This window comes from Cottoperca gobio, chromosome 17 (assembly GCF_900634415.1).
Source record: "Cottoperca gobio chromosome 17, fCotGob3.1, whole genome shotgun sequence".
NCBI lineage: Eukaryota > Metazoa > Chordata > Actinopteri > Perciformes > Bovichtidae > Cottoperca > Cottoperca gobio.
In genome coordinates, this window is record NC_041371.1 from 9,713,850 (window position 1) to 9,833,497 (window position 119,648).

General features: G+C 40.0%; 1 protein-coding gene across 14 annotated transcripts; it reads left to right on the top strand.

The window, feature by feature from the left end:
- Positions 1 to 10,774: 10,774 nt before the first annotated feature.
- adgrl2b.1 (adhesion G protein-coupled receptor L2b, tandem duplicate 1) lies at positions 10,775 to 90,320 on the top strand. Of its 14 annotated transcripts, none has more exons than XM_029452905.1 (24): positions 10,775 to 11,443; positions 29,894 to 30,110; positions 43,350 to 43,563; positions 47,626 to 47,735; positions 50,052 to 50,066; positions 51,243 to 52,043; positions 60,222 to 60,518; positions 62,128 to 62,228; positions 63,745 to 63,930; positions 65,348 to 65,386; positions 68,107 to 68,290; positions 69,801 to 69,923; positions 70,989 to 71,194; positions 71,729 to 71,902; positions 73,147 to 73,356; positions 74,555 to 74,775; positions 75,538 to 75,604; positions 78,138 to 78,229; positions 79,642 to 79,810; positions 81,788 to 81,916; positions 83,135 to 83,231; positions 84,268 to 84,393; positions 87,656 to 87,694; positions 88,301 to 88,437. In XM_029452905.1, exons 2-23 carry the CDS (start codon positions 30,035 to 30,037, stop codon positions 87,691 to 87,693), a joined length of 3,675 nt encoding a protein of 1,224 aa, XP_029308765.1. In that variant the 5' UTR covers positions 10,775 to 11,443; positions 29,894 to 30,034; the 3' UTR covers position 87,694; positions 88,301 to 88,437. The 14 variants fall into 14 exon arrangements, with proteins under 14 accessions (XP_029308765.1, XP_029308766.1, XP_029308764.1 ...); XM_029452906.1 differs by having other exon boundaries at positions 87,656 to 87,709; positions 88,301 to 88,385; XM_029452904.1 differs by lacking the exon at positions 87,656 to 87,694 and having other exon boundaries at positions 88,306 to 88,539.
- Positions 90,321 to 119,648: the final 29,328 nt, after the last annotated feature.

Genomic DNA, 119,648 nt, shown 5'->3' on the forward strand with positions numbered 1-119,648 from the left:
ATTATAAATTAAAAACAATCCCATAAAGACAATGTATATTTTATCCACTGTATGACATGATTGATATCTCAGAACGCTCATTATCACACACTGATCATGTTTATGATTGTTATATATTGCATTATAGTCTATAGAGGATAATTTACTCACACTGAATTTACATTTTAACATTGCATACAGTGCAACCTTTTAAACAAATGTTATATCTTAAAATGCACACTGGTCAACTGTAAATAAGCTTAATGTGATGACATGTATACTTAATCAAATCAAATCAAGTTTATTCATAAAGCACATATAAAAACAACTACAGTTGACCAAAGTGCTGTACAATAAAATAACACAAAATAAGATAACATAGCATGGTAACAGCAAACAAACAAAAAAGCAGTGGATAACATAACAATACTACCCCATACGCAAATAAATATGTGAAAGAACAGAAACTATAAATCCGAGAAGAGTAAAAAGGAAAACATAAAACCTTGAGGACAAAGGCCTGAGAAAATGCGTGAGTCTGAAGTAGTTTCGCCTTAAACATGTATTACTGTCTGTGGACCTATTGTATTTATAATAAGTACAAACTCCATAAAAATGCTCAGTATTGCACAGTAATCAAATGTTGATAGGCTCATTATAATGCCATTTACAGTTTATGAATTGTGAGTTATATAATAGAGGCCCTTTTTAGTTATATTGTACTTATTATACTTTATTATTATTGACTCCTGGAATTGTTAACATTTTAGTGAGCCTTCAAAGGTATATACAGTAATCAAGAAGCACTCCTGCAGTCTGACTGCGCAAACGGAGTGAAATTAAGACCAGACTGTGGACGAGGCTTAATCCACAGCAGATTCTCCCCCTAGCTTGAATAAAGCTTTGCAGCGTGGCTCTCCACTATGTCTGCTTGCTCTGGTAACAAGCCTCTTCTGTGACCGGGGAGAAGAAGAAAAAAAAATCATAAGCAATGCAAAGGTAGGGTTAACCTCCTTCCCTTCCTCTTCAAATAGAGGCATGCTGAGCTTCACTGGAGAGGGTGGCGGTAGGGGGGCACAGGGGAGCATTCAAGCCCCTCTCCCCCGTCACTGCTCAGTTTTTAACCAGCCTTTTCCACAACCTAGTGTGCACGCCAAGCAAGCCAAAATAGATAATGAGGAATGTCAGCCTAGAAACTGAAAATTACCTCTACCAAGACCAAGCTGTTCCAGAGGACCGGATTGCATTCCATAGCAAATCTGAGTGATTTATTACGAGCAAAAAAAAAAAAAACAAGTCTCCCCCCCAACAAGACATCTAGCTACACAGCTGGTTAATGCCAACTGGTTGTGACTTGTGATGAGTAATGACATCCCTTTGAGTCCGTCGCTTTGTTCTGCCGTGTCTGGATGATGGATCATTCTTTTAAATCCGTTTTCAAGATGTGCAGATTATCCGTTCATAATTATTATTGTTTAAGAACTCAGACGAGAAGTATAAGAAGTCATTTTCCCCTCCGTTGGGTCAGTTGTGTTATCACGTTTCTGCGGAGAGTTGAATCTGTAGATGTCCACTTTTCACTGTGCTCATCAACAGTAGATCCGAGGTCTATACAAATCAAATTAAGAATCAATTTGAGCCAGTGTCAGACAGTCTGGCGCCTGGAGAGGAGTAAATGCTTTTAATATGAACATTTTATCGTCGTCTCACAGTCTTCCATCGTCTAACAGTCTGGCATGTGTAAAGTATCTGTCATGAAACTTTATGCCTGAATACTACCACAGTAGTGCATCCTCAACACATGGCATGCATATGAAAGAAAAAGGTAGAAAAATGGATGAAACAATCTTACTTGAAAGGTATAAATCATAAAATACTGCAGAACAATGAGATGTTGACAGTAGCCGTGATTGGCATATTTATTTTCTCCGCTGTTCAGTCTCACGATAAATGTCATGGCATGAAATGCCCTCTTGAATCATGTCAAACATATTTGTCATGGGCACAGATTGATGTGGTGCAATGCTTTGAAAAAACTGACACCTTTGCTACTCTTGTCTTGCAAATATCCAAAGTAACTCCCTCCCATTCTTCCCCCCTTCACATCATCACCAATGGAGTTGAGTATGTGTATGGATCTGCATATCTTAGCATTTATTTATTGTTGTTTATTATAGCACGTTCTACGTTGGGGAAATATGATATATCAGACCAAACAACCACGTTCACTTCTCAGTGTGTTTTTACTGCACCCGTGTAATTCACAGTATACTATCATACTATACTTCTGCCTCTCTACTCCAAACAGGTAGCACAGTGTACCTGTATTTTCTTTCAATTTGTAGCATTTCAGATAACAAGAGCCTGCACTTAGAGCACATGCCGTTTAAAACCTGTGCTACTACAGCCTCCTTCTCTCGGCTCTCTCCACGCTGACATACCTGTGGCTGTAAAATGCTGTGATTATCATTCGATGCAACGCTGAACAGAAAGGAGCTGTGCAGAGATGTCGGCTTCTAACGGCTGAGTGGCAGTCAAGAAATGAGCCATGTCTTCAGAACATCCACCTGAGTAGGAAAGTCCTTTCTACTTAAGTCATATAGATGACAGTGAAGTTTTTTAAATTGTTTTAGCAGTTGGGTAAAAAAATGTGTCCCATTGTTGCCGTGTCTATTGTAGTGTTTATTGATATTTTGTCCATTTAAATTGGAATTAAAACTGGACTATGACAACGTTTGTTTCCCTGAACGATATGTGGGATAGATCAGCGATCACATTTTTGGATGACTGAAGATAGTTGTATGATTGCAGAGGTAAACAAGTGAAGGTTAAATACTGTGCATTGACAATATGGGGGTTATATACATTGAATGTGGGTTTAATAACCTTGGACAGCCGACATTAGCTGACCAGAAGCCTCCATATTTGTTTGCTTTTTCAGGCATTCAACTTATTATTTAGTAAGTGTTTTTGTGAACAGAAGGAGTAGCATATGACACATAACAAATGTTATTGTTATTGTTATTTAAACGCTCTGCCAGACACAACCACACCCACGCAGGTGTGGCTGTGGATGTGACTGCGGCAGGCCTTTGTTCAGGGTGAAGTTGGGTGGAGCGATGCTGAGAATTTCGTGACTTTACTTATCTACCAAATTGAGGTGCCAAAGGTGTGACTTGTCCTGCCCCAACAGGTATAACACAACTAACAGAAGCTTGGCTATTTAAAAATGGTGGTGGAATTGTGCAGGATGTCCAATGACGCACTAGTGACAATTCTTTCCGACCAATCAGTGGTCTCCGGTGTTTTAATTCCACGTTCTAGTATTGGCTCACCTCTAACGAAGTGGTATCATCAGCAATATGTGCAAATGGAAAACTGAGACGAGTGTAGTAGAGCCGTGCCATACTAAGCAGTGGAACTGCGGCAAATGTCCCAGACCACCATAAAGATTGCTTGTGTTCTAGCAGCATCTATTCCTCCCTGTGCTTCTGCATAAAGGATTTTATTTTCACCTCTTTTTCCTTGTGAGCTGCTTTGCAAATTAATGACTTCCAAGCAACCTTTGAGAGGATAATATCTTCCTGTTTGGAGGCTTTATTATTTATCTGCTCTGTGTTTGTGTCAGTGTTAAACTGTTTGGTATGCGTTTGAGCGGCAGGTACTAAAAATAGAGGCAGTCCCAGAACTCCTACTTGAGTGACAGGATTCCTTTCACTGGCACGCAGAGATGACCCATTTCCTCTTTTCCTAAAAAGTTGACCACCTCCTACTGCATGATGTTATGTTATGTTCTATTATGGTATACATTTACTACTTTATTCAGCTATGGTCTTTTCTGCCAGACCAGTTTTTTTTAGTATTATATAGTTTATTGTTCTGTCTGTATTTCCTTAAAGGAAGAAGAAAGATCAGCTACCGTTGAATGGAATCGTTGAATGCTGTAAATCTTTTTTCTCTTCCTGTCGTTTTTCCTCTGCCTTTTTCACACTGGAACAATGAGCATCTGTTTCCAATGTTTCAGTGTTTCTGCCTCATATGTGGAACAGGGTAGACTCGCTGCACAACAACAGAGCTGCAACACTTATAACTACACTGTAAAATAAACATTTACTATTGTAAAGTAAAGTAAAGCAAGCGTTCCCAAGTGCTTTACCAAGTGCTTTAAAACGCTCAAGTATAGATTGAGATTTCTTCAGATAAGCTTGTTCTTGGGCTGAGACTCGCTGATATTTTTTGGAGCAAATCACATAGTTGGAAAGCAGTCACTATGGTACATTACTTTTATTTCTTCGGGGCTTTAACCCCCCCCCCCCCCATATAAGAGCTTTTTTACAGACGTTCCAAGGAGAGAGGAGAGGCAAATTTCTGTGAGATGTAGAGCGGAGACTAGTCCGGATCCATGTTGCTTGTCAGATTTTATCTATTGTAGGGAGTTGAATTTGCCTTCTATGCTTGATCTAACTTCTGTCAGCGGAGTCTGCAGTCTACACAGGTCTCATGGGGGGAAAACATGGAGGACTACATAACTTCCAGAATGGAGATTATACTGTATGGTTCTGAAATTCAAAGCCACCCCCAAAACATATTTGAAGGCCCAAATTAATAATTGAGTATGCTGTTTGTATGACTAATGAACTGGCTTTTAGCTATTTGTATTGTTTTAAAAGCATTTTTGCAATGAAAAGATTTGAGGGAGTGTTATACTACTTATTGTTTCTTGACATAAGACATGTACTTTTCCAATGTATGAAATGTGTCTTTTAGGTCTTTGAGTCAGTTTCACCAGAACTTTGTAAGTTCAAACTTATATTATATATGGTTATGTATCATATGTATTATATTAAATATTAACACCCGCTAATTCCCTGTTGTGTAGCTAATATCAGCTTGTGAGAAGTAAAACAGGCAATATGAAATATGGTCAACATTCCCGACCTGACGCTTTCATACATTTTTATTTTTGCAAAAATAACACAATATACCTAAAATTATTAAATGTTAAGATAATACCGGCAGGCTAACTGTCAGTTCTCATCCTCAAATGCATGAACACTACTAACTCTAAAACATATTTCTCCATGGATGCATGTTTAATTAAATAGAACAAAGTAATACTTACATTTACAAAAGATTGGCAATTAAGTTAAATATGTTCCTTGTCTTATTTTTGGAAGTTATGTTATGTGTGCGAGGTGCTGCAGACATTTCCTGCAAATTGATTGACACATTATTTAAGTTTTAATGGGGGAACCTAATGTAGTAGATAGGTTTGAAATACAGTATAGCCATTAGTTGTTAAGAATATACAAACAATCTAAGTAATGGATTTATGAATAGCTGAAGAAAACCAATCCTCCTGGTCCTCATTGAATTCAGTTGTCTTATCGTAAATGTGGTAGAGTTCACTTGTGGTTGAGCCTTATAATCGAGCCCGTTCCATCATGGGAACCATCATTACAAGCCCATCAAGATCATGATAATTCCCACCCTTTTTCAAGCTGCCCTATGATTACAAAACTATAGAAAGCTACTCCACACAATAAGCTGGGAAATGGATGCCGCAAAGAATTAGCTTCCTCTGAATGCTGAAAGAACAGACAGTGCTTCTGTCTGCGTTGAACAAGAGCATTTATCAAATCCCATGAAAAATCCTCAAAAAAAACTCAGTTTAGATCCTTTGATTTTTATTTTTTTCAATACGTCTTTTCCCTTTAAGCCCCGGGATCGCCTTTGAATTTGTGGCTTTTGATCTTAATGAGTAAAACCACCTAATAATGACTCGAGACATATTTACCGCAGCATTCCCAGCTACCCTCTTATTTACCGCATGAATGTTTGTTGAAACACCCCACGCTATTACATGAGGTTTTTCCTATAATGTGAGCGGCACTTTTGGAGGGGGAACACACACAACGCATGAGAGAAATCAAAAACAACATTTAGAGGTAAAGGGACTTGAATTCTGACACTGTCTGTCTCTGTGGGGTCTCTGCAGCTGCAAAATAGCCTACCATAAAAACTCCACCACCAAATATTTTTATTATCGTTGCTTGTAATCCATTATAACTTCTGAAGTTTGGAATCACAAAAAGTGAAATTGACTTTCTATTTGAAGGCCTGCGGGCTGCTGTTTACTTGTATTTCTGGAGCTAATTTCTGAAGTAAAAGGACAAGCAACAGGAGTGCAATTTCAAAGCAATGGTTGCAGTGTGTGCACATTGTAATGAATTAACAACTAAATAACCAATAAAACTGATAAACATCTGTAGTCACATAACAACAGAACATAACCACAATGTATTTGGATAAATGTGGCATGTGTTGCTGAACAAGGTAAACCAGTTAAGCTGTAATGCAGAATAGAGCAGTGGCAATCAGGCGCAATCATAAGTGAAGTATTGTGTATATATGGACGGTATTTATTCTCCCCAATGTTAATGAACGCAAAGAGCGTCGGCGAAAGCTATTGTTGAATGTTGAAGTTAAGCTATGGCAAAACAACTGAGGGTAGTACACACGAAAAAGTGAAGGCGATGTTTCGGCACTGCTGTAATTTCAATGTGGCTTAAACGGGAGGCTCATAAAGACCTATAATTTACAGCACGGAGTCTGTTCTTATGATAAAGTCTGATCTCTCGCAGTGAAATTTATTTACACTCTTTAGTCAGCAGCAAAACTAAGTCTCGCCTTTTTAGTTCTTTTGTGCCATTACTCGGGGTTTTGATTGCACACTGAACACAGACAAGTATGACGGGCTTCAGCAACAAAAAAAAAGCAAAGCCAAGCGTTTTCTGAGAACTTCATCAGTCCTCAAAACAAAGAAAGAATAAAAACCAGGAGACAACGGCTGGCTGTGTGTATTTACATATATACTGCATGACCACAATGAATAAAACACTAGCGAGCCAAGCTCTCCTGGGTCAGTTCAAATGAAATAGAGAGTTTACACTTTCAGTTGTAGGCCATACATAAACATTGTTTCTCTAAATAAGAATATGTGCCAGTGGATCAGCATCATTACATCTGTTTTCTTTTTACTCTTCTATTCTTTATTATGTAAAACTACGCCGCGGAAAACATGCGAGCTCTGCACTAATCCTCTCACTTTCCACCTGGTGAATTCGACCCAAATTCACATTTCCCCCGTGTGGCCAGGGGACTGTTTTTTATTGAAGCCACGTGTAACTGAGACCACTGACCCAGCTATGTACTTTGGCTCATGAGAAGAAGAAAAGAGAAGTGATATTTCGGACATTAATAGTTCAAAACTTGGATTTAGTGTGTTTGTTCTTAGACAGACTTTTCTCAGACAAATATGTCCTTCGTCTAAATTTGCACCACTAAGGTAGCTCTTTTATGCTGAAAAGTTAGGGTCTAAAAATAGGCGTGTTAGGAAAGAATGAAAGCTCCGGCTCACAGTATAATATTATGTTCAAAAGAAAGCTGCATGGGGCTGAACTTTGGAAACCTGAGGAAAATGTTAACATAAACCTGCTTCCAGCTGGGCGGATCATTTTCCTTCCAGTACATTGATTGTTGAGAAATGACAAGAGAAACTTCACATGATATTTAGATGTAAAATGATAGAGCTCAGACAGCATATTAAACATCGCATGTCACACAAACAGAAAGTTGTCAGTGCAGAGACACCACTGTTCACAAATGAGGACACAGCTGGTCGTACAGCACAGGTAAATGTTCCATATTTCCAGAACTATTATTGTGCTGTGTTGCTTTGGCATATTACAGGCTTAATGGTTTCTAATGATAGCCTTAATGTGGTGACTGAATAAGTCAGAACATTATGAAATACATTATTTCTTCATGCTTTTGTTCCTGTTTTCTGCAAGACAGAAAAACATGTAGCCTGCAGCTGGCATATCCGAAGCAGTCAACAAATCATGACTAAATAATTAGGGATCTGCTGTGCTCAAACACGCTGATGTCCAGTTTGTCTTTGAGATTATATCATATTTGTTCACAAATGGCAATTTAATGCTTATGTTTGGCAGTTTACAGTGAAATCCTTATGGGTTTTCAGCTTCGAAGTGTAATTTCAGCGACAGAGTCGAATTTTTTTCAGTCAACGGTTATAGTTTCATGTTTTTTAGGGTGCCAAATCAGTTACAATTTTGGTCTCTATTCACAATCGTAATATCAGGATACAACTGGCCCCGGTTCCTTTGTAACCTTCAGAAGAGGCTTGGATATTCAGACACTCTGAAGTCAATACAACAAAATTCCTGTCTGCATCATGGATGATTTCTTCAGTTAAAACAAGCATCTGTGGAAACTGTGGCAAATGTATTGCACATAATTATATCCATAATGGTATCCTTCCATTCAATAAGGGGTTGCTGTGGTGGCATTACAATAATATCCTTAAAATATTCAAATAGGTCAATATGCAGTTTATAGAATATTTAGTTTTCTGATCCACCAAGTCTTTGTTTAAAGAATCAGCCACTCGACATCATCCAGCTCAAATTCAATCGATATGATGCAAAAATGAATATAGATTTGTTGTCGACTGTGATGAATTATTGCTCAAGCGATCTTCAATTTTCATTCTGTACATAAATGAATGGAAACCAATGGCTGCCTGAAACATTAGGACAGATACAAACTTGCATTGGAAAATTGTCAGCAAAAGTTGAAAGTTTATCGGATTTTTACTTAAGGAAAAAAAAACATTCAATAACGCACGGGTACGGTCCTTTACCTGTACTCATGTGAAACAAGTGGTCATGTACACTGTCCTTTAAAATCATCTGTGTTGCTGTTTTTTCTTCTCTCCTTCAATAATGGCTGGCTATTTTTTTGAAAGATCATTTTTATTAATTTTTTCGCCTTTAATTGACAGAGGATGGTGTCAAGGCCAGAATCGAACGCGTGACATTGTGGTTATGTGGCATGCGCCTTAGCTACACTAATGACTATTTTGACATAGATACAAATATCATCATTCTGACACTAAATATCTTATTTACTTTTGAAGTAGTTTTGTCCCCCAAAGAAGAAAAATGACATGATTACAACCTTAAATTATTAGAATTTAGTCGATGTCCCTACACTGTTGCTATACTGGGAAGAATACTGTGTTTTATCCTGAAATACTTCCAATTGTGAATTTGAACTCCAGTCCAGCTGATATTCCCTGATCCAATTTCAGTAATGCTAACCCGAGACTAACCTTTTTTTGTTTAGTTTTAAGAATAGCTTCGCTAAAGCAACACACCTGTTAATTCCAGCTTGTTATAGGCATTGTTGTGCTTTTGACCCTGAAATAGGAACCTGTTCTTCTTCGAATCTGCACAGATTGTGATGCTAAGCTTCCAGTTTCTTTTACAAGTTAATGGTGATTTATTCTATTCTTATTTCACTGTTGCTCAGAGGTATTTGTGTCTCTTTCTGCTCTTTCAATTGTCACTCTGGTTGAACCATTGTACAGCGTTTTGTTCTCTACATACAAAACATGACTTATTTTGCAAAGTCTTCATATAAGTAACATCTATTTGTAAAGAGGACTATCCACAACCTGAAAGCATAAGAGACCATTCAAAAATATGGAGTCGTCCTCTCAGCCTAAGTGTACCCAATCAAGCTTCTAGGCAGGCAATTCCAAACTTTGAACAGCAGTGTATATACATAGATAAACAGCATATAGTTGTGAAAATTATATCCATAAATGCCTTTTACCTATGAAGAGAAATATGCACTTTGAATTTGATGCAAAAATACAAATTGGTGGGAATTTATTCACTTATAAAAAGCTGCATGTGTCCAAAAAGTGGGATTGTTATGACGTGTGACATATTTGTAAGGAATTGTACATTTAATATAAATATATTCATACATGTCCATGAGTTTTTTCTCGTGCGGGCGTGCGTTGTAACATTTTGTGGTTCTAAATACGGTTTTGGATGCTTTGCCATGTAAAGAATAATACAATTGAAAGCTTTGTTGGCACGGACATATGAATAGACACTGAATGTTTGCACACAACGTGTTTCAGCACCGGCTCAGAGAAACTCATTGAATATCACTGCATTCAGGTAGGTTAGCTGCACGTTTGTATGAATATAACTACTGGATTTATTGTGTGCAAGGTGAAGGGTGAGGGTTTAGCCTTGGGATTGTATATTGTTGTTTTACTTCAGCAAGTACTTTTATATTAATATTTACACTGTACATATTACAAACTTGCTTGCTGGCTACAAGTGAGAAGCTGGAACTACAGATTTAAGGGATTGATCAATTTCAATGTAGTTTCTATCAACCGACTTAATATACCATAATATCTTTATACACTTCCTTTCTGTTTGTGCCATCTGATTAGATACTAAATAGCTACAAAATGAAGACAATTCAGATTAATCTCTCTGTTAACATGACTCTGTTACACAGAGCTCTCATTTTTAAATAAATGCATCTGATAAAAAGTGACTTTCTTCTGTGGACTCCAGTAATTAAAACAAGTTTTATTTCAGCCTCATTATTTGATGTTTTCTTTTTCTTTTTTTATCATAAAACACTCATTATCAGTAACATGCTTTTGGTAATAATTGGCCTTGCACTTTTTTTTCCCCCCACTCCTGATTAAACAGTGGGGAATCCTGATTAAAACACTGTGCAACATGTGTTTGTTTAAACTTGTAGAGAATAAAGCAGAGAGTGTTTGTGCTTTAACACATACATGGAATGAAATCTGAGCACACACAAGATAGGCCTAAGGGTTTAATATTAGCCTTAATGCGGGCTGTCATAATTAGCATTAGGATCCAGCCCGTGCCTTGCAAGAAATCCACTCCAGGTTTTGTGTTCCGCCCTCCACAGCCAGCTGCTGCAGAGCAGGGGACCGGTGCGCCGTTTCTCCTCGCCTTGTTTGCCTCCAGTCCGGCTGCAGCTCCGACTGTCTGCACGGCGTGTGGATGAGGTGCAGAGGGAACAAGCAGGAGCGCACCGAAAGCTACACTGAAGAAGTCATAATATCCCTTCTTCGGGCTTTATCTGCGAACCAGGCCGCTGGAGACCTCCATATAGACTTGACGTGATCGGAGTTTCATTTTGTTGCGAGACTGGGGCGCATCTCGTCTCCTTGAATTGATCCTTTTTTATGCAGTCTCTCCGTAGCACTCGCGTCGGAAGCTGCACGCACTAGAGGAAGGAGGGGGGGGGGGAGTAACGATCATTACTTTTGAACAGACCCTTCGCCATGGAGCTATTCGTCCGGTCCCGGACGTTTTGGCTTGAAGAGGAACAGATACCTGCCACAAGAAACCCCACCATCTGTCCACTGTGAAGAAAGTAGAGCATGCAGCCAAACCCCAGCCGTCTTTGTGCGACCCGCTGCTTAGTTTCTGGGGGCCTCTTCTGAAAAACGGAGAGGAGGGGGGCTCCTGGTGTTGATCTGAAATTCACACTCCATGCCGGGATCCATATTTTGGCACGGCGTACCACAGTAAGTATTCTTTTAAAGCGGATGTTTTGAGTCTTTCAAGGGAGATGCTGGGTTATGCCTCTGCTAAATCAATACCATTTATTTACACTCCCAGGATAACATAAGGCAAATGTCAGAAAACGGTTCCACGGGCCCATCCAGCAGTTAAACCCATTCTTATGAGATCAATATACAGTGCATAGTAGCCTATGATGTTATTCTGTAGTCTCTGGAGCCTCCAGACTTTTGATTAATATGAAGTTGCTTGGCTGTTAGGATAATCTCAATGTAGATTTCAGTGTATATATCTCTCTATATAGTTTAAATTAAAAACCCACTGAAGAATGCATTCTTCTGTACATGATAAAACAACGTGTGGAAATGCTTCTATTCAAGGTGATTATTTTTAGGTGTTACAAATGGGATTATTTTGTATGTAGGTTATGAACAGTGACAAAGAAAGTCTGGTGTATGAATCAAAAGCCTATAAAAAGCCAAATGGGAGTTGATTATATTAAGCGGTGATAATCAGCGTGATAACATGGTGGGAAAAAAAAATAGTGCTCACACAAACATCTCCACCCTGTTCCAGGACACCAGGAGCTAAGTAGTTGGATGTCAGTTACTGTCTCCATTTACTTCTCCATTTTGCGGCTATAAAATAAGATCATTTCACAGAGCATGTATAATTCACAGACCTGAGCCAGCCATGTGTGATGATGGGACACACACACACACACACACACACACACACACACACACACACACACATTGACAGATAGAGTTTTTACAGGCGAAGGGAACCATATCTCATTCTCACATGAAGCTTTTAGAGATAGAGCCGCATAGACTTCAGCTAGAAACCTCAGGAGAGTACGACTGTGGCAGACTGAAATATCAAGGTTAAATAACAATAACACATAATCTATACTGTCAATGCCAAATCGGGATAGTGGTGCAACCTTATATAACTGACAAGTTAGGAAACTGAGAGCTTCCCCTTGTATAAACTTATATAACAGCTTTCATGCAGGGAAATATACGTATGCGATGACTCTTTCCAAATCCAGCTGTTTTTTTGGACATAAAAGCAAACCTAGAGGATTCGGCTATACAGTGTTGATCCAAGTGAACTGCAACATTATGTAAGACATATGCACAGTGTGAGAAATTGACTTGCCACCTGACAAATCCGAGCATTTTTTGACCACGGCGGAGAAGTTTTTCTGTCATGCCCGCCATTTTAGAAAAATAAAAAGTCTCCTTGGTTGGGGTGATGTTGAATGTGGCAGCTTGATGCTGACATGTCCATCAGTGATTCCTGAAGATGAAAAGGTCATTTAATTCCCCTGCTGATTTTTGACTGCTGAATGTAGATGTTGCACTTTGAAAAATCCTCTGCATTTCAGGTCAGGCTATTTCTTGAAACAAAAATGCTGGGACAGTGGCTTGTAGGAATTCAAATAGAGGAGAAGGACAAATGTTCTCCCTCCTTCCTTCTCCCCCTCTTCCCCCTCCTCCCCTCTCTACCTTCACTCCATCTCTCACCCGCCCCAGACGTGCTGGTTTGGTCCATTTGTCTGTGTTGTCTTGGGAGGAAGTGCCATCTCATCTCACATTGCGCAAATGGTTTCAATGCATGCTAGTGTGAATTCTAGCGAGTTTTTGTAGCTGCCAATTTCCATATCAAAGTGTCTGAATTTCAATAGGGAGAACTTGAGCTACCAGCCCCCTTCCTCTAAGCAGTTTTGTTCTGATAGAGTGTTGCTGCTGCTGCTGCTGGTGGCGACAGGAATGCTGGACACTGCAGTTAGTTGTGTGTGTGTGTGTGTGTGTGTGTGTGTGTGTGTGTGTGTGTGTGAGAGTGTGTGTGAAGCAAGTGTTTGTGTTGGAAGCAGATTTAGTGTGGATTGGGAGCATTTGTTGGCCATAATCTAACACCAGAACAGAAGCCTTGTATTTAACGGAAATGTTGGATGCCGTTCAGAGACGTGGTTATGTTAAAAAGATTTTGTCCTGTTAAAACATTTCTCCCAGTATTCCCCAGCAAGAGCATACAACATCAACAAAGAAAGGCCTTTATTTTATTTTCAGGGAGAAGGAGAACCCAAAAAAACAAACCCATAAATACTTCGACGAAAATCTGTTTAGATATTTTGACTGGTGTTTTGGCTGCAGCAGACTACGTCTCAAACTCTCCAAATGAATTTGTTTTCAGGCGCAAATTAAACCAGAAAACATTGCTTAATTCCACATTCAGTGAGTGTACCTGTGAAGACGGAGAGTATTCAAGCTTTGTGAGCGACTCTGAGTACCGAGTGGTGTCTGATTGTTTTTCTGTCGCAGAGATAATATTTATGTCTCATTCTGTGCAGCTGTTGTTTGTCAGTGAAAGAATGCGGCAAGATACTGTTTATTTTTGATGGATTTCTTCTTTGTCTTGCGATACATGGCCTAATGTTCTCTGCAATTTTCGGCAGGTTTAATAGAGGAGTATTTTGACCAAGCACAAAGAGAAACAATAAAGTGCTTTCTTGCCTTTGTGCATGCCCTTACTTTGGAAGGAGGATCAGCATAGGTTAATAGTAAAAAGTGCAGCATGCGAGATGTTATTATACAGAGACAGGGAATGTACGTAAATGCCATTTGGAGCGCAGTAGAGGTCGGTGGCCCCTTAATGGTCATCCCGCTTCTGGGTAATATCATGAGCCAACTGCTCCCCAACCTGCTAGAGAAGAGAGCTTGCTCCTTCCTTTTTGTTTGGACAAAATAACATCACAAAACCTAAAAGAAGAGCTAAGAATGGGAGTTTCGAACCCAGAGAGCAGGAAGGGGGAGAAAAAAAATAGAGGACTTCACCTGCCATCTTCACTCACAGCGGGCGAATTTGACAGCTGTCTTGTTCAGTTTCCCTGACACACTCACTGTGAAAAAAGTTGAACTAACAAATGGAAAGATAGAGGGAGTGATGACTAATGGTAGATGAAACGGTTTTGATTGCATTTGTCTAAGAGTAGAAATACTCTTTACGTCAACTTGTGACATCCAGTGCTTTTTCTGAGGATCTGTGTAATTCGTTTTTCCTGTTGTACTGTCTTAACAGCAGTCTTCTCCTGTAACTGATGTTTTCTACAATGACATCTGACAAAGCCCAGAGAAAAGGCCTCTCTCTGTGTTGCTTGTGTGTAGGAGGATAGGGCAGGAGCGATATAGCAAGTTCAGTTAGTTTGTTAAGTCGAGAGAAAGTGCGTGTGAGGTGGAAACCATGCTGTGGATAGCTGGGTCAAGCCTGGTTATTCAAATTATTAAAAAGCTGCTGAAGAGGAGAGGTGCATGCATTCTGCTCTGTCGAGGCTGCTTATCACTGGAGAAATGGGCATCAGTGCTCATCCTGCGATGGATTTCTTCCTGGGTGAATGTTGCTGCAAAATGATCTAGAGTCTAGAAAGTAGTCTCTGATTCTGAAGTGCTGACACCAAACCTGACATTTACCAGTGATGCTGCGAAGAGGCATCCACCCCAAAAGAATATTTTTGAAACAACTTCGAATCTATTCGCATTTAGGCAGAGAAAGAAGAAAAATACACAGCGGAAGAAAAAAAGAAAAAGCAAAGGGCATTTTGTTTATTTAACAAAGTGCTTCAGGGGTGAGTTTCTCATTTAACTGCAAAAACCCATCATAGCCATTTTGTGGCTTCCCTCAAAAATAAAGAGACAGATGACTGGAACGAATGATTATGCGTTCGGGTAGTTAACCCGATGGATGGATATATGGTCTTGCCCTTTTTCGATGAGAAAATACATCTGATGGAGGAAAAACTGTCTCCCGTACTACCACCTCCTGTGCTTGAAATGACAGTTAACTTTCCCCCACTGGTTTAAAATGGATGTTTAATGATCAACAGAGGCTTGGAGCTTAGGTCTAGCAGTCACGCTGGCTCTCATCGCAGAGCCTCTGCTAAGAAAGCTACCCCCTCTGTGTTGTTTAAAGGACGCTCCCGCTCAAAAAGAGGCTGATTCTTGAGTGATGGATCATCAGAAGGCTCTTTGGGATGTGTGTTAACCCTTTGGTGTGTGGAGATCTCTCCCAGTTGGAAGCTGTTGGCGGCGTGTGATGGATGTGTCCCGGGTCTTTAGGCTCCGTATATCAGAAGATTAGCATTGACCTGTGAGTTGTCTGGGCCGCCCTCGGAGCTTCTTCTCCAACGCTGGCTGACATTAGCATATGAGGACACTGCTCTGTCTCAGGGGGATACAAAGATAGTGTGCTTTATTTGGTTCTGTCATAGTATGGGTCACAGGAAGTGTAGATTAAAGGCTGAGGGCTTTGTGTTGGTATTAGGTGTATCTGGCAGGTTATCTGTCTTCAGCTGAGGAAATGCCTCTCTCTTCCTCAAATTCCTAAATAGTGCCATATAATTATCCTAGAAAATGAGGTTCAGGCCATGCTTCAGTGCAGACAAATCTCTCACTGTCCTCACAATGTATTCATGAATCACATACAAATGCAAATCACTCTGCTGATGTGGTGTAACATTATTTCTCATTTTGCATTGAAAAGAAAGAAATTGTAACAGGTATACACCCAAACTCATGTTTTATTTTCCAATTGAGTAATCTGCAGGGATTCTGCACATGATAGACAGCTCACATTCTTCTATTAAATGCTTTCACATGAACAGCAGAGGTACATTTGCTTCCTGAGGAACCAGTTATTATTCAGTGTCTTTTTAAAAGCCTAAATTGAATTTAGAAAAAAAAAGAAAGAAAAGTTTTACAGCAACTTTCTCTAAAATTAACATAAGTCCTTCCACATTTAGTGCTCTCGTGCACTGCATATAAAACAGTTGAGTTTTATATCCGACTGTATTTATTTCAGATTTTGTTTTGTCTTCTAGTATAGAAAGAAAACTTTTTAATGCCAGTTTCCAGAGAGCTGTTTCCTTGTTTAAAAAGACGCACAGGAACACCTGTAGGTTACAAATGATCTGTCTGCCATGTCGAATGGACATTTGATGTCTACTTGGTGTCATTTGGTGTCTTGTGATGAAGCCAATGTGTTTTCAAGGTGAGGAGATATTGTCAAAGTTCCCTGGGCCTTGAATGGCAGGCGTTGTCACAGAAGATGAGAAACGGTGGGAGTCACACAGCAAAGAGAATCTATTACCTAGGATGGCAAGGCGTGCTTTCACAACGTGTCAGTGCAGTCAGCCATCTTGCTCTCTCTGTGTCTGTGCAATAGTCCCTCCTCAGAGCGGTGAGGGAACAGCTTTCAGGTTTAATTTTGGTGGCTGCCATGTGTCATTTTATAGATGTTTTTATACTTTGGTTTCATACTATGCTCAATTTTCACGTAAAGCTAAAAACATTTAAGCGTTCATCAGCAGCGGTTTGTAATCAGTTCATGATGGCTGGCAGTGAACATTCAAAATAAATTATAGTTTTCTACGTAAATGGCATCCTGGCAAAATAAAAATAAATACAAAGAAGCAATATAGAAGTAAAAACTCAGCTGGGTCTTTCCTGGTGTAGTTGTGCTGATGAGAGAGAGAGAGAGAGAGAGAGAGAGAGAGAGAGAGAGAGAGAGAGAGAGAGAGAGAGACTACATGCTCTGTGTGAGAAGGCGGCTTGTTGTTGATCAGCCAAGCAAATCAGATCTTGCTATTTGAAGAGTGAAGTTGTGATTGCTAATCACTCCATTGCTCAGTTTTAATTAGGAGACTCATAAGCATTATGTCATTTCTCAGCAGAGCATAGTTGAGCATCAGATGTACTTAAGAGAACAAATAATTAGTTTTCTTCCTAGTCGGGGCTACAAAAACAAGCACAGGTTTCTTTAGTGCTATAGATTAATGAGTTTCTTTTTTATGTACGTTACTGATTCCTAATATTGCAGCGTAATTGTGTCTCATGTGAACTCGTGTACTTTACACATTATCTTAAATCATATCTTGACGTTATTAAGGGATAAAAAAGAAGACTTATTTTGAGCACAGTAGCCATGAATGAACACTTTTTGCTTGTCCACTGAACGCCTGAATCTAATCTTAGACTATTTTCTTTGAGATGGTGCTATAGATTGGACTGAGCTTCTTGTCAATGGGTAGGTTTCTGTCCTGTGCTCCTAAGACCTTTGTTAGGACATTTTAATTACAGCAGAGCTGGATTTAATTGATCTAGGCTTAGAGGGATTTCACTGTCAATGAGAATGAGCCTGGGCGTTAATACAGCCGAGCAAATGCTTCCACCTCTGTGCTCACACCCACACACACACACACACACACACACACACACGAAGGGGAGGGTGTGGGGCAGTGGAGGCGAGAAGGAGATGTGTCTTCTTGTTGACATTCCCCTAATTCAGAGAGGCCTCTGTCTTTCATGTGTATTGGTTAAATCAGCCTCACAGGACCGGCTGACACAACGTCTTCCCTCTGCTGCCACTTTTAACATATCTGTTGCCAACATTGTCGCCACCTAGAGTGTCCTCTTACGGAGCACTTTCTTCATGGTTCCGTGTTGTCACCCACCAGCTTTAAATTTTTATAAGGCTGTTAGATAATGCTTCCCGATGAAGGTGAATTATTGATGGTCTTGTTCGTATGAGTGGGACAGGGCAGGCTTTTAACTCTCTGAGCTGCTGGGTCTCTTATCCGGTAACTAAGGGACACCACACAAACACCCAAAGGAATGATGTACTGGAGGAGGAGAGGAAAAAAAACGGAGGCGGGGGGCTGAAAATAAAATAAAAGAAGCATGCATCCTTTACACTGCTGTTGGGCTAAGCCTCACAGCACAAGGAAAACTTGGCAGCGGGGAAAAGCATCGCATCTACACAAGCATTTTCTTACGGTATGGTGGCCGTGTGTTTGTTTGTGTATGTTTGTTGGTTTATATGGGAGTACACACAGCACTCTGGACCTGCTTTTATATTCTGTACAGACAAATGTTTCAAGCTAAGGTACTTTTGTTAACACAGGATGTTCAGACAGGAGTGTGATGTGAATCTGTCAGCGGATTTCAAATAGTTTGAGTGGACGATTAAACTTAGTAGCCAATGGAGCTGAACTGGCAAATCGAGCTACAAAAAGATGTCACGTCGGGCTCTGGGAACTTGTGACTGCCTTTTTCTGACATTTTCAAGGGTGGTGATGGCCTTGTGGTATGACCAAATACAACACCAGATGGTTGTGAGTTCAATACCAGAAGCTGCCACCATTGAGCCCCTGAGCAAGGCACTTAATCCCAAATTGCTCCAGGGGGACCTTTAGTTAGTTCACTGTAAGTCACTCTGGATAAGAGCGTCTGCTAAATGACCTGTAATGTAATTTTATACAGTAAAGGGTTCATCGTTTGATCGTAAAAATGATCAACACATAAATCTATAATGAAAATAATGGTAAGTTGCAGCCCGAGGACAGATGTTGTAGAGCATTCACAGTTCAAGTGGTTTTATTAAACGGTTTACCCCAAAGCAAATTCTTGCTATTCAAAAAATACAAAGTCTTTGAATTGTTATATCCTTGGTCCAAGGCAGCAAAAATAGTATTTATGAATATTTCTTGGAGTAACAAACCGCACAGCCAAGAGCCTAATCTGTTTTTAAACAGTGAAATGGAGGTTTGACCCTGAATGACAATCAGTGAAACATGCTGCACAGACACAGCGACCGTGTAACAGACACATAGCTGCGTTTCAGTCAAATCTATCCTTCACCACTAAATGTACGCCCATACACCCTGACAGCTGCCCTGATTCTTATAGTACGCACTTTCATCATTGTTCCAATTCAGTCTCCCTGCACTTGTATGGCCTTTCAGTTTGCATTACAATGGAGCGAGCAGTAAAACTTTGTGGAAATGCTGTTAAAGCGTATAATTTGCCACGCTGAAACTCAGCGGTATTGTCCTTTTTAAGATACACTCAAGGCTCCATTTTAATATTCATTTAGAGATGTCGACATTTTTCAGCCTTAAATAGCTACATTTGGCTCAGTAAACTGTCTGTTTTATATCACAATCTCACAGATTTGGTGCAATTAAGACATGGCGCCTGGCCAATGATTCATTCCAAGATTGGACCCAAATTTCTGGAAAGTTATTTAGTTGTTTAGAAACTATGTTGTGTAATTATGTTGTATTTTTGTCCATTCTGACTTTAAAGTTAAAGTCAGTAAGGAGTCCTTGAGAAAAGTATATTTTGAGCTTTATGTTTAACAGCCGGGATGAATCTCACTGCTCTGAAGGAGGAGGCATTATAAGCCCACCGGTAAACCTGCAGTGGTCCATCTTTCAAAAATGAAAATGAATTTATTTACAGCTGAACCAGGTGTAAGTCTTGAATAATAACCCTGAGACGGTCACGGTGAAGAAAGGAAGTAATTATGTAAAAAGAAAACAAGAAAAACAAGTCCATCCAGTTCCCATTTTCCAAAAGCTGCAGATTGATGCCTGTGTCTTGGTTTCTAAAGAAACAGACAGAGTGGGTGGACACATTAATAAAAAACAATACTGAGAAAAACAACTTTCAATTGAACGTAAGCACCCTGTCCAGGCCTTCAGCGCGCGTGTGCATATTAAGTCCATTGCTCATTTCCAAGTCGATGCAGCCAAACTGTAGAGCTGGACAATATTAGATATTGTCTTGATATTTTAAACGTACAAAAGGATTGTTCTAATTAGAGCAGTAATTCAGAATGATCTGCCTCTAATAAATGCTATTAGATTTGAACAGGCCAGAATAAACATGTTTTCATTCAAGATTATAAAGCATTTTTAATAATGTTTTGACAAATTGAATTAAAGTTTGAGTCAAAATGCATCCGGGCCAGTCCTTCCAGGATCCCCAAGAGTTTTTTGTGTGATTATTACAAACAAAAACACATGAACCAGAACCTGGAGCACATCTATGAACGTAATGTTGTTTCTCTCAAACATTCATAGAATATTTTTAATGTTCCCCAATTCCCAAATCAGAGCACACACGTACTGACATTAGCTGCCACTGTTAAAATGTCATTATTTCCCCTTTTTTATTGAAATGTAACTACATTTCAGTTGCTCCGGTGGTAGCTGTTATCAAGTTGAATTATCAGTTGTGTGTCCGCTTCAAAAGAGGCAAATGGAATTTAAAATTGAATTTCCCCAACTACCAATTCCAAACAGAGATTGCTGAATTGGTGTACCAGCCACACAATGTAAAAAATAATTGAAGGTGACATTGGAAACCGTGTACAGGAATTATTATTGTTTTGTTTCTTTTACAAATCCCACAAATGCGAAACAAATGTGAACAAAAACTTTGCCTAAATTAAATAATCAACACTCAGATCATGATTTAAAGCTCAATTGCATTTTTTTTTTTTACATTAACGATGGATCAAATGACTACATGTAATGTGAAAGGGGTCGCTAGCAGTGACAAACCCACTGAGAATTATCACTCTAATCTGTAAATCTCCACTCCACGAGTCAAACACCCACTGTACACTATCTGCCCAGCAACCAAATACCATGCAGACAAAGTTAGTGACTAGCCGGTGAGCACAGTGGAGCATCGAGCAGCTAAAGAGCCAGATATTTTCCTCAGGAGTTGGTAGAAACCAAAAAACGGAGCTATAAAGACATCACAAATACAAATCAATGCTGAAGTCACAATCACAAAATTCTTCTTCTGAATCGAATAAAGAAACTAAAAAAAAAAACTAAAGAAAAATAAGACTCTGAGAAAGCATTCAATGCCAACCTTCACATGTTGTGCCTTGGTTCTACATACAGGCACTTGGTAGGAGAACTGGTAAACACAATAAAACATGCTCAGCTGAATATCATTGTACCTTTACAAAGCAGGTATTGAAAAAAACCCACTTCTCTTCAAGGCAGGTCGCAAACATGCATTTGGTTCCCTGGTTTATAAGCAAAAAAAAAAGAGAAGCTGTTAAGCGTTTCTTCCACTTTTTCCTGCATTCTGATGAGATTACCTGCAGAGAAAAGATATCTGCTGTTGACTGTTAAACACGCTGGTGTGTCCATAACTGCATTGGCAGCCATCCCGTGGGACTCATTAGGACCGACAATTACTTCACACCGTCGCGTAATGGCCAAAGGTGTACGAGACATTTTTACAGGAATACCGTAGCAGCACAGTGTTTTGCAGTGGTTTCATGAATTAAATCAAATTCCCAGCATGGTTTCCCCATCAGCAGATCTAAACAATATATAACATCAAGGGAAATCCTGCAGAGCAGAGTGTGGAGTCGATTTCTACCTCCTTCAGCTCTCAAACGGAGACTTTGTTTCTCCTAGAAAATGACACACTTCAGGAGTTGTGGAGAATGCCGTGACACCTACTTGTTTGGATCTGGATATTTATATCATCTTAATGCGATGTGTTGTGCGAGTGAAATGTGTAGAGTAGGTCTTGAAAATAATCTAATGTTAGCATCTACCATCTATTGTGAGGTGCCAGTTTATTTGCCACACTAAGCTAAAAATAATGCAATATCTTTTATTCAACTACATTGTCGTTTTAGAGGGTGTTGTTGAGTAGTGAATCAGAAACATATTCATATTGTGATATTTCAGTCTCCTTATGAAGTGATTTGTGCCTCTGTGTGTTTATAACTTCACACACAATAAGTTTGCTTTCTTTCTTTAACAAATTGTCCCTCGATTTCATTGTGTTCAAGCGATAATTCAAAAATGGTCTCTGTGCTTCTGAGTGCACATTACAGCCCTGAATTAAGGCAAATGAATGCATGTCAGTCACTAAAGACGCTGACTGAATAGGGACCACACAAACCGTGCGCAGTTAGAATGCAGCCCATATGCTGACCATGCATAGGTAATGCAAAGCAGACTGGATTTTGGACAAAACTTTAAACTTTTACAATGATCCCGGGGGATGGACGTATCAGTGCATGTGAAGCGAGCCATGAAGTTTTTCATCGTCGCTGCAGTAAGTAGTTTCCAGCTGAAAGGAACCATACAACTTTAAATAGCTTCTAAATCAATAAACTGCATGAAGTATAAATCAAGGACGTCAGGAGGAAAGTAACAGCTTGTTTGAGAGATGTAAAATGTTTTCATTTACAGTTAATGTTCTTGTGATTTTAAAAATAAAAGTCTCGCTATATAACACAAGACTAACAGAACAGCTGTTTCTGGCTGAAAGGTGGAATGGAGATGCTCGTCCTGGCAGATCAGAGTTAATAGTAGTAGGTGCCACGTTAGTTTTACACAAAGACTAAAACGTTAGAAATGTTTTTATTTGTTCTTGAAGGAAAACGAGCCAATGAAACGGTTTGGTTGAGGATGTACCGGGACATATACTGGAAAATATACTGCAAAGTCCACAGTCAATACTCTTCTCTCTCTATCTATGTCTATTTATCATATTAAAGTGGTGGGACTGCAACTATCGATCATTTTCATCAGCAATTCATCTGCAGATTATTTTCTCTATTTAATGGAGTAATTGCTTGGCTTATAAATGGTCAGAAAATAACAAAAATCCACAATATGAGTGACGACCTCAGTCCACAACCCAGAGATAATAATACTAATTAACCGACTAATAGACCACTTGCTTCAGTTCTGTGATTGAGGTCTCTGTTTGCAAAATGTAACGCGTGAATTTACATAGAATTTAATTAAAAATAAATGAAAAAAGAATACCATTTATTTAGAAAGCTCAATAACCAGTTTCATAATAATGTGCTAGTTGCTAAATTGAAATAAATATATAGATAAAGAACAAAGCACTCCTGACTTCATGGGCCCCCCCTCACTCACTTCTGAAACCAAATCTACTTATTTGCAAACAATTCAAAATTAGTTTTTTGGTTACACCACCAACAACTTGCTCCCCTCAAGGATGAATGGTGTTTGCTCAATTTGCATATATTTCTTTGGAGTAAAAATAAAAATAAAAACTGCTCTTCGCTTTTGGCAACAAACATGTCACTTTGTCATTGTACCACTTTGTTGTAAGACCCATTTGGATGGGATTAGTTTTACGGGGAGGGAGGAGGCGAAAGTGCAATCGGAAATTGGAGCGTGTCTATAAATCTTAGTCCCATCTAAATCTCGCCACGTCAGTAGCTTGTGCGGATTTTAGTGGCCGAACAAATCTGGGACCTCCCAAATAACCTCTAATAAAACCTCAGCCAGTCCAATCCGAAATGACAACCCTGAGATAGTTTGGAAATATGGTGTAATTTCCTTTTGAAGGGGGGGGGGGGGAAGAGGGACACTCTGCTGACTTTTACTCTAATCTGACATCAGTCTGATCCTTTTTCTGTTTTCTCATCGGTTGCGCAAATTATGTTTGATTATTATGATACATTTCCGTTGCGATGGCAGCGCACGAAGGGGGTTCTGTAACACTGAAGGCTGATTACACGTTTCTCCTCGCATGTATGTTGTTCATTAACATCACGCATGTTATGTAATAGCAGTCCCTTTATGTACATTTTGCTGAAAGCTAATCCAGTCTGAATGGGGCTACAGTGTGTACAGATTTTCACATGGTGTCGATGCATTTTCCCCCCAGAAGGTGTGAACATCAACACATCACCTGCTGGAAACGTGTTGGAGGAGTGAATGAATTTGTTGTGAGTGTTTTCTGAGTTTAGGTTGACGCTGCCAGGCCAGTCACAGTTTCTCTTGTAAAATAAATGTGTTTTTAACATTGGAGAGAGCTGGAGGTGAGCAGTGTGTGTGTGTGTGTGTGTGTGTGTGTGTGTGTGTGTGTGTGTGTGTGTGTGTGTGTGTGTGTGTGTGTGTGAGCAGTGTGGGGAGGGCTAGAATTATGCGTGGAGGAGGCGAGAAGTGAGACTGTCAGTGCATTTATTAAGAGACTGATTGAAAAGGCGAAACCTCTCTTTTCCATTTCAGTGTCGAGCTGCTCTCTGCTCCTCTCCAGTGACCCTACTGCTTAACCAACTGCTCTGAGGTCAGCCTATTCATTTCAATGCCAAGCAGGATTGGCCACTGAGCTCGGAGTAACCTGTGGCCAATTATTAGAGAACAAAACAGACATTTTAGTCCTTTTTTCCCCCCACATATTTTCAAATTTGTAGTTCAGTCTTTTGCAGAATACATATAATCTTAATAAGCCCAAGTAACCTTTGCAAAATGTTCTGAATTTAAAAATGGGTTTATTACCATAAAACATTTTTTTTTTTTTTTACAGCAAGCAATTGGTTTCAAGATGAACAGAAATACAGTTATATTTATATACATGGCAATATAACTACTCTGATAATCATTTCAGTACTTTATGAAGTAAAAATAGAAACAACAAAACATCTATTTAATTATAGTAAACTAAATATGTTGGGGTTTTGGATGATTTGAAGATGTCAAGTTGGTCTTAATCTTCTGACATTTGTTTTTATTCAAAGCAATTAATAGAAGAATTGTACAATTGAATTAAAGATAAATCGATAAGTTGCAGCCCTTAAGTTAAATATTGCTATTGATGGATGAGTAGACGGAGATAATATTAGTAGAGAGTCTAATTATTGCGTTACGGTGATTTTAACCACAAACCTTGACAGAAACATCCACTTTCGCCCTTTTCTTTAAGTGCCTGCTCCGCACGGCTCCTTTTTGAAGACTACATACCGCCCTCTCTTCATTTTGCTTGACACTAACCTGGTTGTTCAGTCTGGGTCTTCTTTGTTCTCCTCACTTTTACTAAGCTTCTTTGCTCACCCCTCTCTGTTTCACTATGTCCATCTGCCCGCTGGCACTCTATCTTATCTACTGCCTCAATCAGTTGGCCGAGAGCTGCTGAACACACCAACTGTTGTGCGCTCTCTCTCTCTCTCTCTCTCTCTCTCTCTCTCTCTCTCTCTCGCTCTCTCTCTCTCTCAATAAAATAGCAAAGCTTTGCACCTTTTAGGGCTCTTTTATTTGGGCTTTTAAAGCTGCACTGAAGAACATTTCCACTTAAAAGCATTTTCTTTCCAGATGTTGTCTTTTTGATGTAGAGCCATTTATCCTGAAAAAACAAAAACAAAAGGCATAAAAGCTGCAATTTAAGTGCCTTGAATAAGAGTTTTGCATATTTAAATGTTACAGGAAGCCATTCTGACCCACACCTAAACAGAAGATATAAGAAGTTCCATGATCTATTAACCATCATATAAACATCTGTTGGTACATAAATTATTTATAGGCACTGAACCAAGCTGTAACTATGATGGAATAAGTAGCACACACTGGCTCGTAGGAAGTAATGCAACTCTACATTTTCCTTAAAGGAATTCAAGTTAAGCTAGAGCTGAAATGATTATTCAATTAATCCATTTGATTAATAATCGTTCCTGTCAGAAAAAAAAGAAGCAAGAATGGCAAATATTCAGTCGCTACAATCTTCGCTCTCGTTCCAATTGTGAATATTTAATGGTGGTTTTTAGTATTTTTTAATAATACACTGAACTGAATACATTTTGGTTTTGGACGGTTGATCAGACAACACAATACATATCTTGGACTTAGAGATCAATGGACATTTCTATTATTTTTTGTACATTTTATACCAATTGTAACAAGTAATTGAGAAAATAATTGGTAGATTAACCAATAATGAAAATAATGTGTTATTTGCAGCTTCAAAGCAAACCCTGTAACAACATGTGCATCTAAATGGAGCAAAGCAATATCATTTCTTATGACTTCTCTAATCACGTCTTTTTATGTTGCTGTGAAAAACAATCATCAAGAAAGCAAAAAAAACACGTTTGCTTATTTTGTCCAATCAACAGGTCAAAACCTATTGATGTGTATTAATTTGACCGTAATAGAAGACAAAGAAAAGCAGAAAATGTTCACGATTCAGAAGCAAAGAAGCCGTTAAATTCTCAATTAAAGAAAACAATGTTTAAAACTTTCATCAGAAAAGCATAACAAGGGTTTGTTAAGGATACCTTGTTGCTCGGGAAAGTTAAAACGGCTCAAACATAACTCAAGACTGGTGTTAAGATCACGTAATTTTGTTTAACAAAGTGACATAATTTTCTCTCGTCAGTTGAGAAATCTTTATTGTTTCAACATGTGCAGTTTACAACCTGTTTATCCCAATAGCACATCTTATCAGCTCTGTGTTGGGAAAACACACTCTGCAGACTGAGCTCGGTGTCAGCCCATCTTTGTTTCTGGCAGTTGATGGCAAGTTCTCTACATCTCCGGTGGAGCCAAGGAAATGACATCATGTCCCTGTAGGGGTTTTAAGCGCAGCCCTGACAGGACTGTCTTGACAAAAGAGTTCCTTGGGAACATCAGTGTGCACCGAGGACAGGAAAAAAAAGTATCTGAAGGCTGTGTTTTCTTAGTTCCTGTAGTTCCCGACTCCCACTTCTAGCCCATCAACCATTTTCTGATGTTTGAAATTCCCCTCTCACATGTGTGCCTTTTTTTTTTTTTGCTCTGAATGGGGCATGGGGGCGGGGCAGAAAGTTCTCCAAATTAGCAGTTATTCAAAGAGTGGAAGATGAATCATTGTGTTGGCAAGAACCAGCTCAACATCTCTATTTCACTTGTAGGTTTTCAGCTTACACTTGGACTTGCGCATTAGTTTTGTTCCAGCCTTACTTGATATGTATGTATGCACTCTTTATCTCTCTCTCTTCTCGGCATTGACAATCGAAAATAAATTAACATTCCTGGGCTTTATTTTTGTCTTCTCTAAGCCTGTGGAGAAAAACTTGGAGGCGAACCCAGGAGGTTAGGCCATACTCGCAGGCTGTCAATCCTCTGCGGTGACCCTACCGCCCCTTTCTTTCTCCCCCTTCCATTCTTCTTCTCCTCTGCTCTCCTTCTCCCATCCATTTTATCCCTCCCGGCTTACAAACTTCCAAACTCCCCCCTTCTCTCACTCGCTCTTTCACTGGACGCCTCTCCAGCTTGAGTGAGGCAGACACAAGCTTTGTCAAAGGAGACTCACATTCATTCAGCCGGCTGTTACACACAGCCTTGTATTTCAAGTGAAGACATGTGGGCCGTCTCCTTCTACCCATTTATTTTAATTATGTTTTAATTGCTTGCCGTCCTCTTTTAAATGCTTGCTTATTATTTCTATCAGGCTGATGTGAAAAATTGGCTGTGGACTGTGATTCTCTCCATTATCTTAACTGATGATAGATTTCTCTCCTTGGGTTTCCACTGTGCATGCATTGCAGACAAAAGAAAAACAGATGTCGTGAATGTTTGCGTATCATTTTTCATTTCATTGGTAGATTTTTTTGGGTCTTGTTTCCAGAAAGACATACTGTTAATAGAGAGAGAGAGAAAACCTGAGGGAATATACATATATACTTGTCTTTTCTTAGCAAGAGGACCTGAAGGCACAGATAAAAATTAATAACTTTTATTTAGTCAGTGGTCGTCTGGTGTATATTAAATGTTTGAGCTCATTAGATTTAGTGTAGGTGGTGACAGTTAGTCATAACTGTGAAACATTTTTTATTTTTTACATATCTGCCTCAGTGGAACATGATGATCATTATGCGAAAATTGCTGGCCGAGAAACAAGTAACCTCAATTCCCAGGCTTCAGTAGGGAGGGAGGGAGGGGGGGGGGGAGTGGTGTTGATAATTCCTTAGCACAATCTCCGAGGGGTTAACGATGCTTCACTTAACTCTTAAAATCATTTTCTGCTTGAGAACATCTTAGCCCCCCACAACCGTCCTCCCCCCCCTGTCCCCTGATGTGAAATTATGATAAGTCTGTCAGTGCTTGTGTAAAGCATCTTAATGTTAATCCCACCAAACAAAACAGTGTTTTTAGGAAGATGAGCATGGCTGTGTCCTCCACCAGCTTAAGGGAGAAAGGAGACATGTTACTCAGCGGGACGACGGCTGATCGGGAGAAAGAACCCCGGGGTGGTGAGGGCAAGTCTGCATCCACAAGGCCTGGCAGGCTCTCGCCCCCTGGTGTCTGGAGGGGCTGAGTGGCTCAGCAGGCCCAGCAGGCCAGAAGGGCAGGGGGATGTCCCCCCCATCAGTTTCCAATCTCCTCCTGTCAACCACCATTATGGTTACCCGTGGCCCCAGGCCTCATATTTGCAGAAGATAAATGGCTGAGGAAAAATGTGTCTCTGGAGATTTGGTGTTCTGCCCAATATTAAACTTGTGGCAGTCTCGTTCGAAGACTTGAGAGTGTGAGCAGCCTCATTAGACGTGGTGCGAGACATCCCACACCAATCGGTCTTATCTGATCTGGTTCGGCGCCTCTGGCATGTAAACAACCGGAAGACAAATTTAACCACAATTGCTATGAAACCACCAAACTTTAACTGATGACTTATAAGTTGGCTGTATGTATGTTTCCTTGGCACAGACTCTGCTGCGCAACTGCTCGGCCAGGGTGACCTCAAATGAAAATAAACACTCTCAGGCTGCTAGGTGCAGATCCAGTGGGCTTTTCTTTTTCGGCTATTATCCTCCAACCAGGCTTCAGTCATGTATAGCATCTCATAGTGACTTGAATTATTACTCGGTATGCTAATGTGAAAGCTTCCCATGTTTTGTGGGTTCTCATGTTGCCAAAAATATCCAAGCGATTAGTGAGGCCTGGAGAGCGATCAGAGCGGACTGCTGTGCAGCTCAAGTTTAGGTTCATTATAAAATAATCAGGGTAGTTGACGAGTAGCTCTGGAGGAGCAGCATTTAGACACTTGAAACATTCACTCTCCTCTGCATAGCGACGGCTACCAAGTGACCAATTCTGTTTACAATTTGGATGTGTGTGCGTGTTTGCGAGCGAGCGAGCGTGCGTGCATTGGGGAGATGCTGGATGGCAACCACATGGGAATAAACAAGATACAATATATCGGTGTGTGTGTGCCTGTGTGTGTTTGTGGATGTGTGTCCACATCTTCAGGAGTGTCATTGCTTATATGTTTGTGCAGGCATGCATATGTGAGTCTGTCTGTATGTATATGTATGTATGTGTGTGTGTGTGTGTGTGTGTGTGTGTGTATGTGTGTGGCATTTGACATATGACACAACACATCCCTCCTCGGTGTTTGACTTTGGTAAGCAGCTTATCTGTCTGGTGTGTTAGTCCGTTTCTCTCAGGCTCTAACCTTTTGCTGCTTTTGCAGACAAAGGGCTGTTTTTTCCACCCCTTGATAAGGAAGGAGACAAAAGTAGCTCTCAAAGCAGCTGTGTCTCTAATGGCGTCCTGTGTGAACGTGTTGCCGGAGCGACAAGCTTTCTCCCGTGGGGTACCGCAAGTAGATGGGGAAGGTAGAACAGGGAAGAGCGGGAGAATGAGGCATGAGTGCTGAAAAAGCTCAGCGAGAACCAGGGACCCTGTCTGCTTTGTTTTCATGTACGTGCCGTTATAAACATTTGAAAAACAAAGCACAAAATAAATGGCGAGCCTAAGGCAGTGATGATGCTAGCGATAACAGTCCATTTCCTCCAAATTTATGCTCTCTCTCTTCTCTCTTTTCTTCCAGATGAGAAGATGACTGGTGATGCTTCTCCGAGAACTACTGATCGTTGATATCGCTCCAGCTTTTTTGTGCTCTCCCACTGCAACACACTGAACCACTATTATTAGCCAAAAGGCTCCCTGGATCGTCTGCAAACAGCGCACAATGGCCTCTGCACTGTGGAGGTGTCCGACGTTTCGCTGCCTCTTGCTCCTTCTCTTTTGCTTTCACTGTTCACAAGGTGAGTTACCATGGAGTTGCGTGGCAGAAAGTTTTAATGTGATTCTGGTGAACCTTTTAAGAAGCCACTTAGTATTCAGAATATGAATGTATTAGCACGCATTCTTTAATATGTAATACTAGTTCTCCTTCAGTAGTTTTACCCTTGGAGTGTGAAAAAAGTGTCTTTCAAACACTTTGTACTGAACTCATTGATTATTCCTGCCAACCCATGGACACATTTACTGACACATTTTATTCACTTCAAGAACTACTCTCAAAACAGTGTGTCATACACCTTTTTCTAAAAGTTCATATCCATACCTTTTCTGCGCAGTGAGTTTAAAGGACCCGCAGAGAATAAATGCATTTTTATATTTGCCTAGACCAAATTATTCTTAACAGCCAGTGTACCTGAAAGCATTAAAAACAGGGTACTTGATTCAGTGCCAGACTCGAAAAACTGGGAAAGTATGCGTCAGTGTCTGCAATGACATCCCAAGGCTCTTTTTTTGGTTCCTTCCCTTACTTTTGATTAGTACATTTGGCTGTAATTACAAGTATTGTCACAAAACACTCCCGTCTGTTACATGCCCATCAAAACCACTGATGTTGGTATGTCTGCTTAATGATGATCATTACATTTTTCCCTCTTTCAGTCCCATTGTACTGGGAAACAAAGTAACCCAAAATCACATGCTTGTGTGCCAAGCATTGATTACAGATAGGTATTTGAAGCACAGTTTTTTGGGGGGGCTTCCTTTTCAATTCGGATTTATTATTCTTTCAGCTGTTTTGTTCTGTGATAGATTTATTTTCCAGTTTTATTTCGGGCGTTGCTGTACAATTTGCTAACAAAGACACATTGCTATGGAGCCGGCTATCCTAGCAGCCGTTCAAGCAGAGATGCATTTCTTTTGTAGATACAAAATTTTAGATAATAAAGAAGTCTTACTGAGGCCTTTAAAGAATCGCCTACTGATTTGGCCTGACTTGGAGATGAATAGTCCTGTTGGATTTCTTAAAGAGGAATACTGCTTGGTATGCAGAAAGTTCAGGTTTTGGGTTTCAGTTGATGTGAGGGCTCTCAGGTCTAAGAATGCATATTTGCCCATCCATCAATAAAGGAATGTGTGCGTGTGTGGGAGCCTCTGAAAACAATATCTGATTCTATCAACATGCCACTCAGTTCCAGCCTGTCCAGCCCTGAGGGCCTGCATCCTTATGATCTACGCTTCCATCATAGTGCCAGCAACAAAAACCCTACTTGATAATTACTTCCTGTCCCTCACCAGGAGAGAGTATAATCAGGTTATCGCTTTCACCTAAAACATTCCTAACGCTGAATGAAATGCTCATTGACATAGCTGAATAGAAAGTGATTTTTCCCTCTCCTGGTATTGACTGTTGGCAACTTGGAAGGATAAACACCAGTCGGGCCTGTTTTGACAAACTTTATCAATTTGTGCAAAATCGAATTAACCGCGATCATGCATTCAGTTAACGTTGTAATCCTTAAAGCGGCTATAATGAAGATTTTTAAATTAATAATGTATCAAATAGCAATGTGAAAGAGTCCGAGTGATGAACCTACAGTTGATTCAACTGAATCTAAAGCTTCCCTCGGTTTTATAGAGCTTTATAGCGAGTCTCAGCTTATTGTTTAGCTGTCCCAACTTAAAACATCAGACAGACACAATTAGTGATTTGCTGGTGAACATGGTGGGGTCGTATTTCTTTCAGGAGTTGGTAGAGACCAAACATGGAGCTAAAAAAATAATAAATATTGGACTTACATTCATCAGGTTGCCATAAATAGGACTCCAAATGCTATTGTTGTTCTTTAACTGCTGGATGTGTAAATGAGCAACTGTTTGCTTACACGTTTGCCATATCAAGTTAAAAGGGGATGACATGTTGTTAAAGCCACACTGTGTTTTGCCAGTTGAATGCTTTTATAGTAGGAAATGCTCAGTTTGCGTTAGCAGTGACCTACAGCTTTTATACGGTGCAAAGGAAGTGAGCAGTAAACAAGTTGTTATCAATGAGATTAAAGGAAAAGCTGGATTCATGCTTCGTTTTTCTGGGAATTTCTTGTGCGTGACGGCAATTTGAATCCATTAAGGGAATGTCAGAGCCCTAACCTGACGCACCAGATGGTTTGATACGTAGAACCATCTGAGAAGTCGTTATTGGAAACTGTTTGAAAAAGGACAGGCAATTAAAAAATAAATAAAAAAAATACTTGGCAGGTGATTGGATGAACCATCTGTCCATCACAGGCTAACATCACCCAATCAGATCAACGAAGCAATCTCTTTGCCGAAGCAAGATGATAGAAGAGGGAACACATATTTTCTATTGAGAAAATCCTTCAGTGCCATTCTTTGCGCTTCTTTCAGTGACTCTCCATATCTAGGTTTTAAAAAAAAAATCTTTTAATTAGGGTTAGGGTTAGGTATACTGGAGCAGAGAAAACATCACACACACTTCTAAATTCTCTGTATATCTACTATTTCTAGTTTTCAATATTTGTACTTCTATTTTGATCTTCATCCATGTGCCATTGTATAACAGATCTATGAAAATGACGCTTCTGCGAGAGTAAACTAGGTCATGCAGGTATCAGATTTGTTTTAGTGTACGTTTCAGACCGCCCAGTTTGCAGATATGATAAAAAAGACTTCCAGATTCAAAGGGAGAAGCCACAAAGGTGGGGCAAGTAGACGGGCACCTATCTGCTGTGGCTGAATGAGAGCTGTTATTCGAGTGTTTAAAGTAAAGAAAGCCAGATTTAAGGGGGATTATGCTGCAAAGTCTAGTGTCAACGCTTTTACTTGGCTGGTGTGTTTCAATGCCAAAAGGAGTGAAGGCACTTTGGCCTTCATATCTAAATATTGCACAAAAGTGAAGTGCAAGAAGATTAAGTGGTTTTGTGTCATATCTGCAGAGATGGGGATCAGAGTGAAAAAGCAGTGTTTATTTAGTGTGGAAAGGGAGAGCGAACGACATTAATATACAGTTTTTTGAATAATCAAGTCAGTAGAAACAATACTTGCGTATGAAGAAAATGCAAAAAGATATGTTCCTAAAAAAAGATTGTTCTGCTCTGTTTCTTTTTTCTGTTAGTTTTAAGCCCCCCTACTGCTCTGGATAACACACTGCACATTTCTCTCAAAGGGAGATTGTGAATTATTCCTCGGTTGAACATACCAGCGCGCTTGTGTTTCTCCCAAAAGGTTGTAAAGGTTAACAATACGTCTGAGCACAACATTTGTCTCAAGCAGTGCCATACATTGTGCCGATTGAGGACCCTCCCTCGTGCCACACTGGCATTTCCAGTCCTGGGGGTTAACTGAATGGGGAAGCTATTGTGCTCTAACTCCTCTCTGGCCCCGGGCCATACACATCCAGTCTGTCATCCATTGATATGCTTGGCTTGCCATTTTATAATTCATATTGAATGCTGCGGGTCCATGGCAGGGCGATCATGAATTATCAGCTAAACCATGGGAGATTCACAGATGACTGGTCAATCTGTGTGGTGAGAACAAGAAAGAAAAATCCAATATATCTGTGTTGCATGCAAATTCTACCCAACTGGAAGTATTTCAAGATATAAGGCAGGGGTTCATCATCTGGATAGAATGAACTTTCTTGCCTCATGGAGACACTTTTTTCTCCTTTATTTCCAATACAGTTGTGTCAGCATTTGCCACACTCCCTGCAGTTTATGTACAGAGCACCAGAAATACGTCTGTGTAGCATTGCTCAACATTAGGCTATTTTAATAGTAACGGAGGAATTGGAAGGTTTTGAATCATGCGAGAACATGAAACTGAAATGAGCCAGACTCACATGAATCTCCAGGATCAGTATTTCACTCAGAGGAAATTAAATACAATATCACCCTTGATGGGGGTCATCCTAGATTTATTGCCACAGCGATTTCCTGAGTGCGTTTTTGGTAAAAGCAGCAAGAATCCATCTCCATCCAATATGCGAATGTGAGATCAAAACTCTCTTTCCCTTTAGGAGAGAAGCTTGTGGTTTATTGTGTGTTTCGACGTGATTGTAAACGTTGTTGTTATATAGCCAGCTGATGAACAAACACTTAATTTAATGGGCGAGGAGCAACAGTTCTCTGACAGTTTGATTTCATTTGTTAAGCATGCCTTAAATCTCTCTTGCTCACAGCATCTTGGAGCCGTTCAGTTCACACCCCTTATGGTAACACGTTGTATAAACATTGGAGCAGATGTCTACCTCACTCTTTCCTTTCTTAAATGCTGTCCACACTTTTTTCTCTCCAGGCAGCCTAATTCAAATAATAGATGAGTCCCACTTACAACCACAAAGTAGTTCGCCTCAGAGTCTAAACTTTTGGATTTGCTCGGTGTAAGTCTGCTTCACAGGATGGTTCAGCTGTCATAACAAAGTAATGTATTTAATCTTGAGTGGAAGCAGAAGGGTTTATAAAAAAAAAAAAAAGGTCTACACTATAGAAAGCTGTAGAGTTTGTTCCTTTATTTGTGTGGGGAAGTGTTTGCCAACAATATAAATCAGGTTTGGAACAGAGACAAAAGTAGGCAACAAGAACCTGTCGAATTTCAGTGCGGTTCAATGTTTACCGAATACTTTTAAATGGCTTCGAGGCATGTCAGCACTAATTTCATTTGAACAAAAAGCACAAGAGCTAAACAAACGTGTAAAAACAAAAGGAGGCATATAACATTTAACACCAAAGGGACATTGTGCTTAGGCAATCAAAGCAGATTGTTGCTCTCACTAAATACCTGCGGCAGCTAATTTTCTTTTTTAGCACAGCCACTCCAGCTGTTTTTTCTTTTTTCTCTAATCGTGACGTACATTGTAAACATTAATTTGTTAAAGACTGCTTAAATTTGAGTCATGTGTGTTAAAGACCACAAAGTCCATTTGAACAAAAAGCGAGGAAGAAGAGCGAGGCCTCAATTATATTTACTCGGTGTGAAAATTCTTTAAAAAGGATGCATTTGTCTCCACCTGTCCTCCTCGCTACGTATCAGAAATGTCATAACAGCTCAGGTCTCAGATTTTTGTTTCCGTTGGTAATGATTTACATAGTAAAGGCTGGTGGTAAAGCTAATGTCGACAGTGGGGAAAGGATGGCAATCAATAAAAGAAATGATGATGGATTTGGTAAGTGTACTTGCTTTGACTCAAGTGTGTGTTTTAGTGCGTGCACAGATTTTCTGATGTGTATTTTCTTAAAACGGAGAAGCAGAAAAACTGTTTGGTAAATATAAAATGAAAGTCTTTCCACTTTAGTTCACCAATGTTTTTTTCTCATTTTTGCATAGTTTATGGTCATGTATGACTCAAGCCAGTGTAATAACGTGTGTTGTGTGTCTCTCTCTCTCTCTCTCTCTCTCTCTCTCTCTCTCTCTCTCTCTCTCTCTCTCTCTCTCTCTCTCTGTCTGCCGGCTAGCTCTCACTACAGACCATGAATGCAGCTGTGTTGCTTTCACTGTATTAGTAATCTCCTCAGGCTGAGAGGTTGTGCCATAGAGCATGACCACACATTTTTTGTCCAGGAATTAAATGTCACCTAAGGGCGGGTCAACTGCAAACAAAAGGCCACCAGCCGATTTGCAGGTATAAACAGTCTAAGATAAGGAAGCCCCCTCCTGCCGGGCAGGAAATTGAGTAAGTACGCAGAAAAAAGAAGAAAAAAAAAAAGCCAGAGAAACAGCGAAGCACAAAGACTGTTTTTGTAAGTCTTGCACTATCGGTATTGACCCCCTCTTGTAGCGTATATCCCCATTGAGTGCGTGAGGCACAATGGAAGATGAGGGGCAGGAAACTGTCTGTCATCAAGATCTCCCCATCTGTGCATCTCTTATCAGTGCTCCTATTTTCTGCTGGCATTGAGCGGAATGCTGGTGGAAGGGAATGGGGCAAGGTCATCACGCTCGAGCCAATCAAAGTGGTCAGTGTTCCAGAGATAGCAGCGGGTTATTGCCAAGGAATGTGACTGGATGTTTTCTCTTTCCTGGTAAATCTCCGAGAGCCTCCAAACAGAGCTATGTAAAAGCCCTACAAAGGCTTCCCCTGTTGCTCCATATGTTTATTCACATGTGTATGCATACACAGTGTGCGAGCAATGTCTTTGTATGCATGGGAGACTCTTGACGGGTCGCTGTGACCTGCAAAGCCAGGGTCACATGCTCGATGGAGACAGCCAAAGGCGTTTATTAAAAAAAAGCTCTCGTAAAACTAAATCATCAAACTCGCAGCCTGCCAGTGGTAATGCTAGCTCGGCTATGATTGTTACGTGATCCTTCGCCTTGCAGATCGTAGCTGAGTCCGTGAGAGTCTCCCCTGTGCACATGTATCAACTCTGTTTTCCTGAAATTGGAGTGCAACACATTTTTTACATTTTGTTGACCAGAAGTCCAGTCAGTGCATCGAATGCTGTCTGGAAAAATGGCTACAGCAGGATAAACATTGTTAGCAGGAGCTCAGAATGTGTCCTGAAGACCTTCGTGATCAGAATAATCCATTAAACGAAGCCAGCACAGACTCTGTCTTAAATGCATTAAAAAGTTGTATTTAAATGTGCAATGAAATGTGCACCAGATGAAAAACGTATGTCAAAATAAAAAGCAAAACATACATGAAAAGGTTTTTTTTTTCCTTTTTGTTTTTGTCTGCACCAATTCAAGCCACAAAACATTCTTGTGTTAGAATGAAACAGGGGAAACGCAATTTCATGCCAAAACAAATACCAAAATTGCACTGCGCTACTTCCTCTTAATAAACACAACCTCAACTACACCACTCCATCCACTTCGGCACAAGAGGATTTATTTGAAGACACGAAAGCACCGAAATGGACTTGCACCCAGAGAAAGTGGTAGCACCACTGCGTTAAAGGCTCTGCATGAAGATAAAGACTGTGTCTCTTATCAGAAGTGTCTGTTCATTATCGTCTAGAGGCCCTGATCTCTTTTCCTAGTCATCCTTGTAGTCGGTGGCTCATTATTCATGTAATCCGTGTTCCAGTTGCAGCTTCTCCTGACACCCTGTCTATGTGACGTACCGAGTAAGCCTCCTGGGCTCGGCTCTGTATAGGCAGGGCTGGTTGGAGGACGGTTGATTAGGAAGAGGAAATAGGGAGACTCTGCCCCAGCAAACAAGAACAGAGACACAAGCATGTGATGGAGACAAACTCACATCCTCCTCCTCATTTCCCACTTCCTCCTTTTTTTTTTCTTCTCCATCCGCACCCTGAGGGAGGCACCTGACTTATTCTGAGACATTTTCTTGAGCGGAAAATCCAGCGGGGGTTTAAGTGCAAGGGTAAAATATGGGCTTTAGGGGAAGTTAAGCATCACTCAGGGTGGATCAAACCTGTGAAACTATACCCCGGTTGCACTTAGCAGCCGTTTTTTTTTTTTTTTATCTCACCTCTTTCTGCGTGTTTCATCAACTTCCCTGCAAAAGGATGTGCAACAATATGATAGATATTGAACATGCAATGAACTAATTCTGTCAGAGTGGATCCCCCCCGGGAGCATAGACATTTTTTTTTATCTTCCGAGTTTTTCCTCAAATGTTTAGCCTCTGTGACAGTTATTTGTATCTTTATAAAAGGGTTGTTTTCTCTGTAGACTATACAATGTGTCAAATTATACTTTGTTTTTAGAGTGGTGTCCACGGACCCGAATAAAAGAAGACATAACATCTTGTAATGTCTCTGTAACTGAATTATCCTTGTCACTTGTCACTGTGACTTCTATTAAGCACTTACATTTAGAGAATATGTTTTAGTGATGTAACGATGCTCCCCTGCTTTCTTGCTGGTTTTTCTTTGATGTGCGCAAGGTCAAGGGTCATCCAACTAATCGACAGGGGAAAAAAATCTTGTTTCTTTGAGGCCAAATCAAGAAATAGTCATTATAGCCTTCCACTTTCTCGCTTTTTTCTTTAGTTCGCTCTCCCTTGAGAGAAATTCTTCAACTGCAGCTGAGCCGGCTGTTGAACCAAAGTAATCCACCGTGTCGACTGCGCATCAGTTGTGGCAAAACTTAAACATTTTCTGTGAGTTGTGTAATTCCAGACATCAAAATAGAACGGTCTGTGCATTTCAAATATGTTGTGTACATTGTGGGGTTGTTAGATACTTTATAAAGGAGATTTGAACTTTGTAAAGGAAAATGACTCTCAGGATTGTGGCTATTTTTGACTAATCGTGGTAACTTTACACTCGCCTCCTCCGTTCTAGAGATTCAGGAAACGTGACTCTTGCAACAAAGCAAATAAGCATTGAAATGTTGAAAGTATTCATTTAAAAGATGAAAAGTAAAGCTACTCCAATACACGCTGGTTTGCCAGAGTTGCATTTCCTGAATCTTTACATTGAAGGTGTGAAGTTAGCAAGTTAGCCACGATTATGAGAATAAGACATATGCTGTGAACAATACAGGATTTTGCCGTTAAGAGGCAGCAGCAGTGTACATCACACTTAGCCTCAGCAATATGACAAATCCTTACTCTTAAACCCCTTCAACGAGACAACAACAAGACGCATGTGATTCTCTCCTCCTACCTACTGTTTTTTTGGTTTTTTTTCTCAAGAAACATTCTGGAGAAGTATTGGACAAAAAAAAAAGCAATGGCAATGAATACAAATAGTCGCTTTGGAATTTGAAGTGGCTATACTGAATTCATGTATCACCAGAAGGAGAAAAAAGATATGACTCAGAGCACTTCACCTAACCACAAATGGACTCCATCTATGTGACTCCTATATTGCCAGTTTCTATTTTCGAATACATATATCGGAATCAACAGTGTCTGATAGCAGTTGTCTGGGAAAGGCGGGAGTAGCCCTGGGTTTTGTGGTCTTGTCTGACACCGTCTTTAGAAACAATTCCCAGCAAGGTAGACTACAGAAGGACTAAAGTGTCATGGGAAATGGTGCCATATGTCCAACGAGATTTTCAGTGTTTCACCGCATTTCAGCAGTTGAAATGAAATATGAGCCATTGTGTCAGAGTGAGGAGGTTTCCGGGGGTGTTGTCTGTATTTGAAAAGCAGGTGTTACTTTGGTAATCCCAAATCTCCTTTCTCATCGCCCACCTCGGTCCTGTGTGTCTCTCACTTCTGATGGGCGGTCATGTACTGCATTGGTGTATTTGTGTCTCACATTTTAGGCAGCAACACTGGGTGCCTTACACATTTCGGGATGAAGGAATGAATTAGTCCAAGTATTTAGTTTAGAGACATGTGCATGGACAGTGAAGCATACTTTGTTTTCAATTTAATATATAAAAGGTTTACCGCAATGGTCTTGGATTTCATTTAATTTTAAAGCTAATTGTATTCCTTGGCCATCAATCAAAAAGTTCCAGTGAACTGACAATAAATACTGCAGTAAAGAACCAAGGCGCTGGAAAGAACAGGCAAACATAGGTGATGCTTTGTTCCCTAATATTAAGAATTAAAATATGTTTTTAATTTTCTTTTTCTACTTTATGAATTCCCATTCAAAATGTCCACCAGAGCAAAACATGCTGTAAAACCACTTTGTCACTCCGGATATTGGATTATGGAGGCGTCCCCCGCTGTTGGAGGAAAAGCTTGACTCTAAGATCTGCGCTTTCTTCCAAAGATGTTGGCTACCAGTAATATCGGGAATAAAACAACATAAAAAGACAAACAATCCTGAAGTACTCCTGCTGTGACCACGGTGGGGGCACTCTTATTTGACTAAAGGCTACACTCTCCTTTATGCTGCAGAGAAAGCGTCCCTGTCAAACCCAAGCCCAGAACAATGGAGGCCAGCCTTGGGGAAACAGGGCCATTTGCATGCAGCTGTTTGCCGTTTCCAGGACCACAAAGGCCAATCAAAGGAACCTTAATGGAGGATGACAAGCGTCAACCAACGCCTTTGCTCTCTGTCTGTGCCAGCCCTAGCCACTCTGTCTACCCTCTAAAAATGGCCCCCTTTTTTTTTTTTTTTCTTCTTTCGGACAGATCAAACATTCCTCCAGTTCTTTCTCCCGCCGTCTGATATCCTGACACAGGGGAGTTTGTAGGGTTAAAGGTTGGTCGTGACTGCTAACACACAGAGCGGTGTTGTATGGTCTGGCGCTTGCAGTTGCCAAATGGCAATATCGACACCAAAACCTCAATTATCTTTTCGCTTCATCTCTAGGGTTTTAAAAGCCACGGAGTGTAACTCTGTGGATGGTTTCAGAAGTATCCATCTGAGCCACAGTACCACTTCCAATTTCAAGGGTGTTGATAGAAAACAAAATATGTATTATGAGGGAGGGGATTGTCACCAGTGAATTATAGACTGTCAACTGGAGAAGAACAGAAACTCCCAGAATGCAACATATTGAGAAGCAGTCCTGGGTCCTTGCTTTGCTCTCCTGAGCTCAATAGACGGCTTAACAGGCAGGTCAGGGGGAGGAATCTGAAAAGCTACTTTCCTCACAGTCACTCACTGACCAGAATGCATGATAAGGCTTTGTGTCAACATGGCCAGGAATAGGGATCACAGCCAATTATATCGAAGTCAAAGTGGTTACCAGAGCAATTTGAATAACTGGTCATATAGAGCATTCAATTCCCTCACCGAATGTGTAATTTAATGTTAATCTAAGGTACAGACACAGAGAGCAGACTGTTCTCTTTCTTCTTTTTTTACACACACACACGCCGGGATCGTGTCATGGATTTTTCCCTGCAGTTTCCTTGCCACCGTTTTCCCTGCAGCTGGTGCCCTTCTGTCGCAGTCTTCAACTGCTGCAAAGTTTAGCAGTCAAACAAAGCACAGAACGTGAGATGAAAAGCTTTTCATACCACCCTAAGACATTGACATTTGTGCACACAAACAATCTTCCTTCCTTTCCAAAATCTCACAAAACTTGTCTAAACCCAGAAAATCAAAACAAAAAAATACCTACATCCAAAAACCCTTGTTGTCACAAGGTTTTTCTTTCTTAGCTGTGCTTAAAGCCTATGATCCTAAGCAACACACAGTTAAGTCGACCAAAAATATATTCCTTTTAAATTCAGCTCTCGTCCTACAGGGCAAAAAAATCTCCTTTTAATATATTTTAACTATTTAGACAGATTTGTCATTACTTGCCCAATTACAAAATTGAAAAGACAGTCATTAATGAGGGTGAGACCATCCGCAGTTTAGAGAAGAAGCCATTTGTTCTTTAGGCCGTCAGTACAGTCGAGCTACTCCCCCTAATTGATGCAGTGTTAGCCTATGACCAGAGAGATCTATACAGGCGAAGGAGGAGGAGGTGGAGGCCGGCAAGGCACAAGCCCAATCAATCGCGAGGCCTCTGTTGACAGCCGCATGCCATCGTGCCATAGTGATCTGATAGATGGGCAGGGTCGCCAGTGGACAGCCAGAGAAAGGAGGTTACAAAAGCAGATGTCTTGTGCATGTGTTCGTCCGTGAGGGTGTGTTAGCCGAACGATGGTCTCTCCGCTCAGACTTTTAAAGCCCCATGAAATGCATTCTTTCTGTCTGGTGTCTGTAGCTGCCGTGATAAACCCGTCACTCCTTCCATGAGGAATAGCAGGCGGGATGATCATTAGTTTTCGCAGTAAAGCCGGCGATTTCACTCTGTGTTTTATCATCCACCATTCTGGACAGGTTCTCTGAAAGGTTTGGGTAATTGTAGTGGTTATGGGAATAGATGGAGTGACCCCTCAGCCCTCCACTTATGGTTCGGCTACACTGACGTCTCCTAATGAGGTGATAAACAGTCCAGCTAAGCAGAATCTACTGGCCATTAGACAGATCATGGCACTATAATGAAATGTCTAGTGGCCGAATGCCAGTGAATTTATACCATTAGTTTCATATTTTGTTATACGACTACCACTACTAGTGCATGCAGAAGTTTCTCCTAATATGGGATGACTCCAACATTATATTCTCAACAATGTTTCACAGATGTCTGTTTTCTAGTGTGATATGTGGGGGCTGACATATAAAATCATTCTAAGTGAGCCTTACACAGCAGGCTTAAATGACTAGCAGAAATGTGAGTCGGGGTTTCAGGGTAGAAATTTCAAGCCTGAACCACTTCAACTTTGAGCAGTTCAAACAATACTAATTGCATCAGGCCCTGAATGTCAGAAGCATGAGGATAATTAGAGTGAGGGGGCGAAGTGAACCCGGGGTGGTAAGTATTAGTACATGACAATGCTCGGAAGCGAATGGGAGCATGGAAAAGGCAACAGGCTGAAAGGAGGGCTAATTAGGAGAGAGCAGTGCAGAAAAATAGTGGTTCCCCCTCGGGGACCCACTATTGCTGCAAACAACAGCGATTATTGACAGTTCATGCAGCGCTCTGCTTGCACTTCTTAAATGGAATACATTTGCATGTTCTACTTTCACCTAATTGTTTTCTCAGATTTGCAGACACTTACATTCATTTTTATTTGGATCGTTTTAAAATCATATAATGGATTAATTTTTTTCTTTAGTTTCTTTTCTTGCTTTTCTCTCTTTGGAAATCTGCATTTCTGTTGTTTCACCTTATTTGTGACATGTCGTTTTATTACAAAGAAAACCTATTTCATTGTGATTTTCTAAAAGGGGGGACATATTTAAGTGAAGTAGTTAATTTCCCCCCAAAGTATAGTCATTTGGCTGCGATCCCATCTGCTGTGTTTCATGTATAGATTTTTCCTACTGTGTGGACTCCAGACCTTTCGATCCCCAACACTGTAAAATGGATTGTATTACACTCCATTCTGCCAGGATTCTGCCTTTTTTTCCTCTATCATTCTTGACAGAGCCAGTAAAGCAAAAGAAACAAATCAGGGGTCTTGTACGACTGTAAAACAAACTATTCTCGGTCCAGATAGGTTTGGCTCCGTGGTGGATGTTCTCTAGGTGGAGGCCTTCCTGATGCTCTGTAGCCTTTGTGTTTGCTCAAGAATTTATGAGGTTACCATTGGTCTCCAATGACTTAGATTTGATGTCTTAGCCAACATCCAAGACCACAGAGCGACGGAGAGATGAATTGTTTCGTCTTTCTCCATTCCTGTATCGCGTGTAATGGCCCGTCTGTTTAAAACTGTGGTAAACATTGGACTGCTGTTGCCTATTTATTTTGTGCCAGGGGATTTTTACCGCATGATGTGTGGTCTTATTGTATTGAAGCAGTGATTTTATTTTCAACTCATTCGTTTTTATTATTTGCCTAAAGGTTTGTCTCTGTGTCTCCGTCAGGGTTCAGCCGTGCGGCCCTGCCTTTCGGGCTGGTCAGGAGGGAGCTCTCTTGTGAAGGATATGCAATTGATCTCCGCTGCCCGGGAAGTGATGTCATTATGATCGAGACGGCCAACTATGGCCGAACTGACGACAAGATCTGTGACGCTGAGCCATTCCAGATGGAGAACGTCAACTGCTACCTCCCAGATGCCTACAAGATTATATCTCAAAGGTAAAATGCTGGGCAGAGGAGGGATCTTATTTCACAAACATAACCAGGAGCTGGCAAAGTATGGACCTTTTTGTTTTTTTCTTTCTCTCTCCTTCTGCGCCTAACATTTCTGCACACAAAAGAACATTTTAAATTATCACCATGCTCGTGCAGCCACCTACATACTGGGCAATTAATCAACATTTCACACCTTTTAAATATTTCTTTATTCCTTCATTGACTAGATTATGTAGGTGGCATTTTGAAGTCAGAAAACTGGGGCGCAGATTAATTCTTGACAGGCAGGAATCGACATCCGTGCGGCAGAGCTCTTCACACCAGCTGCGCGTTGTTGCTGCTGTTTGAGTCATAATCAGTGTAGCTCAGAGAGACTGCGAGTCACATCAACACCCTCTTAATTCCCTATCTGGAACATTGGGCTTGCTTTGTTCAAACACTTGTACTGCATTGAAGTGGCTTTGCCTCAGGTAGTGAGCATTGCCCATCATCCTGCCTTTTATCCCGGTTACTCTCTCACAGGAGGCTGCTTTGCCGTCAAACGACAGCACAGCAACACTTTAACTCCACTGCTGCCAACCCCTAGAGGTGTGTGTATTTTTTAAGGGCACTGGATGAACTATTCATAAATAGTAACCAGCACAGTTCATCTTTTATTGCACTGCTCTGTCCACCCCCCCCCCCCTCCACCCGCCCTTAGCTTTGCTAGCTTCGCCCACCAACTTACTCCTCTGGGTTTCTTACCTCATTCACTTCTGTATTTACTCCCAGAGGTGCCGCACTAAAGAATAGTCTTTCTAAATCTGCAGCAGAGTCCCAGAACTCTCATACAGCAAAACGCCTCCATGCCCCTTTGGTTCGACTGCAACCCGCTACATTGTTCACCACATTTGTTGACAAGTTAGACTCTCACTTGCTTGAGTTGAACTCCAAACTTATCTCCACAGAAGAGTCCCTCGAGGCGGTGCAAAGGCTTTGAGAAGACTCTGCACTATAAGCCCTTAGCCAGAATTATTCTAATGATTCAGATCAGAGGAAATGGGCTCCTGACCATAATTAAGGTTGATGTGATAACCAGGGATGTTAAAGCAGTCACAAAGCTTTGGGAGACCCTAATCAGTCCTCCTTCAGTCTGCAGCAAACTAAAACAAGGAGGATTTTTAAACGACAAAACATTAAGACACAGCTCTCTGCCAACTTCTGGGAAGATTAACAAAAGGCAATAGCACCACAGACAGATAAACAAACATATTAAACAAGATTGGGGAGATAGAAACAGTGGGGAGTCTGCCGCGCAGAATGGCAATTTTGTTGGTTTGGAAATTGCGATAAGAAGTATTCATCAGCGAACCGTTTTTCACAGCAAAAGCAACGAGGCAGGAATCAAGTGGCTTGATTTTTCAACAACATATACATAAAAGGTTGGGGGTTTCTTTCAAGAGAAATGTTTGGTTGGTGACAAAAAAAAAAAGTTTCTGGATGAAAAATGTATAAAGCAACAGATAGAAACTCAGCTGACTGGGCCTGTTTAATATTCAGGTGATCGTTCCCTCAGAGATGTACTGTAAAGTGACGATAAATCCGACCTCTCTCTCTCTCTGCCCCCCTTTTTCCCTCATCCCTGTTTTCTACGAGTGGAGGTTCAAATACTATTCACACACAAATAGATAATCTAAATAGGGTTTTTTGCTTACATTACCTCATTTCAATGGCCGCCAATTCTCCGATCCAGTGACATTAACAGAATAAATGTGTTCCCTAGGCAAAGAGTTGCAGCTCTTTGATAGAAATCAAGAAGGATTCACTTTACGACCATGAGATTATGCTCAGTGCAGTAGAGATTACATGCAGCGATTTCAGCGGCAGTTTAAAACAGAGGGAGCGTGTCTAAATGCCTAGCAACAACACCTCCCTTTTCTCCAAAGGATCTAGAAATTGCAGTACAATAAATTCCAGAGTGAATTCTTACAATGTGAAGGAAATTAGCAGTGGTGGAAGGAGAATTTAGATCATTTACTGAGCTGCACTAATAAAACTTTTTTTTTTATTAACAATGGATCCAATTACCTTGTGTAACCTTGTGTGAAATCTTAAAAAAAAAAAAAAAATGATCACTTGTAGTGACACACCAGCAGAGAATTATCCCTGTACTCTACAGCTCCTCCAACTTTGATGTCTTTCAGCTTATTGTTTTGGTTTTCCAGTTTTCGGAGCTTTAATGTTTCGGTTCAGTCTCTGATGAACTGACTGTACACGACCTGCTCAGCACCAGCAACTACAGACAAAGTTAGCCACTAGCTGGTGAACATTATGCAGCATTTAGCAGGTAAAAAAAAAAGAAATCGTTAATTTGAGTTTAAGGGAAGGTAGCAAAAGAATGAAAAGGGACTCGATTATAATCCAAAACCTTGCATTAGAAGTTTTGCTTGAGTAAAAACAGTGAAGAATAAACAGTGCACTGAAGTATCAAAATTAAAAACGACTATGAATGGCTCCTTACAAGGTCCATATTATTATATGTATTGTATTTTTGCTTTATTATCACTGATGCATCAACATGTAAGCAACAAATCAATATTGTAGCTTGTGGAGCAAACATTATTATATATAAGAATGCTTTATATTAAATGATCTAATACTGTCTTTTGTATTTTAGATCTTAACTAGTATCTCAGAATTATACACACGCACATTACCTGAGTAAATGTAGTTTCTGCTATTTGGAGCTGGTGTCCATCAGACTTATAAATATGAATTAAATCGATTATCTCTCGGTGTATTTGATGTGATTCTGTTGCACCCATCTGCCGTCAGTCAGTTCACAATTTGATGCAGGGACCCTTGTCCTTTCCAGCAGCTCTCACTGCAATGAAGCCATGAAAGTGAATATGTTAAGTGCAGCTGGCACCTTTACTGTCAGTGATGTTTGAGCTGAAGCTAATGGTTAACTTCATAATGGACTTTGCACCTTTTTTATTCATATATAATGTTTAATAATCCATTAGTTTCTAGGAGAAGGCTTTTGTTATTCAAATGCATAGCTGGGCAGTTTGAAAACGAAAGTCTCTTTCTTGTTAATGCACATACATTTACCTTATTATTTGTGACTTTAACATCCTGAGTCAAGGCTTTGTGTGGTTGTTGTGCCGCACAAAGACATTTTGCAGCATCGGAAAGTCTCTTGAATTACTAATGATTCTTTGAAAGTCATGCCCAATGTTGTAATGTATGTCCAACTTGCATGACTGCTACTGACCTTCTGAAATATTTATCTCAGGCTTGAAAATTGTTGAATGTCCTGCTTTGGTGCCAATTTCTTCTTGTTTGCCTCTGTTACTGCTGACATTATTCGCAATCCTCTCGGCCCCAAGAGAACTTGATTGAAGTGGAGCCAATTTCGCCCTATACAGTATTTAAACAAACGCAGTCCTCTGCTGTTCTTTTTCCCCACATCTCCCTCTATACTTGAACCTCTTTAGCACCCAGAAACATCTGCAAACAAACACACACACTAACACTAACTTTGCAATTCACACATCAGACTGTTAATTCTAATTCTAATGTTTCATTATTTCATACTAGAGGACAAATAACCTCTCATTGAAAGGGCACATTCGAGTCGTGTTTGTCGCACACATGCAGAGGAGCCTCACCGTTTCACCAGAGGCCACCATTCCAGCCCACTCGCATGTCACCGCCACCTGTCCTGTGTGTGTCTTAATGAATGTCTTCCCTTTTAATAGCTGTATGAAGACGCTGTTAAAGGAAATGCCATTGTTAATTCCTAACATGCCTTAGCTGCTTTCTCTCTCACTCTCTTATTCATTATCACATCCATTTACATCCATTTACACTTCTTTTAATGCTTTCATTCCTCTCTCTCTGTTTGCCAAGGTTTAAACTAAAATGCATATGTGACAGTCCTGGCTGGGATTTCATCAATTCCTTTGTAGCTGTAACGTTGAACTTTTCCCCCCCGCTCTGTGTTATTAATGTTGTCTTTGCCGAGTACTCTTGCTGTGGGTAGTCATGATGAAATCTCTGGTCAATCTTTTTTTTTTCTAGGTGCAACAACCGTACGCAGTGTGTGGTTGTCACTGGCTCTGATGTCTTTCCTGATCCATGCCCTGGCACCTACAAGTACTTAGAGGTCCAGTATGAGTGTGTTCCTTATAGTAAGTATTGCCATCCAAATCTCATACTGAACTCCTTTATTGTGTGTTTTTTTTAAAGTGTCTGTAGACTAGACAGATGTGCTGTAACTACAGTCTCTCTTCAGTTGCAAGTATATGTTTGTTTTACAGATGATACTTCAACTGGAAGACTGGGGATGATAATGATAGATTAAGTTGATGTATTTAAGTGTTGCAGTTGTTTTAAAAATGAGTTCAGCAAAATTACACTCCAGTAGATTTCCAGCCATGCAGATGGTTTTGGTTTAATTTTTTTTTGTGCAGGTTTTGAGATTTCCGGTTCGGGTTTTGATAGCTGCTTCCTTTTTGGATCCGTTTCCCTGTTGGCAAAATACCCAGATCATAAAGCTCAATGGCTTAAGACTCCTTTATTGGACCTTATTGTTATTTATGTTAATTAATGTTAATTCTGTTATCGCTTAAATGAAACTTCTGTTTGTTGTCTGGTTGATGTGCTCTCTGCAAGCTAGTTTTTGAACTCAGCCAGAGATTGTTTGTGAGGGAGAAGAACCGCGAGTAGATAGGGTGTTTCTTTTGTTGTTGCAGTTCAACACAACCAATTTTTAAACATATCTTATCAATAATTTAAGCCAATTAGTTCTGTTATGGGATCTGCTGTTTTTAGGGCAAGTAGCTCATGAAAAAGAAGGTGTAAAAGTAAGCAAGATACGCATGTAAATATAATGTAGTGATACATATTTAACATGTAGTTTCAGGTTGTAACTGCGGGTTGTGAACATTATTGGTTGCCACTAAAAATGTAAAGATTTAGCGTAAGGGATGACGGATATAAATGGATCATTGAGTTATGCATAAGTTTACTTACAGATGTTGAAGTTAAACCTAATTAGATGTAAAAGAATAAATAAAAAAGAGATTTGAAAAGATTCAGGATCCTGGATTTGGATTCAATACAAGATTTCTGCTTCCACAACAGAAATACATGAAATCTGTAGTTTGTGGGGTTCGCAACAAAGAAAAATGTAATAAAAAAATATATCAGCAGCAATATGTTTTTTCAGAAACAGTGTTCTTGTTAATCCATAGAAAACCTTTGATTGAAACAACTTTCTTCTTAAGAAATAGTCCCCGTGTTGCTGTGAGCACCACAAACACATTCTTTTTGGTGAACTTATCCTTTAAATAGCTTTAATAACAGTGCCTTTTAGATCTTTTGCTGACATAATAAAGGAGGTTTTTTTTTTTACAAATAAATGGTTATATTATACAGGCAAGGAAACATACTACACAGACTTTTAAAGTAAAGAAGTATAAGTGACAATAATCCTAAAAGTTTAACCAAATTCCTGAATTCAGTCATGGATCAGCTTTAGTGTTTTGCTGTGAACATGGTTTAATTAAATGTACTGCAGAGTTATTTAAATCCGGCACTATTATAAAGTCTGTCTATGGTATCTGATTTGAGTTAATCTACCTTAAAAGGGTGTTTTAGAGTAGTTTATAAGGGCAGCTTTAGGCTACATCCCTGCCTGTGAAAGTACTTAGTATTTAAATTGATGAATTGTAAACATCTTCAGAAATATTCACCTCTTTTTCTCTTCTTTCAAACAGACCTCCCTTTCACCTCCTGTCCCCCACCCCCGACTAACCTCTGTGCTCTCTTTTTTTTTTAACATCTAATCTCTCACATATTGTCTCCAGCCTCTCCCCCACCACCCAGAGTGTATGCAGCTTCAGCAGTCCACTAAAGAAACTCCATATTAGGCAGACTGTTCATCAGTCATCTCATGTGCTCATGTTGCTCTCCTTGGCTCATTTAAAAGTTTGGTCTGTAACATTAGCAGCGTGTCATGTTTTACGTGTGTGGGCGAGCACATTTGGAATCAAGTTTTGATTTGTGTTTATAATATTTGAACATATTCCACCCTCAGTCGATACTTGCCAAAAATTACTCCTGCGATGTTTCTCTTAAAATGTTATCCATCTAAATATGACCACTTAGGAGAAGCTTTTTTTTTTTAGAGGGATTTGTTCTGCTTTTATGCAATATATTGTTGGCAGCTAAAGACAGTTGGAATAAAAGTTTAATGCGCTGGAAATCCTTGCACATAGCTCGTCTCCAGCCATAACTTGTCTGTTTTTATATCCTAGGACGAGAGGCCGTTTCACTAACAAACACTTTCTTCCCCAGCTTTTCTTCCTAAAGCGGCCCTGCAGTTCATCTCATGGTCATATCCTCCAGCTAATTCTTCTCTTTGTACCTGGTAGTTGACTCATGATAACCTTTTTCTCCCTTTTGCACTCTTTTTTTGCTTTCTTTTCCAATGCCTGAAATAGAAGTGGAGCAAAAAGGTAAATGAGTGGTCTGGTCCCCCCCCCCACCCCCCCTTGTTCTGTGGTGTTGAGTACAGCTCCCCTCACGTCTCCTCCCCCTCCTGATTGCCTTTCCTGTCAAATGCTAAACCCATAGGAGGATTGTTTGCTCCCGTGGAGTCCAAGTGAATTTCAAAACAGAATTTGAAATGACGTCCTCGGTCAACAAATGTAGATTTTTTTTATCTCGCAATGTGAAAGAAAACACCAACTGTTTGGTGTCGATTTGTTACAGGGACTTTTGCCTAGAACTGTGAAGAATGAGTAGTCGTGCATTATAATCTTATTTGGCATAGTCTTGCTTGGACCAACTTCTGCTGCACCCATAGCACGTGATGTGAAATAGCAGTGATGGCTGAGTGGGATTGGCACAGACGGGGAAAAAAAAATAAATAAAAAAGTTTGAAAGGAAAACAAGAATTCACTGTGTTCCTTTTTTTTTTTAAATATCCAGAACCAATTAATTTTAAACCGTCTAAATGGGAACCTTGCCATGGCCTCCCTCACCCATCAGTGGTTACTCTTGTCTTTTGCCACAGAAGTAGTGAAAATCCTTTACCACTGTTGTTCAATCTATTCCCCAACCTCCACTTTCATTTTACCTCTGCTTTGCTGCCGCCACCACCATTGACAACCTGTTGTTCACTCTTATCACAAGATGTGAAGTCTGTCCCCTTTTTCATTTTGGTTTATGACCTCAGTCATGTTAGTATGCATGTGCAGTGTGTCCATATACCCAGCTGTTCATGTGGCAAGACAAGCTGGTATAAAAAAAAAAGAAAAGGGAAGTGTGAACTCTACTCCTCCGATTTCCCGTGTCTTATATTTGCAGGATTTTTACCCTTTTTGTTCACATTTTATTTTGTTTTGTCCCTGTTAAGGATGTAGCAGCAGACCCTTGAGATGCAAGTTCACGTTCACATTTCTCATTCTGTATAATCACTATGACATTCATTTATTTTCTTTTTTTCCCTATTCATTAGCAGTAGTACAAAATCACTAGTTAAAACATTCCTCTAAATTCACAACCCCTGATCTTTTTTATCCCGCACTTGAGTTGTACAGCAGCAAGAATGATGCGTGTCAAATGTGTTACGTATGTTTGAAATACTTTTGCCTTACTGTTTTTTGTTTCACTCTCTTCTCTGTCACTAGTTTTCATTTGTCCCGGGACTCTGAAGGGTGTAGGAGACGCCACCTTCCTGTATGAGGCAGAGCAGCAAGCGGGGTCATGGTGCAAAGACCCGCTGCAGGCCGGGGGCAAAGTCTTCTTCATGCCCTGGACGCCGTACCGCACTGACACCCTCGTCGAGTACGCCTCTTTGGAGGACTTCAAAAATGCTCACCAGACCACCACCTATAAACTGCCGCACCGTGTTGACGGGACAGGCTTCGTGGCCTACGATGGGGCTATCTTCTTTAACAAGGAACGCACTCGCAACATTGTCAAGTTTGACCTGCGCACTCGCATCAAAAGTGGCGAGGCTATTGTTAATAATGCCAACTATCACGACACCTCACCTTACCGCTGGGGTGGCAAGACGGACATTGACCTAGCAGTAGACGAGAGGGGCCTATGGGTAATCTACGCCACGGAGCAGAACAATGGCCGCATTGTGGTGAGCCAGCTCAACCCGTACACCCTCCGCTTTGAGGCCACATGGGAGACGGCGTACGACAAGCGCTCTGCCTCGAACGCCTTTATGGTGTGCGGCGTGCTCCACGTGGTACGCTCGACCTACGAAGAGAACGAGAGCGAGGCCAGCAGGAGCCAAATTGATTACATCTACAATACCAAGCTGAGCCAGGGCGAGTACACTGACATCCTCTTCCCCAATCAGTACCAGTACATCACCGCTGTGGATTACAACCCCAGGGACAACCAGCTATACGTGTGGAATAACTTTTACATCCTGCGCTACGATCTGGACTTCGGGCCACCGGATCCTGCTGAAGGTGAGAGCTGCTCCATTCGTTTGGTTTAATTCACTGCTCTTTGTCTATTGTTTGGTTACAGTGTGACATGTCACAGATGACTGCCTTTTAATTTTGGATGCAATTCAGGTGTGATAAAGAAAGCAGGGCTGTGTTAGTCTTGGGGAAAAGGCTCATTTGCAGACAAATTACAAATTCACCTTGGAATGAGGGATAGCTCCCAACGGGATCGCGCCTCTTCAGAAACTTGTTTCTTTATTACCATGAGGCAAGCTGAGGCACTCACTCCAGCTATAGCTGGGACCTTATCAAATTCTTAATCTCATTCTTTAACTGAAACCATAATGAATATATAGAAATATATATATATATATATATATGTGATATACATATGTATATATAAATAAATATATATACAATGCTGGGAATGCATTTGAGAAGTATTGTGCACAGTATGACCGAGGTTATCCTCTTCCCCATGCCTTGGGATTTCAAGTTGTGTTGCCATGGCCACCTCATCAATGTCACAGAAAGCTTTTTTTTCTCCTACAATGGATGAGGAGATAATAGACATATTATTGTAGCGTGATATTAAAAAAATTACCAGGCTGAAGTATGTGTGAGTTGTGTACCACATGGTGAATCAGCGCAGAAGAGTAGCTGAAAAAAAGAGATCAATTACAGTGAAGAATCTTGTCAGGCGGTTAGAGGGCTTAAATGAATCTGTGAAGTGCTGAGAGGTGACATATGTGTCATCAGACAGAGACCTTACATTAAGATGATAATGGCTTAATTACCTGACTGCAGCCACTTCATCCCATAGTGCCGGGCTATGTCTCCTGTGTGAAGTGGGATAACAAGGATCTTGACACCAAAGTCGAGTTGCGTTAGCCCCCCGAGCACTGGTCTGGATTAAGTTATGATTTTTAACTTCTGGATATTCGGGAGGGGTTGCCAGGGGGAAATCTGATTCTTGACCTAAGATTTTGAAGGGGGGTTAGCGGTGATGTCTCAATGGCGGCTGTGTGCTCCCGAACTCTGGCCGCTTGTCAACAAGTCTGTTTGTATTCCTGCCCTTCCCTGGAATCTCCCCAGCACGATAACTCGACACCCGAGGGGCGGGGCGGGGAGGGGGGCGGTGGCTTACAAGTTTGTGTCTGCTCTGCTGAACAAACCAAAGCCTCAATTTAGGGTATGTTAGAGGAGATATGAAAAATACTCGAACTTTAATGAGTTCTCCATGCATGCAAACTGCCTGCTCTACTGTTCACGTCCTGATGTATGTAAATGTGATTAACAACAGAATTATCATAATTACCCTCCTTGTCTCAAAAGAGGCTCAGGAAGAGGAGGAAAGTGGCCATCACAGAGCATTTTCAATGAAGGGTTTAATGTGCTCGCTCAGCTAGTGTATGCCTCGGTAAACAGAAATGCCACATAGGCTTAGGGTTGCCGGTTGCTTCATGAACAGTACGTTTAATCAAGGAAGCCAACACAACATAGTTGTTGTTTTCACTCATTATTCTAAAGCTACGTTATTGGGATCCAATCTGAAATGCATCCTTGCAGCAGAACTTGTCACTGTGGATCATTAAGTGGGGAGACAAGAGGCATCTCGAGATGCCACGGCCAGCAGCAGCATGGCAGGCTTCTTTGAATGGCACTTGAAAAATAATTGGTTCTTGTTTATTAGGTTTTTCTTTTTTTCTTCAGATCTACACCTTTAACTTCTTTACTGTGTAGCTATTAGGATTTATTGCTGCCTATGATATGGTGTTGAATTAAACAACCTATTCTGCAGGGTAATCTAATGGGGCTGAAATAATGTCTCTCTCTCTCTCTCTCTGAAACTGAGGGGCCCTTGAGGCGTAAAGGAAATTAATTGTAGCCATTAAGATTCATCGACCACAGAGTGAAGTTACCTCAAACACCAAACCAAGTGTATTTCTATCCTTTGTAGAACTCATGTAACACAATGAACGTCGGTGTCCTTTTCTGTCAGAAGCATCAACCTTGACTGTAATGCTCATCCTAGAGAGGTGCTGAAGTGCCGGCAGGATTAGGGGTTTGTACTAAGGGAGTTTTAGCAAAGTGATCAAAGCAGAAAATAATTTGGCGGCATTTTCCTTTTACCTTGTGTAGACCGTTTGGAACTCTGTTAGTTTCTTAATTCTGGCCCTGGTTGAAGTGATTAGCTAAGATCTTTCCCTATATTGATCTTTCAGTTTATTGTTCCAAACAATTCACACGCATTTAAAGAAAATGTCTACCCTCTGCTAATGCATTGTGAACACGAAACAGCAATGATCAATACTTAGACAGTCCAGCTCCTCAGAGGTCTCTCTGAAAGAGGTGGATGCCAATAGAAAGCACACGCTGTTCCAAAACTGAGAGGGACTCTGGTAATGTATCCTCTGTGATGTGCAAAGGCATTAACTGATTTCGGTCCAATGAATTAAAAACAAAACAATCAGAGGAGCCGGCAATTGCCGAGAGCATTTCAAACTAACAAGGAGCGAAAGGAGAAAATTAATTTGTATTTGAGGTAGCATTGATCTGAGGCCTTAAAGACGAGAGGCATAAAATGAATGACTTTGTCCGAAAGGCTTAGCCACTTAATCTGGTAGCAGTGAGCACAAGTGGGCTCTGCGCTGAATTGAAATGTCACGCAAAAGCACTATTTCATATCCTGCATGCCACATTATAGATATCTATCATCACAAAGCCAATGTTTTTAGTTTTTTTTCGCTCAGCCATTTTGTGACTAAACCCAGCTGAGCACCTCGCTGCACTCTGGTATGCTTTTCTATCCTGGAACGACACCTCCAGGTGTGCCGTCAAGACAGAGGACATTTATAGATGTATCATGCACTAAGCCTGTGTTCCACCTCTGAAGCATGATGTTCGGCAACGGCAATAAAGGCTGAAGTAAAGGAGTCAGGAGATTTGCAAGAGCTCTAATCGTTTGTGAGACTATGGCAGAACATTGTTTGAGTGGATATTATAAGCATAGACAACAGAGATTTTGTGGTGTTTTTGCTCCGAGTGTATTTCTGTCTGCACATATATCTTCCTGTCTGCATGTGTCTTATTGTGAGCCTTCCTCTGACTCAGACCGTCTAGTTGGGAAAGCGCTATGTTTGCTGCGCCACAGTACTCAGTTTAAGGCGCCATAAATTACCCGGCACAGACACAGGATATGTCCGGCGGAGCTTTTCATGTCTACTGCTCTTTAAAGAACGTGTCAAAAAAGCCGTAGGGCCCGGCAACAACTCATCAATGCTTTTGAGTCTTTCCATTTAGCAGAGACATATCCTACAGAGTTGGATAAGAAACTGCTTATGAATTTTGTTGTGGCCCTTTACCTTCCATGTCAAGCTGTGTGCTCCCGTCAAGTAGGGTTAGATGAAGCAGAACAGCATGAGCGCATAAACAGCCTAATGTAAAATTCATGTCCTCTGGGACTTGTTTCTCTGTCATTAATTACCAGCACTGGCTTTAGGTAAAGAGACACAAAAAGACCAACTGTAGCTCTCACACAGTTCTTATCCTCTGAGACAGTCCTGTTCGTGAGTCGAGCTTTAATGCTCAATGACTAAAGATATATGAAGACTCACAAACATGGAGTCACACCATGTCTTTCTTGTGGTATATTGGGCCTCGTCAGCGTGGAAACAAGCTTCTTTGGTTTGGTTAAAGCAAAGGTTTGGGACATTTTGGGAAATATTCTTTAGGAGAGTTAAATTAGAGGATCATAACCATTGTCTCGTGTAGTAATTATTAAGCTACTGTCGCAGCCGGTTAGCTTAGCTTAGCACAAAATCCAAGATAATATAATCCACCTACAGTACCAGAACCTAAAGCTCACTAATTAACAGTGTTGGGCATTATTTGATAACTTAGTAATGTGATTACTTTCTTTAGTTACTAATCCCAGTTACCCTCCTTTACTTTGACGACATGCTCTCTGCTTCTTCGTTGTTTTGTGGAGGGATATTATTAGTGTTTTGTCTCTTTGCTTCAAGACTAGCAGTTACTAGCTGTTAGTCCCACCGGCGGTGAGACGTCTCTCTTGGGTAGATTTGGTTCATCAAAACAAGATGGCACATAAAATAAGAAACATCAGATAGATTGGACCACCATGCTTAACTATAAATCTTTAAAAGTTTCACATATCTCCGCGATTTCAAATCACCGGGAAGTGATTGTTGACGTCAGTGATTCAGGCTATAGACAGACAACTCACCTTAAAACAGCGAATTATATATATATATATATATATATATATATATATATATATATATATATATATATATATATTATATATATATATATATATATATAATAAATATAACGTGTTATACGTGTTATGACATAGTTGGATTTTGTCTTCTTTGGATGGAGCCAGGCTATCTTTTCCACCATGTTTCCAGTCTTTATGCTAAGCTAAGCTAATCACCTGCTGGCTGTAACCTAATATTTATCGTGCTGTATGTCTACTTTTCTCTATTCTTGCTCTTGCATTTGGTCCTGTTCACAGTATGATGAAAAGAAGAAAAAAAAACCTGTCACAGCTGTTGCATGTTTTTTTTTTGCTTTTTCATTTGGATCAACAATGGGAAGTTTGTTCCCCATTTCATATGGTTTAGAAAAGTATGCAGCTGAATCGGCTGCTTCTCAGTTTGACGACGGCTAACTTTCAAGCAAAAGAAAAGGGGACTGCATTGCACATTGATTGCTTTCAGCCTTTTCTTTAGTGCAAACAGACCCTGCTGTAGAGATATTCTTTACTGAGCCCTGCCTATTCGATATTTCCTTTCAACTATAAGTGTCTATTTGTCATTGTACGTGGAGGATTAGCCTTGTAAGTGATTCATCTTCAAAATATAAACCAATTAAAAACAGCTTGATTTGGCCGTGAGTTGTCATTGCTCTTCCGTAATAGCAGGTATTAGGCAGCTTATGATCCATTTATCCAGGGGTTTGTAATTTTTACTGCTTTGACTGTATGTTTGAATTTAGGTTTAAAAAAATGCTCTTTTAGTGAAGCGGTGTAAGCTGCAACATCAAGGACAAACATAATATCTAGACCTCTGATCATCTGATAATGGTTTATTGTTTTTTTTGCCATCTTCCTCGCAGATATGTAAATGACTCAGGGGGGCTATAAAGTGATAAAAACTAATTCTGCTTCATCTCTGATATCTTGATTGATGATCTTGCATAATGGCTTTCCTTTAGCTCCGTTTTAATTTACACACTCTGGTTTCGACTTTGGTGACAGCTATTTGTCAAATGTTCAATCTCAAGCTCTTCCATTATTTACAAGAGGTGTTATTCAGCATATGGCAACAGTATGCCTTTGGTGTCAGATTGCCCATAAAGAGTGACTTCACTGCCTCTTGAGAGAAATGGCAACTAATTGGTGCAGCCCTCTCTTGGTTGAGTGTTATCAGAGGACACAGAGCTCTTGCTGGCGGGGAAAGTGCTCTTTACAATCAAAATAAAATTGTAGCTTGAATGGTGGAGAGACATCAAAATAAGCCCATGAATGCTTTCGACATCTGACGAGCTCATTTCTTTATGGAGTATTAAATAAATATGTTTCTTATGTGATGTTTCTAGATGTCTTTCATAATCACACTGATAAATAAAGACTGTAAATATTCACAAAGATTTTATCTCGTCTTTGATTAAAAATATCCCTCAGTGGACATTTGAGAGCCCCTCCTACTTAAAGCGATATGATTTCATGATTCTGCCTGAAAGAGTGACCGACGATGACAAAGCGTTTAGTATCATGAAATACCTTAATTATATTTATAACTAGTTTACAACATGATAATAGAATATGTAATTCAAACTGAAAACCCAAAGATTAAACAAAAATACCGAAAGATTATAGGCTACACCTTCTAGTCAATGATAATAAATTGAATATGTTTTGGTTTTGGAGGGCTGGTTGAACAAACATCACTTTGGGCTCTAGGAAACTACGGTGGACTATTTTACACAATGTTGTGACACGTTATAGACTTAATGACTAATCAGGAAAATAATCGCCGCATTAATCGATAATGAAAGTAGTATTTTGTTGCAGCACTATCATGTAGATGTGGACAAATATATATTTTTCTTTACCTTGCACTTAATATTCCCATTTGTTTGAGCATCTCTGAATTGATTGAATCTCCCTAATATATGCTATTAAAAAGTATTTGCAGAGATGACAAAGAAAGACCGAACAAACTATGTCTCTGTACTGTTTGATCATTTGAGATCAAGCGTGGGCGGTAGAAGGCTTTGGACTCATGAGTTGGAGCAATATGGTCTCAGGAGCAGGTTAATCAGTTGATGCAAGCAAGTTGTTTCAGGCAGATGCATATTAGTGCTCATATCAGCCTGTGGAAAAGTATAAGTTTGCTCAGGTATGGGGAGGTTTAATATTCTCAAACCTAATTACCCTTGCCCTTGTATTGCATTATATGTGAATATTGAATTAACGGAGTCAATCTATGAATCACCACATGAGTCAATAAAAGATCTTCACTGGCTATACATAATATATTTGCAATATGCTTTTTTAAACATAGCAAGTTATTTGTCAGTTTAGGAAAATATGATGTTTGTTTAAAATCAAATTTACTTCAGTATACTTTATATTTGACTGTTAAAATGGCATAGATATTTCGTCTCAAAAGACTGTCGACTCTGTTTTCCACTAAGAAATGTAACAAGACATTTATAATCACCCCACGTCCTTTTCTTTCTTTCCCTTGTTTCCTTGGAGTTATTCTGAACACCTTCATAGCTGTGGGTGCTAACCGAAGACTTCATGACCGTCTGCTCATAATATAACCGCACATGTCAGATGTTACTTTTGCAGTCATGTTGGCCTGGCCAACCTGTGTGGGTAACAGACACACAATGACTGAGTGTAAGGTAATTAGCCAGAGCTCCTGACAGGGGAAAAGGTCATTGTGTAAAATGTCACAACTCGCCCAACACAGTAGAATGGTTTGGGCTTCATTTTCTTACAGTGAGCATCGCAGAAATACTGTTCCCTCCCTACTTTGGCCTCCTGACCACATCGCCAGATATCAGCTTTGTAATAAACTCAGATATTTCACTGGAAGGAAAAAGCAAAGATTCCCCTGACTGGCTGATTAGTGTGAAACTGTGAAATGTGGGCTTTGTCACCGTTCTCTCTCAGGAAATGGAGATATGTGTCTGATGATGGAGTGTCAGATAGCATGATATTGCATTTTCCCAGAAGCTCCAAGGGAACGTGAAGACAACACTATAGGGCCTTTCATAACGGCAGACCTCTTTGTGGGAAGCTGCTTTTATCTCTAAATACAATCAGGTGGTTGTGGATAAGAAATGTAGGATCATTCATACAGGAGACGGGAATATCCATGTAGACACACACACACACACACACTCTGTGTTTTCATTTTTTATTCATATTGGCTATTCATACTGTATAAACTTGATATACTTTCTATTTTTGCTCTCATTTCCTAGTTATCTCCAGGCTCTCTGCAGCAGCTATCCATCTGTGCGGACGCAGTGGTTTTAAGCAGGAACACACCTGAGCAATAGAGCAAACACAAATGCACTTGCACACTTGCATGTGCACATTTACACATAGATTTGCTTTGCAGGGTAGGCGTGGATTGAATTCAGTCGAATCGCATTATTGCTGATGTATGTTTTTTTGCTCGGAGCAGTGCACTTCTCCTTCAGCACACCAGCTTTATTAAAGTGAGAGAGATGAACCAGGCAGGAAAAAAAGTGAAATGCAGACAGGCTTTGTCTTCATTGTTGACATTTAATCAGCCCAAGGTACTGACTCTGTTGGGAGGAAATCACTGCTTTGTCAAAGAATGCCCCACCGCCGCTGCTTGTCTTATTTATTGCCTTAAGTAAACTAAAAATAGCAAGAGATAGATGTGTCATGTTGGCAGGTTTGCCTTGATTTTGTTTATTGAAGGAGCAGAAAAAAGGTGGAGTTACAAGTGAAAGCTGCACGAAGCTTTCTGTTTCCAGGAATTATGGGCAGCAGTAACTCAAGCAATACCAACGAGCCACGGGACGCCAAACAGTCGCAGTCTCCCACTGCTAGAAACGATGGGAGCTCAAGGCAATGACATTTATGAGTTGAGCTCTAACAGCTTCACTCTTCTCTCACTCTAGTGCCAACCAGTGAAGATTTCTCGGTCTCGTCATCCATAACCAGAACCACAGTCCTCACCACCACCGCTGTGTCCACCATGAAGGGTCAGGGCGACACCACTGTAGCGGGAGCAGATCCAAGAGATGGGAGGGACCCGTTTGAGGACAATCGTGGCACGGGTACAGCAGAGCCCACCGTCCCTGAGCTGCCACCAACACCGAGACGCTTCTGTGAGGCGACCAGGAGGAGAGCCATCGACTGGCCCCAGACCCACACCGTGAGCACTGTGGAGAGGCCCTGCCCCAAAGGGACCAGAGGTAGGCCTACTATATATTACATTACAGTTAATTTATTCACTTACTATAAGTGCAAACATTGTAGTACAAAAGCTCCAAACCGATGTAAGTGCAGCATACAGAAACTATAGAAATTCAACCTGTAGCTTCACCTAAACCAACCAATTTAGTAGTACATACAGAAAAAACAAGTGTTTTTATTTTTTTTATTGGCAGAGGTGCAATCAAACAGGTGGGTTTTTAGTATGCGAAGGAAGGTGTGAAGACTTTATGCTGACCTGATATCAATGGGGAGCTTGTTCCACCATTTTGGAGCCAGGAAAGCAAACAGGCGGGTTTATTTGAGGGGTATCTGGATCATGTATGTGTTAGTGTTTTTACATTCAGAGCGTATTCTGTCATTGTGGTCAATAAAAAAATAAAAAAATAAAACATAAAAAGAATCCAGGTACAATGCACGTTGGTGGTTTTATGGTTTTTCCAAGGCAATAGAAATGCATAAGCTCAATAGTATTTGATTGCATAAGAATGTACATGCGTTTCTGCAATTTGTTTACTCTTGAGTAAGTCTAGTTGTTTTTTTCTTTTACCATTCACAATCAAGCATTTCAAAAATAATCTCAGAACACTTTCAGCATTCAAATGATGATGAAATGATGAAAGCTTCAAAGAATCGTCTATTTCCATCTTTGCCTCCATGTACCTGAGTCTGTGACATTTCACCTCGGGGCATGTCAAATTTAAAAATGTAATATAGCATGATTAGAGACTGTCACTTCACTGACAAAAATGGTAATGTTCCTGTTTGTGTTTTATTTTGAAACCCATTTATTTTTGCAATGAGAGCGGATGGAGAGAGAAAATGCACATTTCCCCATTACACAGCAGTATTAACATCCTTCGAACGGGAGCTATTTGGGGTGCGGATCTATCTGTTCTGACTCATACTCATACTGTTCTAACCCATTTCCCACCTACCAGAGCACAGAAACCAACGAAGATAATGGACAATATTTGGGAAGTTATAAAATAGAAGTCCACAGTGTGTTTCCAGTTATATCTCACATTTAAAATTGCTTCTGGAAGTGTAGGAAGTAAGAAGTGAGGGGAACATTGTTCAGTTCAGTTGATAATGATACTTGCACAGGAATCTCTCACAAGTTACCTTAACACCTCATCACAGAGACTGAGACTGTCAAACATATAAAGCAGGGCTATTGTGAGATGAAAGCGAAAAAGAGACAATGTTTTGATTGTGGGGGTGAAAAGTCTGAGATTATAATGCATGATGTCAGTAAAATGGCGTTCGTTAGGAGTATTTTTTATTTAGACATGCATAGCATATGAAATGTTTACAGGCAATAACAAACCTTTTTTTTCCCTGTCAGTTTTGTCCAAGCTATGTAGGAACCTGATCATGTTTTGCCTTCTACAATTTTTTTTTTTTTTTTGTGTAGACTAAACAAAGCTATAAAAACCCTTTCAAATGGTTTGGAGGTTGTTGTTCCTGCTTAACAATTAGTTTCCTGCACCAGAGAGTTTGTATGAATGAGGGATCAGCAGGAGAAACTGCATCTGAGTAAAGTTTTGGCTTCCCTCCAACGGTTGTGTTTATTCTGTGGTACTGTAGGCATCGCCTCCTTCCTCTGCACTGTGACAGGGACCTGGTGCTCCAAAGGCCCAGACCTCAGCAACTGCACCTCCCACTGGGTGACTCAAGTGGCACAAAAGGTAAAACACCAATGTGTCAGTTACAAAATATAGCAGCAAACAAACATGTTACACGCCTCCAATCAAACAGCTAGTGGCACTTTTTTGACCCTGTTGCTTTCTTTGTATATTTTTCTTCTACCAGCAGAGAATTGGTCAGGGTTGTTTTTTTCAAGTGTAGCTAAAATACAGTGTGGAAGCAGAAAGAAATGAGCCATCAGGAGTAAATGCCACGTTCTGCAATCAGTTACCGAGAATCAAAGAGCCAGAGCTTTCTTTTTCTTCACTGACTTTTCTGCTTTGATGTTCAACAGTCATGAAGGTAGAAATCTAATGGAGACGCACTAAGAAAACAATTTCAGTAGCCTGAAAGGACTACAATGCAACACAAACACACAACGTAGTGCATTCTAAGGAGGCTTCTCTTGATCTGAAAAGCATGTCTGGAAAACTCCAAGTATCCAGTTTATCAGATTGATGTTTGAGTGTGTGCTTGAACCTATTTTCATATAGAAGCTTCTCATATCTAAAGCATTCAAAAATATTGTGGATGGTGATGATAAAGCTTCAGAATGATTTTGGATAAAAAAAAACTCAAATTTAGGAAAGAAGAATAACAAGAAAGGGGATGAACCAAAGACTGCACCCATTGCTAGCCTTGTAGTGACACAGGAAACATATGAGCCAGCTAGATATTTATTTATTTTTTATATATTTGCTCATTAATTAACAAGTGAAAACCAATACAATAAGTGTATTTGGCTGAATTAATTGTATTAGCATTGACATTACATTTTATTTGGATGTAATTTCCAGCGATGGTGGTTATGCAGCCATTATTTTTGTTAACAATTTTGTTATTTTCGCCAAGTGGTAGATATATCCGACTCTGACTTAAATGTTGTTCCCACTCAGTCACTCGTAATCATTGCCTGTATGAAATGACATGAACGCTGCATTAGCTTTCTCTGTGTAAAGTTTAAATGCCAGTGCAATTCCAAAGTCACATTTTGATTGATGTGTCCATGTATTGCTTCATTTCCTCTTAGTACAAAATGTAAAAGTAAATTGACTTCTTGTATACTAACTGCAAAAGCACCATACCATGAAGATACGTATAGAGCATATACTGTATACATTTAGTATGAAGTATGAAATTGGGTCACAGCAAAGTTAAGGCAGGTAGGAGAAGGGTGGGTGCACCAAAACAAGTAGAACACTTTATCATTGCTCTGAATGCACTGATCACAGATGAGAAAACACTGACAGCTTACTGTTTCAGAGTTTTGGTGTTTTTTCTTTTCTTCAGCTTGTGTGTTACAGTTACGCTGTTATGTTCCCTGCTAAACATGCAATCCCTGTGTTTATTTTCAGTCTGCACACAATTACTTTTTTTACTCCTGAACAAGCAACAGATAATGAATCTGGGGTGTATGTGGGATACATTATTTCAGCTTCATCTTGCAGAACCATCTCAGGCCTGCTTCAATTATGCTTCACTGACACCCTCCCCTGTTTTCCTCGTTGCTGTTTTTAGATTAGAAGTGGTGAAAATGCTGCTAATTTAGCCAATGAGCTGGCACGGCACACACAGGGCCCAGTGTTCGCCGGAGACGTCAGCTCCTCGGTGCGCCTGATGGAGCAGCTCGTGGATATCCTGGACGCTCAGCTGCAGGAGCTCAGGCCCAGCGAGAAGGACTCAGCTGGACGCAGCTTCAACAAGGTACTGTGAAATTCCTGTCTAGCCTAAACTCTAACTCTCTTTTTCCCTCCCAACTCTGTGTCAGCATGATTCAGGACGATCATTAGCAGGATACCTACCCATACACACAAACACATGCATGCACTCACACACATTCATGCACACGTACAGTCTCAGGTGAGGGGGCCAGGGAGGCAGGTCTAGCCCTGAGGGGATCTCATTCCTCTACAGCTCCCTAGTAATTACCGGCTTTGGAAACGCAGACTCACCTGGCAGCTTTACCTTAAAGGAGCTAATGGCCATGAGCCCACCACCAACACAAAGAATAACTCTTCATTGCTGACAACTGTGGAACTGCTTTCTCACTCGTCAAGAAAAGAGTAGGCCCAAGACGTACCTACATCTCTCAGCTGCAGGCAGTCCCATGGAGAGATGAGTGACAGTTTGAAAAATTACATTGTTATTCAGACTTTCTAGACAGCAGTTGCTCTGTAAACAAGGTTATTTGCACCAGAACGACGCCCGTTTTTGTGCCTTTATGTTCAAGACAGCTACATCGCTGTTTGAAGATAAGAACAGGTTTCTCACTGAGTTGAACATCAAAACAACAACACCGCGATTGACTGATGACAAGCAACAATGGCAGAAGTTAAAGGACAATACCTGTGCTTTCGCAAGTTTTGATGTCTTTACTATAAATCATGCAATGATCCATGCCTGATTTGTATTCAAGAAGCTAAAATACTGGTTTGGTCCTTTAAGTGTCATTCAGCCCGTTCCCACAATGCAACACGTGTTAAATGGTGGGAGTAAATGGCAGCAACCTTGTATTGATTGAAGAAACAGAAATTGTTGAAGAAATATTTTCCTGTGTGTTTGCAGGAGGATTTTCTTTATGTAGAGGTTATAATCTATATAAAAGTGTTATCTCTTTGTTTTCCAATTCTGTGTGAGAGCTTCTGTATGTGACTTTTTACGGTTGTACTCAATTATGTAGGTGAAGGCGCCTTGTTTAATGCCAAGATACAAACAAAAGGTTTGAAAAAAAAACATAGTACTACATTTTTCTCTCTATGCCATTAAATACAATACAATGACCTCGTCCCACATTGTTTATCCTCCCAATGTACTTTATTATAAAGCATCACTAATAGGCAGCATCAGAATCTAGTCTCAGCATTTTCTCCTCCACACTGCTGTGCATTTCTCATCTCTTCCTTTTACTATTAGTTGATCCATATTCATATTGTGAATTCTCCCGAAAAGTATTTATAGCTGTCGGAACATTTCAAGGTTGTAGTTTATAGACCTGTGCCTTTTCTTCTTTTCATTAATTCTGTACTTTATGGTAAGTGGCATGATTTAATGCTTCCTGTGTTCTTACCACCTCTTTCTACAATCTGTCTTTTGTACTTGATCCTCTTGTTGTGTGGAAAAGCTTCAAAAAAGAGAGAAGACATGCAGGGCGTACATGAAGGTATAACTACTACTGGCTTTCCATGTTGCTTTTGTACCTTGATCCCTAATGCCTTACCAGCAGCATGCAGCACTGTCCGTCTCCATGTCCTTGAATGTCTTGATGCAGTTTGTTTCTAGTAACCTGTTTGTACAAGATGTAGCTGCTTCCTCATCTGACTCGGCTGTCTGTTCTCCCATCATTCTGTCCAACTGAGGATGCCACTGTCAATATCACTCCGTCTTTGTCAAGTTTCTCCTCCTCTGTGTGCTATCACTACATCTTTCTTTCATTTTTCTCTCTCCTCCTCTTCTTCCTCCCCCACTCTTTCTCTCTCTCCGTCTTTCTTGTCGGCTCTTCATACATTGTGTGAATAATTGCCTTCCCACGGTCGTAATTGCACCTCCCTGTCAGCCAGAAGTGTGATCAAAGTGGCAGTGTGCTCAATTTTCACTTGCTTATATTGTACAATTTCTAGTCTCCCTTGTCCCCTTAACAAAAAAAAGGTCTCTTCTACCGTTGCAGTTGAGTTTTATCTGTGAGATTAATTTCTGAGCCCCTTAATATGTTTGTGTTCAATTCTGGTTTTTTAGTGTTTCCCCTAGACATTTAGCTTTTCCTCTGCTGTGCTGAGTGTATTTCCTCGGGTAGGTTCTGCTGAAAGACAAGGGCATTGTGTAAACACTAGGGAGAAGATGCCTTCCATGGCATAATACAAATGAACAGATCTTGTATTTTTCAGTGGCTCATGGGGGCTCCCTTTAAAGTTTCAGTTGTTTTTACTTGAGGTCTCATTTTACTGACAGAAAAGGGCGATACATTTCCCTCAGCTGATTTAAAAAATATATTTTTATCAGTGCTAGCAGCATGGCTCTATGGATGGTCTTGTCGGCCAGGCTATCTGTAGGCCTACACCACTTGTAGGATGGATTGTCATGACATTTTGTACAGACATTCATGGTGCCCAGAGAATGTATCCTGATGACTCTTGGTGTTTGGATCAAAATCAATGCAGCTGAACCAGAAACACCATCTTCTCTTCCACAAATTATTTTTCATCATCATAACCTGGCACGTACATTACCCACAATGCAACCCGACCGCCAACAGTTCAGCTGTACCTTGTGTGTAGTGCTAATTAGCCAATGTTAGCATGCTAACGTGTTACAGTAAGATGGTGAACGTGGTAAACATTACGCCTGCCAAACATCAGCATGTTCGCATCGCAATAGTGAACATGTTAGAACACTGATGTTAGCATTTAGCACAAAGCACTCGTGTGCCTACAAGTTCAGCCTCACAGAGCTGCTAGCATGACTGCTAACTTGTTTTTGTGTCACTGTTTATGATCCGCTGTAGCTCTTGAAGTGAGCACTGGCCCGTTCGCCAAGCTCATTTAATTTATCTAGCTATAGCGAGCTATGGGTGCTCCTCTGGTAGCACCCCTGAGATTTGTTAAGTGACCTCCACCCAAATGACAATTAAAGAGGAGTCAAACACGTATTCTTTCTATGCTACACAAATTACAGACACGTTTTTATTCCCCCTTTTGGATTTCATGAGTCTTTTGAGGATGGCTCAATCTAGTTGCCCTGCAAGGTCAGGGCAACTAGATTTATTTCTGTGCTCGGGCCGAGATATAAAGACACGCTGAGAGCCCTGTGTCTGGATACAGTCATCATCGCTGTGCTTAATATGAGCTCAGTGGTTAAATGTTGCGGTTAATCATATAGTGGTGCAGACTTTGGTTGATCCCCTTTCTTGTTATTGCAGGCAAACGGATAATCCTGTCTGTGGTCAATTAGTGTTTTGGATAATCACAGCTGTGACTAATTGGTACAGTGAGCAGGGCTTGTTGTGGTTAATTACCGTTATTGTGGTGGGCCTTGCCGTGGTTAATGGCACCTATGGTTAAATTGTCACTCTGATTTATCACACCAGGAGTTGAGCTAGATTCTGAATCTTTGTACAACTGTCTGTGTTTGGTGGGATTTTAGAAAGTAAGTGAAGTTGTGGTTGTTGTGTCAGGCAGGAGTCATGAACTCTTCCAGGGTCAAAGGAAACTCTTGTTTTATCAACATATGATACTTGTGTGGGTTAGGTGGAATGTTTTGCTTACTTACTGCTTATCAGAAAGCAGGAAATGAAAGGATTGCCATTGAAAACAAGCAGAAATGTTCCTCCATCTTGACTCAAACTGACACTGGACATGGATTTCATGATAATGCCCACTTTCCTCCAGGAGAATAGTGTTCAGGGCCATTATGGGCAGATCCAGTTAGGGAAATAAGACTATTGTTCGTGGTGGTAATTGTTCTTTTGTAACATAGCTGCTTAAAACTGGGAATTGAGAAAGAAACATTTTAGACAGCTTCATCCAGTAAAGGAAAAAAAAGAACCATTTGGTTTCTTTTTCACTTCCTCTAAAGCATTTTTACATTATTCAAAAAAGAATTTGGTCCAAAAGAGGCTTCCTTTGATTAGGCCTGTTTTTCATAAACAGAATATTAAATAAAACATACTGCATTTTTAATCATCATAATTATTTTAGTTACCCTTGACTTTCTTGAACCCTCAGTCAGAGTGATGTTCAGTGTCAGTCGTTGTTGCTGCTGTCACTGTTGGCCATGCATGCCCTTTTTATTATTTGCTGCCCGGTCCCCACTCTTTGTTATTAAACAGAAGTTAGGATGGGCGGGGGAAACGGCAAACTGACATTTCACTTGTCTCCATGGATACAGGCAATCGTGGACACTGTTGACAACCTCCTGAGGCCGGAAGCTCTGAAATCGTGGAAAGACATGAATTCCACGGAACAAACGCACGCCGCCACGATGCTACTGGATACCCTAGAGGAAGGGGCGTTTGTCCTTGCAGAAAACCTGATCGAGCCGGCGATAGTAAAAGTGCCGGCGGAAAACATCAGTAAGTTCCTCTCCAACAACGATAAAACAGACACACGTACATGTACACATCTGTCAGTCACAATATATTTTGCTGATGGTTATTTATTTATTTTTTGGCTGGGCACCACCTCTCTGTAAAATACTTTCAAACTGAGTGTTAAAATTGTCTTCAGGTTTGCTTTTTTTTTTGCTATTGCCCAAGGAGAATATGATTTTTGAAATGGCCACATTTTGCTGATGTCACAATAAAAGATTTATCACAAAAAACAAGCAAACATGTCTTAACAGGCAGTTTATTAGCAACATGATCTCATTCATTTAAGTCGTATTTCTACTCAAAGCTCTTCGTTGCTATGGTTATGGTCTCCTACTCACCCTTTTTGTCTTATACCTCATTGATTTCTAATCTTCTCGCATAGTAAAGTCACCTCATTGAATGTGTGCCGCAAGATGAACTGTCCAGACCTCTGGGGAAAAACAAAGACACCATTTGAATGGCATTGTTCCATTCACACAGCACTCTATCTGTTCTCTCCGAGCCTTTCCCATTAAGTGGTAGTTAGCTAAGCTGATAAGGACTAGTTGCTCGGTCTCTTCCAAAAGCACTGATTAATACATTATGCTGTATATTGGCCATTTAATCTCTGCATTCAGGCAGTTTTTTATTAGCTTGTCAAGCTCTTGCTTATCTGTGCATTAGAGATAATATTCCTGCGTAGAAACATGAAAACAGCAAGGCGAAGAAACGCACAACCTTCGGAGAACAGCTTCCCTAACCTCCCTTGAAGAGTTGGAAAAAATGTGAAAATGATTGTTGCTCCTAATTAGCAGTTTGTCGAAGCTAAAGCGGCACCTCCAGGCGAGTAACAAGGGCAAGACGAGGGAGGGAGAGCAAAGAGAGAACTAGAAACTTTAGAGAGGGGGAGTGCAACCAGAGAACAATTCCTCATCTCCGACTGTCAGAAGCCATCTATCTGAGGAAGTGAGGCCATTTCTGATGGGAGAGAGTGTGCTGATACGTGTGTCCTCCTGACCCCTCAGTAATTTCACACATCAAAGGGAGCACCACCCGGCAGCTGGCATACCATAGAGAGGGGCTGCTGGAATTTGGAGGATTTTCAGAGATTTGCTCCGTCAAGCCTAGAGTTATCTGAACCCACAGGGGAGAGAAAAAGTGAAAGTAAAAGCTCAATGATATTTTTGATCCTATGAATATTTGACATTCATGCAGCAGTAGGCTGCATGCTTGCATTTGCTCATCCTCTATCACTGCCCTTGTTGTTATTTTATCTTTTGCTCTTGCCTCGGAGGCTTTCACAATGCTAACCAACAGCTTAGTGACAGGGCTTTTTAAGCAAATGACGCTATGCGGGGTCTTGACAGTGAGATTAGTTTCTGTTGCTGGTACTATGAACCTCGAGTCTTTACACATACCCTGCTGAGCATTAGCAGTAGAGCTCTGTTAAACACCATGTACTGCTTTTGAGATGTTTCTCTTTCTATCTCTTTCTCCTCCTATCATCTCTCAGTGTTGGATGTGTACGTGTTAAGCACAGACGGTCAGGTCCAAGACTTCAGGTTCCCTCAGACAAGCAAGGGTGGAGCATCTCTTCAGCTTTCCTCCAACACGGTCAAAGTCAACAGCAAAAATGGTGAGAAAAATACAGTTGCTGCAGACGCATTTAATCATTGTTAATTTTCAGCTTTTCTTTTTTCTTTTGAGGTGGTTTCAGCAATTGTCTGGTTATGTATAAAAATATTTAGTCAGTTGTATTTTGTGCAACGAAGATGAGGGTGGTCACATCAGATATTTTTTAAAAGGAGAAGTTTGAGAAACACGCTTATTCGTTTTCTTTACCGAGAGTTAGAAGAGAAGATTGATACCACTCTCATATCTGTACGTTAACTAGAGCTAAGCGTGTGAGGTGATAGCTTAGCTCAAAGACTGGAAGCAGAGGGAAACAGCTAGCCTAGCTATGTCCAAAGTTAAAGTATACGCTAATTAACATTTAGCATTTAGTTTGGTCTCAAGGTGTTAAAATGATCTCTTGATGAACAGGCCATCGAGTGACTTCCTGGTGTCCCCACAGGTCGCTTTCCCAAATTGTCAAACTAGTCCCTTACTAAAGTATGATATCTCAGAGGAGATCTAAATGACAACAGTGTTTGTGGCTTAGAATTAAGATCACAATTTCCGCTCACGACTTTTGTACATGTCATTAAAATCAGTGCAAAAATCTTGTTTTAACATAACACAAATTTGAAAGTCAAGCTAGCAGAGAAGTATCTTTTCTAATGTTTTTGTTGCAGTACCTCAATTGGCCACTTGGTAAGCAATCCAGCACTCACTGTGCAAATTAATAATAAGCTCAGTGCTGCCTATTACAGCTGTTTCCTTTATCAAATAATTGAGGAACCTGTTTGCCATTTTATTGACACAAGGGACCAATGAGCCCAGTAAAGGAACATTTTGGGAAATATGCTTATTCCAAAGTAAAACAAAAATATATATGAGGGAGTGGTATCGACCTTCGCATCTAACTCAAGAAAGTAAATTAGCGTTGTTCCCAAAATGTGGAACCATTCCTTCAAGGTTTTGTACATTGGCACAATATCAATGAATAAATACATCTCTTCTCACTAAGTAGACCATTTATAATTTGCTTGATTTATGCCGATTTATGTACATCTGATGATTGTATTATTGCCTCTTGCAGGTGTGGCCAAGCTGGTATTTGTTTTATACAAACACCTGGGTCAGTTCCTCAGCACCGAGAATGCCACACTAAGGGGAATGGGGGACCTGAACAAACGCAACCTTTCCCTCACCGTCAACTCCCACATTCTGTCAGCCTCGATCACCAAGGAGTCCAGCCGTGTGTTTGTGGCTGACCCCGTGATCTTCACACTGGAGCACCTGGATGTAAGCCTCCTCCTGAGACTCACTCAGACCACACTGTAGAGCTGAAACAGCTGCACACGCTGTTGTAGTGAAGGGCGAATGAAGCACTTTGACGGATCATTGTTGTAGAGAAACTGTTGGAGTAAAGAGAAGGCATCTATATTATGCCAGTGTGTGGTTAGAGATGCAAGTCGAGCATCTTCTGTGCTTTGAAACTGCCATATCAACCCTTCTTATATCTCAACATATTAAGATTCTGTTTTATTTCTTTATTTTTGATCGCTTTTATCCCTTTTCTTCCAACCATAAATTGTATTTAAAGAGCTTTAGCACACATAAGCACAGGTGCACACCAGGTACATTGACATCCTGTTTCTTACAGCTACAGATATGAAATATACAAGGTGTGTTTGTGTACAATCATGCATATTGCAGCATGTTCATATATGTTTAATTGTCTCTCTCTCTCTCTCTCTCTCTCTCTCTCTCTCTCTCTCTCTCTCTCTCTCTCTCTCTCTCTCTCTCTCTCTCTCTCTCTCTCTCTGTGTTTTGTAGAAGGTGCACTTCTACAATCCCAACTGTTCCTTCTGGAATTACTCAGAGCGGAGCATGATGGGATACTGGTCCACTCAGGGCTGTAAACTGCTGGAAACCAACAAGAGCCACACCACTTGCTCCTGCAGTCACTTGACCAACTTCGCCATCCTCATGGCTCATCGGGGAAATGTGGTAAGTGGCCCACTTCTTGTGGTTTGCACGGTCTGTTTCTCTGTCTCAGTTAGTTGTTCTTTCATCTCGCTGACAGATTTGTGCACACACGGCAGGCACAAGAATGGCATTTCAGTGGAGATAATTAGATTATTGCTGGAGGAGAAGGTAAGGGTGGGGGAGGAGGTGGAGAAAAGGGATGCTGGCTGTCACTTTAAAAGAGCGAGATTGTGTATCAGGGTAGGAAGTGATGTACCATTATCAGAGGTAATTATATTCTACCTATGGTCCGTGTCTAATATTCCTCCATGCGTATGGCCCTTAGAATTATGGGAAACAGTATAACCTCAGTTTTAACGTATGTTTCCAGCCCTCTTGAAGTGGTTTAGGATCCATTTGGTCGCAAAATGCAATTACATGATAAATAGCATGTGTAGCGGGGACCTGACCAGTAATAAATGTGGAGGATAAGTTTGTGGTTTGTTTAATAATACGTCCCATTTCATGAACTCTGTCCCTGTCATCTGTCTCAACCTCAACTTTAACCACAGCTCAAACCAGAGCCCCGAGGAAAGGATTAGCTTCACACCAATTCCCTGCACATCACCTCAACTGCAACTCCTGCCCTCAATAAAATTACAAATATCACAGGAGGAATTGCCTCTCTTTCGGGCCACCATCTCCTTGAGTGATTCTTGCATGGTCAAGTCTGCTATTTTCACATTTGTCTGGTTCCCATCTTGAAACAAGCTCAGTTTTAGATGTTTGAAACACAGCGTGATTTCTCCTCAAAAAAGGAGAACCCACATGTGGTCGTTGCATCACGTGGGCCAGTTTCAGAGGTCGTTTTTTAAACTGATGGCGCTTTCTGCAACACGGCCGTAATGCGATCTTAGCATGTTCAGCTCGAATGTCAGATGTCATCAGGTATGATCAGGTTAAAGGATTATGCTGAAGCTAGTATAGGTCGTCAACAGGCGTTTGCCGAGCTAAGGGGATATCTTCCAAAGTTATTGTCTTTTTAGTACAAAATAAATTCTTTTTTTATTGCTATCCTTTCACAGCAGCTCAATAGGGAAACAAAAATACTCTTTGGAAGATATTTACTTTCATATAAACTGGATTTTGTCTTCCATTGAAAGTGCATTAGGAGGGGACTTGAATGGCTTTATGAACAGGAGGAATGATCACAGCACACAACCTGCTTCACTGTCCATACAGGCATGTGACTATTGTTTTAAGACAATGCTTTTGTTTCTCTGTAGGGGGAGGGGAGCGTCCATGAGCTTCTTCTCACCGTTATCACCCGGATGGGTATCGCTGTGTCTCTCGTCTGCCTTGCCATCAGCCTCTTCACCTTCTGCTTCTTCAGAGGTCTGCAAAGCGACCGCAACACCATCCACAAAAACCTCTGCCTCAACCTGTTCATCGGCGAGCTCGTCTACCTCGTGGGCATCAACATGACGGAACCAAAGGTACCATGGAAATGATACAGCAGAGGGTTTTAACTAAAACACTTGAATTTCTCTTTCAATTTTTCCTTTCTGTGGCTGTAAAGTTGGCGTTAAATCCACATTAGATTTAAATACCAAATGTATTCTGTATCTGCTTATTCCAACACTTCTCAAGATCTATGATGCAGTGAAATATTCAAACTTCTTTTAATAAGAAAATGTTCTATGGCTGCACCATTTTATCAAATAGAAATATTCTTTACATGACTTTATACACAGTTCTCCTACATTATTTATACCTTTGGAAACGTTGGGATCTTCAGTAAAACTGAAAATAAAAATCTATGGCTTTTAACAAAGCTTAGTTGCACATTGTGCAATTTAACAATGGACCACCAGTGGAGTTTTGGGAAATACTTTTATACCTTCCCAGAAGGAGAAAAACCTATGGATATCTTTGTATTTATAATATTGTATGCTTGTTAGCTGAGCTTAGCTCATATATTGAATAGTTATGAATCAGTGCCATATAGGGTAGCAAGATACACATTCTCAAATGAGTATTTGCATGAGTTCTAACGCATTTTTACCAAATATGCATTTTCACAAATACTGTAATCTCATTTCTCTGTTGTTAGGAAAATTAGTGATATATAAATACATTTAAAAAAACAACAAACAATTACCTTTTATAAAGGTGTATGCCTTTTTACATATCCAGCAGACATGGAGCAACATTAGCATTCATGTGGAACACTGAGTTTTTTCTGTCCACCTGACTGTAAGGCCAATATTCACTCTCCTTTTAGCTCTGACTTTGTCTCTAAGAACTCCTGAGGGAAATGTTTGGCTCTTTGGCAGCTAAAGCTGTTTGTCTGTGTTCCAGGCAGGTAGTGCACAGTTGGTTTATCAAAGGTGTTTTGCTGAAAACAGCTGCCCACTGCTGCAGCTAAATATTGAGCTGAAAAATGCTTAAAATGCTCAAGCAACCCCTGGTTGTAGTCATTTGATCCAATCAAAAATATTGATTGGAGCCGTGTTAAGCAGAGCCACTAATTGATCCCATATCGATCTAACTAAACTGGGCTAATGTCACCAGTTATTGCACTTTTAAACTAAAAGCATCAAACCGTTAGGAACCTGGAAAAGTCTGATTCAACCAGCCATCTGAACAAGCCCTTACGTTTGTGTGTAACGACTACATGTGTCTCCCTGTCAGCTGGTGTGCTCCATCATCGCCGGCGTTCTCCACTTCTGCTTCCTGGCTGCGTTCGCCTGGATGTGTCTGGAGGGTGTGCAGCTGTACCTCATGCTGGTCGAGGTGTTTGAGAGCGAGTTCTCGCGCAGGAAGTACTACTACGTCTCCGGGTACCTCATCCCGGCTGTGGTGGTGGGCATCTCAGCAGCCATCGACTACAGAAGCTATGGCACACAGCGGGCGTAAGTGTGACATCTTTGTAGGAATTCCTTTTTTGTGGGATGAAAATGAGGAGCATGAGTCATCCCTTCTCCACATCAGCATGCATGTGTGTGCTAATGATATTATTACCACAAAGAGTAGTGCACCTCTGCCCCCATGGTAAATTCACACCCTGTCACAGCTGCGACAGGGTGTGAATTTCAAGAGGCTTTGAGCAAAGCTGCAACATTAATGAACGCGCTGGCTAGTTGCACTTGCCTGCTGGGTTTTTATTCTTTGCATGTGGCTAATTGTCAGTTAAAAGTGTATGCACTTCCTCCGCTGGTCTTCATCCAGCCAGCAAGCTTTATGATTTGTAAGTCTTCGATCCACTAATTTATGGAATTTAAGTAAATACTTTTTTTCCAAGCTCCATTTTATTGCTGTAGTCTTCACTTCATTTCTGTTTCCTGGTGATAAACACAGAACGAGGTGCAATTACTTCTCGAACTGTCTACAATACATTGTTTACTGTTAGGTATACACACAGTCAGACATCCCACATTTGTAGACCGTGAAGTCATGAGTCCAATAACCGCTGCCTTTTAGACTGCAGCTTCTCATGGCACGAGGCCAAGGCTCCCTCAAGGTCGGGTTTTCTTCTCTGTGGTCAGAGGAGTCTCTATTCTGTTGCTGTGGTGTATCATCCAGCCATCTCTTCTGGGCCCTGATCGATGAGACACAACTGTGTTTTGGCAATGAGCTGATTTCATGAACTCAATATCACCTTTTGCACCCTATAGATGCTGGCTGAGGGTTGATAACCATTTCATCTGGAGCTTCATAGGACCTGTAACCTTCATAATCCTGGTGAGTTGTAATTATTGTGCACGAGTGTGATAACTTCTTTTTCTTTTGATGAAAATCTTTGGAAACAGTTTATAGATTTCCTTTCTCTCTGTACTGACAGCCTCTTAGCTCTGCTTTCTCAGATCAATTTGCATGAAAAAGAAAGTGGTCCCATTATAGCTGACACAAGGACATCAGTGTCCACTCAGCTATGAAATCCTCTGAAATCAGAATTGGTGTGCAGCAACAACTCAAAGCTGTTTGGTCCTTGCTCTATATCTAGAGAATACTCCCCTGCCGCAATCAGGAGGAGAAATCGTCTCAGGCATGAAGGTCATTTGCTCAGTGGGAAAACAAGGGTGATGGTGGTGGTGGTGGAGGGGTGAACATGGAAGTAATGAGTGGGTGGGCCAGACAACCATTATCACAGCTCATGGCCCTGCTCAGGATCATGACACGTCCCCAGCCAATCCCAGCACACAGGACATCTCCATCTTCACCTTTTAATATTTTATGTGGTGCACTGGGGGTTCTCAATACACACACACACACACACACACACACACACACACACACACACACACACAACATATGCATGCAGGAATGTATGCATACAGTCCTGAACAAACACTGCGAATCCATATAGACGCATATGGTGACACACATGTAAATCTGTCCATAGGCTGTAAATACATGAAGAAACTGGGAGAAGTGCTGCGTTTGCAACGCTGTTTTTTTTATAACTGTGTTTGGAAGAGAAGTGAGAGACCTGAATATTGTAGGGGACGGCTCCTTGGAGACCGGGCATGAAGGGGGAGTCCATATGTAGTTGGCCTCAGCTTTCTGCAAAGTGCCTCCCTGGCTGTCCGTGCGTCTGTCTGTCTCATCGGATCTGTGTCATCACTTGCGGCTGTGTTAAATGCATCTCCAGCCCCTCGACTCATGCGAACGTAAATCGGCCCCAGTGGCTGGGAGACAAAACTCGACATTACTCTGAGCTGTGATCTAAAAGCTTCTTTCGGTCTTCTAAGCCACTCCTTTTTTCTGTTGTTGGTTTTCCATCTGCTTTCCACTCACTCTCTTTGTTTCCATTTAAAGACTCTTTTTCGGTTGCCTTGTAGTGTTTCAGAATGCATCCATATGGGATAATAATGAGGATCCTTTTTATTGTGATTGAAGAATTGCAAATTAAGTATTTGAACAACTGAGACTGCACGGAGATCATTACTCTTTGTTTTCTTGCCAACGCATACTTTTACATAGTTTATTTTCCTTTGCGTAAGGTCGCACTTTTAAAATGCACACTCGAAGCAGATAAGGGATAGAACATTTTAATAACGTACAAATCCAGACATCTACTTGTTTTTCATTGAATATTTAAAAGAAGTTCATTTCTAAGGTTTTGGGCCAATGGGAAGCACATCTCCCCCCCCTTCCCTCAGCGACAGGCTCTCCCCGTACTTAGAGTCATCCTAAAAGCATCCTGGAAACCTCACTTGGACGTATGGCTTGAATCATTTGAATATTTTTCCTGGCCTCAGTAAAAAAAAATAAAAAAAAGAAATCTAAAGTATGGCACTGAGCTCCATTCTTTCCTTTCTGTATTTTTCTGAAGCTTTTGTCCGTGGTACATCAGGTCTGCTTGGATTCCATCAGAGATACATTCTTTTCTATGAGGATTTGCACTTTTGGATTGACTCTAATGTCAAACAAGAAAAGAAACTTTCAACATAGCTTATGGTAAAGGCCAGTTTTTGGATGTCAATGTACTTTAGAATCTGCACTGAGGCGTAAAAGAAATGTTTTAATCCTTCCAGTTAAGAACAGATTTGAAGTATCTGAGTATTCTAGTACTTCTACTCCACGACACACAGGGAAATATTACAATTTAAGAGATTGAACTACCCAACACACAATATACAGTACAGCCAATGTTGTTGTCAAATGATTTATATTTTTCATGGCAAAGATTCCAGACATTTCATGGTTCCTGATTCTCAAATGTGAATATTTGCTGCTTTTCCTTTCAATTATTATTATAATTGGGTTTTTTTTATTAGGTTTGAACTATTTGTTGTACAAAAGAAGCTTTAAGTAATTGTGATTCTCAATATTCTGAATTTTTACAACGCAAATAATCTATCAACAATCCATGATAAAAGTAATTATCAGTTGCAGCCTCAAATAAAATGAACCAACATCAACCAACTACAACAGTAAAATGTTGCTTACTCATTAATGAATGAATAATGTAATGATACAATATGTAATAGTATGACAGTCACGTACAGTATGTCAAGACATTTTCCTATATTGAGTATTTCTTTAAGTACAATACTTTAAGTACATTTTCTTGATTGTACTTACATACTTTTACTACCTAAGCATTTAAATGCAGGATTTGTACTGGCTGTGGAGTATTTATTCACTGTGATATTAGTGCATTTCATTACAGTAAAAGACCTGAATACTTCCTGCACCCACTGCCAGCAACAGGAACTGGATGCCTTTCTAAGTGCTGTCTGTTAACCCTGATACGCGTCTGTTTTGACAGGTCAATGTCATCTTCCTGATGGTGACGATGTTCAAGATGGTGAAGCACTCCACCTCCATGAAACCCGACTCTTCCAGGCTGGGGGGTATCAGGTGAGGGGTGTCCACTGGGAGACGAGGTGGCTGCACTGTGGTTTGCTTGCTCTGAGACTGTGTGTGTGTGTGTGTGTGCGCGTGTGTGTGTGTGTGTGTGTGTGCGCGCGCGTGTGTGTGTGTGTGTGTGTGTGTGTGTGTGTGTGTGTTGAGTGGGGGTAATATGAACCATTACTGCTTCTGCCTCCCTACTGGAATTTCAAAAACCGCATTTGACCAACACATTTATTTGATTTCCTCTTCTCTTAAACCCGACCAGACCAATATTTTTTCCCTTTCAGATTTTATTTCGCTCCGTTTAGAGGGTGCCTTTTAAGTTTATTTTATGATTTCACTATTTGCACTACACAGGGTTATATTGCCTTTTTTATTTCTTCATAACTGCATTTCTGGCCTTTTGGTAACTTTTTGCTCCTATGCTGGCATAGTTTACAGGCTTCCTTGAAAGACGGATTCAACCACATCCCTTACAGATTCAAAGATGGTCAAAAAAAGCCCCCTCCCCCATCTTTCCACTTTAAGTGGGCTGCATTTGCTTGATAAAAAGACATGTCCCTGTGCATTTCTGTGCCTGGATTATTGTTCAACAATGTGTTTGAGGGCAGGCCAACATATGTTATGTGGGCGCTTGATGTTTATGCAGTCCCTCTGACTGTGGTCCAAAATACACAAAAAAATAGGCATGAATGAATTGGTTTTCAAGGTTTGTTTTTGGCACACAGAAATCCCTCATTTATAGATGCTGGATTTCACACGATATCTTAAGAAGTCAAAACTCATTAACCGTCATTAATTAGGGTCTATCTCGAATCCACTATGCATTTAGTTTCTGTGTCAAATGTGGTAACTTGTAAAAAAATAAATAAAATAATTGGTTGCACTTAATTATTCTGACACATTTTATTTTATTCTAGTTGCACTAAAATGTGTTCAGCAGGTCTAATGAGCCATCACTCTCATTATTTCTGTGGATGCTCTCTCAGTGACATGTTGTTTTCCCGTTTCTTCCCTCCTCACCGCATCTCTCTCAGCTTGACTCACTTCTCTCTTGTGTATCGATAACGAATAGCCATCGTCATTGAAAGTGACTGGGAAGTTATTTTATTTCCTCTAGGCTTTCCTGGAAGCCGCCGAGGAAGAACCTGCTGTGTTTGCATACTCTTTAGCCAACAGCTCCAAGGAAGACCAAGGAAATATTTTTTGACTCAGTGTCAAATACCAAATGCACATTCAATCCAAAACTTTGTATCAGCAATTACACACCGTGCCACCAGAAGTGCAACTTGCCCGAAAGTTTACATTTTTTTTTTAACCAGCTTCTTTCCAGGAGCAGAGAAACATCAAACCAAGATTAAATCTACTGCAACTTTGCTGCTTCATAAGTTAATAACTCTCCTCTTTTTCTTTGGCAGGTCGTGGGTGATGGGAGCATTTGCCCTACTTTGTCTGTTGGGCCTCACGTGGTCCTTTGGCTTGTTCTTCCTCAATGAATCGTCCATTGTGATGGCTTACCTCTTCACCATCTTCAACACTCTGCAAGGGATGTTCATCTTCATCTTCCACTGCCTCCTCCAGAAAAAGGTAAGATTTTATCCTCCTTTGCTCTTCTGAAATTATTAGTTGTTTAATGGATCAAAAATGGATCAACAACTTGTCTATAAAGTATGCTTCTTCTAGCTTCTTAAATCTGAGAATTTGCTGTTTAAAAAAAAACCTGTTTTATATATCTGCAATAAATTAAAGAAACGATAAAAAAAAATAAAATAAAAATACCTGTTTTATATATCTGCAATACATTTTAAAAACAATTTTTAATTTTTTTTTAGTTTATTTTTAACCTTAGAAATTGTGGCATTTTTCACAATTTTCTGAAATGTATTGACTTAAGGCCCTGTCACAGATATCCGTGTGACAGAAACGTATGCCGGCTCATACGAAATATCGACAATAGGTTGATATAAATTAAGGGTAAGTTGTGATCGTTTGAAGGAACGCAGACGTACGCCGAACACGCCAGACATACGACCCTGTCACACAGTTCCGTATGGCAGAAACATGCCGGCGTATATGAAAATTAGCTCAAAATGTGTCAGAGTCCAAATACGTCCAACTTTTCACAGTGGTGTTGTAGCTGACGTATACATAACAAATTATTATACGTATGTCAAACATTGATATCGTATCACTTACCTATTTAAAACGTATCAGAGCGTCTGGCCAACGGAGCTGGAAAAGTGCCATTTGGTTCACGTCATGCTGATGCTGTAGAATGGCTAACATGCTGAACGCTAGCTGTACTGTAGAAACACGTTTAATAAGTTACTCCGTCGTCAGGCATCATCTTAACATAGGGTAGGAATAGGGTATCCACTCGTTATCAATACATTTGGCTGTAGGGTTCACCGTCAGCCTACGTAGCCGATATCTAACGTTCCTCTAACGTAGTCACGTAGGTATTCACGTAGGTAAATATTCACGTACGTAATCCGTATTCACGTATGTCTAACGTAATGTAACATCTGCATATCTTATGAAGCACACGTCGGGTACGTCCGGTAATTTTGAACATGCTCAAAACATCAGCGTTCAACAACGCACCCCAGCGTAACACAGCGAGCTCTTAACGAACACTACTTATACCATACCTTATATCAACGTAAACCAGCGTGTTGCCCATATTTTGTATATCTTATGCATTCGTTGGGTATTCGTCTGATACATTTTGTATAAGTAAGTGATACTCTATCAATAGGTTAGACATGCGTATCTGTATATGTTCAGTTTTCCGATCCGATGAAAAGTTGGACGTATTTGGACTCTGACAAATTTTCGTATGCGCCGATATACGTTTCTGTCATACGGATATGTGTGACAGGGCCTTTAACAAATAATTAATCAATGAACTAATGAAAAGAAAAAAAGACTTAGTATACAGTATACTGTAATGGAGCTGAATAATCAATGAGTCAATCTACAGAAAATTATTTTCATAATCAACTAATCACCAACTTCTCTCACGTGAGGATTTTTTATTCTTTGTTTTATAATAAATTGAGTTTTGGGGGTTTTAGACTTTTGTTCTGACAAAAACAAGACATGTCACAATCCTTTCTGACATTTTATAGACAAAACAATTAATTGATCAACTGAGAACATAATTTGTAGATTAATTGACAATGAAAAATGATCATTAGTTGCAGCCTTACTGTAATACAATTCAAACATGACACTGACAAGATTTACCTGTTACTTTCTAAATCTATCTAATCCTTGCACAGCAGGTGTGGATCTGTAAATATTTATATTGCAACACTTTGAAATTTGACACAAGACATTTTGTAATATTGTATACCTTCTTACATCCCAGTGCTTCCTCTCTACAACATTTCAACATCTTGTCACAGTGTTTGTTATCCGTGTCCTTACAGATATGGCATTTAAACTGCTGTCAGCTGGTTGGCATTTGATAAAAGATTTGGGATTTGCATCTCTCATGGGGAGGGGCTTTCTGCAGCTATCTGTGTGCTTTGTGTGTGCTGATCTTTTGCTTCTCTGCAGGTCCGCAAAGAGTACAGCAAATGTTTCCGTCAGTCCCAGTGCTGTGGCTCGCTGCCGTCCGAGGGCCCCCACAGTGTAGCCAAGACGGCCACGTCTCGATCCACGGCCCGCTACTCATCTGCGACACAGGTGTGCATACACCACTGGGATATAGATACATTTGGGGTTTGAATGTAGAAAAAGCATGAAAAGAGTTTGTATATAAATTAATTCCAGTTAATTATATGTCAGTGGAGTTATTTATTGATTTACTTATTTTAAGGACTCTTTTGGTTTCTTAATGAAAAAGCATTTTTTCTTTACAGGTTTACTTCTTTAAAGTCTGGTGATAATATTTAGTTTTTTAATCATCAACAAATCCCTTGAAAAAGTCAAAAAACAACAATGAACTGATCCTACTAACAAGTATTTGTCTGCGTAGCCAAAAGCTGATATACTGTAGCTTCTTCCTCTGTGCCATCGAGCTCCAATATTCCAGCCATTACCAAAAACTCAACATCTAGGAGCCACATCGTTTAATTTTCCTTCATTTCAATGAACGTGGGAACTGTAGTTTATTTTGAGTCGATCCCATATACACAAAGTCGGCGGTCTAAATACTCACTAGCACCGAATGTGTATTAATTCGCACCATTAAATGCACCATTTACTCCTGCTTTAGTAATGTTTGTTAAAAACTACAATTCCCAGATGTTTAAAAATATGAGCATATGAGCCTTTTAATAAATAAAAGTATATATTTGTGATCCGACTTTAAAGATGTACATATGTCCTTAGGAACAAATGTTGGATAGTATTGAGAAATTGATTAACGCTCAATAAGAAAAGCAAAGGTTATCAACTTTGTAAAATTGTAAAGCAGAGTTTCTTTACTTTATCAAACAAATGTACAGCTTAAACATTTCAATAGTGATGTTGGTGCGGTACTTGATGTCACAGTTCAAGCTTCGCTTTGTAATGTTAGGCTTTGTTATGTTAGGCTTTGTTATCAAGCTGTGAGACTGCAAAGGTTATGCCGTGTATCACAGTATGGGAATTATTTGTTTTACAGTACAGTGTGTCTAGAAGACAGACGGCTCTAATGTATTTAAATTTTCTTTTCAAATGTTCTTCAATACCTGTTACCATGACCCTTGTTGGAAAAGAAAGAAGCCAAAGACAATTGTGTAAAAGATGAGAATATATTGTTGAATTTGTCTCTCATCTTTTCTATTGTGACCATGTCATCCAGCAGGGGGTTAGCTGAATCATATAAACAAGTGTAGGGTCACAAGAGGCCCCAGACGCCTTGAATAACACCGGCACCATGTTGAGTCCTGATCAATGGCTGTTTTTCTCTCCACCCAGAGCCGCATCAGGCGGATGTGGAACGACACTGTGAGGAAGCAGTCAGAGTCCTCCTTTATCTCAGGAGACATAAACAGCACCTCCACACTCAACCAGGGTAAGCATCCGTTTCTTCCACCGCCACCAGATAAGACACATACGCCATTCACTTTGTGATCTGAGTTCACAATAAACACTTCAATGGAGCTTACACGGCTCTGCGGCAGCTGGGGAGAGAGAAAGATAAGACTCGATTTAATGTTGCTTTTCTCTTAGTGTTAAGCAATAAAAATAAATCGGCGTCTCATGCTGCCTGTGTACCAAAAGTTCACGGCATTTTTCCTGCACTTTCCTGCTCGGTTGGATCACATAAAAGGCGAGAGAAGCGGAGACGGAGGAGGCGTGATATTCGTGTGGCACGGACGAGGTCTTGAGTTTAAATCTCAGCGACTCTGACTGTGCAGCGGCGTACCTGACTCATCTTCAGTCCAGAGTGGTCATCAGGATGGAGGTAGTGGAGATGAGCAAAGTCAGGCTGAGGTTAGAGCAGATTCTGGGAGTGATCCCAACATCTCAGGCTGCAGACTGTGCCAGTGCAGATTTGGCCGTAGCTATGAATTCATTTCAATTTAGTTTTTTTCTAAACACATGCCAGCACAAAGTTTCTCAGTGATCCATCCAAATGACTGATATTACATTCTTAAGGATTTACACAAGCATGCTCAGGATGATAGGGATACTGTATTATTCATGGCAGGCCACTTAGACATGTTTTGTCTCGTGTCTTGACTGGATACGTTTGTTTAGATGGATTTGTTTCACATAAACACTGGAGTTGATTGTGTTGCTGTGCTTTGGTCAACACTTGTCTCCATAATATTGTTTGTCAGTTACATCAGCTGACTGTTTGGATAATGTCTTGCTTTTGACCGATGTTTCTATGGCTGCTTTGTGTTCATAATAGAAGGCAGACGGATCGGAGGTTAGAAATCTTGTGCGGTGTCAGATTTTTGGACAGCGAATGTCAGTGTTTGTTTATGTCGACAGCTGCCCAGCGCACCACCACAGATCATGCAGTACAGTACCGTGGGCTCTTTTCCTCAACTGTTTTTTTCCCTCCCTCTCTCCCTCTCTCTCTTTTCCTGTTATTTCAGGGATGACTGGCAACTACCTCCTAACTAACCCTCTCCTCCGAACCCACGACACTAACCCTTATAACAACCTGCTGGCAGAAACGGTGGTGTGCAACACCCCCTCTCCACCGGCCTTTCACTCCCCAGGTGCACATCCACCCTCCACTTTTATTCTTACATTAATGTGTGTGTGTGTGTGTGTGTGTGTGTGTGTGTGTGTGTGTGTGTGTGTGTGTGTGTGTGTGTATGTGTGTGTGTGTGTGTGTGTGTGTGTGTGTGTGTGTGTGTGTGTGTTGGTTTGTTTTAAGTCAAAACCGTTTTTATAGTTTGGGTAATACACTAATTCGCTTTCTGAGGGAGAGTAAAATGAGATGATCAATACTATTACCATGTGCATGTGTTAAATACAAGGCTACAGCCAGTTAGCTTAGCTTAGCATAAAGACTTGAAACGGTGGGAAACAGCTAGCCTGGCTTTGTCCAGAGGTAACAAATAAATAAAAGCTCAATAATTACCCGTTATATCTTGTTGATTTAATGCAGTGATTCCCAACCACGCGAGATGGAAATATTGTGGCGTAACTCAACTCATTTGAAAACAAATAATAATGAATATACAGTTCAAATACTTAGCTAACTAGAGATAATGGGTAAATAGCTTAACGTCTGCCACTAGTAGTACAAACGCAAACTTGACCAACCTAAACATTACATATTGTAACACTAGTGTAAAATATTGTAACAGGCGTATGATTAAAAAAAACATTGTGAATAATGTTTAATAATAATATCCAGTTAATGATGAATTCAAATGAGCACATTTGAAGGAAGGAGCACTTGACTTCCTCTCATAGGGCTGTGTGGGTACATCTTGAAAAGAGGTTTAAAACTGAGAGTTTTACGGTTTACGAAAAGAGGTTATGTGCTGGACTATTTCTTGGATCTGACCAGTTGCTAGGCAACCTGCGTAAGACTCAAAGACGTTAATGATCACATCCAGCACATAATCCCTTGTAAAATGGCAAATTATTGTTTTCTTTACACTTTTTGTATTAAACAAAAAGATTTTAGGTGTTTCTGAATGGCCAGCAATATTTCCAGTCTTTGTGCTAAGTTAACAGGTGGCTGGCTGTCGCTTCAGTAAACAGACGGATATAAGAGTCGTCTTTATCTTCTCATTTAACTTTCTCCTTCAAGTGTGTTAGATTTATAAAAATAAAAAAAATAAATCTTGAGGTTGCATGCACTGAAAATGTTGAGAGTAATTACTCTCGATTTCCCCGTTTGTTCTTCTTCACTTACACCTTCTCTGAATTTCCACTAGTTCTCATCTAAGTGAGTTTCTCCTTTGTAAACGCATACGGAGATAATGCAATGCAATCTTATCTCTTCCACTGAGCAGTCACATGGGAATTCCTCTCTCTGTTGAAAATGAGCTCCACACATTACCCTTTTTCACATGGATGATATTTTTATAACATGTTTAGATTGTCTTTAGTTTACTTTGAATTAAATATATTGAAATCATGTCAGTGTTTATGGTGACCTAGTTCCTCACTGGCAGAGCAAAAGAAACCCAATCAAAGAAAAAGAAGAAGAAGAAGAAGAAGAAGAAAACAGACGCTCATGACGCAATGCGGGCAGAGTCATAGCCCTCAGATATTCCCAGGCATTTGATGATAAAAGAGAATATACAAAAACAGCAGTATGGCGAAAGTGTTACGGGTAAGATATGCAGGCAATGTATAGCTTTAACCCGCTGCAGTGTTGCGGTCTTGGTTTGTGCTGCAGCACAATAAACACTTCACACTAAGAGATAATGAAGCAGTGTTGGGACCAAACAATGTCGGCAAACAAAATCAAAGACAAATTTCTTTTTTCTGTCTCTGAGCTCAGCAGCAAGCGAGCGGCTCAGATGCAGAAGTCAGTGTGTGTTCAGACAGCTTGTGCTTTATTGCCCTGAAATGTTTACCTGCTTAATAATTGTAGTAAATGCATCTTAACGTTGGAGCACCAGAGACGGATAACAAGTGGTGATATTTAATTAGCATGTCATTTTGAACGTCAGTATAAATAAACATCTTCTTTACCAGTAGGAACACTTTTTCTCCCCCTGAGGCGAAGCGCTGCACTATGTTCCTACACAGGAGCAACAGGAAGCAGTGACACTCAGGATAAAACAATATAACATATGGAAACCCGTTTGAGGAGAGCATGACACACAAATGTCAAAACCTGGTGTGAAGATCACCAACCGAGTATGAAATAAGCGCTGAGAGACTGTCAATTTTAACATAAGCTTTTTCAAAAAGTTTGCCTGCTATAGTCATTACATTTAGCTCCTGGAAAAGGATGAGCGTGTCTTCTATTATAAGTGTATTAATGCTAAGTAATGCTCTGCAGATGTTCATCCGATGCAGTAAAATCAGTAAGGAGAACATCTTGGATGAATCGCTGCTGGAACAGTTCCCAGAGTGCAGCTGTCGCCGCGTCCAGTTGAATTCTGTTCACATCATTTCCCCCCGCTCTCCCGGTGGACAGTACCTGTCTGCGATGAAATTACTGCCTGTGCATAAACAAATGCAAATTTGGGATGAGGGTCTATTCAGAGAAGTGCCTAATAATCTTCCACCCCCTCGTTTTGCCCTTTTGCTCTCTGTGCTCTTTTCACTCTTTTTTTAGAAATGTCTTTGATGTTGTTTTTAGAGCTGGTTTTTTTCTTCACTCGCTGTCATGCTTTTTGTGACACGTTCATTTGAAACCCAAAGACTTTTCGCATGTTTTTTTTATTCCCTGTGACGAAACCCCACTCACCCTGTAAAATGTCAACCTTTCACTTACAAACTCACAGTGTACCCAGTAAATAAAATCCTCATATCAAAACTCCACTGTGTGTGTGTGTGTGTGTGTGTGTGTGTGTGTGTGTGTGTGTGTGTGTGTGTGTGTGTGTGTGTGTGTGTGTGTGTGTGTGTGTGTGTGTGTGTGTATTATGTTCACATAAAATTGATGTACACTTCAAAAAAGGGCAAAAAAAAACTAAGTGACATTCAGAAAGAAATATTTTCTTTAGGAAATGTTCCTTTTATTGTAGACTTTTTTTTTCAAAGAGACTGTGCTTGCTGCTGAACCCTTTCACCTGCTGAGTCCAGGATTCAGTTGTCCTTGATTTGTCCTTTAGCTCTCTCAAACTGTTAAACACATAATTTCGCTGTCATTCTCCATCCACCGACAACAATTTGAGCTATGCATCGCATGAGCTAAATTATAGTTAATAGCAAGGACACAAAGAGTTGGATCGACTGAATCCAGGCTGGATGTTACAAGCTTTCCACTTTGGTCTTATTTCAGTGATTTTGTTGTTTCTGCTGCAATTGAAAAAAAGCATCTGTTTTACTTTTTTTGCACATCAGCTGTTCTTAGGCCAGATAGCCTGAGCAGACACACTTGATGTGAGTGTTGGCAAAGTGAGTCATTGCACCGTGCCTGTCTGTCGTGGTGTGTGGGGGTTGTTGCTGTGCTTGTGGGGCCCCAGTGCAGAGAGGTGGCTGGCCATCTGTGTTCGACATTACTCTTTTGTCTTGCCTTCGTTAAAACAGGTGGAATGTTTTATTCATTGTTAATGTCACAACACTTCCTCATCAGCTTGTATTCATTTATTTATTTTACTCTCATCCTATACTTTTGCTTTTTTTTGTATGCTGCTATGTTGTAACCTGGTCCTTAGCTACTTTTTAGCGTGTTGCTGTACTATGTTGTTTAAGTTTGAAGTCATCTTTTGTTCTCATTTCTCCAATATTGTTCAGGATAATCTCTTAGATTGGCTTTAATGATATTCAGCCGTAATGAGGATGGACACAGTGGAGAGCTGATTGGGTTCTCCTTTGAATTTTAACATTTTTTGTATTTGCATAAAATTAAAATGAACCCAGAGATCAAAGAGTGAAGTGTCCTGAGCAGTATCAATTTGTATGTGGATGGTGAAGTGGACACTGTTTTGTTATACATAAAAGGCAAGGAAATCATATCTCACGCACTCTTTTTGCCTTTTCCTGCAGGACAGCACTCTCTGAGCAACAGCAGGGACATCAGTGCCATGGACACCCTTCCCCTCAATGGCAATTTCAACAACAGCTACTCCCTGCGAGACGACGATTATGAGACCGTGGCCGTCAGATCCACGGGTGACCTGGGGGGCCTCCACCTTGATGATGCCGCCTTTGAGAAGATGATCATATCTGAGATTGTCCACAACAACCTAAGGCCCCGCGGGGCCCCCAAAGGCCGCGACGCCCCTAGGGAGCAGGACAGAGCCTTGCCTCTGCAGACCAGAGTGACAGTGGACCGAGGTGGGGGTGGGAGCGGCAGCGAGGATGACGCCATCGTGGCGGATCACGCCGAGGCCTCATCCCCCCAGAGAGGAAGTGGAAGAGAAGGCCACACCACCCTGGAGCTGCTCCTGCACCCACACCACAAGGAGGTGCTGGAGGCCCCCCTCCTGCCCCAGAGGACTCACTCCCTGCTCTACAGCGCCCAGAAGGCCCCCAGGTGCCTGGAAGGGCAGGACGGCCATGGCTCTGAGACTGTTACTGCAGTGGAGGACATGGGCTCACCCAACAATAATAGAGACTCCCTTTACACCAGCATGCCAAATTTGAGAGACTCACCCTCGCCCTCAGCTTCGCCGTACCCCCCGGAGGAGGAAGAGGAGCTCTCCCCCTCACCTCGAAGCGAGAGCGAGGACGCGTATCACAAAAGCATGCCTGAGCTCGGCGACGCACCGCAGCCCATGTCCTACTACCACATAAACCGAGGCACCAGCGACGGATGCATCATCCCACCCAACAATGAAAACTTCGCACAGGAAGGAGAGGCACCCAGCGACGGACAAATGCAGCTCATTACCAGCCTCTGAGCCGGCCCTCTTTGTTTGCACAGGTTTTAACAGATGGCTGCTTTTCGGTTGATGTCAAGAGAACTGGCAAGTCTGGCTCCTCACTCCACATGCCCTTCCTCTTAGGACAGGAAGGGAAATGTTGTTGGGTGGGAAAAAGAATGAAGAAATGACTTTTGCACACAGAAATACCATTAACACACAAAACACATTCATCCCAGGCCAGACAAATGTGGACTGTGAAAGCTCTGCTGTTGGACTAAAGAGGTGCAGAGAATAACACGTTTTGTCAAAGATAAGTCTGGCATTTCTGTTGTACTGTAATGTCGAAGAATAAGGGATTAAAAAAAATACTCCAAGCAAAGAACTATGGAACTCCTGAAATATCCTTTGGGGACTTTGCAGAACCAGGGTCTTTTTAGTCATGAAGTACAGAACTAGAACTCGTGTAGCCTCACTACACGGTCAGGACTGTAACGTTAAGAAACCACTAATTCAGACTCAGGCCTTATATTTTCTCTATTGCACATTTACCTGTTGTCAAAGTAACAGCTAAAGAAAATATATTTTGCTGTACCACTAGTGTAAAATGTCAAAAAAAAAAAAGAAAGAAAAAAAAAAAGGCAACCAATAGTTATGGCCTTTTTAACGTCAATAAGATTCTTCAGACAAGGTTAATCAAAATGGTGGAAATGTTTTCCGTTGACAAAAACTCTTGACTCATTGTATTGTTTGAATATGAAAAAAAAAAAAAAGTTTTGAGAGATATCAGTCCATATGAATCATGCTCACGTCTCTGCTTGTGAAGTGCTTTTGCTTTCATGAATGATGAGTTTTTGCCAGTAGTATATTTGTTAACACGGGGCCATGCACAGATTTGGAGTGAATTGGAAACTTGTGTAATTTATTTTACTTGAAAGTAATTGTCGGGTTTAAAGACTTATGTTCACGTTAATGCGATATTGCAGTTTTTGCGGACATATTTCATCCTTTGACACTAATTAATTTATTAACTGAACTATTCAGAAAAAATGGAGAAAAAAAAAAGAACATGGTTGGAAAGTGTGAAAAGTTGTTGCAGCACTGGTTAGGTTCATTTTATTTCTTTTGTAAGAGCCCATCATCAGCTGATATTTAATTCAACTCCTGTTTGATATCAAATAAATGTGAAATTTTTTCTTGTTCACAGATGTCTGGCTGCTTATTCATGTTTTGCATTACATGTTTTGCTATGATCCATACATGTGGGGGATATTCTATATGTTCTGTTATTGTCAACAAATCCCATGAAAAGACTAAAACTAACCATATCTTAGACAATCAGCCCCAAACCCATCCGTTCCTCATGAAGACTTAAATATTTAAAAACTTATATACAAGTTTTTCTGTGGGAATAAATAGTGTTTTAGTTGGGGAATATTTTCAGCTGTGGATTTCTACACATTTGTGAGGATTTACAGCAGCAGGACAAAATAAAATAAAATCTAAATAAACTACAGTCACCCAGTGCAACAGGGTGTTAAACAGTTAATTATTTTATATCTGTTATTAGACATTACAGTTGTGATAACTAAGTCACATTTGTTTGTTTCACTCATTCCCTCTCTTGCTCAAATGAACCTGGAGGTTTTGCAGTGCAGTTTGCGAGCACGAGGGAAAGGTTGCGATGTCGGGAGAGTCGATGTGTTGAAGTAGTCGCAAAGAAGTTGAGAAAGAGTTGCAACTAAGTCAAAACATTTGTTTAACTTGAGCAGTTATCAGTGACATGGCTTCCCTGCAGAAACCACAAGACAGAAGCCAGAAAGTGACGGTTTTATCTTGATTAGTTTCACTTTTCATGCTTAGTGATTTCGTTTATTAAGTGTAGAAAACCCAGTGGGGAAGATCCAACGGTTCCAGTAGACGACGAGCCTCCCTGCTTGATCTCCGTGAACCCGGATCTACACAGCTGCTGAAACAGCCGGATGAACTCTCTGCTTTGTGGTAGGATTGTGCCGGTATAACTTAACATAACTTAGAAATACAGACTCAGACCTACATCTGATCTGAACTCAAACAAAGTCGACTTTGACCAATTTTATGGTCAAACTGGTTTTCTATGATCATCGGACACTGACTTAGAAGTAACTTGAAACTGAATAAATCCCACATAAGAACAAGTATGCTTAAGGAGATCACCAGACCGAGCGTATTTAAAAGACCATTTTATTCCAGTTTAAACTTTAAAGGGCCCAGTTTCTTTCTTTTTTCATATCCATGTAAATATTTGCTATTTATAGTCAAACTAAAGCTGCACTTTATTAAATTCACATGTGTTGTCGTATTTATGGTTATTGCGCTCAAAACTTAGCTCCTTCCGAACCTAAACCGAGGTGTACTTACCCAGGAGTGTGTTACGCTGCCTTTATTATTGCTAACGCCAAGGTGTTTAAATGTCCAGGGAACTGTGTCAGGATGACAGAAGACGTTACAGTTGTGTTTCTTTATGTCATTTCTCATTGAGATTTTAACCCAATAATTAAGTCAAATATTCTCTAAAGCTAATGAATGAACTCATGACACACACACACACACACACACGTTTTAAAAGACTGTTCACCTTAATATGCATTATATGTAACAGTAAAAATATTCTAAAAACAAGTCACAAATACAATAAATTCATATAGCCTAAATCAGGAAGTGATTTTCACCCCTTTGTCGAGTAAATGTGTTTTGAGAAATGATAGCTGAGGAGTTGTTCCTGTAAACCAAACTTGACAGCTTGTGATAAATTGCAGTAAAAATTGAATTGGTCACTATTTGAATGAAATGATTAATCTGTTATCAATATATTTTTTGATGACGATACTAAACTAATTATACCAAGGAAACAAATAGTTATGACAGTTGGCTCAAATATTTAGCCTGTGAGGATTTGTCGACAAGAAGTCAAATGTGTAATAGCCTCATCCTTTAACTGCCACTGTAAGAATACACTTTGACAGTAATTATACAAGTTTAACAAGATGTTCCGTAATCATTTTTGATCGGTGTCTAAATCATTCCATGTGCTGAACTGTAAGCGCATCATCTGAAGAGAAGACAGAGTGGATGAGACTCACATCATAGATTTAGCAGATTTAGCGCTCGATATATCTTTCATCCGTGACATTCCAGGAGTGTCCCGCTCCAACTGACCACACACACACACACACACACACACACACACTCAGCAGACATACAGTACATGCAGTCGCTGTAGGATATGGGTGGTGCACTTTATTAGTCGGAGCTTGGTGCCAGTTTGCTGTCAAGAGGCTTGACGCTGAGGCCAAGTAAAAGCTCTGAGTCCACTATGGCTCTCTGCCTCGATGTTTGAACATCAGCCTCTCTGTTTACACAGAGCCATCCAAAAAGGTCCAGAGAGACACCCCAACCGGTCTGTAAATTATAAGGAAACTTGGCCTCTGTTCAGATATAAATAAAAAATAATACAAAGTTGATGACCCGCTCACGCTTCACGGAGACTTGGCCAGGCACTGTGTGTGAAAGCTTCTTTATTATAAACACTGAAAAATGGACAATCAGGTTTCTCATGAGACTGTCCCTTCTGGGGGGGGGGGGGGGGGGGAAGTGCGGGGATGGGAAGTTTCCTCGTCTGCATTTTCATAAAGTTGTGATGAATGAATTGTGCTGAGCTCCATTTGTCAAGCATAAGGATGGGTTTTGTATGTTTCATATATATTGGTTCATTATCCCTGAGTCACCTGTGTGGCCTGTATTAGCTCTCTCTTATCTGCCTATTATCTTAAAGAACATTGTATTCTCAAATTGAACGATATCTAAATGATCATGTCCTTTCCCCAATAACTCTGGAAGGATTCTTGATGCAAAGATCAGCATATCCTGTGCTCTCCTTATCCCGCTGTGATGATTGTCAGCCATTTATCCTCTTCAGATGCTCCTTCCACCTTTTGACTTTTCAGACATTACCATCTGTGATTATCTGATTATATTATGATGCGGCATATTAGCCATGCAGTGTTTGCGCTGCAAATGAAAAACTTGTCAAAGTTTGCCGCAGATGAAAGTACCTCATTTATCAACTCATTTTTTATCTGTGCGCAGTCTAAGCCCAGTTTCCATGGGGTAGTGGCAAATGAAGCAGCAATAACGCTCGGTCCGAGAAAGCATTACCGTGTTTTCATTTGAATCTGTTTGATGTTCCAGCCTCTGGTGATTTGGACATTATTTCATGTCCATCATCAAAAAGACATCAAACAAGACGTTACATTCAAAGTCAGATCACAGAGCCTGGGCCAAAAAGTGTGTGTGTGTGTGTGTGTGTGTGTGTGTGTGTGTGTGTGTGTGTGTGTGTGTGTGTCCTATCCTAAGCCTAGCTCAAAACTGGAAAGCTTTTTGACCCGCTCCACCTAGGTCTTACTTTAAAAAAAAACAAAAAAAAACAAACATAATAATATCATTAAAATGAAAAGGCGTTCTTGCAGACAATGTTTATATTCTTGGATTGCAATCTTTTCTTTAGCTAGTGCAGGAACTATGCACAATTACATTAGCACAGCCACAATGCAGAAGGAGTATTATATTTCCTCGGGGCCTCTGTAAATGTAGAGCTTACATTCCTCTACATTTCACTCTGCAGCAGGAAGATAAAGAACATCTGAATCGCTCCCGCTCTGCTGCCACCGTCCCACCGAACAACACTGCACCGCCTTGGCTGACTCGGCTTCTCTGTGTGAATTCAAAGCAAAGACAGAAAATTCCTGCCTGCGAAAAAACAGCTAAACAAGCCCGAAATCAGACTCCCTCACATTTTTACAGCTGTAGCGCATAAAGGATATAGCACTTATAGACTGTGTTATAGGGTTGGATGTAAATGTTTGAGGAAAAGCTGCACGTACCAATATAGTAACCACACAATGTTGCCCTGGAAATCCTTCTACGCTGTTAGAATGAGCTTTTGTGTTTTCCTTGCATAATCTCCTGGTGCAATTATTGCAATTTAAGCGTTCTAGAAATGTTTTAATTTTAGTCTTATGGCATTTGTAGTGTGTTGTTTGAATGCTTGTTATGATATCACCACAACTAGCCCCCTTCAACACTAACAGAGAGCTGTTGAAAAATGAAATATGGGCTTCCGCCTCGACTTCCACAAAGAACCCTATTATGAGAGATTAAGACTTTCGGCTTAAAATATGCTCAAGAGTCCTATTTGAGTCCGGCTGAGAAAGGCTTGATATAATTTCTTGCATGTGCGTGTGCGTGTGCGTGTGCGTGTGTGTGCGTGTGCGTGTGCGGAAATGAAAGAAAGAAAGGAAAGGCGAGTGTTTCAGATAAAGTGTTGGAGAGGCTGAAAAGAAGAAAGTGAGAGAAAACGAAGGGGAGAAATTGCGAGACAGACTGAGAGCAGCAGCAGCCCAAGATGTCAGAATCTATCCAGGTCTGAGCCCCTGCAGTTGTTAAACTGCCATACCTCGTAGGAAACACCAGCGGTGACCTCAGCATTGGACTAAGGTAGCCTGTCACACCCATTATACAGTAAACACTCAACAGAGGCCAGTGTTTTTGTTGGGTTGTCTCTGTTAAAATAATAGCAATGCATTCCCCTGAGACACACACATACTATATGAGTGCTATTAGTCAAAAGCTCTGGAGAGGAATTTTCCCTTATTTAAGCAATTGGTCCAATAGTTTTTGTCCATTCGAGACAAATTTAAAAGACGCAGTGAACGTGATAATGAATTCCAGTCAAGCATGTCCAACACGACTTCAAAAACACATTTGAACATAAAATATGCATTTTTACTGTATGTCCCACTTCAAAGTGCCTTTTGATATGACAATTCAGACAGTCAGTATTGTCAAAAACCACTTGGACGGAAATATCTTTGATAAATAAGAAAGAGATTTATCTTTTCCAGCCTCAAACTTGTATAGTATAGAATATAAATGTTTTATTCAGTGGGGTTTCAGAGTGATAATTACAGATCATTCTCGCAGATGTTTTTCATATATCTCTGAAACAGTATAGCCATTATTTACACGAAAAAAACCACCATTATACAAACACATCTGTAGGTATTTCGCATTTCTAATTTATCAAAAAGGAAGGAAAAGAGACTTTCAAATGAGGCACTGACTACTGTTTTAATTAATTCAGTAAAATCCTGCTTCAATAATGCAACACAGAAAGTTAAATATTACAATAGCTTTGTTACAGAATAAGTTATTTTCCATCTAACAGTGTGGCTGTCATTGTATGTGTTGAAACTGACTTCACAGTCGGACCACTGAGAACATGTATAGCATTAAACTACAGGGCGTTGATTAAAGATTTATTCAAAGGTTTTTATCCACAGCTAATTTACTTACAGTTGATATAATCACTCACCCAGTGTGTGCCGAGCCTTGTCTGAACGTGAAATACAGTGGTACAGTTACAGTAGCATGTGGAGATAATTATAAAGCTAAGATAATCAATGTCATGGTTGAAGTTGCATTCAAAAGATGCCCAAAGCAATGTTTTTTTGTTGGACCATTGGCTAGAAAATCAAAGTGACAGGTTAAAGAAAGAAAGAAAGAAAGTTGAATAAAGGTTCAGCTTTGAAACAGCGATGAACTGAGCTACTACACATGGTGACATGTTTAATGTTGCTTTCTTGTAGTCGCTAAATGACCTTAAATGCGGACTACATCAACAAAGGTTCATATTTCATCAAAATATTTGGTTTAGGAGTTAAGACGGACACATGCTCCAAACCACCCACAAATACACAAAAACTGAAGAAAAACTAGAACAAAATAACTAAAATGTTTCATTGTGACATTTGTTTGGGAAAGCTTTTGCTATCTAAACAATGTCGTAAAGAAACAAATCTCCGGACTCAGAGCCTCACTGAATGTGCTTTACTGTGATGCTCTGGAAGGATTCCTGACACTTTTATAGAGGTGGAGATCAAATTTCAGAAAGAAGCTCCTCAGCTGTTTCAACTTCCTATTATCAGCGTGCCCTGAAGGCATCTTTCCAAGAAGTTTCTAACTGGGGACCCCTGGTATGTGTGCCAATGGTAAAGACAGTAGGGTCCCCAGAGGTGAGACGTGTCACTTCCCTTTCTGCCACAAAAGTATAAAAACAAGTACTACTTTTACGGTTAATTTAAAACCGTGTCGCTCAGAACAAGAGGGTTACAGCATTTACTTTTCTTTTCTTTTTATCTGCTATAAATGTAATAAAACTGAAAGAAAGCCACATAAAGACTGAAAAGTATTTTCAGATGTAACTTTATCATCAGGCTTTTATAAAGATGTTTATAACTATCATTAGCATTTTAAAATTAGCATGGTGTGGAAAAAAAAGATCCAACATAATGCTGATATTAATGTCTGCTGTAAAAGTAAAGTAAAATTACTAAATGACTAAAATCACAAGCGATTTCATGTGTTCAGTTTTACTCCTGAGGTTATATTATATTTCAACCTACCTTCATATGCTCGTATAAGGCTAACATAAATGTCAGCTTCTGCAATAGGCCAATATTACATGCTTGTTAACAGCAGGTTGTTTTTGTTAGGTAAGTTAGCATGGTATAACCTTCACCCCCCTAACACACACACATACAAGCAAGATTAGCTAGTAGGAAAACTAAGAAAAAAGACCGCAGATGGAAGTGGCGCACCTCATTTTGTGGGGACCCTTTTTTCTCCCATTGGCTCGCAGACCTGGGGTCCAGAGACACAAGGTTCACAGTTGGAGCCTCTTGATTTTTCCTCCAACTGCTCCAAACTTTGCCCTGGTTGTGAATGACTATATGAATACAAATCAGAGTGCTGGTAAAAATCCAGCAAGCTCACACAGACTCGCTAGATTTCCTGGATAGAAAAGACTTTAAAATGTAAGAATTGTAATGATGCGAAATAAATAATAAATACAAGTGCAAATATCTGCTTCTGTTCTGTTCAGACAGAATTCTCCTCTCTTCTTTTTTGCAATGTTAGAAGAAGAAAAAACATTCAGAAGTCGACAGAAGAGATTTTGAGGAAAAAGTGCTCTCAGTTCTGTGAGAGATCAGATTATAAAAGCTCCAGGCAGCAAAATAAATGTGTAAGTTTTCACCCCACACCTACATATGTCGTTCACATTTGACTTTATGGAGTGCACAGTGCAACACTTGTTTTATGCTTTCCAAGGTCGAAATCTTCTGTCTGACGTTGGAGGCGACCGACCAGTTTAGTAAACACAGACCCAGTTTTCAAAAAACAAGTGACTGACAGAAGACAGGATTGAGATCATCCTGCAGCCTGTTACACTGACACAAAGTAACACACTGACTTATATTTAACATGTGAATGCTGTGATTTAAACAAACTGTTTGGCAGACCTGTGTGATCAACTGTGCATGCTTGTTGTGTTTTCTGTTGTGAAAAATTAAGCAGGAGGAGTTTAGTGATCATCCAATGCATTAACTCTAAATATTAAGGGGAGAAAATAAGCTTTGCAAAGCATTTGCATCATTAAAAATACGACAACAATTTTCAGCCTTGGTTCACATATTCACTGTACTCAGTGCCTGTGTTGTGTACCATCTTTCCTTTCTTTATCCCTTTTCTTTTTTTACATTCAGAAAGGTCTTGACTTAAGACTGCTTTAAGAGTTTTGAGAATGTGACATTGATTGAACGAAACTTCAAATGAAAAGATGGCAACAGTAGGGATTTTTCTCTTTGTGTTCATACCCATAACAATGAAGATAAATAGTATTTGGTCTTGGATGTGAGATGTTTTCTCTGAGGTGTAAGAAGAAAATAGCTTTCTGCCCAATATAGCAAACTAGGAAATACAACAATGTACAACATTGAGTAACATGGGCATGTAGGTTGTTCCACTATTTTGGTAACGTTACTGACTAAAATATCTGATTTTTACAATATTACATTACAGTTAGTTTAGCTGACGCTTTTGTCCAAAGTGACTTACAATAAGTGCAAACGATCATGAGGATACAACTCCGAACAGCAAGAATCTTGCAAGTACATCAGCTTCAAATAGGTACAATCCTTTAAGTGCAGAACAATAGCTTCAAATAAGCCAAATAAAAGTGCAACATACAGAAACATTAGAATACAAATTCAACTATTAGCTACAAATAAGACAAACCAATAAAAATGCAACATACAAAGAACAGTATTTTGTTTTTTTCTTCATTCGCCGAGGTTTCAGTCTGCGACAGAAGGTGTGAAGACTGTCTGCTGACCTGACCTGATCAATCTAATTATTGGATGAGTTGCTGTGACATGTTAGCCGACTTACTTAGCTGTTAGCTGTTGGTTGACTTTGTATTTTGCACTTATTAGAAAATGTTAGTATGCAAAAACACTTAAGTAAGAGGGTGAACATGATACATAACAACAGCTTAACATTAGCATGTTAGCATGGGCATTGTGTGGCAGTCACTCATTCTTTGGTACTTGTTGTCATTTTTCTAGTTTCCCAATTCATTTGAGCTAAATATCACACGTTGATTGGAGGGTTATTCAGATCACCTGTTGTGCAGGGTGTGGGGACTGACTCTTAATTAAGAGTTGAAAGCAGCTTGGAGCATTTCTCCCTCAGGAGTGACGACGCCTTTTCTTTAGGGCTTAAGAGATTTAGGGAATTGCACACCCAGGGCATTGTGATCCTTCTTTGACTGAATGCACCTTATTTCAGCAGAAATTGCCAGCCAGAAAATCTTGTCTTTAGGCCCTTTTTGAGACTTCTTTGCTCTCCTCTTTTCTGATTGAGGCTGATTTGGAGCATTTTGAAACCTAGCTGCAGTGAATATTAAAAAACATCTTTCCACTCAGGTCATGTTTTCAGTAGAGGAGAGACTGTACGAGGGTAACGTGGGACACAATCCGAGTGTCATTTTACCTGGAAAAGTTGTTTTGGATCACCAAAAGTACAGTCATTTTTATTTGAATAACAAGTTGTGTCAATGACAACGTTTCATGTGTTATAATCATGATCATTTGACAGATAACAGATAAACACAACCATGACAGAACTTTTCAGTGTAGAAGCAAGTCAGGAGTCATTGTCAAAACAAGAGTAACAGATGTTTCTTTCGTCACTCTACAGCATTTCTTTGCCTCGCCACGGATGTGGTCACACTGTGTTTGACAGCATTTATTAAAACATGTGTATGTCATATTTCACTAACAGAAAACGCCTGAGAAAGTGGGGGTGCAGTGTCTCTTTTGTCTGCACTTGGCCCATGAGGCGTGCACTGAGGGTGTAGAGCTCTACATCTGTCACAACTGTGACAATGAATGAAAAAAAATAAATTTGGGCTCAACGGGTGAAGTTATCGCAGCGGACTCTCTCTCCCGCTTTCCTTTCCATCTACAGCTATACTAGCAATAAAGGCAAAATGGCCAAACATATCTTTCCCTGAAATGAATGTGTTATTATCACTAAAGCTGTCTGAATCTGAACCACTGATACTGTAAACATTTCTAATCAAATCTCAAAGTTCAATTTTCAAAACATGTCTGTTTACTCTATTATTTTAAGGGTGTACATTTTCAGCGTTAAAATTACATAATGCAAGTTTTGTAAAGAAAAACCCACAACAAAAGATGCCTGGGCAACACTTAACTTTAACTCTTCACATTTAGCAGTACATCAACATTAAATTCATGGTTTATAACACTATAATGTAGTAGATATAGGTGTTTTTGTATGTATATAATAAAGTAAGACACAGTTGTAATAATATAAATATGTCCTCATAGGATATATTTTAATTGCTGATAAATACTGTACATTAATAAATATAAAAATGTAATTAGCTAAAAGTGTTGAAGAGGTAAAGCTGCATTTTATTTTCAGACGATACTTTCTTCATGACTTGGGGGGGTTGAAATAATCTTTCCTAGCTAAGACGGCCTTAAAAGCTTATCTGTTTTTTCTATTTGCACATTCAAACAACTCCAAAAAATAAAAAGATTGAATAGTCCAAAAGGATTGTTCTTGACCCTCCCTTGATTTTCGAACAGCATTTCTTGTTTTCCCTGGTGACTTGTGCGGGGGTAACTGTAGTTTAATGCACCGTTAAAAGGCTACAGCTGGAAAAGTGAACAGGAACATTTTTAACAACCTCGCAAAGCCTCTAAAGCCCAAACCCAGATCTGTCTGTGACCACCTCACGCAAAAGAGGAAGCAGTCCTTCAAACCAGAGCCTCCAAATGCTGCATGTCAATCTTCCGCGTGGGACAGATGCAACGGTCATTTCACTTTTATTTTTCTGACAGAGCCTATCAAGTATTGATTTTGAAAACATCTCCTGACCATGGTTGAATTGTAATAAAAGTCGTTCAAATTTGGAGTCGGGTGTGTGAGATATAGCCTAGCGGAGACCTTGAAGGCATCGAGGAAAAATAGGGAGGACAGGGCTTGTGTAGCATATTTCCAGAAGGGGGAAAGAGGGATCCATCCTGGATGTACTGGACATATATTTCCGGGAGAAGCAGCAAATCTTGAAGGAGAAGTCATACTCAAAAGAGATAAATTTCACCATAAAGAAGATATACGGCCAGGCCGGGTCCTGGAGTACAATTCGATAATGTGTCTGAAAAAACAAGTTCTATTGCTTGTCCTTGAGTATGAGAGCACACATAATCTGTCCCTGACGGTCGACGGTCCGTGGAATTAGGGACCGAGCGAGTGAATAAAACATGCACACACACACACACACACACACATGCACACAACTTAATAAGAAAAACTGTGTAAGTATGCAAGTCATGAAAGAAGACAACAGGGTATTCCGCTCAACAAGGGGTACCAACGTTCATATTAGATCCAGGCCCTCGGGCGTCATTGTGTGTTATGAGTTCAACATTAATTGCTGCCTTTGGGAACGTTTGTTCTTGACGTAATTACTTGTCAGAGGGAACCCTGAATCTCTATCAAGCATGAGCTGTGGAGGAACATGTTTTGTGACAAATAATTTTGATTTTTAACAAGACAGAATTGATTCCCAACACTATAAAGAACAAATATGTCCCTCTGTTACTGGTGCTTCTACAGTAATTGCAGCAGCATTACAAGATACGCCACAAAAATAAATCTTGTTTCACGCATTTCTTCATTCTAGAGCTGAAACAATTAGTTGATTAAAAATACAAAATTGTCTAGTTGCTGCCTCTCATTTGTGAGGTTTTCTTTCTTTCATGTCATAGTAAATTCAACATCTTTAAGTTTTAGACGGTTGGTCCGACCAAACCGGACATCTGAAGAATTTGTTACGTGCAGTTTTGACTATTTCCATGACATTTTAAAGGCCAAACCATAAATAATCAGTTAATTAAAAAGAATCAGTGACTACATAATGAAAATAAGTTGCAGCACGACTGTATTTTTACATTGCATGCTTTGTATTCAACTCATGTCTGTCTAAAATTGAAAATAAACAAGTTTTTGATTTATATTTCAGTGTCACTTTTCACATTTATTGCTCTGCTTGACCGTTTGACAGACACCAACACTCTGGAACAGGCACTCACACACATACAGGCACCACACACACACACATACACAGTACACTCGGGCACACATACCCTATTGGACTTCCAAGCCTTGCGACCGTCATGTCCATCTTTTCAAACACTGTCCAGACAGGAGAAAAACCTTAGCCATCAGCTCTCCTCTCTGAACCTGTCCATCACTGTCACTTTGGATCAGTGGTGCAGAACTCATCCTTCCTCTCCCGCTGGTCCCTGCTGGACTGGACTTGCTCAGTCTAGCCCCTCATATCGCTGTCAGGAGTCCCAACTGACAGCCTGCTGCTGCAGCTGATTCCAGTTTGCTGGTCCTGCTACGGGCCGATGCCAGCAATCTGTGCTTTGTCAGTGGGTGGCCGTCTGTTAAAGGAAAAAGCTTTGATAGGAACAATGATGGAGTTATTCATATGGGCATCTTAACACCCCAAAAGCACTATCATATGCATGAAATAGCAACGTGTTGGAATGACAATCCCTGACTTTGACGTGAGAATGCTCAAATCCAGCAGTTCACAGGGAGCGATGGCGGTGTGGGTAAAACACGCACACATGTCTCAACTGCTTGAGCAGACCGGATGTCACACCAGTCCTGCGTCTGTGCATGAGCTCAGGCCTTTTCTTTCTCTCTCTGCACCACATGTGTGAATTCTATCGTAATGGCTGGGGTTTCCAGAGAAGTCTGGATCTTTCAAACAAACCACAACAGGCGGTAAACCCAGCTTCTCAACCTCCCACAGAGACGGGGACAGTCAGTGGAGAAGTGAGAGTGGGGATTGGAATTTAATTACAGCCTTAAAGCCCTCAGAGTCCAATATGAGAGAGAGGGATGAGACATAAATCTACAGGGGTGCCTTTGTTTGTACGGTGGCTACAACAAGAAAATCATTCAAAACCCACTGCGGAGACACAAATGTCTGTAGAACAGCAGTTCAAAGTTTGAAGGATGAACAACTGGGCTTTCAAAGACTGACATAGTTACTCATTCATCCCAGCTTTCTTTAATTAAAGTGTCCATTCTTGTTCTATTGTGGAAAACTGCGCTGCAATAACAGGCTGGAAGTAACAAAGACAAATATAGATTTGATTACACCCTGGCTAGCATGTCAATCGGTAGCCTATGTTTGACTGTATATTGAAGTGATGGTAAAATTTCAACAACTGACAAAAAAAATTAGATTTGAACATGTTTTTAAGCTAAAGGACGCCGGGGAGTTCGCTGATTACCTATTGAGAAGGTTTACTCAACTATCTGTGTCTTGCAATACATCACTTTGGAAGTTGAGATTCATGGCTAAAATCAATCTGTCTTTTTCCACATTGCTGACCATAGACGCAATTCCCCTGTGTCTAACTGAAAGAACATGGATGTACTATTACAAGGGAACCTATGGTCTTGTGATTGGATTCAAAGCTGCTTTGGCCAACACATCAAGGGAATTCTCTGGGCTGCAGATTGGCCAGACTGGCGGCAGAGCGTAGAATCTGCAGAGTGAGTTAAAAGTCACAGGCCTGCTCCCAATCCATCGTATTTCAGCCAGGGTGGGGCACTGAGGATGAAAACCAGATTGGGTGCTCCACATACTGTTCCACATACGTTATGAAGAATAAGGCCAGAAGGGCGCTTTCTGTCTCGTTCTCACTATCGCTTCAACGTTTGTAACAGAGATCCAGTGGGGACATTTTGTTTTAGGACTCAACTGGCCGCTGCTCTGATAGGTGTGACAGGCAACATTGAAGGGTTACATTCACAACACTGAGGCTTGCAGTGTAACTCGAAGAAAGAGAGAGAAATCCCGCTTGTGGCTCTGAGAGAGGCTGACAGGGGGTGGGGCACCCTCTAGTGCAGAAATCCAGATGTAGGTCACTGCCAAAAAAATTCAAAAATCCTGATGTTCTGGCCAACAGGGAGGCTGCAAAACCTTCTCCATGTAAATAACGTCAGCAAATCACCCTGTACAATCCCTTTCATAAAGAATCTGGAGACATTTAAGCTGAGACAGCCATGAGAATACAAACCGCATGTCTTCTTCTGTTAGGGTTTCTTAAATCACCTCAGCTCTGCTAAAACAAAATATCAGGGTGCAATTTGACAGGGATACGTCAGGCAATGGATGTGGGGGGATGACGTTCGTAGAGCTTACATAAGAAAGAAGTTGGGACATCCAACACATCAGCTATGATTGTGTTTGACATCAATATCATGCTAATATATCTTTTCAAACTAACTAGGTTTGCTCAACAAATTGCTGTAAAATAATGCTGTCATTTTGTTTGTCTGGACACAAGTCTTTAGGAATCTATTTGAGGGATTAAATGAAGTCATGTGCTGAACTTTCCATTGATATAACTGGCCTTGTTCCAGGTCTAGGTCTCAATCCTCAGCGTTTGAACTAAGAGGATGAGGCTGCTATGAGTAACTGTTGTGCATACAGCGGGGAAGCTACATGGAGACTGTGCAGCTAAAGCATATGTGAATTCTTTGAGCGAAACCAAAAAAGAAGGATTGGCTGAGAAAACGGCCTGCAAAAAATTAGCACTTGCAAAATTGAGTGTCTCTAGTGGATGCATGCCGATTCCACCTGTTTTCTATTCATTTGTGTAATCGCAGCCATGCAAGTGTCATCATTCCTTCATTTCAGTTCGAGGTTCATTACAACAACTTTATATCCATTTTTCTGACACATGCAATATCTTTCAACAAATGTGATGACTTTTTTCTTTTTCCCCGGGAGTTGTGAGGTGTGTTACCCGCCAGATGTTTCATTCTCAGTCCACTCATAGAGACGTTAAGATTTGGAGCTTTTATCTTGTCGAAATGTAGCTATGTGTGTGATGGTTGTGGAAAACATGGAAATGTTCCAAACCAGGAGAGTGATTCACATAAATGTCTGTGTCGCACTGTGGACTTAATAGTTACTTTGGGCTGCCACCTCCTAGCTTGACATTTTTTTCTCCATAAAATCCCAGCAAAGTGACATCTGGACTTCATGCAGCAAACCACTGTAATACTTCAAATGTCAAGGAGGTTTTCACTACCTATCGGCACTAAAACTGCTCTCCAACAGAGTAATGCAATAATGTATTCACTCATTTGCCATCCACAAGTAATCTAAAAAAGACTGCAATAACAATTATTTTCATTAGCAATTAATCTGCCAGTTCTATTCTCAATTAACAATAAATAGTTGGTCTTTAAAATGTCAGAGAATAGTGAAAAACTATTTACCAGAAGTTGACACATTCAAATGTCATGTTTTGTCCGACAAACAGTCAAAAATCTAAATATATTCAGATTACTTTCATAGAAAGAACAATAAATATTTACATTTAAGGAGCTGGAGTCAGACAACTCTTATATATGTACCATATTTAGCTCTTTTATCACAAAATGAACAATAGGTTAGCTATGCCGCACCACTATTAGTGGTATGTAAACATGCATTTTGGTAGCTAACACTTAAAACTTGATGTCTGTGGATTATCGAGACTAGAGTATTGGGACGCTGTTTCTGAAAAGAGATATGATGCTGTTTAATAGCACTACAAACTAATGTACTTCACCTCCATTATATTAATGAGGTGGCTAATATCTTAAGACCTAAGAAAGTAAAACCAAAACTAACTCCATGGCTAAATACCACTATAGGGAAGTGACAAAATATGTTTTTTTGTCATTAGGTGAACTGACCCTTTAGGTGTAGATTCTAAACATGTGTTAAGATTATCCAAAATGAACAAAAAACATAGGTATCACCAGTCTACATAAATACCATTTTACAAACTACTTGGTAATTATGGGCAGAGAGGCTTCTGGTACATTTGTATTAAATTACGGCTATGCACCGTTCTTCCCTCCTTGACGAAAATACCCCGTGAACTCAGCTCTAAACAAAGTGTTGAAGCTGGCAGTGCACATATGACATGTATGTACTGTGACATGTCAACATGACTGCTTATATTTATCCCTGCACACGGTGTGACTGACCAGCCACGAATGACTGCTGTACCAGTCACTAAGGTTAATTAACTATCTGGAAACTATTTTGGCCCTGCCAAGTTTGTGTCACTTCAGGTATGTCTCCATTTAATGTCTTCCGCTTTAAGTATAGGTGGCTGGCACGGGCTCAGAGTGCTTTTCCGTTGTGTGGAGTTATAATGACAGGACAGAGAATGCAGTATGGGCACAGGCTCAAAAAGGTTTCACTCACAGGTTCCCCAAAGAACTGTGTGTTTTGCCAAAGAAATGTTACGACAAACATTATTTGATGAAGACTCTCTTTGTATTAGTTTTTAATCAAAATACTGGTACATCAATACTGCCCCCTTAAAAGCAAAATGCACTATCCAAATATTCAGTTAAGACTTGAATCTGACTTTTTGACATCTGTTTTAATATATTTAAATAAAAAACATTACAATAGAAATGCCTCATTTCTGTGAAAACAGCTACAAAACAGAGCTACGAAAGAACCAAAGCACAAGCACAGTAAGAACATCTAAAGCAGGAGTGCTATAAGCACAAACTAGCTGGTGAGATAGCCACATCTTAAAGGGACAGTTTACCCCAAAATCAACTAGAGACCATCTTGCAACGCCATATCAGGCCAGGGGCTTAAGGTGTGGAGGCCGAAAGCCCCATCCACACTTTCCTTCCTTCTTACTTCCGGCACCTCAACTACACATCTGTGAAGTGTCGTGACGTGCGGTTGTAACGCTATCGTGGTGACAAAATCTAAACACTGACCGACAGACAGACAGAAATATAAACGCCCATATACACCCCGAACTGATTTAGTGGTAGTTCCTGTGGCAGTAGGTGTCTCCAGGAGCAAATGTTTCCATGATGACACACACACAGACTCACAAGCTGAAAACAATACAAACGTCACTGTCCTATCAAGAGCTCGTGTGCAGCTGAGATAGCAGCTCGTAAAGATACATATTTCTCCTCTTGTGTCTTATGTCTGCCTTCTCTCGGATATAATGAAACTGCTCTCAACAAGGTCTGTGGATTATCTTCAGTAACCGGGTCATGATTTCTGCAAAGAGACTTTGCCGTTTGCTGCTTTGAGCGCACCTGCAAGCGGAGTGCCATCTAAGTTCCATTATATTTGAGAGAAGGCAGACAATCTCCACGACCGATATCTCCAACACTCGACAACTCACACCAAGACAATGATAAATAGCACTCCTCGCTGAGTTTCCTCTTATATATGTACTTGAGATGTATCCATTTTTATGAATTTGGTTGGCTCGTTAGTTATTCCACATAACTAAATGGGTAAAAACTGAAATAAAACAATAACCCAGCTCAACTCTTCTAAATCTATCTGCTAAATAACTAGCTTAGCCGATATCAGTGACTCTAGTTGTTGGACAAAGTTCTACCCAGCAAAACCGTGATACATTTAATTCATAAGATCTAAACAGTAAATGAAGAAAATATAACAGAACAAGCAATTAAAATAGGCAAAAAAAACCGAAATAATTATATTTTGTTTGCATCAAAAGCAGTGTCTGCATTCTTTTAAATGATTATGTCAGTTCTGTGGCAATTATTTCTTAAGTAAAGTCTAAGAAGACAGAAATTGAAGGCATTTCAACCTTTCTAGGCTTTATGTTTTCGCTTTGTTCCGAAGCCTAAAGACATTAAACCATTTTCTCTCACCTTAACTGTGTATGCAGGCGAGGCTCTCTGCCTTTGGGCAGACTAGTTCATAGTACAGCTTGTACTATCCCATCAGGGGTTTCGAAAGAAGTTGGGGTATTATAAGGTGAAAAGTCAGGATATGTGTTCTTTTTTGTAAGGAAGAAATCACAAGAATAATTATTGTAGCTTCTTGTCTCAGAAGCAAAAGAACCGACATATTAAACTGCTCTTTGGTGTCTATATTCATGCCTTGGCCTTATTTGTTTGTCGCGTTAGCATAATCAAATATTGCATGGAACGCAATTGCCATATTGTCACATTGCTTGTAGCCTACCTGCAATGTGTTAATGTTATCGCTTCTGTAGAGACATAGTCATTTCAGCACAATTCATTGGGGGACATCAAAGCCTCTGTTCTCATGTAAAAGGCTCTAGGCAGCTTCGTATCTGTATCTCAGTCAATTGCCACTTCAGGATGGATCTGGGATTTCTGCCACACAACAAAATTAATGAACATGCCATATTGTCAAATATATCCACCGATACAGCGAAGCTCTGCACACATGAATTTATCATAACTACATTAAATGAAGAGAAATGCATAAAAAAAAGTATTTGTGAGAAAAGCTTGTGGCCTGTCATCCTGTTTGTGTTTGTGTATAGTGAAAAGGCAATTTGATATTGCATATATGATGTGAGCGCACATTTTAATTCATCTTTGTATGGCATTGTTAATGAACTGCAGAACTTTCACGTCTAGCATTACACGAAACATTCAAATGCAATAGGCAGTGCATCAACATTCAGGGTAATATGATCTTTAGAGTGTAGGATTTATTCAACCAATTGTATTTATGCAGTGTTCAGTTAAAGTCCCTTTACTCAGTGTACCATTCACTCTAACATCCAGAAATAGAGGAGCGTCCACAGTGAGATTAAAATCAAGGAAACAGCAAATCTTTTTGCTTTCTGTGAAATCATTTCAATTGTGCGTGTGTTTGTGTGTTTGTGTGTTTGTGTGTCTGTGTGTTTGTGTGTCTGTGTGTGAGCAGACCTAGAGGGGGGCAGATACATTCTGGTACATGGGTAGTAATGGATCATTGCCAACAAGCTCAAATTGAGGAGTTGGTTCACAGTGAGTGATTGCTGAGTGTGAGGCATTAGTTATGCTGACTGCAGAGCCATAAATAATATTTTACTGTGGTGAGGATGTATGTGTCTGTTAGCATGACATCTGGGTTTTAATTCTCGGAGAAAAACCCCATATCTGCATGATCCTACTAACGCAAGCCATCTGAATAGAATACAGATGCGAGATGGTCCCTCTATTCTCCCACAGCCTCCCTCAACAACAGTGCATGGCAACATTCACTGACCTTGGCTGATTAAACATTCCTTTCTGGTCTGTATTCTGAAAACCCAGCCTGCGGTATGTGTTTGTAGTGTGGATGTACAGAGCACCTACACAGGTGCTGCGCTGTAGAAAGAGATTAGAATGGAAATATTTTAATGGCAGAGTGGAGATTAGAGTTCATACTGCTTCTGCAGGGGCTTTTATTCATGGATTGATGTGAATATGATGGTGGGATATGCATATGTGTGTGTGTGTGTGTGTGTGTGTGTGTGTGTGTGTGTGTGTGTGTGTGTGTGTGTGTGTGTGTGTGTGTGTGTGTGTGTGTTTGCAGATCAATATGATTTCATTGCACGTGGCCTGTGGGATTTATTATCATCACTCATTTTAATGAGGTAGCAAGTTGATAGGACAACAAGATCACTAAGAGTAATGTTCCACTGGGAGAGTGCAAAGACCGCCACCAGATGGCTCAGCTGGGAATGACTGGAATACCAAACAGGCTTTACAAACAGAATCGTTTCACTTGCAACGCTAGGTAGCATAATTTCTGCCATGTTTACAGAAATAGACTTGAAACAGCCTATTAGAGAGCTTCAGCCAAAAACAGGAAAGCAAAATGGATGATTTAGCACATTCCAGTCCATGCCACTGAAAAACACATTTTGATTTATATACAGTATGAATTAATATAACTATTTCCCATGATGCCACAGTGGACAAATAGCTTCAAGGAAATAATGCTGTTAAGGAGGGTCTCTGTTGTGGCCATTTTAAATGTCTGCATCATAACATTTCACATTGCCGAGCTGAAGAGATACTGTATCCTGTGGTCCACACTGATCCCTGGTTTAATTTCATAGCAAATTGCTGGCTCTTTGATGCCTTCAGTTACCACATGGTGACATTGGAAATGGTCTATTTAATACCTGTTATATTGTCACTAGTCCTTCAACTGCCTCAAGCCCTCTGTGAGATGGGAGAGGAACAAAGGGAATATGAATTAAGTCTGTAACTGAGCTGGCCCGTGGCATATCGAATACTGAATTCAGCGGTGCCTTATGAGCCTTTCATCTGATTCTGGTCTGCTGATTCTTGGTCTTAATTACAACGGTAGCAGACAGACCTAGGCTACAAAAACATGTTGAACATAGGAAGCAGGGCTATTAGGAGAGATACTGAGATGAGCTGAAAATACCTCTGCTATATTCTAGATATATAAAGGGAAAGTTGGAGTCAAACCGAATACTGAAAGATGAGAAAGTACACCTGGAATCGCCAATGTGTTGAGCAGCATATGTGAGATGCCTGTGCAGACTCCTAAGCTATTTAACAACCTCATTCCCTGCTGAACACTGGTATCTATGGCCAAAGGTGCCTCTTATGTCCAAGGCAAAATGTAAAGATATTTGAAAAATGTAATGCATGTGAATGAAGTTTGAATCCATCTTATTAAAGTATACGCAGTGCAGGTCTGCAAATGCTAAATGTTTAGAGCAGAGGCAGCAGTTGTTTTATTTGCTTGAAACACACAACTGCAGTCTGTTCTGCGGATGCCAATAAGGTCTCTGAAAACAAAGGTGTGTGGGGGGGGGGGGGAGGGGGCGGGGGAACAGAACAATAGAACATTTATAAACTAAACTGCACAATTGCATTAACTCTAATAGTTGAAATAACTCAAGGCCTTGCTAAAGAAATACAGAATATAGAGTAATGGTTCCAAGATTTACCCTGATAAAACCACTATCATCTTCTACACAGTCATTTTCAGTTTAACCGTTAATCTCTGGAAACATCTACACAAACCAGCCAACAGACCACTTAACCTGTGGCTCGGTTTAATTGAATCGTACATGTAGATAACATAGAATGTCTGGTAACACCATCGCCATGAAGAGCTGCCAGCTAGCTTTAATCCGAGTTGGTATAAGATATTTAAGGAAAGCAAAAATATTGCTATGAGTCATCAAGCTTTTTCAAACCAAGTAATAGTCCAGCCAATAAATTGAAGAGGGACCAAAAGAAAAAACTTCAAACAGATTGATGAAACATTATCAAAATGAGAATTTCCCCTCAGCGTGCTCATCTCTGCTCTCACAGACATTATAGGCACTCCACAAGCAGCTGTCTGTGGAATTGACAAGCAGTGATAGGTGGGTTGTTTGATCTCTGTCGTAATAATTGCGGTGCTTTCAATTGATACAGGTTTGTCCCCAAATGCTACAGGTCCAGATGAAACATTTGATCCATGTTCCCTGATGTAAACCTGTCCCTGGGAGGTGCTTCTGTCTACCTGTCACCTCTGTCCTTGAAGCGAAATCAAACAGGCAGTCAGAAAGAAGAGTGTGAAGATATTTCTACAGGTATGTACCTGTGTTTTTGCACCTTTGCCTATTTACTTTACATAGTGTATATTGTCAAACATTTTCTCAAAGCACACCTAAGCTTTTTAGATTAATCAACGTGTTGTTCATGGTTTCTAGGGAGCCACTGTTCACTGTTTGCTGCCAGTTCAATTTGAAATTCATTTGCAGAGATTTGAGACTTGCCTCAGATAGCTCATCCATTACAGCACATACTTTTTAGACATTAATCATGAATTATTGAGTTAATGGTAACATTGCTGGGTGATACAACTGTGAAATGATGGATTGCTCTGAAGCGTACTTCAGGAGGTGCATTCAAGTGCTGGTGGGACTTTCTGATTCAAACATGGAAGACAAATATTTTGCAAACATAAACACATCCAGTCCTCATTAATTGAGTTGGATCCTGGGAGCTGTGGCTACCCACTGCTACTAACCAGTTAGAATAACTCAAAATACAGAAGAGAAATTGCCCTGAGGGGATCGATAAAGTGCAACCTAATATTTGCTTTTTATTGGTTTTACACTATCAGAACATTTTTTGATATTATTAAGGCTCTGCATGTCCTACTAACACTGCTGTTGTTTTTGCTGAAATACTGAATGCCTACCTCATTCATATACAGATATTTGCTATGTGTCAAAAACATGTCGACATACAATTCAATCTCTATCTCTATCTAATTTATCCTCAAAGTAACACTATGGCATGCCTAGATAAAATATAGTGAGTAAAATAAAGAAAGGTAAACTGAGCAAAAAGCCTTGGTTAATTCCTGACCACCAGGGGGCACTGTTCAGTGCAATACCTGTTTCTCATGTTTTGATGCTAACATGTTAGCATGTTATAGATCAAGTTGATTCGCCACATAGCAACAATGGTATCCAACTGGAGTTTCCAGAGACCTGAGCAATGTGAGTTAAGTATTCAATCACCTTTTAGCTTTGCTTTTGTCCACAAAACACATTTGTATTTTTTAGCTTACTAGGAGCTCACATTTCTTCTCCAGTACATCAGGTATCTACCATTTAATTATGATATCACTGTAAAGTATTTTTGGCAGACGTTTTAGCTGTGAACAGCTGCTTATGGGTTTGTACAGAGGGGTAGATGAGAGCAGTGAGACTCAACCATTCAGTACTGCTGTGGACTGAAAAAACAAAACAATTAACTAAAAGTGTCAACAAGCTGCAGAGTTGAATCCTATTCCTAAAAATTCTAAAGAATATTTTGTATTTATTATTTAAAGTAATTTTATTGACTTCACTTCATGAAAATGTTAATTTGGTAGCGTTGTGCAATAAAACAGTTGCCGCTAAGCAGCTGACATCCCAGCAAGTCTTGGCTTCCTGTCAGCACTTGAAAACATTTTGAAAATAATCCAAGCCAAGTGCATTACCATGCAGCCATTAACATAACCTTGAAGTATGAAGATGACTACAAGTCCATTATGATGTATTACTTTTTTCATACCATACAGAAATGAACTGAAATCAGTAACTGTCTGGGAGGTAGAAAAAATGCATTCATCAATCTAAAAACATGTGGGCACTAGTCAAGGGGGTCAAAGGTCAAAGGCTGAAAAGTCAAGGAGGCTTGACTTCTGCGATGTATGGGGAGGTGCCATTGGATTTCCACAGCCTGTATTATAATCTATGTGAGAAAGTGGGTCAAAACTTCGACTTCACTTTCACCGTGCAGTGCCGTAGCCCTGTGGTTACACCCTTTCATGTAAAACCATACATGAGTCATGACAAGTCGTTTGTCATGACGATCTTATATAGCCTAAACCCAGCGCCATAAATGATTACGACCAGTGTCATGTCTTATCAGCACTGGCATTACATAGGCTTTACAGCAAGACGGTTCAGGTTTAATATTATCATAGGTCATTTACTGTGCTGTTTACATTGCTTTGAAGGATTTATGTCCGGCCTACTCACTGTCCAGTATTCATGCAAAAGGGGCTTATGTCGATCCCAGAAGTGGAAAGATTGGGGATGGAAACAGTTGAGTTGAGGGTAACTCTCTTGCTCAGTTGGGGCGGGGGAGGCAGACATTTAAAAGAGCTTACTGCTGTAGCTTTCACTCTGGCTTTGATTGTCTTTGCTTTGATCTGGTTTGGGGCGGCCATGTTGTGCAGTGTTATCCTCCCATAATCTCTGCCATCTCTGAAACGCTGCAGTGGAAAAGACACTGACTGAGTTTCTCTCTCTCTGCAATGCTTTGGCCAATATTTTCACCCCTTTCAGAAAGCATGAGTCATCTTATCTATGTATAAAAACTAGAGATAAATCTTCTGAGGTAACTCCGGATACATGAAAAAAACAAAAAACACATGATTCAGACTGTTGATGAAGAAAATAATACATTTCTTTGAAATGGAATATACAAGTATGACTCTGGCAAGCTGACCTGGACCTCTTTCTTACATTGCACTTTGACTCCTCGTGCATGCCCTGCTCGGTTAATGAATCAGCCTTCCACTTAATCAAATGCAACATTACTTACTCTTCAGCAACTAAAACAGTGTACTATAGAAAAGCTGTTATGTGCTGTTTTTATGGGGGTGATTTAGGGTGGTGGTGGGGCTGGGGGGGATTCTGAGCACTAGCACTAAAGCACAACTTCAAAGGGATATTGTGCATCTATCCCAAATTAGCTGCCTGTGCAACTGTCTGAGCACTTTGAGACCATCCTCTGTTAGTAAGAATACATTATCTTGTGTTTGTGTAATTACAGGCATTTGTGTTGTAGTGCACCACTGAGGCTGCCAAAAGACAAAAAAGTTGGATAATCCCCCCATGAAGTCACAAAGCAGGACCTGGTTCAGTGAATAAGAGACAAGCCCTTATGGTTTTCAGATCAACATTCCCAGACTGACTTACTGTATATATATATATGATACCTTTTGATGCCCAGAGCTCACCACATTTGGAGCTGCCACAGGAAGGGGGTACCGGGCTGCTAATACAAGTATCAATACTTGATGGCTACGAAAATAAAATTGAGGATAAGGCGTGTTCTTCATACTTACAGCTCATGTTTCATCCATTTCTTTTCTTTTCTGTCTCCAGTTTTGAGCATCATAATAAAGCCCATAAAAATGTACGACATGTTAGTTACGAAATCAGACTTAGGCCTTTGCAACAGGTCATTTGAGCCTCTTGTCCGGGATCCAATGTACATATTCAACAGAAATATATTCCCTGGGAGGGCCGTCATGCATGTTGACACACACTTGGAAGACCTTCTACAGTTTGCACATGATTTGTATCACCTGCATGTCATTAAACCGTGAACAGTTTGCTAGCGATATGAGCTATAACAAAGACAGAACCTACATCACACTGAAATATCTGATGGGTCTGCAGCTGAGGACAATACAACACAGTCCTTGGTGCTTAATTACATAAACAAATGCATGATTAAAAGTTGTGCTGAAGCTCTACGCCAGCTGTTTGAGGCAGGCTGACACAGCTGTATACATGTGTCTTTGCACACTAAATCAAATGTCCCATTGTGCTCATCTGGAGTGAATTAGGCTGTGGGAGGGAGGGGGACCTAGAGGCTTTGATATACAAAGGAGGAAATGGGTAATGTCCTGGAACCACATGCAACATCCTAATAGGAGCTGGTGACTGATAAGGAGGAGATAACCAGCTCATCTATGCACATTAAGGCAAAAGCTGCGGCGATTAGTTGATCGACAGAAAAATAATCACCAACTCCTTAATGCAAAAATGAAATTCTGTTTTCAGCCTCTCAAATATGAAGATTTATTTTCTCTTTTTTATATATGAAACTGAATATGTTTGGGTTTTTGGACAGTTAAAAGACATCATTTTTGCATATTAATCGATATTGAAAATAATCGTTAGTTGTAACCCTAATTACTTTTCGGCACAGATGTAATAAATCGTATTTAGCAGTAAAAGTCTTTATAAAGGCAGTGCCAACCCCACCATGCATGCCAAATGGAAAATTACATATTTTTAAGCAGAATGAGTCAAATAATTGTACTCTTCAGGTCTCAGTAATCTTAAAATGATAGAAGTACGCTTGCCATTGCAATGTTGTTGGTTTGAATCCCAGCAACAGGAAGAACATTTAGGGATCCAGTGACAACCAAAAGCTGGAAAGCTGCAAATATCACACACCCCACTACCTATAAATTCAGTTGATGTGCTGTGGAGGAAGGCACTCAAGCCCCAACCACTGGAGTAGAGTTGGTCAGTAGCCAACAGAGGAAATCTGTGGTTGCACTAGGCTGCTCCTGTGTGAATGTGTAGCAGGGTGTGTCTGAAATACAGCCACTGTACCCAATTTTTCAATTGCCTGGACAAATAAAGGCTTAAAATAGTGTTTGAGTTACGATATTATTTACACTAACCATCTTTGTAGAAAAAAAAGTGGACATAGATGTTTGGTTACAGCAAAACAAAGTCATTATAATCATTTTCATTGGTGTTGCTAAAACTAGATGACTAGATGAACATGACAGGCTGAAATAATGCAGCACAGCTGAAAACAGGAAAGATATGGCTTTTCATTCATTAATTTAAGGGCATATATCATTCCCTTTGAAGCAAGGCCGAGCCTGTTTGCAAGGAACACAAGAAAGCCAATATGGAGAGCAGCTGGTCAGCTGGGATGAACATGACATGCTGTTTGTTTGGGAAGAAAGTAGAAAGGAAGGAGAAATGAGGAGATAAAAGAGTGAAAACAGATGAGAGTCACATTCAATAACCAATCTATTCACAGTCGGGCAGATTTTCTGTGAGAAACAACATGAAGCGCTGCACTTTATTTGATAAGTTAAAACTCTGGAAAACATTGAATGCACAAAATATTTTCCTTGTTTTTACCATCAGACATACCACATACCCCCAAATGTTTGTCCCACAAAGTTGCAAACAAGAGAAATCCCTGTTTGTACATCTAAATCTCTAACTGACACAGTAGACGACCAGCAGACTTGCATCAGCCAAATGCAATATAATTAGGGAATAAAGAATGAAACATTGACCACAATTAACTTAAATCAAGAAATTAAATCAAGTCCCTGTGACTGCGGTCAAAGCAAAAACATCACTGAACACAGAACTGGAACAGGAACAGGCTTTCAACACAGATTATGCAACAGAGATCAGCTGCCATCTAGTGTACGAAAGTATCATTTCAACACATACTTGAAGAGCACCCAATCATTCATTGGTTTGAGTTTCTTAAATATGAGGATAATCTGCTGTTTTATATCATTGTAAATTGATTACCTTTAGGTTTTTGCTTGTTGGTTGGACAGAACAAGACTGCAGATGTCCCCTTGGACTCTTGGAACTTGTGGTGGCCATTTTTCTCTATAACATTTTTAGAATACTTGAAAATTATTAGTGTATTTAACACTTTAATGTAACATATTGGAACATATATCAAGGGGAGAATCCATAAATAAACCTGCATGGGAACAGTGTAATTACTGATTGGGCTTTGCAAGCCTGTAGTCAAACAGGAAACACCAATTATCAGAATCCTTATCAAAATGTGACAGCTGGATGAGTGTGTCAGTGAAGGAGGGAACCTCCCGTCCCACATGCTGATGATAATTAGACGCATAATATCTGCACAGGGCTGAGCAGTGAGTTCTGCCATTCCAACCACTCCAGTAACCTGCACTCTATATTACCCTCTGAACACACAAGCTTATCCCCTGGTTATCCAATCATTTCCAAACGTGCTGTTGGCTTTAACGACACTGGCCTGATGGGACATCTGAACCTGAAACTGCTAGCCAGTAAACACAACTACAGTGGTAGAAGTATTCAAAGTATATCAAAATGTACTCAAAGAATCAAAAGTGAAAGCACTTGCTAGGCAGAATGATCCCTTTCAGAGTGTTACATTATCATTTTTATTTTTATTATTGTAAAGCGACTTTGAGTTCTAGAAAAGCGCTATAGAAATTCAATTTATTATTATTATTATCATTTATTTCTGGATATTCATAATTACTTGTGCGATAACATGTAAGCAGTATTTAAATTTTGTAGCTGGTGGAGTGGGACATACTTTTATAATAATAATAATAATAATAATAATAATAATAATAATAATAATAATAATAATAATAATAATAATAATAATAATAGTAATGATGATAAGAATAAGAATAAGAATAAGAATAATAAGAATAATAAGAATAATAAGAATAATAATAATAAGAATAATAAGAATGATAATAAGAATATTGATAATAGTTGTGTTACTTGAAACCTGAGAATACAAAGTGTTTACAAGGGGGAAAATATATATATATATATACTATCTATATATATATATATATATAGATAGTATATATATATATACTATATATATATAGTATATATATATATATAGTATATATATATGTATATATATACTATATATATATAGTATATATATATATATATACTATATATATATATATATATAGTATATATATATATATATATATATATATATATATATATATATATATATATATATATTTAGAAAAAATACAGCTACAAAGTAATACATGAGAAAAATAAAGCGTAAAAAGTTTGATTAATTCATACATACAAACATACAAACACACTACATACGTATTACAAACATACATTACATATACATATACTAACCTCAAAAAATTACCCCAAATATATAAAGTGGTTTAAAAGAGAATCTCTATTTTGCATAATGCAAAACAGAAAAAGTGAAAGAAAAAAACGAAATAAATTGTTCCCTCTTGCACCAGCCAAGTTTCTGTCGCTAGTAGCAACTCCTATACCGGCACTGTAGCCATGGCAGTTACAGTTTAACCGAGGTTGTTACCCAGCAAGCATCTATTCTCTAGAAGTCTTTGCTGGAACATAATCTGCATGTGTTTTTATTACATCTGTCTGTAAACATTGTCCAGAATTTAAGATGTTAATTGAGTTTTTCTGTGATCAGACGACAGCTAACTAAGCTATCCCTTCCCTTATGGGGGTCATCCCTGTGATCCCAGTCGTCCCTAGCTCTATATCTTCATAACACACATATGACACACTCTACAACTGTTTTTATAGTGATTTAAAAGATTTACAAATATTTAAAAACATATTTATGTTAAGAGCGACGTCATCTCAAAGTGGTTCTGTTGCTCTTGTATCTTGCATGTGTATCTCTTGAAATAAACTACCATTGTAAGAGATTGGTAAGGGCTTACGCACAGTCCAAAATGCAAAAAAAAAAAGGGAGATGGATGTTTCAAATGCAGTTCGAATGGTAAAGATCAATTCAGCCAATGTGGAGATACCAATGTTTAAAGTCAAGAAACCTGTCTTGCCTGCAAATTGAAGAGTGTAGGTTTCAAGGAGTATATCAATAGGCTGTAAACTGTAGGTGGGTGATTTCAACATATTGACCCATGGAACTACACATTGAACAGGCAAACATACAGTCAGTGCTGAGAACATAACATTTGAAAAGTGTCCTGATGAATCATATTAAGAGGATATTGAGCTGGGGGACATAGGACCCTGGGAATATAGATACGCTCCCCCACTATGCTAACATTCGCAGAAACAACATTGTAAGTAACTGTGATGATGTTATGTAGCTATTTTACTCTTTTTACTTACTCTTGTGGACTCTGTACTCTATATGTTTACTTGATAAGCTACTTGGTTTCATTCTTGGAGAATGGTACATTCACTAATTATTAACAGTTATTCTACTTTTGTGAATCAAGGTTTCTTGTTACTGCACTACCACACATTCATTTTGACAATACCTTGGTCTAAGTCTTGTTTATTTTATCTCATCTTTTTCTGATGCGTAATAACTAATTGAATGTCTAGTGCTTTATCTATAGTCTCATTATTGCTTTCAAAAAAGGCTTCAGAAGCTGCCTTCAACCTTTATCGGGACTGCTTGCAGCATAGCTGTGATCCTACATGCATAATAAGGGAGGAAGTAGCAAACAATTTGAATTTTCAAGTAAAGCACTTTAAAATTGAACCTCATTACATAAGGTAGCCACTTTAACACAAAAAAGGTTGTAGCGCTGTACCTGTAATGTACAATTGTGGTTGCTTCAGTGATTTAATGCTGCCATTTAGAACAAATTATTACATCATGTTGCAAACGTATGACATTATGTCATTTTGACTGCATGCAGTTAAATGAGTTTGAATTTTGAGAAAGTTAACTGTAGCAAAAGGAGGAGATTGAGACTGTGCTTTATAAATAGAGTCCACCAAATGTCTGGATACATTTTGGTCATGTGCGCTAAGATTTTTGCATTTTACCTTGAAAATGAAAACATAATATATTGCGTTTATTGCATATATTGCATTTACTTATTTTATTTGATAAATTCTAAAAGTATTTTACATATAACAAACTCTGAAGATCTTCATTCGCTACTAGTTCTGCCTCATTTTTTGTCTTTGGCTAGTTTTAAACGTGTTCTATCTAAATGTTTCTCTGTCTAACCCTTTATGCTTGTCATATATAAATACATACACTTGAAATGTTTGATAACTTATTATGTTTTCTCAAGTTATTTATATAAGTGCAATTCTGAGGTATTTACT

What these genes read in the sequence shown, in the direction of transcription:
- adgrl2b.1 (XM_029452898.1), top strand. Translation starts at nt 30,035, where the DNA reads ATGGCCTCTGCACTGTGGAGGTGTCCGACGTTTCGCTGCCTCTTGCTC. An exon ending in TTGCTTTCACTGTTCACAAG is followed by an intron (nt 30,111 to 43,349) that starts GTGAGTTACCAT and finishes TGTCTCCGTCAG; the next exon opens with GGTTCAGCCGTGCGGCCCTG. An exon ending in ACCGGCCTTTCACTCCCCAG is followed by an intron (nt 84,394 to 88,300) that starts GTGCACATCCAC and finishes CTTTTCCTGCAG; the next exon opens with GACAGCACTCTCTGAGCAAC.